This window comes from Chiloscyllium plagiosum, unplaced genomic scaffold, assembly GCF_037043375.1.
Source record: "Chiloscyllium plagiosum isolate Xiang-an unplaced genomic scaffold, Cpla_swu_hap1 HiC_scaffold_13, whole genome shotgun sequence".
Lineage (NCBI taxonomy): Eukaryota > Metazoa > Chordata > Chondrichthyes > Orectolobiformes > Hemiscylliidae > Chiloscyllium > Chiloscyllium plagiosum.
Genome location: NW_028270151.1, coordinates 48,569,209 through 48,713,387, shown reverse-complemented (window position 1 = coordinate 48,713,387; position 144,179 = coordinate 48,569,209). Strand labels below are relative to the sequence as shown.

Here is a 144,179-nt window from a genome sequence, read left to right as displayed (position 1 = left end):
CTAACAGCTGTGCCACTCACTTTCACCTCACTCAGTCCCTCACTTTCTCATATTACACAGAAAACTACCCTTAACAGGACTAAAAGAGTTAGAATGTGTGTTGAAGACCACTCTCGTGTGCATCTCATTCTCTCCCAAGACACCTCCCTTTTGTCAAATGAGGTTGTGGAGGGCACATCACACTAGAATAATATAGAACACTCTTTAAACATATGGTGCAGTGCACCACTTGAGCAGGCAAAGCTTCAGAATCTCATTTTTAGCAGTCCTATAAAACTTTTATGAAGGAATATACAGGATTGTACCTTCCCTTGGCATCAGTCTGAGGACTCCTTACCGTGTTGACACCCAGATTTTGAGGGCAAACCTTTGTCTCCCAGCAGCTCACCCTGTGTGTGACAAGGAACATTAAAAAATCAGCCATCTGCATGTGCTCCCGAATGTAGGAGTCCATAAGACCTTAAGAGACAGGAGCACAAATTAGGCCATTCAGACCATTGACTCTGCTCCACCATCCAATCATGGCTGATAAGTCATGACAACTCCCTGGATATCTTTCATACATCTGGGGTGTTTGTCTGCTATGCTCATGGACGATGTGTACATTATGGAAGTGGAACCCCTTTATATTGGCAAACACAGCTCGCAACATTGTCATCAGACCATCTAGCAACAATGTAGGTGCAATCATTGCACCTAATACCTTGAGGAAAGATGTGATGGCAGCAAAGTCAAGTGCACTGGCTGCCTAACACTCGATGTCCAAGCCAAAGAACAACAACTGATGTCCTACAGCTGATGATGCATCTGCCACCACCAGATACGTCTATAAGTGGCTGACTATGAAATTCCATCAAGGTTCCTGTGACTCTTTGAAACAATCCACTTGCATAAAGATTTAGGGCTGCTACTAACTTTATGGCAAATAGCATGGCATTGTTACTCAGTCCTTGCAGTTGCAGGCACCCATCCAGCCACTGGCAGATGCAGAAAACAATGTCCCAGGGTATCCTGAGGCGCCTGTAGCATTGCTACCCTGTCACTTGCAGATATCTGCAGTAATCCCTGCAGATGCAGTTTCTGACCACTGCTCATGTGGCCTCTATTGTCTTCAATATTGTACCTCTGCAGATGGCACTGCAGCCTGTGGGCTGTTGTTGCTGTACCCTAAGTTGTTAGTTCTTCCTCAGCTGTCATATGATCAGAAAAACAGCAGGACTGATCTTTGTCCTTGATCTGCCAGTTCCAGGAGATCCATTTAGACAGTAATTTGATATGAACACATATCATTCTTCTACAGGTTTGTCCTAATGCCCTTGATAAGCCCCTCATCTTGCAATAATTCTTCTCCTTCCTCACCATATATGACCATGGTAAGCTGCATCCTGTGAGGCTTCAGAGATCAGTTTCTTGCAAGCAACATTTTAGATCAGTACCCATTGATTGAGGTACTCAAAGCACATTAATGCACTTTCCCCACTCAGAATAGTCAGCTACCCTTCAGGAATGTTACGGTAACCTCAACAGCCGTCACCTTCTGACTCTCCCTTTCCGCCTGGCTCAAAATGTTTCAGCAAAGAACAAATTGCTTTGAGGTGCATTCTTCCATCCTGGACAGACGGTGTTCTACCGGGACTGAGTGCAAATCCTGGACAGATTAGTGCCCCAGCACCATGTCGATTGTCTCATTTTCATTTCATAATTTTCACTGCTTGAGCTTTAACATGGTCTATGGACACAACCAACATCCCATTCTTGAAAAATTGGTTTTTAATTATGGTGCACAAACACAGCAAAACCTCCCTTTAAACACTTTGACTCTACTTGGAGATCCTACACTCAACATAAATATTATTTAAAGCCATAATGCAGTAACTACAAAGCAATAAATATTTACCCCAACGTCCAGGAAAATGTTAAGGTCGCCAGATACATGCCTGCTTCTGTGGATGGGAATCCAAAAAAGGTTAGCTTTCTCAATTAAGTAAAAGTTAATTAAAAAGGACCATTCACTTTCAATGAGTTATGCTTTTAATGAGATAGAAAAGCTTGTGAAGAAGCCTCCCACATGTGGTAGGCATGGCTGATCCTCCCTTTGAGATTGTTGAAATGAGTTGCATATATTTACTTCACCTGTGGAGAATCTGATTCTTTGAATCCCACCTGTATTATGTTTGCCTCTTGTCTTTTCTCTGGAAGATTCTGCACTGAGTCTCCTTGCCCTCCATAAACTGACACCATCTGGATGTAGAGCACTGTCTTTAAAAGCATGGTTGTCTCCAGAGGCAGTAGTGTAATGTAAACAATATTCACAAAAGAAGGTATTGGTCAGACTCTTATTTGGGTCTAAGCGATGTGAACTGTGATGAAATTTGGACAAGACATCCCGTCAACCAATTCTGATTTTGAAAGCATCTTGCTACATCTGTTATGCTTTTCACAAGCAGCTTGGCAGGTTTATCACTAAGCAGTGGTGAGTTGGCATTTAACAGGGATTATTGATAGTCCAACTCATCTCATTAATATTCATTTTTAAACCTTACCAAACTCACCAAATGATCAAGTAAACTTGATATGGAAATTAGAGTTGGCACCTGGTGGATTCAGCCATTGTTCAGTTGTGACCCAGGCAATTACTGTAATCTCAATTCCTTCAGCATTTAAACAGTTATTAAACAGATTGTAATATAGTTAAAGGCATCACAGTTGGTTAGCATAATACATCACATGATTTCACAGCTGATCAGCTGTGTACCTGTCATGAACCAAGACCCATCACTATGTTGAAGAGTCCGCAACCCAACCACGTAGCTTTCCTGTTCACCCATTTGGGAGCACTTTTTCCCCTGCACCATGATATATGTTACTGACCTAAAGATTTTGGGACTCCAACTCCACACAGTGTTGCTGCTGGAATTGAACTATTGTGGTTAAGACTGCATTGCTTTTTATTGCAATACACCGATTACAGTAACAAGAACCATTTAACTTTACCGGATTATCTGGAGGCAAGCGGAAGAGACCTAGGTCTGATTATATACATCTTACCCTACAGGCTCCAACAATGAGTGCGTAGGTCTGGCATAATGTGAACATGCCTACTTCAGATTTCAGCTAACTGGGTCTTCCACGATGGTTTAACTAAACACTTTGCTTTTCTGTTATTTTGCACCCTACTTACCGACTCCCCAGGTGGATAATGACTACTTGTTTATTTGACAATGTACAAGCTTGGTTTTAAGGCATGACACAACGGGGAAGCTATTTCACTAAAGGAAAAGAAAGGAAATGTGAAAGTAATTCACTGCAGTGTGTTACAGCATTCTTTCTTTGGGTGATTCAAGATAAAGTTTTAGCTTGCAAAGGTGTAGCAAGATCTTAAAAAAAAGTAATAAAAGTCAATTTGTACAATGTTAAAAATCTGAGTGAAAATAAAAAAAAGTACTGCTTGCAATGTGTTCACCCTTTCATTTAATTTATGTGAAAAGTCATTCAGTTTTCAAAAAAAAGGCACAATGTAGCTAATGACAGATTGATTAACCTCATGTATCCATGATTTTTGAGTAAGTATATATTTAATTCATTTCAAAGATGTAAACACAACACTAACATTTTCATATCACGAATGCCTTGGAATTGCAATTGTCCAAATCCAATTTCCACATAAAAGAGTCATCGCTAGTGTCAAGCTAGAAAATCCTTAGAGATTTATACATGCTTGACTGTCCAATCCCCTTTCACTCCTTGTTGTTATTTTTAGAAAGCTTTTGTGTTACCAGTCAGGAGATGAGTGATATTCCTGTGCACTTCCCAAAAGCGAACACTGACGTCAATCAATATTTCTGCATCTAAGATTAGAAGAAATCCATGCAATATATCTGAAATTAAGTCAGGGCTACCTTTCAAAGAACAAAGATGACAAGAAAGCTGCTTTCCATAAAGCTACAAGTCAGAGAATAGGGATTTTCACATTGTCACAACTAATATTTTATCTGGTTGTGATTTTAATAAACCATTCTGGTTAATTGAATCTTGGTTTATAGCGGAGGTATTTGGTCACTACCCTTTTAAAACAATTGTTTCTTTTACTATAATTAGGTAGTTCAATTTGATTTTGCAGGTACAGATAGAAAAAAATAATGATTTGCTCTACATATGTAGATTATCACCATTTCTGTAGGAAATAGCATAAATTAACCTTCCTGAGAATTATGTATTTCAGATATGGCAAAGATTAACATTAAAAAGAAATAGTTATAAAAGCATTGAATTATTAAATTCAAGGGAGCACTTTAATAATAGAGGAAACTGTTTTTGTGATTCCCATGAAAGCTGATATAGCTCGACTTCACAGTAAAAAGAGAACCACTTTGCCTGTTTACGAAAAAGTGAATGTTTTCTGATTTTTATATATTTTGACGCAGCTTCCTTTAACTTGTCAGAGATGACCAGATCATGAATCTTAACTTCCTGCTTATCAGATCATGCACCAATGTAGTTATGTATTAAAAATTTAAAATAAAAGATTATAACATCATATTTTTAGACAGGAAAACTGTTTGGGACTTCAGAACTCTGCACTTTGTTTTGTGGAGATCCAAACTACAACTGTCACACAATTTTAAGATAACCAGTTTCAATGTAGTAAAACCATAAGAAATGTCATTATTTCAATAAATAGGTCATTCACCCTCTCAAGAACACTGTTATTCAATAGAATCATGGCTGATCCAGCATTCCTCATAGCCACTTTCTTGCCCTTTCCTCATTACCCTTGATTTTCTTACTAATAAGAATCAATTTCAGCTGTAAATTTACACAGATTATGCCCTCACAGCTCTCTCTGTGGCAAGGAGTTCCAAAGACTCCCCAATGCACTGAGCGAAGAAATTCCTTGTTATCTCAGTCTTAAATTGTCTGCCCTTTATTCTGAGACTGCGTCTTCAGGTCCTAGACTGTACTGTGAGGGAAAACATCCTCTCAGCATTTACCCTGTGAAGCCCATTAAGAGTCCGATATGTTTCAATGAGATTATCTCTCATTCTTCTAAACTCCAGTGAGCAGACTTCCAACTTGTTTAACCTTTGCCCTTCGTTACCAGTAATCATCTTTATGAATCTTCTGAGCTGTCTCCAACGAAATGAGATCTTTCTTCAAAGAGAGGGACCAAAACTATTCACAATACTCCAAATATGGTTTCACCAGCACCTTGTACATTTGCAGTAAGTTTTCCTTACTCATATTCCAAACCCCTTGAAATAAGGGTCAACATTCCACTAACCTTCCTGATTAACTGCTATACTTGTGTGCCAGCTTTGAGTTTTATGTACAAAAATCCCCACCTCTTCGGTTGTAGGTTTCTGCAGCTTTTTCCTCTATTTAAATAATATTCTGTTGATGTGGGAAAATGTGAAGTTGTTAATTTTGAAAGGGAGACCAAATAATACTCCATCTGCCAATTCTTTTCCCTACTTACTTAATCTATCAATATGTCTCTGCAAACCGTTTGCATCCACTTGCAACTTGCCTTTGCACCTATTGTGTCATCTGAAGATTTAGCTACAACACATTCACTTTCTCCCTCCCAACCATTAATACACATTTGAAATAACTGCACAGAGGTCAGTATCCCATCACCGAGTCCCCTTTATTTCCTTATGCACAGCACAATGGCTGTGATCAGCCAATTCAGAGTCATTCCCTGAATTGAGGAGATCCTAAATCTCCTGATTATGTTGGTCAGCCAGGGCTTTCCTGATTAACTCAGGTTAACAACCCCAATAAAAGGATCTCAGTCAAGAAGATCCAGCTGGTTCCAATCACTACATCCCTCCCCCCATAAGTCCGAGGATGTAGGCCAGGCAATGTTTTGCCCCTGTGTCCAGTTCCTCTGACTTGGGCAGTGTGTACTGGTCCATGTCCCATCTCTTGCGTATGGGATGTCTCGAGAGAGCTTGCTCCTCTTCTTTCAGCAGTAACAGTATCAAGGCTGCATCCATCTTGGACTGAGGTTTCCTCAACCCTAGACAGAGGGGAGGACCTATGGTTTTTGACAGGGCTTCTGGCTGTTCTAAAGGGGCCAGGTAAGTTTTGTTGCTACCCAGTTTGTGAGGTAATGGCTTTCAGGTGATCTATGTTTGTTCAGGATTCATAACCTACCTGAACTTTAAGTCACAGGGCCAGACCTTGCAATAAATCTCACCTTGTACCTATACAGGGTCATTTCCATCGTACTGGCACCAAACTTCGTCCCCTGAATTAAATTCTCTCACTTACAGGAGGCATATGGGTGGCATTGGAGTTTCTGCTACTGTTTCAGGGTCTGGTAAGATCAGGTTTAAGCTAGTGTAGAGTCTTCCCCCCCCCCCCCCCTCCTCCCCCAAACAACAACTTTTCTGGAGCAATTCCTATTGTTGCATGGCAGGTGTGATCCTATTACTGAACAGGAACTGGGACAATTTGGTAATCGAGTGACGCTGTAGGCTGCTTCTTTATGTCTGCCTTCAATGTTTGGACCATTCTTTCCACTAGACCATTGGACAATGGATGGTATGGAACTGCTCTCATGTGCCAAATGCCCATTTGACTTTAGGAAATATTCAAATTCCCTCCTGGCAACAGACTCTGCAGGGTCCAAGATCAATCCTTCTGGAAGTCTGTGTATTGCAAACAATGCTCGCAGCTTCACAATAGTCATTCTGGAGTTTGCATAATGAACTTTGTGCACATCCAATCACTTTGAATGGGCATCCACAATGATCTGAAACATGAAACCCATGCAAGGACCAGCAGAGTTGACAAGTAAGAGTCCAGGATTTATCCAGCCATTTCCACGAATATGGGAGCGCTGCTGGTGGCAATGTTTGTCCTTGTCCGGACTGTGGGACTGACCCACCAATGTTGGCATCCAACACTGGCCACCAAATATAGCTTCTTGCCAACATATTCATCTTGGAAACCCCTGGATGACTCCAGAGGAATGCAACCAGTATCTGGCAGCAACCTTTACTGTGGGGAGCATTACTGTCCTGAGTAATGTGCCATCCTGCAAGGTGACCTGCTCTTGCCGGGTTTAGAAAGGTTTCAATCCTGGTTGCGATGGCCCTTCTATCTCCCTCATTATCACCAGCTGTTTTAGTTTCATTAGAACAGGATCTTGTTGTGTCCACAGGCGGATATTGTCAGCGATGACTAGAAGGGTGTCCAGGAGGTTCAAAACCAAAGTGGACTCTTCTAGCAGACGCACCACCAGTGGAGTATCTGCCAGTGGGAGGCAACTCAAGGCATCTGCATTAGCCACTTGGCTTCCTGGATGGTGTTCTAACTTGAATGTGTACACACTGAGAATAAGGGCCCACCACTGAATTCTGCTGGAAGCTGTGGGTGGCACCACCATATCTTCCTTCAGTAACCCTGGCAGGGGTTTGTGATCTGTTACTATTACCAATTCCCATCTGCCAAGGTACTGATGGAACTTCCTTATACCAAAAGATGACTGCAAAACCTGCTTTCTCGTTCTGGGCATTTTTGCGTTCAGCACCAGCAAAAATCTGGGAGGAAATACAAACGAGTGTTCCTCTCTGGTGAGCCAACATTATGCTGATACTGTACAGGGAGGCAATACATGTCAGTACTATGTCTCTCTTAGGATCGAAGTGGGCCAACACTTTAGACAATAGCTGCTTTTTCACCTAAAGACTACAGGACCATTTCGAAGGCTGACCCTTTTTCAATAGCGGGTGTAAGAGTGCCAAGATGGAGCATCAGAGGAGCAGAAAAAAAGACGACATTCCTGATGATGGGCTCCTGCCTGAAATGTTTATTCTCACAGCACCTGCTGTGCTTTTCCAGTACCACACACACTTGAGTCTGATCTCCAGCATCTGCAGTCCTCACTTTCTCCTGGAAAAGGAAATGATATCCTAAATGGCAGTCTTGCATATGGTCTTAGGAGTGTTAATTGCAGCATGCTTCTGGGACTCTGATCCAGTCGCAATTGCAGGTAGGCGTGGCTCATGTCCAGCTTTGTAACGGACAGCATCCCCCCCACTGCCAACTTTGCATACGGGTCATCTATGTGAGGGATTGGGTATTTATCCAGCTGTGAGAAGTGGTTTACCATTTGCTTAAAATCCCCACAAAGGCAATCTGAGCTGTCAAGCTTCACAAATTGGTACAACTGATGCTGCTGCCCATTCTACAAACTGTACTCGTTTAATGATTCCTTCGCTCTCCAGCCTCCTGATTTCCACCTCTACTCTTGCCCACAATGCAAGTGGCACCAGGTGGGTATTGGACAATTTCAGAATTGTTTCCTGGTCAACATGTAAAGTGGCTTTGGCCCCTTTGGTAGTCCCAAGCCTTTCCTGACATACTCCTGGGAATTTCACTAGGACTTCACAGAGGCAGCCATTTTCTAATCAAAAAATATTGAGCCAATCTAAATGAATCTTTCTCAACCAATTCCACTTAAATAGACTTGGGCCCAAGCCTCTTACTACCAACAGTGGTAACTGCACCAACTGCTTCTCGCAGTAGACTGGAATCAAAGCCATACACTGGGGAACGTTTGCAGACTAAGTGTATGTTTTCAGTCCAGCTGAGGACTTGTGCAAACTTAAGGATTGAAGTCCCAAGCAAATCTTGTTAAAGACAGATTCTGCAACCACAGATACAGCTGCACTGGTATCAACTTCCATGGGAACTGGGTAACTATTTAACCAAACGTTAATTTTAAAATCGGTTCTAATTTAGATGTTGCCAAACAATTTGATTGTTCCAACCCAGATGTAAGGGGACTTTACCAGGTGTGCACTCTACTGGGTATGGGGCCACAAGTTTTCTTACTCAAGTAGGGCCTTGTAGGACTCCTTGGCTGTCTCAAGTCCACATAACAGCAGCAACTACAATGGCTTGCCAGCCTACATCCTGAAGAATATTGTAGCCACTTGGCTGAGGTTCGGCTTTTTTGTGGGGTTCTGCTTTAGGCTGGCCTAGGGCCCCTCTGCTCAGGACGTGACCTGAGAGATTCTCTGTGATTGCCTACACTCCAGTAGTGCTCCCCAACTCAGTCAGAGAGGTGAGGAAGTTCACTTTGGCTCGGATGCCTGGCAGCTCCCATGATCCACTTGTTGCATTTTCTAATGACAAAGCCTGTTGCAGTACCTGTTGGAAGTCCAGTTGGGCTTCAGCTAGTAGACGCTTCTGCATAGTCATGTCATTAATCCACGTAGCAAATAGCCTCTCAGCATTTCATTCAGGGTTAACCCAAAATCACGTACCTCTGCCAATCATCTCAACCTCGTCAAAACTCCTGATACGGAATACCCAGGCTCTGTAATAGCCGAATAAAATCAATAGCTTCTCGGAAGTAGAGGAAGTTTGGGGTCGAAATATGCCTTGACCAACTCTAGGAAGGTTTTAGCATCTGGCACCCCTAATAACCAAAAATATTGCAGGTCCATCAGCAGTCAGAAGGATTACTCATTACTTTTTATCTGCTCTACGTTGTTTGAATGGAGAAAATATCACATCCTTTCTTCATGCTGGGTGTCCAGTCTTCGACAGCAGAATCAAATGAGTCAAGCTTCCCAAATAAAGCGTTAAGTTATAAATATTCCAAGGTGATTGTTGCAAATGAATGTTGATCAGACACATACTATCCCATTCTTGTCACCACTGAAATAACTGCACAAAGGTTGGTACCCCAAGTCACCCTTTACTTATTTGTGCACAGTCCAGTCTGGCTGGCCAGCCATGTCAGTGTAAAGTCTCCTGAACGGAGGGGATTCGAAATCTCCTGGTCACTTATTTTTCTGAGGAGATTCTAATCTCCTGGTTATATTTTTATATTTTATTGAATACAGTTTCCAAAACAATTAACATTAACAGCTGTATACAGGCAGCAGCAATTTTACAATGGAAAGCCAGGCCACAAACCCTACTATTCAACCAGTTTTTGACAAGCCTCAAATCCCACTTTCAGTCATTACATAACAGTAACAAATACATATTAGACAGTCCAATTAGATTTTTTAAAAAGTGCATAGAATGCTGACACCACCTACCCTCCTCGCCACGGCAACCAAACAAGCCACCCATCCCTCCCACCTTCTGACCACACTAAGGCAACCCGCCCCTATGCCCCTTCCAGCTCTCAGTCCGCACCATGTCCCTTCTGACTCTCGGTCCGCGCTGACACACCTTCTGGCCACCTCCAGGACAACCAATGTTTTATCCCCAACAACCCCCCAGGACAACAGCGTTCAGGACAGCCTACCAACTTTCCGGCTTCCCTAACCGCACTTCACACCTTCCAGCTCCCTCTAGGACCACCCGCCTGGGGTGACAGCGCTGAGGATGGCTCTCTGTCTGCCCCTACATATCATCTGGCTCTCGGGGTGACAGCTTTTGGGACAACCTATGAGCCTCCCAGACCCAGAGACACACAAGACAGTACAGGTGATTAACCCAACAAGCAACAAGACAGAGTCAGAGTCAATTACCAACAGTGTTCATTACCATAAACAGTTATTTTCAAAATGCAGAGTCCATTCCCAGGAACAGAGTCCACTCTAGTATCCAGAGATAGACCACAACCAAAGGCAGAGTCCACTCTGGTATACATAGTCCACTCCGGTATACATAGTCCACTTCTGAAGGCAGCAAATGCACACCCCACACCCAGGTGTTCAGTCTCCACAGAGAACCAGGCCACTCATAGGAATACAGTACATTGTGAAGGTGCAGTTAACTCACAGGTCCACTCTTGAATGCCAGCACACACAAATGTTCAGTCTTTACAGAGGCCTAGTCACCTACAAAGGACCAGGCCAACCTATACAGGATCAGATCATCTGGCAAGATGTATTATCTCACAAAGGGCTCAGTCCAAACACCAAAAGCACATTCCAAACAAAAACAAATAAAACCAACTGCACCCTGCCACAAAATCAGCATAGTTCTTTTCTCAAAGCAAAAGAGAAAAGAATAATACACAGGCAGTAGACAGTCAGTGAAACAACAGTTCCCTAATGAGAACTAAGTTACACCTGAAACACATTGACTGTGTAAAGCAGGTAGTTTAGAAATCAGTCCTCAATAAAAAGGAGTGCCAGTTAACAAACTGGCTATATAATTCAGTCAGTTCGAGAATCAAATATAATTCCGTCCAAAAAAGCAGAAACCAACAGCAGCAGTAACACACTGGTCTAGTCAGCACAGAGTCAGTCTCTTGAACTGAGGAGATTCTAAATCTTGTGGCTAAATCAGTCAGAACTTGCCTGATTGTCCCAGGTTAACAGTACACACGGTGGTCCAGTCAGCAGAGTCAGTTTAGACTGAGGGGATTCTAAATCATCTGTTTAATAAAATAAAAAAAAAGTACAATTTACAAATAATTAACATTAACAGCTGTATACAGAGAAAAAACAATTTACAAGGGAGAGAAGCAGCAAAGCCAAACCCCAAACTCTACTAGTTTTCAGGGAAATGAGGACAAACCTCAAATCCCACTTTCATTCATCACAAACACAGCAGTAACAAATACGTACAAGACAGTCCAATTAGATAAGAAACTGTGCATAGAATACACATCCCCCTCCCAGCAAACCAGCATCCGTTACCATAAACAGTTCTCTTTAAAACATAGAGTCTATTCCCAGGAACAGAGTATACAGAAGGGCTCCTGCACGAAATATCGATTTTCCTGCTCCTCAGATGCTGCCTGACCTGGGGCGGCACGGTGGCACAGTGGTTAGCACTGCTGCCTCACAGCGCCAGAGACCCGGGTTCAATTCCCGCCTCAGGCGACTGACTGTGTGGAGTTTGCACGTTCTCCCCGTGTCTGCGTGGGTTTCCTCCGGGTGCTCCGGTTTCCTCCCACAGTCCAAAGATGTGCAGGTCAGGTGAATTGGCCATGCTAAATTGCCCTTGGTGTTATGTAAGGGGTAAATGTAGGGGTATGGGTGGGTTGCGCTTCGGCGGGGCGGTGTGGACTTGTTGGGCCGAAGGGCCTGTTTCCACACTGTAAGTAATCTAATCTTATCTAATCTGTTCTTTTCCAGCACCACTGTAATCTTGATTCTAATCTCCAGCATCTGCAGTCCTCACTTTCACCCCCACTCTAATCTGCAGAGTCCATTGCCAGAAACAGTCCACAACAGAAGGCAGAGTCCACTCCTGAAGGCAGCAAATACACACACACTGGTGTTCAGTCTCCATTGAGGCCTGGTCCATCCATAGAGAACCAGGCCCACTCTCAGGAACACAGTACATTGTAAAGGCTAAGTTAACTCACAGGAGTTTGGTCTACTCTCGAACTCCAGGATACAGCAAATGCTCACCTCCCAGCACACACAAAGGTGTTCAGTCTTTGTAGAGGCCTTGTTCACCAACAATGGACCAGACCTACCCACAGGAAAGGTGCATTTTCTCATAGGGCAAAGCCCAAACACTCAAAAAAAGTGAAAACACATACAAAAAAGAAAGAAAACCAGAGTGCAAAGACTAAGCCCTGCCACACAATCAGCGTAATCCTTTTCTCAAAGTAAAAGAGAAAAGAATAACACACAGGCTGTAACCAGCCAGTGAAACAACAGTTCCCTAATGAGAACTGAGCTACACATGAAACACACTGTCTATGTAGATCAGCCTGTTTAAAAATTAATCCTCAATAAAAAGGAATGCCAACATTACCCTTTGATGAGATGGGCATTGTTTGTCACTGGCCACTGAAGTGTTTCCTTTCTTCCTAGTGTTGGAAATTGAATAAAGATTTGTACACCTGTTGTCTTTCACTGTTTCTCACACCTGCCTACACACAACATGGGTGTTTGGGGAAAATATAAGCACTACTGCAGTTAGGCGGTAGTGTGAGGGTAAAGTAAAAAAGTTAATAAATTGGCTATATAATTCAGCCAGTTCAGCAATCAGCTTTCACCCCCACCAAAAAGCAGAAACCAACAGCAGCTACAACACACTGTGGACCAGCCAGCACAGAGTCAGACCCCCAAACTGAGGAGATGCTAAATCTCCTAGTTATATATTTTTAAAAATAACTGCATAGAGGCCAGTATCCCACCATGAAGTCATCCTATATATACTAGTGCAAAGTACCCTGGCTGTGGCTAGCCAGCTCACAGTCAATCCTCTAAACTGAGGAGATTATAATATCTCTTGGTTTCATATAAATGTTTTTTGAGGAGATTCTTATCTCCTGTTTTTTTAACTTTCTCCTTACCCCCACACTACTTCCTAACTGCATTTATGCTTATTTTTACCCAACACCCATGTCATGTGTGTGCAGGTGTAGTACACAGTGAAGAACAATAGGTGCTTAAATGTTTATTTGTATTCCACCACCAGGAAGAAAGGAAACACCCGAGTGGCCAGTGACAAGCAATGCCCCTCCCATCAAAGGGTAACGCTGTGTGATCAAAAAAGTGAAGGGGAGGGCAGGGATTAAATCAAAATAGAGTTGGAGGGGGAAATAAAACACTCCATTTCCTGCACTGCCCACCTCTCCCTGAACAGCTCGAGAGAGAGTTTCTAGACACTCAGGGCTCGGACGTAGCCACAGAAGAGGGGCATACAATTGGCCATAACAAACCCCTCCATAGCCCGCTGCCTGGACCTGTTTATGACCAGTTTGGCCAGGCCCAAGAGCAGATCCACGAGGAGATCCTCTGACCTATCCTCTCCCCTCCGCACCAGGTGCCCAAAGATCAGGAGAGTGGGACTGAAGTGCAGCCAAAAGCGGAGGAGAAGGTTCTCTAGAAAACTAAAAAGGGAGTGTAAACACCCACACACCATATATGCATGGTCCCCAGACTCCACAGTATCAAAGAACAAGCAGTTGGGCTGAGTGTCCGTGAACCACCACAATCTGCGGTTGCAGGGGACCGCTTGTGTGCAGCACTCTCCATCCCAGATCCCCGAGAGAAAGGAGGAGGACACTCGCGTAGCGAGCTCTCCACCTGGGATCCCCACCACCAGGTGGCAAATGGACATGCCAAGGCATGTCCAGGCAGTGGATGAGGGAAAAGAGATGGACAGTGTGCACCAGCAGTCAATAAAGGGCCCACCGTGTTACGTCCTTGAGGGGGACAAAGCTAAAATTTCGGAGATGGCTTAGGTTGTGGGGCACAGGCTCCCACGGGAAGCACGGGTCCTTGGGGCCAATGTGAAATTCCATCCGGGCAGGCGAAAGTGCAGATGTAATTCCATCGCACACCTGAGCATCCTCCAACTGGTGCAGGAGGCAGCAGCAACAATCTCTGGTGTTGGAGAGCCCCAAGCAGGATCAGTAGAGGCAGCCCCCAGGCAACAGCAACAGTCTTGAGACCAGGTGCGTACCCTTGGCTAGGCCCAGGCAGTAACATTGGAGGCAGCCCTCAGGTAGCAGTGGTGGTGGCAGGCTCCAGGCAGCAGCGGCGGTCTTAAGTCCTGGATGGGCCCAAGGCAGGTTCCAGGCAGCAGCGGTGGAGGCAGGCCTCAGGCAGCAGCAACAGGCCCAGGTGTAGTTGGGGTCCAGGCAGCAGCAGCAGTGCTGAAGTGTAGGCAAGGCCCAGGCTGCAGTGGTAGGAGCAAGTCCAGGATGCTTTTGTAGCTGAACACAGCTGAAAATAAAGGAAAGACAAACACAAGAAACAATAAAGAAAACCACACAGAATAAATATCTTCCCTGGGAAAGGGGGGAAGAAGAAAAAGAGCTCTTCCTCCCCCTACACCTACTCCTACTCGCACCCCTACTCTTACTCACACCCCTACTCTTACTCGCACCCCTACTCCTACTCACACTCCTACTCCTACTCCTACTTGCAACAGTAGCAGCAGAAACACACTAACTGTGACCCAACCAGCACAGAAACAGTCCTCTAATCTGAGGGGATTCTAAATCTCCTGGTTATTTTGTCTTTGTTTTCTTTCTTCCCTCCACTACCGCCTAACTGCAGTAGTGCTTATATTTTCCCCAGCACTCATGATGTGTGTGTGCGGGTGTGAGACACAGTGAAAGACACAGTGAAAGACAGTGTATAAATCTTTATTCTTTTCAACCACCAGGAAGAAAGGAAACACCAGAGCAGTCAGTGACAAGCAATGCCCTTCTCAACAAAGGACAATATTGCATGATCAAGAGAAGTGAAACGGAGGGAAGGGATTAAATCAAAATAGAGTTGGAGTGGGCAATAATACATGCCACTCTCTATGAGCACACACTCCACTCCCTGCAGTGCTCACCTCTCCCTGAACAGCTTAAGAGTGTTGGTAGACACGGCGTGCTCCTTCTCCAGGAACACTCAGACTCTGACATAACCATGGAAGAGGGGCAGACAATCAGCCCTAACAACCCCTTCCATGGCTTGCTGCCTGGACTGTTTATGGCAGTTTGGCCAGGCCCAGGAGCAGACCCACGAGGAAGTCCTCTTACCTACCCTTCCCCTTCTGCACCGGGTGCCCAAAGATCAGGAGCGTGAGACTGAAGTGCAACCAAAAGCAGAGTAGAAGGTTATCTCCTGGTTTTTTTTCTTTTCTTTGCGGTAGTGCTTATTTTTCCCTATCACCCATGTTATGTGTACAGGTGTAGGACACAGTGAAAAACAACAAATGTATAGATCTTTATTCAATTTCCACCACCAGGAAGAAAGGAAACACCCAAGTGGCCAGTGACAAGCAATGCCCTTCTCATCAAAGGGCAATGCTGCATGATCAAAAAAGTGAAACAGAGGGTAGGGATTAAGTCAAAATAGAGTTGGAGGGGGAAATAAAACACTCTGCTCCCTGCGGTGCCCACCACTCCTTGAAAAGCTCAAGGGTAGTGGTAGACACTATGTACTCCTTCTCCAGGAACACTTGGACTCTGACATAACCATGGAGGAGGGGCAGGCAATCAGCCCTAACAACCCCCTCCATGGCCTGCTTCCTGGATCTGTTTATGGCCAGTTTGTCCAGGCCCAGGAGCAGACCCATGAGGAGGTCCTCTCACCTAACCTCCCCCTCTGCACCGGGTGCCCAAAGATTAGGAGCGTGGGACTGAAGTGCAACAAAAAGCAGAGGAGAAAGTTATCTCCTGGTTATATTGGTCAGCCAGGGGTTTCTGTTAAGCCCAGGTTAACACCCTCAATCAAGGATCTCATCATCAACAAGAGCCAGCTAGTTCCAGTCACTACAATAATGTAAACAGTTGCGATGCCAGCACTGATCCCTGTGGAACCCCACTGGTCGTGAGTTGCCAACCTGTAAAAAAATTCTTTTTATGCCCACTCACTGTTTCCTGCCCATCAGCCAATTCTCTGCTGCAGTGGGCTGTGGAGGTCAAGTCATTCAGTGCATTTAGCACAGTGATAGATCAGTTTTTGGTCATTATATTTTGAGTCCCAATGTATCAATGATGAGGCAGAGTGGCATCAGAAAAAAAAAGCCGAGGAAGCAGATCCTACCTTGTGGGATTTCCTGGTCCATGTATTCAAGGGTCAAGAGTTATGGGGAGAAGGCAGGAGAATGGGGTTGAGAAACCGATCAAGTGGCAGAGCAGACTAGATGGGGAATATTGCCTAATTCTGCTCCTATACCTTATGGTCTATCCACAGCAATATACTACCCCCAAAACTGTGGGCTGTTATCTTATGACCTAAGGTTTTGTGATTTACATAGTCAAATGTTTTCTGGAAATCCATACACAATGCAATGTTTTCACATTCTACTATACAGTCCATTACAGTGTTGCTGCTGGTGCCAAAAGAAAATTAGTAAAATAATTAGTTTTCTCTCCAGTCATCAATATTGAGCTGAGGTTTAATTTACATAGAAACAAAGACCATGTCAGAGATCATGTCCTCTCTAAAGCCTAAAGCCACACTCTGTTACAGGGGGCATTTCCTCTGCCATAGGAAATAGATGATTCTGGAATGAATGGAAACAAGATTAGCTAGCAATTCTTTTCAAGTTTTAGATGCTGACAGACTATAAAGGTCAACAAAGTACATTAATGCTTCTATGGTTGTGGAGAAATTCTAAGCCATTAGAGAAGGCCTGTAGCCATAAATAAAGATTGTCTCTGTGCAACCATTTTGTGCCACTATTAGGAGTTACTGGACCCAACCCAGATGGATTTGAAGAAGTTCAAACAGGGAGCCATCTTTATTGCTGATGTCATTGACAGTCTTTCAAGTCAAAGCTGATATCTACTCAGAGTTGTGGGTTTCTGTCCCGAGTCTTCATGCAACTGAACAGGCCAATTCTTGACCTGCTAATCTTTGGAGACCTGCTAATCTTTGGATGCATAGGCCAGGATGTCACACAAGGTAGTGGGATTTGGAGTACAGGATCTGTTCCCCAGACTTATTTTCTCTGCTGCCATTCTGCCTCATCATTGAGACATTGGGACTCAAAATATAATGTGGCTTGATGGATAAATTTGTCAGCATTCTGAACAATTGGTAGTAAACTCCTCCAAATCAGTAATATCAATGCTGCCATCAAGAAGAATTTCAAATTATCTTTGAACCATTTCTTTCATCTTCCCCTGGAATATTGGCCCTCTGGGAGTTCAGAAAACCAGACCTAGCAAGGAAGATAGTTTTGGTTAGTCCTGTCCATCAAAGTTGACTTTGCAGGAGTTTTGCCTGAATTCTTGTGGAGCTCATTTCAGGAAAGACATGCACATTTGTCCCATTGAGTCCAGAGCATGTAGTTAAGGCATTACTGATTACATTTTTCCAGCACTCTTGTATGTTGCTGATACATAGTCCAAGTCTTATCGCGCTATACTAGTGTGTTCTATGTACTAGGACCTTTATTGACTTGTGGAGGTCTTTATTTTCAAACACTCACTGCTATACTTTGTGTAAGGCTGAGCTGGCACAACTCGTCTGATGATGGCTCTCCTCATCAATGATGGCCTTTTTAGAAACATGGCTGCCAGGCTATGAGTAGTGCACAACATGTTCCAGTATTGTTCCTGCAACATTTATGAGAGGTGGAAATATGTGACTGACCAGTTGTGGATTGATGTATGAATTTTGTTTTATCAATATTCAAGGATAGGTCAAGTTCCCTGCTTGCACAATTTAAGAGATTGACAGTTGCTGGCAAATCTGACCGAGAGTGGGCAGCAACACTGTAGTCATCTGCAATCTATAAATCATAAATATTGGTAGCGGTCAGTTTAGTTTTGGCAGGGACGAAAGAGTTTTCCAATGAGGTGAGATTTAATGCTGGCACTAGAATACAGTGGATTTTTAATGAGTGAATAGCTGCTATCAAGTGTAGGTTAATGGGTTAACATTAGACATAGGAGAAAATGAGGTCTGCAGACGCTGGAGATCAGAGCTGAAAATGTGTTGCTGGTAAAGCACAGCAGGTCAGGCAGCATCCAAGGAACAGGAGAATCGACGTTTCGGGCATAAGCCCTTCATTAGACATATATTGTACATTAGACATATGCTGTAGCAATTATGTCAGATCACATAACTAGTAGGAAAGACCTGGAATGGGACAGAATCTCTAACCTCAGGTGTAAGTCCAGTGTTCTTGGCTGTAAATAAAAAGATTTTTTAAAGTTGCCGTAGTTGTGGATATGTTTGCCTAGTTGGGATGTTGATTTGCAAACATTTTGTCCCCTGTCTGTGTGACATATTCAGTACCTTCGAGTGTCCTGTGAAGCACTGCTGTACTGTGTCTTCTGGAATTTATTTCGTTCCGTTCCTGCTGCTTCCAATTACCACTTCTGGTTGTTTGTTGTAGGGGCCGGTATTTTGGGTCTGGGTCAGTGTTGTTGATGGAGTCCGTGGATGAGTGCCGTGCTTCTAGAAATTCTTTGGCTGTCCTCTGTTTGGCTTGTCCTATGATCGTTGTGTTGACCCTGTCAAATTTGTGGTCCTTGTCATCTGTGTGTGTGGCTAGTAGGGACAGCTGGTCATGGTATTTAGTAGGTAGTTGGTGTTCATGGATGCAGATTGCTAGTTGTCTGCCTATTTCTCCTATATAGTGTTGCGTGCAGTGTTTGCATGGAATTTTGTAAATTACAGTTGTCTTGCACATGATGGATGTTGGGCCTTTGGTCCTGGTGAGTTGTTGTCTGAGCATGGCTGTCGGTTTATAGGCTGACATGAATTCCAGCGGTTGGAGATGTCTGGCTGTCAGTTCCGTGGTGTTTTTTATGTAAGGTAGCATGGCTAGTGAGTTAGGTCGTGGTATGTCCTCATCACGTTGTTTGTCTGTCAGGCATCGGTAGATGAGGTTGGGGAGATATCTGTTCTTGGCGAATACTCTGTAGAGGTGTTCTTCTTCGCAGATCGGGAGTGCTGCAGTGTGTTGTAGTCCTTTTCTAAATGGTCCTAATGCAGCTTTTCTTGTGTGTGGTTAGTTGGTAGCTGTTGTAGTTCAGGACCTGGTCACTGTGTGGCTTTCCTGTAGACTTTTGTGGTGCATTCACCGATCTGTGTTCTTTCTACCATCACATCCAGGAATGGGAGTTAATTGTTGGTTTCCTCCTCTGTCATAAATCTGATCCCTGTGAGCATGGTATTGATAATCTAGTGTGTGTTCTTGATCTCTGTTATCTTAATGATAACAAAAGAGTCGTCCAACTGTCTTATCCAGAGTTTGGGTTGGATTTGTGGGAGGGCTATTTGTTCCAGTCTTTGCATCATAGCTTCTGCTTTGAGCCCAGAGATGGGTGAGCCCACAGGTGTTCCACTGATCTGTTCATATATTTGCATGTTGAATGTGAAGTGTGTCGTCAAGCACAGGTCTTGTATTTTGAATATGTCTTCCTTGTTGATCGGATCCCCATCTATTCTGTTTGTCCAGGAGGTTGGCTATTGTCTCTCTAGCTAGAGTTTTGTCAATTGAGCTGAACAGTGCTGTTACATTTAATGAGTCCATTGCTTTGTCCTTGTTCTTGATGTTGTTTAGGAATTCCTGTTATTGTATGAAGTGTTTGGATCCATTGATAATATTTTTTAGTTTTTGTTGCAGTTCTTTTTCCAGTTTATGCAACAGAGTTCCAGGGAGTGCCACAATGGGTCTAAGTGGTATTTCTGGTTTATGTACTTTGGATAATCTGTAAAATCTTGGGGTGTTGTTGCTTTCTGGTTTCATCCTTCGTATGTCAATCCTGGTTATTAGTCCATCTTTATATAGGTTCCATAGTGTGTTGTTTATTCTGTTGGTTAACTGTGGCGTCGCGTCACACTCCCTCTGTAGGTAGGTGTCATTATCTGCAAGTAGTTTCTGTACTTTCTGTGCTTTCTGAACATTTTTGGTCTTGTCCATAATAACTGTCATTCTGCCCTTATGTGCTGGTACTATGATTATGTTCTAGTCATTTTTGAGCATTTTTAGGGCTCCTCTCTCATTGGTTGAGGCTGTTCATTTGTCTTTTCTTTGTGAGTAAGGGTACAATGGTTTGTCTGCTTGCTGTAGCTCCTCGGTTAGTCCGTTAGTTCTGAACATACATTCTAGTGCAGCTAGGAAGTCTACTGTTTTTGCATCCCTGTGGTTGTAGTTGAGTCCCTTGGCTAATACAGCTTTTTCTGTGTCTGTAATCTGTCTGCTGACCTCCAAATGATGAAACTAGAAAGCAACAGCACCCCAAGATTTCACGGATTACCCAAAGGAAAATATTTGAGCCAAGTAGGAGGTTAAAGTGTTTAGAAATCTGAATCCCCATCCCACACTGACTCCAACAAATCCCCCTCCAGTTTTAATGGAGGCAGCCTGACAATTCTTTCATCATTATTTGGAGAAATGTATTTGTATGTTGCGTATTAGTAGGTTTCCATATGCATGTGATCTCTACCTCCACTGTAAATGCTTTCACTTTAGTTTGTGTGAGACATTAATGACATTATCTCAGAAGTGTGATGCTGAGATTGGATAAGTTTTAAGAGCTGAAATAAAGGCAGCAACTGTAAAGTAAGGGAGAATTAAGATTGCAGTCTACAATTCTTAAGTGTGAAGTTAATCAGAATGGCTGTGAATTTTCCACTCCCTGTTGCTACAGCAAAAAAGGAACTTTGAGGCAGAACTAAAAGTCTTTTCCATTTGCAATGACAAAACTATTAAATTGCATTTGAATTTTAAAAAAAGACTGCGTAGATAAGAGTAGCAACACTTCTTAACACTGTTGGTGAAAAATTGCCACAATCTGTCTTGCAGCCTTGGTCTCACTGTGCAGTACAAAAGTTAGTCAGGAAAGTGTTTGAAAGCTTTGAAGACATACTTAGAACCCCACATTAATGTTACACATTCAATATCAGCACTGAGAGGGAAAGGGGGATTATTGACTATGTTTTTTTTTAATTCATTCATGGGATATGCGCATCACTGGCTGGGCCAGTAGTTCTTGCCCATCCTTAACTGTCCAGAGTCAACCACATTGTTGTAGGTTTGGAGTCGCATGTAGGCCAAATCAGGTAAAGAAAGATTTCCTTCCCTAAAGTATAATCAGTTGAACTAGATGAGGTTTTCCAACAATCAACAATGTTTTCATGGTCATTGATACATTTTGCTGAATCCTGAGATTTGGATAACTAAAAAATGATCTCATCAGAGGATTATCTTAAGCAAAAGAAATGTAATGTGAAAATTACATTTAATGTGAAAATTTAGAGAGAGGAAAATCAGATTCTCAAGAAGGATATAACTATGTGCAGAAGCACTGAGGTAGTCAATCATAGGCTAGAGTGTGGTAATGGGAGAAAAAAATAATGCCTTGTTATGTTGAGAGATGTTTTAGGCCAAATACAAATAACATACTGGAAAAAGGGAAGAAATGTTTGCGGACAAAATATCAGAAAGAGCATAGTCAGAGAGCAGAATAAAAATCATGCACAGGACATTGCACAAAAGAAAAGAAAGCATGTGCAACATGGGGAAAGCAATACTATAAAGCTGAATCACTTCCAATGCAAATATTTAACAACAAAATGGAAGGACAAGTTTTTAAAGATGGCTGTGGAGAGATGACAATTAATGAATTAGAAAAATCACCTACACCCCCCATGCAACAACTCTTGGAGATTGTATAGATAAGCTTTATCAAAATGATACCAAAGTTATGTGAAGAAACTGGAGAACCTGGATTACTTTTCCCGAGGACAGAGAGGAATTGAATAGAGGCATTCAAGAACATGAATTATTTTGATTGAGTAAATCAGGAATAATTGGATGCAAAATTTGTTTAATATTATCCTTTCTAACTGTGTTACACAGGCCATGTACAGATGTGCAGCACAGGAGGCAGCGCATTGTGAGTCAATTGGACTCGCACATGCCGAAGCAATTCCTACATGGACCTGGTGTTACTGAAATGTGCATGATCATGATGTTGGGATGTTCATGGTCAGGTTTGGTGAAAAATATGTTGGATTTCTTCCAAATGCTATTCAGCTCTTTGAAGAGGCAGAGAATGCCAGCAAAGAAATAAAGTTCAGTGTTAGACCCAAGCTGCTCATGACTTTGCCACCACTGGAAAGGTAAGGAGGATAACATTTGTCTCTTTTCACATAGTTTCCAACAGATGCAGGCAAAATGAATTTCACGAAATTGTCTCTAGTGGCAAAAGAAAAGTCAGTAAGCACCCAGAGGCAGAGATTTAAGATGATAAGCAAAAGAACAGTGGTTACATGAGGAACCATGAGTCATAGAGTCGTACAGCACAGAAACAAACCCTCCAGTCCAATTCGTCTGCGCCAATCAGACATCCCAAGCTGACCTAGTCCCATTTGCCAGCATTTGGCCATATCCCTCTAAACACTTTCAATTCACACACCCATCCAGATGGATTTTCTGTATTGTAATTTTGCCAGTCTCCACTACTTCCTCTGGCAGCCCATTCTAAACAAGCACCACCATTTGCATGAAAATCTTTCCTCTCTCACCTTAAATCAATGCCCTCTAGTTTTGGATCCCCCTCTCTGGAGAAAAGATATTGGCCATTCATCCTATCCATGCCCCTCATGATTTTATAAACCTCTATCAGGTCACCCCTCAGCCTCCAATGCTCCAAGGAAAAGTGCCCCAGCCTATTCAGTCTCTCCCTCTAACTCAAACCATCCAACCCTAGCAACATCTCTGCAAAACTTTTCTGCACCCTCTCAAGTTTAACAACATCTATGCATTGTGATCTAGAATATACTGCATAAAATTTTAGTGGAAGCAGATGAATACTAACTTTGAAAAGAGAGTTGGACAAATAGTTAAAGGGGGAAAATGACTACAGGACAATTAAGAAAGGACAAGGAAATGGCAATAATTGAATAGCTCTACAAAGAGTTGGTGCAGGAAAAATGGAGCAAATGTCTTTGATCTGAACCATATTATTTGATGATTATATGATCAATTTCTGAAGAGCTAATATTGTGATGTGATTGCAAAGTGTAATTATATTGGCACATTCTTGTATCCTCTCAGTACTTATCACAAGTCCTGTCAAGGGAGCTGGGGACGAACTGATTTTAAATATGACTTTGATTAATTGTGAAAATGTATTGCAGCTTCCTCAGCTGCTGGTATGATTAGAAATTGCTTTTACTCTTATTGTAATCACTTGAATCATATCAACATGGTTGATAAAACAGTGCAGTTTGATCAGAGTTATTGCTTCTGGTATGAACACAAGTTGTATTTGTTGTTACTTTACTTTCAGTTTTTACTCAAAAGTGCATTGTTAACACTTTGCTGTTTATAACTTAAATCATGAGGATATTAATACTTCTAAAATTACTACAGAGCTTATTCATTTGTGTCATAATGAATAAACTGCTCAGAATGATTTATTGATGGTTTCTGATTTGCAAAAATCCTGCTGGGATTTCTGGTGTCTTAAAAATGATACATTGGATTCCCTGCAGAACAACTTACATGTTTATCAGCTGATGTCAGCAGAACAGTTCACTGAAATGAGAGAAGGCTGAAATGTAGATCTGCTTAATAAAGAAAATCATCAATTAAATCAGGCACAGCCTTGACCAAGTAAATGTTTGGACTTGTACTCTTCCTTTAACAAATTGGGAAAGATGTTTAAGTTGGTTTATGAGGCGACCATTAATGTTTCTCAAAAGATTCATATGTAATTTCTACTACACCAGCTATTTTAATATAAAGGTTATTTATATATATATATATATATATATATATATATAACGCTTTCTAAACTTCTCTAGATTCTGTTCAATGCAATTTCATTATTCTATATATGTAGAGAGTCAGAGAGCTATGTATAAACTGTTAAGAATTAAAACTTTCAATTTGTTATTTGGCAACAAGTTAAAACACTTTGTGCTGCTAATTACAGCTGTCAATTCAGGGACTGTTGTTACTGTTGTTCTCACAAATGAAAGAACATGAAGTACAATTCAAGTTGCTGCATCAGATTTTTTTGGCTTAATGTACGCATTCTAGACTAGAAAAAGAATCATTTTTAAGTGTCATTGTTCCAATTTCCGTGGTGTTGTGTAGCACTGATGGAGAATGGTGAATTCCATCTAGTATTAATTAATAAATGAGAAAGGGCATGTAAAGAAACAGCACAACAACTCAAACTCTGTTTATCGCCTGAACAAATACATAAGTTTGCAAAGAGAGTTGCCTTGTTTAATACTCTGAAGCATCCATAGGGAACCCCATCTATATTCAGATGTTTACTGAGTGAAATAATTGATGCATCAATGAAAAGCCATGCATTAGCTCTTTCCATTCAAAGCTGGTGGTCATGCACAAAACAATGGATTTGAGATCAAGCGTTGTCACATGGGGCATCTTTCCTGATAGCTGAAGAGGCCAATCTCAGACAGCCAAGTTCTTCCAAAAGTACTGAACATGAAACTACTGTTGTGGTTTATTGTTTTCAGTATTAGCATATATCACAAAATGGCTGTAAACACTGGGTATCCTAGTGGTATGCTAGCCCACAATGGTGTGAGTTACCATTTTCCTCTATTGTCAATTAGTTTCTCTCAGTTGTGATATTGATGTTATGGTCTTCAGATCACATATGAAAGTACCCTTAATGTGGATCATTGGACATTCTACTGATCCTCTGGCCCCAGGTACCTCACCATAAAGGATGTCCTTGGCTGTGTGACCATCTTCCCTTCTGCAGATGTGCAGACACCAATGAAGCTGCTTCTGTTTTACAAATGTTTTCTATCTTGGGAGTTCTGAGGACACACCTATTTGTAATTTGAGTTGCTAGGAGATTCAGGCAAAAAAAAGGGTAAGCAAAATAAAAAGCCAAAAATGTCTGAAAGTTCTAATGTATCTTTAAGATAATTTATACTGGCCATACCAAGCCATGCTTGGATTTTTTACTGGAATAGCTAGGGGTAGGTAACTGTAGTGATTATAACAAGATCAGTCAGATGGACCGCATAGAATATGAGTTACCAGATTGGGGCTGTTAATCTGGTTCACTCAGGGAGCCCTGGCTGACAGATAAGGTGTGTCAGACATCCTCTTCGCTCTGACAGTTGGCTCTGAGGAAGCTGGACCAATGTCGAGGACTCTCCACATGTAAATAAACAGTGACTAAGTGATAGAATAATGGCCTTAGTGGAATTATTTCAGTGGCAACAGGAGGAAAGCCCACTATTGAAGATATTTGCTCACAGCAGACATCTTGGAGTTGAAGTAAACAGTTCTGGCATCATTTGGAAAGCTCGACTCATTTTATTCCACCACTGAAGACTGGGCCAAGTATGTGGAAACAATGTGTTATTTCTTCTGGTCAAATGACATTGGAGCAGATGAAAAGCAATGAGTAACTCTCCTGACAGCTTGTCAAGCCACAGCATTTTCAATTATTAGGAGCCTAACTTTCCCTGAGGCAGCAGATGCTAAAACCTTTCAAGAATTGACGGATTTAGTTAAGAAATATTGTGACCTCAAGCTTTCTCCAATCCTGAGATACTATCAGCTTTAGTTGGCAGTTCGAAAATGAGGGAAATGTATTGGGATTTTTTTCGAGGTTAAGATGACTGGCGGAGGCATTTGATTTTGGTTTAAGGGAGATACCGAGAGACTGTTTGGAAGGTGGGATTAATGACGTAACCATACAAAAGCATCTACTAGCTGAGGACCAGCTGGACTTCAAACAGGCTCTACAACTGCCTTTATCATTGGAAAATGCAGAACAAGGAGACTATGAGTTGCAGGGTATTGTGATGGAGGTGGTCACGCACAACAGTCTGACTAAGCTTGGGAAACACTACTTGAGTGAAGGCACTTGCCTCGCCTCACTCAGGCCATATCCTGAACTGAGGGACTGTTGGTCAGTCCACAGGAAAAACGAGTTTTGGCCAAACAGAGAAAATTTTCTTCAGGATCCAGGCCAGCAAGTCATTGTGGCTGTGGCTGATTTGTGGACTTATGACAGCAAAAAATAGTCTCACTAGACCTAAATTGTGTAAGAGAACTCAGGAAAGTACATATGTAGTTTGGAACAGTTAAATTGTTTAGGAACATCCAAATCAGAACCAATCAGAATAAATGGTCTGGTCAAATGGCCTTCTGGTTCTAATGAAGGTTAATGCTGTTTTAGTGATCGCAGAACCAGTCTTCAACAAAATTCGTTCTGGACTCCAACCTTTAGGTTTATGCAAAACCTCAGGTAGACTAAGACCCCATACCAGGGAACTTTTACAAGTTAAGTGTACAATTTTGGTTCCGCTCTGTCATAAGAAGCAGCTGGTTTAGTTCTCACTAATTGGTTGAGAAACATTCATCTAGATTGGATCAACATTTTTTGATCCTAATTAAATAGTCCTATTTGAATATTTGCAAGTTTTTCAGAAAGGTCTAGGGACTATTAAAGGAGCCAAGGTCACCTTGCATGTTGACAAAGAAGCAATTTCACGATTCTGCAAGGCTTGTACAATTTGTGCAGCCTAATGGTTCAGTTTGCCTTTGTGGGGATTTTAAACAAATGGAAAATCATTTTTTCACGGCTGGATAAATACCCAATCCCTCATATAGCTGGAGGGGGTGGGGACGGGAGGGGGTGCTGTCCTTCATGAAGATGGATGTGAGCCATGCATACTTGCAATTGCAGTTAGATGAGGATTCCCAGACATATGCCACAATTAGTACACATAAGGGTTTGAACCAATACACGAGACTGCCTTTTGGAGTATCATCAGCCTGTGCTACTTTTCAGCAGATGATGGAGAACATTTAACAAGGCCTACCCAAGTAGCCACTTACGCAGATAATGTATTAATAACAGGGAAGACCAATAAGCAGCACTTAAAGAACATGGCCATAAGTGCTATGACATTTCTCCAAAGTGGGCCAACAACATAAAAATGAGTTTTCCAGGCACTCCAAGTTACCAACTTGGGCTACAGAGTCAACAAAATCAGGTTACACCCAATGGAAGATAAAGTGAGAGTGATCAATGGTGCTCTGGCTTCCAACTCTGTACCAGAGCTTAGATCTTACCTTGGATTGATGAACTATTATGGAAAGTTCATACATAACTGTGCCTCCATCCTGGCATTTTTGTGTCAACCATCAAAAACAGAGTCAGCATTGAAATGATCACATAGCCAAGCCATAGATTTCAGGGAAATGACGAAACAGCTATCATCCTCTAAGATGTTGGCACATTATGATCCCAAGTGAGATTGGGTTTTACGTGCCCTGCCTCCCCGTATGATATCTAGATAGTATTTGCTGATAGGTGGTCCAATGGAGTGGAACACCCAATAGTATATGCATCCAGGACTTTAGCTAGTGCAGAGCTTAAATATGCCCAAAGAAAGAAGGGAGTTTTGGTGGTCATATTTGAAGTCAGGAGGTTCCATCAGTACTTTTATGGAGGTAAATCTTTAATAATAATGGACCACAAATCCCTGCTCGGTCTACTTAAAGAGGACAAGAAGTGCTGCCTGTAACTTCAGGCTGAATTCAGAAGTGAGCTCTAATTCTAAGCACGCACAATTACTTGTTGATACATCATTCAGGAGGCCAAGAAACAAATGGGGATGCATTGAGCGGCCTCCTGCTGGCAGATACACTGTTGGTGACACTGCCACTGGCTGAGTCGAGTGTGATGCTGGAAAAGCACAGCAGATCAGGCAGCATCCAAGGAGCAGGAGAATCAACGTTTCAGGCATAAGATCTTCATCAGGAATGAGGTTTGTTGGCCAGAGGACTGAGAGATAAATGGGAGGGGTTTTGTTTGGGGGGAAGGTAGCTGAGAATGTGATAGGTAGATGAAGATGAAGGGTCCTTGACGGAGTAGGAGGGGGAGTTGAAGTGTTCAACCACGGGGCGGTGGGGTTGGTTGGTGTGGGTGTCCCACAGATGTTCTCTGAAACGATCTGCAAGTAGGTGTCCTGTCTCCCCAATGTAGAGGAGACCACACCAGGTGCAACAGATACAGTAGATGACATTGGTGGAGATATGGGTAAATTTCTGTTGGATGTGGAAGGATCCTTTGGGACCTTGGATGGAGGTGTGGTGTCGGCTCAGGTTTTGCACTTCCTGTTGTGGCAGGGGAAGGTGCAAGGAGTGGGGTGTGGACTGGTAGGGCGTGGACCCGATGAGGGAGTTGTGGAGGGAATGTCTTTCCTGAACGCTGATAGGGGTGCGGAGGAAAATATATCGCTGGTGGTGGGTTCCATTTGTAGGTGGCAAAAGTGGTGGAGGATAGTGCAATATATGCAGAGGTTGGTGGGGTGGAAGGTGAGGACCAGGAGGGTTCTGTCTCGTTGCATTGGGAGGGGTGGTGTTCAAGGGTGGTGGTGTGGGAAGTGGAGGAGATGCTCTGGAAGGCATCGTCAACCACGTGGGAAGGGAAATTGCTATCTTGGAAGAAAGAGTTCATCTGGGAAATTCTAAGGAGGAATTGGTCATCCTGCGAACAGATACGGTGGAAGCGGAGGAAATGGGAATAAAGGATGGCATTTTTACAGGAGGTAGGGTGGGAGGAGGTGTAGTCTAGGTAGCTGTGGGAGTCGGTGGGCTTGTAGTAGATGTCTGTGGTTAGTTGGGATGAGTCCACTGAAAGAGTCCGTGACTGTTTTAAATTTTCCAGACAAACCTCCAGTCAGAGCTGACAATATCAGACTTTAGCTGAAAATGTGTTGCTGGAAAAGCGCAGCAGGTCAGGCAGCATCTAGGGAACAGGAGAATCGACGTTTTGGGCATAAGCCCTTCTTCAGGAATCCAGGCTTATGCCCGAAACGTCGATTCTTCTGTTCCCTGGATGCTGCCTGACCTGCTGCGCTTTTCCAGCAACACATTTTCAGCTCTGATCTCCAGCATCTGCAGTCCTCACTTTCTCCTCAAAAATATCAGACTTTAGACACAGAAAGATCTGATCCTGGAAAAGCTGAAACATCTGGTGGTGATAGGGGAAACTAAAGGGCCATCACAACCAAAATTGAAACCTTTTTGGACTCTGAGAAACCAGCTCACAGTAGAGAATGGTATATTATTATGGAGAGCAAGAGTGATTGCCAGATATAGGTTGAACTCCACCAAGTTCATCCAGGGGTTTCCAAAATGAAGATGTTGGTGAGACATTATGCCTGGTGGCCAGGATTGAATGCAGACATAGACATGTTGGTGGGGCAGTGCCCAAAGTGTCTACAAGGTTAAAGGTTTTGTGTGGAGCCACAGAAAATGGGGGAGATACTAAATGAATATTTTGCATCAGTATTTATTATGGAAAAGGATATGGAAGATATAGACTGTAGGGAAATAGATGGTGACATCTTGCAAAATGTCCAGATTACAGAGGAGGAAGTGCTGGATGTCTTGAAACGGTTAAAGGTGGATAAATCCCCAGGACCTAATCAGGTGTACCCAAGAACTCTGTAGGAAGCTAGAGAAGTGATTGCTGGGCCTCTTGCTGAGATATTTGTATCATCGATAGTCACAGGTGAGGTGCCGGAAGACTGGAGGTTGGCAAACATGGTGCCACTGTTTAAGAAGGGCGGTAAAGACAAACCAGGGAACTATAGAACTTGATTGAGTTTTTTGAAGAAGTAACAAAGAGGATTGATGAGGGCAGAGGTGTAGATGTGATCTATATGGACTTCAGTAAGGCATTCAACAACGTTCCATGGGAGACTGATAAGCAAGGTTAGATCTCATGGAATACAGGGAGAACTAGCCATTTGGATACAGAACTGGCTCAAAGGTAGAAGACAGAGGGTGGTGGTGGAGGGTTGTTTTTCAGACTGGAGGCCTGTGACCAGTGGAGTACCACAAGGATCGGTGCTGGGTCCAATACTTTTTGTCATTTACATAAATGATTTGGATGCGAGCATAAGATGTACAGTTAGTAAATTTGCAGATGACACCAAAATTGGAGGTGTATTGGACAGCGAAGAGGGTTATCTCAGATTACAATAGGATCTTAACCAGATGGGGCAATGGGATGAGAAGTGGCAGATGGAGTTTAATTCAGATAAATGCGAGGTGCTGCATTTTGGGAAAGCAAATCTTAGCAGGACTTATACACTTAATGGTAAGGTCCTAGGGAGTGTTGCTGAACAAAGAGACCTTGGAGTGCAGGTTCAGAGCTCCTTGAAAGTGGAGTCGCAGGTAGATAGGATAGTGAAAAAGGCGTTTGGTATGCTTTCCTTTATTGGTCAGAATGTTGAGTACAGGGGTTGGGAGATCATGTTGCAGCTGTACAGGACATTGGTTAGGCCACTGTTGGAATATGACGTGCAATTCTGGTCTCCTTCCGACCGGAAGGATGTTATGAAACTTGAAAGGGTTCAGAAAAGATTTACAAGGATGTTGCCAGGGTTGGGGGATCTGATCTATAGGGAGAGGCTGAACAAGCTGGGGCTGTTTTCCCTGGAGCGTCGGAGGCTGAGGGGTGACCTTATAGAGGTTTACAAAATTATGAGGGGCATGGATAGGATAAATAGGCAAAGTCTTTTCCCTGGGGTCGGGGAGTCCAGAACTAGAGGGCATAGGTTTAGGGTGAGAGGGGAAAGATATAAAAGAGACCTAAGGGGCAAATTTTTCACGCAGAGGGTGGTACGTGTATGGAATGAGCTGCCAGAGGAAGTGGTGGAGGCTGGTACAAATGCAACATTTAAGAGTCATTTGGATGGGTATATGAATAGGAAGGGTTTGGAGGGATATGGGTCAGTTGCTGGCAGGTGGGACTAGATTGGGTTGGGATATCTGGTCGGCGTGGACGGGTTGGACCAAAGGGTCTGTTTCCATGCTGTACATCTCTGTGACTCTAGGTTATTGCCAGCAGCTCCCCCACGTTCATGGGAATGACCGGATAATCTCTGGACTTGGTTACATGCTGAGCATGCAAGTCTTTTCATGGGCTCAATGTTTTTAGTCATCGTGGATGCCCACTCAAAGTGGCTGGACATATGTATAGTTCATTTGGCGAAAACAGAGACGACTATAGAAAACCTGCATGTAACTTTTGCAATACACCAACTACTGAAAGTATTTGTCACAGATAATAGGCCATCATTTACCAGCAGGTAATTTGAGTATTTCCTAAATTTGAATGGTCTTCAACATATAAGGACAGCTCCATTTCACCCATCATGCAATGGTCTGACAGGAAGAGCTGTCCAAACCTTGAAGGCAAGCTTAAAGAAACAGCTTACAGCTTCACTAAATACCAAATTGTCCCAGTTCCTATTCGATTATAGGACCACCCCTCATTTAACAACAGGGGTAGATCCAACAGAGTTGCTAATGGGGAGAAGACTCTGCATCAGGTTAAATCTGATCTTCCTAGACCTGAAGGGGAGGGTGAAACGGCCTCAGGAATTTGAATGCCAGACATAAGACTCCACTAAGTGAGAGAGACAGTTTTCTTCAGGAGATGAAATTTGGTGTAGAAGCCATAGGAATCACTCTATATAGGTAAGGGCATGGTCGATAGCAGGTCAGGGCCAGCAACATATAAAGTTCAGATAGGTCGGACAGTCAGGAACAAGCATGTGGACAATATGAAAGCAGCAAACTCGCAATTGGTGTGAGATCAAAATGTGTTCACCTCACCAGCCTTTCTGCCTGTTCCAGAACCTGTGGGTTCTCCCTCTCTGTCAAGCGTTGAAGATGGACACAGCAGATGTCTCTGCCTTGTCGCCTTTGTTGCCTGAAGAAGTGAATCAATTTCTTTCAAGACACTTTGGCCTCAAGAAATATGCTTCTGTGCATTGCACACTGCTGGTATTAGAGGCAGAGTTGGAGGAGCCTGACCCAGTAATAACACATCCCAAAAAAATAAGAACTGGCTTATTTCCTTGTTACTCAGTGGGGGAGGGATTTAGTGATTGTAGCAAGGTCAGCCGGGTAGAACACAGAAAATGAGTTCCCTGATTGGGGCTATTAATCTGGTCCAATCAGGGAGTTCTGGCTGACAGATAAGAACAGGAGTCTCTGCATAGCTGCTGGGATGTGCACGGCTACAATATCAATTTCGCAGCAGATAATGATAGCCCATCAATCCAGACAAAAGTCAATGATAAACTGAGTTTATCTTCTCAGACTCTTTACACCTGCACACACAAAAAAAAGAAAAGAAAAGGCAAAAAACCAGAGCTACACAGCATTGCCCTTTGATGTGAAGGGCACTGTTTGTCACTGGCCACTCGGGTGTTTTCCCTTTTGAGAGTTGGATCAGTGTGAGTGTGCGTGTGCGCAAAGAAAAAAAAAGAACAGGAGTCTCAGAAGTTTTGTACACTCTGAGAGGTGGCTCTGAGGAAACTGGGTCAGTATCAGGGAGTCTTCTCATGTAAATAAAAGGCAACTTGGTGGCAGGATACTGGCCTCTGTGGAGTTATTTCAGTAACCATCAATGCATTTGAATTCTGGCATGTCATCAATTTGTATGGGATTCACAGAGGGCCATAGTATTTTGAGACTGTACTGTTTATCTTTAGGTTTACAATCACACAATGTTGATTCACCAATGTATTTAATTTGACACATAGAGACACAAGAGAGATATTTGAGCTCTGGAATTATTTGAAAGAAATGTATGACTGAACCCTTATATCAAATGACTCTGCTACAAGGATTCCAAAGTTGTGCTGAATTCTTCTGTGGACTTCAGCTCAGTGAAGTTGCTCCCCTACGTTCTATTTGTCAGTTTGGGATTTTTTTCTTGTCCATATGTCAATCTTGGAAGAAGGTTTCTGCTAATCATAATTCTGCTGCTACTATTCCAGCACTTTTGCTTCCACGTCTGGCAAATTTTGTTTTTTATAAATTCTACTGGCTTACCTTTGGCCTCCTTTATCATTATTGGCCATATTACCCCTTGCCGGCTTTTTGAATATCTTCACTTTTCTGTTACAAAGCAGAATTTTGCTGGTCTCCCTTTGGCTTCTTCTGTCTCTGTGGACTGCTTTGGATCCTCTGGTCACAGTACTCCAGCTAAGTCATTGCCCAGTGATAGGTTAATTCGGTCCATTAAGAAGCTCAGAACGACCACGATCATCACATCTTGGTGATCAACTTAGCTTGCAGATAAATTTTACCTCCAAGCATTTGCCACCAATTTCTTTTACCATTACTGTGGTATTTGTGCTGCTTTTGGCTGGTATTTCAGTAACACTTGCTACAGGTAATGTTGAAAGCGATCAGTTTCTGAAGATAGTTATCTTTTTTCCTGGTGCTTGGGATAGAAAAAATTCAATCCCTTCGTGCAAAGAGTTCTGACTGATATCCCAGTCCTCCGTGGTTATTTTTAAGTACATATTCACTAGCCTGATGGCTACAGCATGGTCCCCTCTTGGTGCTTTGGAACGCCAACAATTTTCTCTTGTGCCTAGGCTTTGCACCTAGAAAACACACTGAGTAAGGTCCTTTTGGCTTGCCATCCAGGTTCTTTCTTTTAAAGGATGGAAATTGATCTATTTCTTCATCTTTATTCTCCGTTTCTCTCAAACTTGTTTTTAGCTCATCCACCTCTACCCCATCTCTCCCTCACTTTTTGGAGTTATTTGACCCAAATTAGAGCTTGTTTTAGTGTCTGCTGTGGTGGCAACTTTTCTGGCTTTTGAAACTATTGTTCCTCTTCATTAGTGTTAGGGTTTGAGTTTGGGGCTTAACATTGAATGGGGGGCAATTTTTCAACTCTTCCAACAGAATTATTTCTCTTAAGCTTCACACGTCATCAATTTGAGTTCTCTTTTCTTTTCTTTTCTTTTCTTTTCATTTTGTTCAGATTCAAGGAAATTTCAAAGGATGATTCAAGGCTTTCTGCAAGTGGTCCAAAATTTCTGGTGATATACATTTGGCACAAACTCAGAGGCACTCAGGATAGTATTTTTAGTTTGTTCATAGTTTGAAGAGCTCACTGCATACAACAGGAAGTAATGAGAGCTATTCCAGTTGTTTAGCTGTGCATCAGGAAACAGCAAATCTCCATATCTGTAACCCTATCTGTAAACTCCTCAAAGGGTGTGATGAATGATTTTGTGTCACCTTCACCAAATTTTGATTCTAATTAGAAGGACATATTTAAAAAAAAATCAAACCTTGTCTCTAAACTAAAGTCTTAGCAGGTCTATCCATCTATTTTACAAGGCCAGTCAATCACATGAATTATGAACTATCATTTTGTTCCTAACTTATAAAAGTGCTCTATTTGCTGAAACTACGTTTTTCTGAGCTGTTTGTTTGTAAGAGTGGCTGATTGAATGGTGTTGAAGGTGCACTAGATTTTTTGGGTGAACATGAGAATAAATATTCCTGTTTGTTGTTTACATACTCAAGGGCTTAAGAAACAGGCAGCTCTTCCATTTTCAAAAAACATGATGAATGAGTCATTTAAATTACCAGCAACAACCGCACTATGGAAAGGGAGTTTTCCCCTGGTCAATTCAGCCTACTTCATGTCACTGCCTTTCCTATTTGTATTGCCTTCTCAAACATTTCCATTTTGAAGATGCCCTTTCTTTTAGTCTTTCTCTCTCTCTCTCTCTCTATAACTCTTTCTCTTGCCTTTCCCAATTCTTCTCTTCTTGCCTAAAACTCAAACAATAGCCTTAGTCCTACAGGTGATTTTTTTTCTCTGCTAAGGTAATATGGTTTGTTCTCAGTTTCTATACCATCTATGTATTCGAGTTTTGAGCTGAGGAAAAGTGCTCAACCACTGTATTTACTATGTCAGGATTTGTTGTCTTTTTCCTCAGACTAAGTTCCACCTAACCAGCTATTGCTCTAAGCTGTTCAATTGTTAGGTTGCTAATCTAAGTTGAATCCTCCTGTTCTATGCATGATTCAATGTTAAGTTTGGTCATTCTATTTTCTAATAACAATATATATGAAACCTGCTTGTTCAAGAAGTAATTTCAACTACTTTACTTCTCCTCTTTGCTTCCAATTTGTTCTTTTAATGTCAGATTCAGCCTATTTACTCAAATTAGTTCTGATTCTGGTTGAGGCTGAAACTTTGATACAGACCAGGGATGGGAAAGGATTAAAACAATCATTCCCTTCCCTTACTGTCAACATTCAGGATCCTTTTGAAAATGGAAATTACTTGTTTCCTCAGACCCAGAGTGTGTGAACAACAAACAGGAATATTTATTCATATATTCACCCAAAAATCTAATGCATCTTCAACATCATTCAGAAAGCCACTCATGCAAACAAAACTTCAGAAAAATATAGTTTAAGAGAATAGTGCACTTTTACAAGTTATGAGTAAAATAATAGGTCATAATTGATGTGATTGACTAGCCTTGTAAAAATAATGGATAGGCCTGCTAAGAATTCTTTTTCACTCCTGAAAGGTAGTTAGTTGAATCTAACATCAAAAGTATATAGTCACTGCAGGATTCTTCCAAAGAGGTGGATTATTGGCCAGCCACACAATGAGTTACTGCAGTTTTGAAACCAGGAGGTCAGTTTTCAGTATTAGTGAGCTTGAAAAGGATTACTTGGTAACCTTCTGATGTTGCAGTCCCTAGCTCCAGCCATGTTACTTCCTTCTCCATTGTTACTGAGCAGTTGTTGTTCTACACCTTTCAGATTGAAGTTAAGGCCTTTGTTTTAAAAAAAAAGAGACCAACATATCTGCCTTAGATTCTCTTTCCAAATGAGATGTTGGTCTTTGTGGTCTGAGATAGTGACTGTATTTGTTTGTGAAAAGGTTCCAGTGATGTCAGAGCATCACTTCTATATCGTCTCAGTATAAGAGTATTGACACTTCTTGTGGTCTGGAAGATATACGTTCATTCTCTTGAGCCAATGTGATAATTTGAATCCAAGATCAAGTCTGGTGAATCTGTTCAATTCTAGAAGATTTGATTTAAAAAACCAAAGAACAGTGGATGCTGGAAATCGGAAACAAAATCAGAAATTGCTAGAAAATCTTAGCAGGTCTGTGGAGCATATGCAGAGAGAAAGCAGAATTAATGTTTCCCGTCCAATGAACCTTCTTCAGAACAGTTTTGAAGAATTGCTGAGACCAAAACTTTATAGCTGTCTGCAGTAAAGAATTCCACCAATTCACAGCCATCTGAGAGAAGACGTTTCTTCTCATGTCTGTCTACAATGTTCAATCTCTTATTCTGAGATTATGCCCTGTGCCCTAGGCTCTCCCACAAGAGGAAATAATCTTTCCACATCTACCCTCAACAATCTTGTGTGTTTCAATAAGATTGCTACTTAGTCTTCTCAACTCCAGTATGTACAAGCCTAATATACTCAGCATTTCCTCATAAGACAGTCCTCCATACATAGGATCAGCCAAGTGAACCTTCTCTGGACTGCCTCCAATGCCAGTATACCTTTTCTTAGGTACATGGCCCAACTATTTACAGCATTCCAGTGTAGTCTGACACGTACCTTTTATAGTGTTAGCAAGACTTTGCTATTTTTATACACCATTCCCTTTGAGATAAACCCCAACCTACCATGGGGAATACATTTGATGAATAATTACTCTTGTCCCTGATGATTAAAAAACTAATTATTCTTCATTCATGAGAGCAGAATAACTTGTTTAAATGATGTAGCTTAATAATAAAACTAATTTCAATGTTATAAAATGCTTGACAAAGATATAAAATGTTGAATAAATACTTTTTAGATGAAATATGGAAGTTCAGGACTTTTATTTAGCTGAATAGAAGTGCAACAATTATCAGTCACATATATGACCAAACTAGACAACATTTGATAAGTGCAAACTAATTTCTGCATTTTGAAATAATAATTTCAAGTTATCTTTCATAAACTGCAATACAAAGTAGTTTTAATAGTAGATAAGCAATAACAACCCTTCACATCAGGTCAAGTTCCTGAATTAGTACTCTCTTGGACATCCAAATATTTGTTGAACGAGCATGAAGACCAGTATAAATAAGAAATAATTGCTTTTCAAAGGGTTACATTTTCTGTTGACGAATATTGGACACATGAAGCTCTTTATTTTCAGTTTGTAACATTAAAGCAAGTGAATTTCACAGTCCTCTTTTATTATTTTACTTTCAGCACGATTCTTTGTGCAAAAAATAGAACATCATGTCTTTTGATTCCACATAAAGCACAGATGATTCTATAAATAACTTCAGAGTTAGAGCAGGTACCCTGCCTGTATTCAAACTGTCTGCTTTTCCATTCGATAACCTTTATTCATTTCTGATAAATGTACTGTGAGTGCACAGTAACACAGTTTCCACCACAGGAATCATTAATCATAGAGTTAGTATAAAAGGGATGAGAACCTTGACTGCATTCTCTTTCATGCTCTCTTCACATCTTGAAAACACTGCGTTGTGATATAATACATAAAAGGGCAATTCTCTGACACATAGTTGATTTGATCCTTTTTGTATTTCCCCTTTGCTGTAGGCTCCCAATTTTAACTGTTCCACTGTAAAAATGCTAAATGGAATCCAACACCTTCCCAATGTGGAGAGAGGAAAAATCAATATACAGGTTGTCAAAGATTGCTTCCATTTATTGACCACTCATCAGTAAGAAGAGAAGCAGCCTGAATTGGGTGAGAGTGAGAGCAAATCTAAAGAACAAGTAATTTACATAGGAATAGTGCATAGCCTAGTTGCAGTTGAAACAAGAGCAAAACATATTCCTAAAAGATGTAATGAGAGTAACAATAGGAAAAAATACAATTGACATCATACTTTAGTTTAATTTTCTTTCACAGTTTATTTTCAGTAGTTATGAAGGAATGTCTTAAATTATGAACAAGACAACTTGTTCTCAGCAATGTTATAGTCTCATGAAAATATAATGATTTTTAAAGACATTAAGCCAAATAAGGCAAAAATCTGTGCTATTCTTTCCACCAAGCACATCTCCTGGGTGATTGGTTATCACCATGGTAACTCTAGCAAAGCACAATGACGTCAAAGAGGTAAGAAAAATACCACTGAGAGTGTGGAACTGTGTGTTTGTTAGAATGCTAAATACACAATGGACGTTTCCCAGAAATTGTGAACAACATCTAAAACATTAACTTCAAATAACTATATTTCACGCTGAAGTGTTGAAAAATAGTTAAAATTCATATCTAATTTTATTGGGTGTTGACATGTTTATTCTTATTTTCTGCAATGTTCATAAGAAAACTGGATAAAATGAGAACGCAACCTTTTAACAGTCCCTCATTTGACAAATTAAAATTTAATATAACAATAATTGATGCTTTTCTCTCTTTGGGTAGGATTAAATATTTTCCAGTGGAATTAAAAGGTGATCTAATATAAGCCTTCAAACCCATGAGATTTGTTGCATTTAATTTAAGAAATGATTTTCACTAAGAATCATTTCCCTCTACTTTTAGAAGAACATAATCATTGACCAAATGAAACAGTGTCATATGCTCAAACTATATTAAGTTGGCAAAGTATGTACTATTTGTGAACTAACTGACATATCCTGTGTCTACTCTGAAGCAGTTCTATCCATAATCTGGCGGTGTACACAAAGCTTGGACAGCAGCACAGATCTCAGTTTGCTGCTTTGTAAAAAAATGCTGTCTCAAAAATAATCAGTAAACAAGTTTGATATTAAAGAAAGAATTGCATTTTTACAATGTCTTAGGATGTCCCCTCAGCTTTATAGTCAGTGTCATCATTGTTGTAACGCAGGAACTGTGACAGACAATTTGAAGCTTTCCACAAACAATATTATGATAATGACTAAATAATCTACTGTAATGTTGTTTGAGGCATAAATATACATTACAGCACTGGGACAACTCCCTTGCTCTTCTTCAGAAGAATACTGTGGGATTGTTTATGTCCATGCAGAATCATCAACAGTGTTAACAAGCAGTACCTGCTCAGTGTTGCCCAGTTTGGGTTCTGCCAGGGCCACTCAACTTCTGACGATAGCCTTGGTTCCAATATGGACAAAAGTACTGAATTCCAGAGGTGAGATGACAGTGACAGATCTTGACATCAAGCTGCATGTGACATCAAGGAACCCTACTGAAACTGGAGTCAATGCGAATTGGGGAAAATGCTCTGCTGGTTTCAGTCATAACAGGCATGGTTGTAGTTATTGGAGGACAGTCATCTTAGCTCCAGAACATCTCTACAAGAGTTCCTCAGGATGGTGTCCTCGGCACAACTGTCTTCAGTTGTTTCGGCAATTTCTTTCTCTCTATCATAAGGTCAAAAGTGGGGATGTTCGCCAATGATTGCACAATGTTTAGACCCATTCCTGAGTCCTCAGATATTTAAGTAGTCTGTATTTAAATGCAACAGGACATGGACAATAACCAGGCTTTGGCTGAAAAGTAGCAAGTAACATTTGTGCCACACTAATGGGGAGAATGATGACCTCCAATAAGAGACAATCTAACCACCACCCCTTGGCATTCAATTGCATTACTATCATCCTGCTGAGTTCCCCATTATCAAGAACCTGGAGGTTATCATTGATTAGAAGCTTACCTGGGCTTGCTATGTAAATACAGTGGCTAGCAAAGCAGGCCATAGGCTAGAATATTGTGGTGAATAATTTACCTCCTGACTCCCCAAAGCCTGTCCACCATCTACAAAGCACATGTCAGGGTGTGATGGAATAATCCCCACTTGCCTGATTTGGTGCAGCTCCGCCAACAATTAAGAAAATTGCCACCATCTAGAACCCCTTGAATTGCATGACATTCACAAGCATCCACTTCCTCCACCACAGATGCTCAGCAGCAACAGTGTGTACTATCTGCTAAATGCACTGCAGAAATTCACCAAAGATCCTGAGACAGCACCTTCCAAATGCAAGACCACCTCCATCTAAAAGGACAAGGGCAATGGATACATCAGAACACCACCACTTGCAAGTTCCCTTTTGAACCACTCACCTCCCTGGTTTGGAAATATATCTCCATTCCTTCACTTTTACTGGGGCAAAATTCTGGACTTCCTTCCTTAATGGCATTGTGAGTCTACATACAGCATATGGATTACAGCGGTTCAAGCTGGCAGATCATCACCACCTTCTCAAGGGCAACTAGGGATGGGCAATAAATGCTGCCCTTCCAGAGCCCACATCTGTGTATTCCATATCCTAACAACTTGCTGCATAAAAAATGTTTTTCTCACATTATCCTTGCTTCACTGGCACATCATTTTAAATCTATGTCTTCTCATTTATGTATCTTTTACAAGCAGGAACAGATGGATCCTATCTATCCTATCCAGTCTGCTCATGATTTTGAAAATCATATCCAGATCTCCTTTCAGCCTTTTTCTTTCCAAGGAGAACAGTCTCATTGTCTTCAATTTATCCTCATAGCTGAAATGTCTCATTCCTCAAAACATTCTAATAAGTTGCTGTCACAACCTCTCATTTGCATTCACATCTTTTCAATAATGTGGCATCCACAACTGAACACAATATTCCAGCTGAGTTCTATTTTGTATCTCCAAAGTCAAAAATCACACAACATCAGGCTATAGTCCAACAGGTTTATTTGGGAGTGCTAGATTTCAGAGCACTGCACCTTCATCAGATATCCTCAACATCACTTCCTTGCTCTTGTACTAAATGCTTCTATTGATAAAGTTGAGAACTCTGTATGCTTTACTAACTGCGCTCTCCACTTGCCCTGCCACATTCAAACACTTGTGCAAATATATACCCAGGTCGCTCTGTTTCGTCACTCCTTTAGCAATGTACTTTGTGTTATATTGTCTTTCAGTGTTCTTTCTACCAAAGTGTATCACCCCCATATTTTCACATTGAATCTCATCTGTCACCAATCTGTCCACTCCACTAACTTGTCAGTGTCCTTTTGGAGTTCCACACTATTCTCCATACTGTTTACAACCCTAAGTTTAGTGTCATCTACAAACTTGAAAATAACCCTCTGCCCACCAAGATCCAGATCATTTATGTATATATATCAGGAAAAGCAAGGGACTTGGAGATCTCCACTACAAACCATCCTTCAGCCTAAAAAAAATCCATTGACCTACTTCCTGTGTTCAATCACTCAGGTAATTTTGTATCCATGCTGTCACTATTGCTTTTATACCATGATCTACAACTTTCCTCACATATCTATTGTGAGATACTGTATCAAATGCCTTCTGGAAAACCATGCATGCCATGTAAAAAGTGTTACTTTCAACATCTCTTGCTTTTACCTCTTCAAAAAACACTGACAAGTTAGTTAGACATAATTTCCCCTTTAGTAATCCCTGCCAACTCTTCTTAATCAACCTACTTTTTCCCATATGACTACTACATCTATCCTGAACTATTGTTTCCAAAGGTTTCCCACGACCAAAGTTAAACCAAAGTCTGTAATTGCTGGGGATTATCCTCACAACCTTTTTTGAATGAAATTGTAATGTTGCCAATTGTCCAATCTTCTGGCACCAGCCTTGACCAGGGAAGAGTGAAATATTACGGCCAATGCCTCCACAATTTCTACCCTCACTTTCTTCAAAATCTGTGGATGCATCTCATTTGGTCCAGGTCCCCTGTTAACTTTAAGTGCCAGCATGACATGCTATCCAAGATGTTTTCCTTATTTGTTTGGATTTCTTCTACTAACAGATTTTCTTCCTAGACAGGGAGCATCTGCATCTCCTGTAAATACACTTGCAAATTGTTTATTTAATACCTCAGCTATACCACTGTCTCCATCTGTAACTTCCCTTTTTAGTCTTTGATTGGCCCTACTCCTCCTTTAACCACTCGCTTACTGTTCACATACCCTTAGAAGACTATGGAACTTCCCTGTATTTTAGTTGCTCCATTTTCTCATAGTTCCTTTTTGCTTTTTTTAATCTACTTTTTCACCTGCCCCCTAAAGCTTCAGTATTCCTGTTGATTCTCAATTGTATTTTCAGCCTTACACCTGTCGTAAGCACACATTTTTTTCTAAAATTAGTTTCTACTCCCTTTATCATCCAGGGTTTGTTTTCCTAACTTTTATATTAGAGCGAGTATACCTTGACTGTACCCAAAACATCTACTCTTCAAAGCTGGTCCATTGTTCAGTTACTGATCTTCCTGCCAATCTCTTATTCCAATCAGAAATAAAAATAGAAATTGCTAAGAAAACTCAGTAGGTCATAGAGTCATAGCCTTTCAGCATCTGTGGAAAGAAAGCAGAGTTAATGTTTGGGATCCAGTGACCCTTCTTCAGACCCATTCTGGTCACTGGACCATTGAAGTCAGCTCTCTAGAAATTGATTCTTCTTACTCAGATATATTGCATATCATTCTCCAACACCAACTTGAATCTTATTGTACAATGACCACTGTCTCCCAAATGTTCCCCTACTGACACTTGATCCAACTTGTCCATCTCATGTCCAAGGACCAGCTTCAATTTTTCCTTGCTGGACTGTAGGAAAGTCTCTCAAACACAATCTGGGAACACTCATCCCTCACTGCTCCTTATGCTACCAGTATCTCAGTCTATATTTGGGTAATTGAAGTCCCCGATGCCTTCCCAACGTGGAAGTTTACTTATTCAAAAGATGGCACTTTGGACAATGCAGCAGATTTAGATCAGAATGACTTGAAATGCAAAACTTTCTGATATGAAGTACAGCCACTGAGCCACCGCTGACATCAGACCTTAAAGGGGAGAAGGATGTGAAAAATATTCAGAACTAGACTCACATTTGTGTCAGTATTCATGGGCAGCTATGTAGGAATAGGGTCAGAATTGTGATGAACAATGGAAGAAATTGACAAAGCAGCCTGATGTTTTGGAAGTTTTTAAAAATGTTATACAAGGCAGATAAAGAAATATAAATTTAAACTTGATACAGCTTTTAGGCCACCAGCTTGAATAACAATGAAATTAGCAACAGCTGGGAGAAATGTGGGGAGCAAGACAGGTAAAGGCCAGATGTAGGCTTGGACAAGTCGGAAACACAACCTGGAGAGGAAACTGAATCAACTATAATTCTTTTAAAGGCTTTAAAAAATCTGCAGCTGAAGATTACATTTACAATTTCTTACCCGTGAGAAAATGTAAGTTTTGAAATATCATGTCATCCCATTGGTTGTCCATCTTGTCAACCATCATGGACCCATACTTTCCCGTAACTTATTTTTCTAAATCAGTCAGCCTAAATCAAATGAAATCCTCAACTGCTTTCTGAATCTGTTACAGAAAGCTGCAGCCTCTTGAATGTTTTTAACAAAGATTTTATAAAGTAGATAGAATGTATTAAAATGTATTTTGACAGGCTAGTGTTCCTGCTTGACAAGAAGCAGAGACACCAAATGTTCAACACTTACTCTAGTGGATCAAGAAAGGGCAACGATATCTCTCTGGACTTCATATTGATAGTTTGCACTGTATCTACCCTGGATGTTTGCACTCCCTTGTGAGACCAATCAGTCAAAATCCCAGAACTCCCTTCACTGCACTGTTGGTTTACCTACATCACACAGACTGCCATGGTCAAGAAGATGACTCACAAACACCTTTCTAAAAGCAATTAGATAAGCAACAAAGACTAGCCTCACCAGTAATGCTGATGTCCCCTGAACAGATTTTCGCAATGAAGTGTGGCAATCAATATGGACTGGAATTCTGATCTCAGTTTGAACCACTTGATCTCAATGGTTCTGTCCATTTGATTCACCAACAAACTGTACAGAATTAAAAGCTTCCTTAGTTATGGATCAACTTATGCAAGTGTTAGAGAGCAATAAGTTTTCAAATTACCAGTGACTGAAAGAATGAAATGACAAGTTTTCAAGTTTTAGGATTTCTCCTGTAACAAATTAACCAAAAGCAGCATTAACTAACGTTATTTAGTAAGTAACTAATACTCTAAGTTCCACACTAAAATCACAATGAAAAACCCACACTATAATCAATCATTATTGCCAACTATCCACAGAACTGCAGCTTTTAAAGAAAGGTGTCCAATATCACCCCAGCTTTCAACAGGCTTTATTTCCCTTGTTCACTGAGTTGTCGAGTTCCTGTCGAAATGCACTTCTGGTAAAGACATGCATTAAATACCAAAGTGTAAGCCCACCATAGTAACTCACCTCCATCCTACCTCCACCAGCCATGCCAGGTCAAACTTTCAGGATCCCTGAAAATTGATCAACAAACATCTTGGCTCCCACCTTTGTACGTGGTAGTTTGCACAGAACTTGCAACCTTATTCTCACCGCTGACCACACCAACTACAGCTTCTGTTTGTCTCTGAGATCTCATTCTTTCTTCCTTTTCTGTCCCAATTCTCAGAGACAGAAAACCCATCCTCAGGTTGGCACAGCTGCTTTCATGTTTTTTCATAAGGGAACAGTTTGCACTTTAGAGACATAGTGTCATGGAGACTTGACAGCACAGAAAGAGCCCTCCAGCTCATTGTGTCTGCACAGGTCATCAAACATCAATCTATTCTCATCTCATTTCCCAGTATCTAGCCAATACCCTTGTAAGCTGTAGCATTCCAAGTGCTCATCTAAATGTTCCATAAAAGTCTGGAGGCTTTTCATCTCTACCATCCTTTTAGGCTGTGAGTTCCAGATACCCACCACCCTCAGGGTGAAACATAACCTTCTCCTTACCTTAAAACTCCCCGGTTATTGACCCTCACCCTATCTATCCTGTTTAATCCCCTCACTTTCTTCATAATAAGTCTTAACCTGGGTCTCCCTGTTCCACAGTTACCAAGACACCACGGCTGAATTTAAACAAATCACATGACTCTCTTCACATGACACTCTTGTCATTTTACACTGAATTTAAAAAAGGCTGAATCTTATGATTTTTGGCTAAATGATAATTTCGCTGAATTTCATCGATGGTTTCTCACCATAAAGCTTAGTGAGGTTTTTGTTGTGTATTTGGTAAATATTGTGCACTGTCACTTTAAGAATCTGATCATGTGTTGTGATGAAGATGCCTTTGGCAATTTTGGGTGCGAAACAGTTTAGCATAACCTTGTTGCCTGTAGAGTTAGCATTCCCATAATAAGATTCCTGCTATTGAAACTTCAGCCTCCTGGTCTTTCTTGGAACTTAACAGATCTCTTGTAGTATCTTACCAAACTTGCATCACCAACTAACTACCTTAACTTTCTGATGCCTCCTTCACCCAGTACTAGCCTCATCCTATCACTCGCTGTTCCCAGAACAAGTCACTGCTCACTGGATTAACGCTGAAAGATCAGCATCTGGCACAGCACCATGAAGCCACATGGTTTATGGAACAGAGCTGGCATTGCTGACACTCCCTTATGCCTACAAACAAATTCTCTAATCCTCGTCAGTGTTTAACCACCACACTATACAGCTTACCTATTATTAGCTACATCCTGTTTAAACATCGACATCACAGCTACTTTGTCTACAATGCCCAACGGACACCACATATTATTATTGCCCTGTTGGGGAACATCACATTTAGGCAGGCAATTGATGAATTCCATACGTGAGCTTTTATTTACAGTCAGCAAAAGTGACTAAGTGCTGTTATATTGCCCTCTTACTACAATGCGTGTACAGTTGATGGTATCCCCTAAAGGGAATACATCTATCTTTCCGAATCCTACTGCCCAGGGTATAGACTGACTTTGTCATGACCTTGCACAGATAGCATTGGCTACTGTCCTGATATATTTGTGAGTGTGCAACTGAGAGATCCTACATGGGTCACCGTGACTCCCTAGAAGAAGCTAGCTACTTAAAAATTTAAAATGGCAGTCACCCTCACAGCCACTGGAAAGATAAGCCTCCCACTCCTGCAGCCTTGAGTTCCTGTTCTATCATCTGTCACAGTATCCCAGAACGTAAGAAGAGTGCACTGACTTTATGCCTAGTTCATCCTCAGGAAAGAAAGTCAGGGATAAACATCTCTGGCCCTCCAAACACATCCTAAGGGCCCCCTGTTGCTGTGACCTCTCCCTGAGTTGGGTGCTTCTTGGCGTTTGTGGTGGCCTACTTCTGCTCCTGAGTTTGCTGTCAGCCCTGGCCTTCCTCTATCCTCTTTCACCTTCTTAAGAAGGCAGCCACAACAAGCAGCATCTCACCAGTGGCAAGCCACAAGACTCTCACTGGAAATGACCAACATTGGGACCATAAGAAACATGAGAAGTTCTTAGCTCTTGGAAGAGTCAGTCATAGCATACCCTGTAGATGGGAACTGCACACACTCCTCCATATAGTGAGAACAGCAGCATCCCAACACCAAGGGCTATGTTTCCATCATTCATTCAGTTCAGCCTCAACATGTCCACTGGCTTGGTGAAGGTGCTGCACCAGCTGAATGAGCAATATATGACATTAAAAAGAGAATTCCTGCTGTGCACTGACCTCTTTCCAATCCCAGACTCACTGAGAAACCTATTGTATTCATTATATTACAGATGATAAATCAATTATTTCTGCCTCCCACAGCACCCTTGCAGGTTTCACAAATAATGGATGATTTTTGGTCAGCATTTATGTCTTCTTAAGTCATTGCCGTAATGTCTGCATCATTGAGATGTCAATTTGTATTGTGAGTATTTAATTGAATTTGTAACATAAACATGTTTACTCACAATACACTGCAAATAGGCAATGATACAATTGCAAATTAAATGTAACTGCAGTTTGCCAATTCATCCTTCATGTATTTGTCGCTTCAATGTCCTAATGCCTGGCAGACATGGATTTTGCACTTCCACCCACCAAACAGACATGGACTCCGCCCACAGGGACATTGTCCCAGCCACTTTCCAGTTACATTTCACATCGACAGAACTGCTTGGCAGACCGGAAACAATGAGTAGGAATAAAAGAGTCTACTTCCAAGTGGCATGCGGTAACTAGAGGTAGTGCACAGAGCAGTGCTTGGATCCCAGCTGTTCACAATATATATTGGTGACTGAGATGAGGGAACTAAACCTAGTACCTAAGTTTGCAGACGATATAAAGCTGGATGGAAGGTGAGCTGTGAGGAGGATGCAGGAATGGTAGAATGTGATTTGGATACGTTGAGTGAGTGGAAAAATGTGTGGCAGAAAGTGGCTCTCGTGATGCAGTGACAATGTCCCTATGTCTGGCAGGAGGCCCAGGTTCAAGTTCCACCTGATCCAGAGGTGTGTAATAACACCTCTGAACAGGTTTATTTAGAAAATATCTAATGCAAATCAATGTGAGGTTATTCACTTTGGTAGTAAAACCTTGAGTAGCCTGATTTTCTATCTGCATTAAAAAGCACGGCAAGGTAAAAATGCAGTGATCAGCACAAGGCGAGTGACAGCTCAGAGCGCAAAATAACAGCCCTAAGATGTAATCAACGTGACCTAGGTGCAGTATTACAATGTAAGGTGTTGGTGAGGCTCCAAAGTGCAGCAGTGAACTGCTGAAATGCCTTCTGATGTAACCAGAGAATCATCCATAATGATGCGATGAGGTTGGCATTTTGCCAATGCCAACTTGCGCGATGAAAGATGGAAACACTTGGTGCCAATAGAGCATGTCATGAAATGTCAGGGAATGATCGCCAACGTAGAGGCCTGTAGAACACAGCAGTGAGCTACTGCCACCAGGTAACTGCTCAGAGTTCCAAGTCAGAAATTGATGTTGTGTAATTTTCTGTGACCTGGGAGAATCACAAACTGCTCAAAAATGAGACAAGATTAATAATGAAATGCTAAAACATGCTAATTGGGTCCTCCCAACTTACAAGTGAGAGCCTTGTCTAGAAGTTGAAAACTTAAGGGGAAAATCAGACCAGAGAGTGTGTCTCGGAAGGAGAAATAATCCCAACAAGATTTCTTTCATTCCATGATCAAACACAAGAAAACTGTGGGAATGAGTACATGCCAATTTCTTCAAAGTGGAAAGGATTTGATAGATAGCAAAAATACATGGATAAATGTTGAGTCTATGCACAATGCCACAAATGTCAACTCTATTGAGTTTTTTGAAAAATGAGTTTGCAACTTATGGGTTGTCAGGGGCACTTGTGTCTGAAAATGATCCACAATTTATGTCAGAAGAGTTTGAAATATTTCTGAGAAAGAATGGAGTCAAATACATTAATAAACAACACATTGAAGCCTAATACCACAGAAGGAAATATGCAAATTGTGGAGGCCTTTCCAGAAATAATTGTTTGGTGAGAAGCTAGGCATTAATTTCTGTGAGCTATTTAGCATGGTTTCAACAATTTTCTGTTCTTTGAAAGAATAATCTCACAGTCGATAGCCGGTTGCTCACCTAATGGGTTAGCATTGAACACATTCCGAGAACAAGATTTAGTTTGCTACACCTGCCATCAATAACTAAATATAATGTAAGGTGGTGATCCACATCTATTTTACTCTAATTTAGAGAGTTTGAATTATGAACTAGTGGCATTTGGATTTTGGTCTGTGTCCATGAAAGGGTTTAATGATTAATTTGTAAGTAGTTCTGTAGTCATTACATTGCATTTTTTTTTTACATTTTTACATTTTACATTACATTACAGCGTGGAAACAGGCCCTTCGGCCCAACAAGTGCACACCGACCCGCTGAAGCGCAACCCACCCATGCCCCTACATTTAGCCCTTACCTAACACTACGGGCAATTTAGCATGGCCAATTCACCTGACCTGCACATCTTTGGACTGTGGGAGGAAACCGGAGCACCCGGAGGAAACCCACGCAGACACGGGGAGAATGTGCAAACTCCACACAGTCAGTCGCCTGAGGTGGGAATTGAACCTGGGTCTCTGGCGCTGTGAGGCAGCAGTGCTAACCACTGTGCCACCGTGCCACCCACAAAGTAAGTAATCTAATCTAATAAATATTCTCTAGTCTCTCCATTTTTGTATTGTGCAAGTCAGCATTCCATTTGAAATATAATGTGTAGAGCATGCTTAGTTCCAGAGTTGCTTTGTGGAGAACTTTAATTCTGCTCAGTAAAAGTGGAATGGTTTATAAGAATACCATCTCGACCAGCAGCAAAGCTTCGGAGATGGACAAGATTTTGATGATACATCAATAGGATATTAGAATTGTTAAATATACGTGTGCTAATCTAGACATTCTTTTGAGGTTCCCTGTGAAGACTGAATCATTTTATAGCTACTAAGCTATCGGTGAATTAATTTACATATTTTACAAATGACATATCAGTATCTGCACAGAAATTAATGAAAAATCACACAAGAATGTGATGTTGATTTAAAATAAAACAGTAGGAGAGAGATAACTCTTGGAGACTTATGGAAATTTGTTTACATTGGAATGTTTTACAAACACAAAAGTAAGCAATATAGTACAGCAGATTTCATTTAGAAGGAACCAGAATGTTTTTCTTTTTGGCTTAAGAGAAGCACATTGTTTGGAAAGCTATTTTGATTTCAAGTTGCAAACGTCCTAGATGAAGTTGGATGTGTAAAACAGTTTCTCCTGAAGAAAGGAGATAGCCTAGATCTGTTAAGAAATGATTACAGATGGTCAACATGGCTTTATGATTGGGAAATCATTTCTTACTAACTTGATTGAGTTTTTTGAAGAAGTGGTGAGGAGGATTGATGAAGGCAGAATGGTTGACGTAATTTATATGGACTTCAGTAAGACATTCGATGAGGGGCTTATGCCCGGAACATCAATCCTCCTGCTCCTCGGATGCTGACCTGTTGTGCTTTTCCAGCACCACACTCTCAAGTTCAACAAGATAGACTGGTTAGCAAAGTTAGATTGCATGGAATGCAGGGAGAACTAGCTATTTGGATACAGAACTGGCTCAAAGGTAGAAGACAGAGGATGGCGATGGAGAGTTGCTTTCCAGAATGGAGGCCTGTGACCAGCGGTGTGCCATAAGGATTGATGCTGATCCCCATTGCTTTTTGGTATTTATATAAATGATTTGGATGTGAACATAAGGAGGTATGGTTAGTAAGTTTGCAGATGACCCCAAAATTGGAAGTGAACTGAACAGCGAAGAACGTTACCTAAGAGTACAACAGGATCTTGATCAGATGGGCCAGTGGGCCAAGAGTGGCAGATGGAGTTTCATTTAGATAAATTTGAGGTTCTGCATTTGGAAAGGCAAATCAGGGCAGGAATTATACACTTAAAGGTAAGGTCCTGGGGAGTGTTACTGAAGAAAGAGACCTGCTCAGTGCCTTGAAAGTGGAGTCACAGGTAGACAGGATAGTGAAGAAGGCATTTGGTATGCTTATCTTTATTGGTCAGTGTATTGAGTATAGGAGCTGGGAGATCATGTTGCCACTGTACAGGACATTGGTTTGGCCACTTTTGGGATACTGCATTCAATTCTAATCTCCCTGCTATAGGAAGGATGTTGTGAAACCTGAATGGGTTTGGTGCTAGGTTTGCAGGGCTTGAACTATAAGGAACGCTGAGTAGGCTGGGGCTATTTTCCCTGGAGCTTTGGAAGCTGAAGGATGACCTTATAGAGATTTATAAAATCATAGATAGGGTGAATAGAGAAGGTCTTTTTCCCAGAGTAGGGGAATCCAGTACTAGAGGCATAGGTTTAAGGTGAGAGGGAAAAGATTTAAAAGAGAGCTAAGGGGCAACTTTTCATGCAGACGGTGAAGCATGTATGGAATGAGCTGCCAGAGGAAGTGGTAGAGGCTGGTACAATTACACCATTTAAAAGGCAGCTGGATGGGTATATGAATAGGAAGGGTTTAGAGGAATAAGGGTCAAATGCTGGCAAATGTGACAAGATTAATATCGGATATTTAGTTGGCATGGACGAGTTGGACTGAAGGGTCTGTTTCCATGCTGTATAGCTCTGTGACTCAATGATACTAAGTAGGTTAGTTTTTGACTTCAGAACATGCATTGGACTAGCGATTTTTGAAAAGATTTGTAGCTTAGGTTGATGATAAGTGTGTAAGTTAGCTCACTGAACTTGAAGGTTTGTTTTCAGATGTTTCATCGCCATACTAGGCAACATCATCAGTAAGAGTCTCTGGTGAAGCACTGGTGGTATGTCCTACCTCTCTATTTATAGGTCTTAGTTTCTTAAGGTGGATGATGTCATTTCTGGTTCTTTTTTTCAAGGGAAGGTAGATAGGGTCTCAGTCGATGTGTTTATTGATTGAGTTCTGGTTAGAATGCCATGCCTCCAAGAATACTCATGAGTGTCGTTGTTTTGCCTGTCCTAGAATGTGTGTGTTGTCCCAGTCAAAGTGGTGTCCTTCTTCGTCTGTATGTAGAGAAACTGGTGATAGGGGGACACCAAGACCTATAAATAGAGAGGTGGGATATACCACCGGCGTTTCACCAGAGTCTCTCACTGATGATGTTACCTAGTATGGTGACAAAACGTCTGAAAACAAACCTTCAAGCTCAGTGAGCTAACTTACATACTTATGCATTGGACTTATCAGCTGTCTCAGAGCACATTAAAATCAGAATGGAAACAAGTTATCCTCAATCCAAAGACACTGTCTTTAAAGAACAAAAACTACTAGTATAAAAACATTTGCATTCTCAAATTTTAATAAATTTAATCTTGGCTAAATTGGCTATAATTTCATGTTGCTCATTTTACAGATTTCATTACAAAAAAATGAACATATTTGCACTTTACTATGTTAACCTAATTGGAATTCATCTTTGGGTAAATGGAATATTATTAGATTTAACTATGAAAAGAGTTCGTGTATGTTATATAAGGGGTTTTTACCTCTATTAAGCCAAAATCATTTGTCAAGTATGGAATGTTTATTGTTTGAGCGAACTAACTAGCCTTTTACATTGCTTAAATCCTTAGTCTTTGCACAGCAGACAATGGCAGCTTTGATGTTTGTTCACAGCAGCAGCTGGATTAACATACAATTTGCATCCAGTGCAGCAGAAACCATGCACCACAGGAAGCCAACATGTTCAAAACAAATTCTTCCCTCAGCACAGTAGAGAAAAATATATGAAATCAAAGCACTGTTGCAAAAGCATTATATCACTGTATGAATTCAAAGGACATAGGGTCTCTTTCAATATTCTGTCTCTACTACAGACATGCCCCCTCCTGGCAAATGTTAAGTGATTAATTTGAAACAAATACGGCAATTTACATCTTCACTATGTCACTTGGCAACATATAAACCAACATAATAATCAGATTATATTTGATTACCATCATAATTTCAAATTATTTAATCCTCACCATTTCATTGAAGAGTTATTTATAAATTATTTTTAGAATCAAGAAAACATTGCTAAAATGTTATGTAATTCTTACACACAAAGATAAAATGACATTGCATATCAAGACATTGGTCTAAGGTGAGAGAGGAAAGCTAATAAAAGAGACCTAAGGCACAACATTTTCACAAAGAGGGTGGTGCGTGTATGGAATGAGCTGGCAGAGGAAGTGGTGAAGGCTAGTATAATTTCACCATTTAAAAGGCATCTGAATGAGGGCATATCAATAAATAGGGTTTAGAGGGATATGGGCCAAATGCTGGCAACTGGTTAATTTATCCTAGATTAATTTAGGATAACTGGTCAGCATGGATGATTGGACTGAAGGGCCTGTTTTTGTGCTGTACAACTCTTATTCTGTGACTAAGCAATTTGCTCAATGAATAACTATGATATTGTAAATGTGACCGCAAGCCAATTTTATTATCAACTTGACAGTTTTTACACCAGATTAAGAGTCATACCATCTTTCTTTCCTTTCAAGAAAGTGATCTTCTGGCACTTTGTCTAGATAGGCAAAGTAAATGTGAATGCATAGGGTGGAATTTTCCCATTCCTGGAGGTGGTGTGAAAGGGAAATAATTGGCAAGTTGGTCGTAGAAAAAATCTCAGTCTTTCTTGCCACCTCAGCAACTGAATTCTGCACGGGAAGGTCCATAATTAACCTCCTCAAACCATCAGCAATTGCAGTTCTAAAGCAATCACTTAAAGATCTTAACTTGCCACTTCCCATATGCCTCCCTGACAGACAAGAAAGGTGACAATTTGTTTGACCAGGTAACCATGGAGACCGAATGGGCCCCAATTGTCCCAGTCTGGAGCAAATCAGAGGCAGAAATAGGTACAAGTGCTAGGCTTCTGAAAGCCAGCATCCTATCATTATCTCTGCCCTCTATCCCCCTCTCCCCATGATCACAACTATGTGGCAAGAAGATAAAAACTACTTACCTTCTCATTGCTGGAATCCCCCAAGAAGCAAGGCCCGATTGGTGGACTTTCTGACTTAGAAGCTGCGGCTTCTAGGGACTGGAAGCAAGTGGTTGGCATTATAGAGTGAGATATTCACCCTTGCTTGTCCATCATTTATAAATAAACTATGTTACATTCAAATTTAGGAGCTTAGGATCTGTTATTGAAATTAAATCAGTTTTCATCCATAAAAAGGTATATTTTAAAGTATATGTGATTGCACTATTAGCTATCTTGATCATAGAGTCTCTACAGTGCAGAAAAAGGCCATTTGGCCCATTACGTCCACACTGATCCTTTAAAGAATATCTCACCCAGACCTAGCCCCCACCCTATTCCCATAATCCTGAATTTACCATGGCTTATCCATCTAGCCTATTTATCCAATAATAAATAGCTGGTCTTCTTTATCTTGAAGTATAGGCATGTGCTATACATATTTGACTATGTCTGCATTGGAATGTATCTTATACCTGTGATAACATAGAGCAAAATGTTTGATCTGACCTACAATCTTCTGTCATTCCTTGTTGAAGATGAGTCCTTCAGTGAATGTAGATTGTCATCATGCTCTTTAGTGTTGCCAATCACTGCATTATTGTTCACAATATGTACATATTCAGGAATACTTCCTATAATTTGATCTACACATTTCTAGAATGGATCCTGACTGACAGATAAACCAAAGCATACACCTCTCAAAGCAATATCATCAGAATGGTGTTCTGAAATTTGTAATTTCTTGAGATTCCTTTCCCAAGTATTGACCAATATTCATACTTGCAAAGGAATTTAGCTTCTGTGAGTTTTGGATCCTTCTTCTAATGTTAGAACTTGGTGTAGCAATCTCTTCAGAGAAAGGTTGAGAAGTCATTACATGTATCAGTCTTTTTTAGCATGCATGTGATAGAACTGCATCAGTATACATGCTGATTTCCACGATGGACTGTGCCAATACTTTTCATTTTGTCCAGTTTGCTTTTAAGCTTCTTTTCTATGTGAAGACAGCACTTTCTGGGAGGGCTGATTTACAGAATTGCATCTTCTTTGAGTTACAGTACAGCACCGTCTTTGAAGTTTTCAATGATAGAATGTTTGATGTCAGTCCTATATTCTTCACTGCGATCTTGGTGATTTTATGAATGATCACAATGTTGAGTTCCATACATGCTGGGACAGTTGCTGTTGCTGGTTTATTCATATCCATCATGTAAAATACTTCTGGTTTCTGTTGAATTAAAAGGGTTAAGTGACAACATCTGGTAAGCTTTGCCCATTAGAATATAAAGGCCTTATCCTGGGAATAGCTAACCAGTGTTTTGTGGATGTCCCTAAGTTGTCAATCTAGTGCTTGGTCCATGTAGCTAAAAGAAATGTGTACTTACTTATTGGTTGAGCCTGACGTTTCACTAGAGACTATTGAGCATCTCAGATTGAATGCAATCAGCTGTTCAGTTTTATGCAATAATCCTAATTACTGTTTGTCAAGATTGGACCAATCTTCTGCCAAAGACTTCAAATAGGCATCATTCTCCCCTGGTATTTGTTATTTAGACTACTACCATGAAGAAGGATTGGTGGTAGCCAATCTACCCAATGTATCTGAAATGATTCTGAGGTACACAATTGCAATATATAACATGCTGACACAAGGGTGGATTTAGCAATGTAAAATTGATGACTCATTGTATGTGGTAGATTTTGCTATTGTGGATTATATCACTGCCTTCCAACGTTCCAGTAACATAGCCTTTAGAACTCTGACTAGTAAGACAGCTCCATGCCAGTTTTGGTCTTGAACCTATGTTTACTAATTTTCTTTGGGAATATGTTGTTAATAGTGCCTAAAAAGATTCTAACTGTTTGACTTTGGTCATGCAATGTGCCACATTCACAAAGTGGAAAGTCTATTCACTATCTGGTTGAAGGCTCTTTTGCTTAGAATCTTTACTCTGGTTTGTCCAGCTACAAAATACGTGAATGTCATTGCAATGTTGCAGCCAGTATGCAATGCATATTTATTTTTATGTTTGGTTGTATCCTATTGTTGCCTCTTACAGCTTTTTGAAATCAGATTTCCTGCATAGGCAACACCACTGTCCTTTTGCACTGCATGATTTGCAAAAATCTTGGAATGCAGAACGATCTCACAGCGGATGCAACAGACAGCACTTTCCATGTAGCTTACTTGATTTCTGTGTCCTGGCTACTGTCCTGACACTGGTATCACATAACTTAAAAATTGTGCAACACCAGGTTATAGTCCAACAGGTTTATTTGGAAACACTAGCTTTCTGTGCACTGCTCCTTCATCACGTAGCTGTGAAATAGGTTCATAAGACACAGAATTTATAGCAAAAGATTACAATGTCATGCAACTGAAATGATATATTGAACAAACCTAGATTGCTTTTAAGTCTTTCATCTTTTAGAATGGGTTGCAGGTTTCAGTTCGTTAATATGTAAATCCAAGAACTTCTTTGAAGTCACATTCTCCAGATAACTTAAGATTTTTATTTTAAAAAGTGATATCTCAGCCCAGACAATGCATTAAAGGTGTGAGGTTAGAATCTGTCTGCATTCCAATCTTGAGTCAGACTGGTTCTACTTCCAAAGTAGGAATTTATAGAATATTACATGGATTGACTGCCTCCATTGACTGCCTGCAGGTTGTGTGCTTTTTGAGCAAAATAGAATGTTTCTGCAAATATAATTCTGCAAATGCAAATTCATCCCACAGACTTATGTATGTGTGCGCGTGCATGAGAGAGAGAGAGTGAGCGTATGCATGTGAATGTCTGCATGTGAGTGTAAATGCACATGAGAGAGTGTGTGTTTGCCTATGTGCATGCTTGGTAACTTGTGTGTATGAGTGTGATGGAGTATAAGCCTTTGAGGGTGTGTGTGCATGGGTGCGAGTGTGGGGATGTATGTATGTGTTATGAGAGAGAGCGTGTGTGAGAGAGAGTCTGCATGAGTGTGTGTGTATGTATGTGAGAGAGAGAGAGAGAGAGAGTGTATAGTGTAGTAGGGGTCACCTGTAGTGTGACATGAACCCAAGGACCATGTTGACGCCATCCTCATGGGTTCTTAACTTGGCTATCAGCCTCTGCTCAGCCACTTTCTGTTGTGTGTCCTGAAGTCCATCGTGGAGGATGGTCACCCGAAGATCCGAGGCTGAATGTCCCTGACTGCTGGAGTGTTTCCCGAATGAAGGGGAACACCCCTGTCTGGCAATTGTTGTGTGGTGCACGATCTGCAGGCAGTCAATTCAGGCAGTCAATCCATGTAATACTTTATAAATTCCTACTTTGGAAATAAAACCTGTGTGCTGCAAAACTTTAACTCCAAAGTTATCCTATTTCTCAACAGGGCACCCCAAAAAACCACCAATCATTCCTCAAGCACATGATCTGAAATGACCATTATGGTTCATTGTTGACCTCTGGGCATTCCCAATGAGGCTTTAGTTGCAGGAGTGGGTAAGGCAGTGCTACTATGACAGGGTGATTGTGGGTGTGTCTGGATCATGATGAGCAGTAGGGTGATGCACACCTTGATCCAGAGTAAGGAGAATCTTTGGAGAGGATTTTCAGAGATGGTTGATGCCAAGGGACATTGATTGATAGGGTAGGAGTGAAGAAGGTAGTTTGGCAGAAAGCTATCTTGCTCCTCCTGATTCACTGTCTCCCCAAAGATGGCCTTGCCTTCCTTTGGCACTTACCTTTCCAAAGGCAACGTAGCAGGATTAAACCTGCAAGGCAGGTCAACTAAGCGTTTACTAGCTACAAAATATTAACTTCTCAGTCCCCAGTGTTTCTCTCTTAATGCCAGAACTGTGAATTGAATGGATGCAAGTTAGCATTCGGTGTGAGATTTTTAAGTTTTATATTCCGTAGGACCGCAGCCCATCAGTTTCTGGAGGGTAAAATTACTACTGTTCGACAATAAGGGAACAACTGAGCATGTGGTTAAAAAAAAACAGACTCTTATGCCATCTGGTGAACAGGAAAGTCCATTACACCTTTCTTTTCTCAGAGTTATTGCACTCCATAACAAATTGGGGAAGTTACTTAGAGGAAATAAATCAGGCAGGTACTAGATAGCTCACTCCTGGCTGGTGTGCCAATTCCCTGACCCCATCTTGCCATCAGTGATGAGTAATTAACTAAAGGTCTTATGGTCTTAAAGTAATTAAAGGTTTGTTGAGGCCTGTTAAAACAATGATGATAGTGGACAATTTTGCCACTTGAAGCAAGCCTCCCAGCAATAGATCGGTGGCGGCGGTGGCTAGGAGGTGGTGGTGGTGGGGACAGAGAAGCAACCCACCTGGCAGGTTTAGAGGGCATCCCAATTGGCCTGGCTTCAGCAACAGCCACAGTCCTCATGTGCAAGGGCTCCTTCCTAGCAGTGGTAGCCAGGTCGCTGAGGAGATTTCTTATTTTAAATTTGAAAAAGTCATTGTGATCATCTCCATTTTAGGCACCCTCTTCCTCACGTATTTACCATGGAATCATGGTACTGTTCCCTAGAACTTTTAGATTCTGCCAAGTTTGGTGATCCCTCCATCTGGTCTGCAATCAACTAATTCAGGGATAATTAAAGAGCACTTGTGACAATGAGCATCTACAACCAGTTAGAACTGGCCTCAAATGTCAAAGAAATTTATAACAAGAATCAGGCATGTTTGAGAAATGGACTAATAGATTTTTTGCTCCCTTCGCTGTCAGGTCAGACTGTCTAGAAGTGATCAGAGGCAAGGAGGCATATTGCCAGGAACTGGGGAGGAGCATGCAGCCAAGATCAAACATAAACTGGACATATGGGAGCAATGTCCACTCTCCACTGTGGATAACAAATTGGCTATCAGGTACAAAGTTGCTGTGTATGACACAATCCTGGCCCATATTCCAGTCCTGAGGTATCCTAAGTCACCTGAGCCATCTTCCACACTCTGGAGATTTAAATGGACCTTCTCCATGGGGCCACAAAATACAATTCTGGAGAAAAAGGTGTGGGGAGAAGCATACTCAACATTTTCCTCATCCTGATGACCATCTTTATGTGGAGGTGAATCAATCTAACCAAAATAAAAGGATTCTTGAGTGTTGCTAAGTAAGGCGTTTCAATTGATATTTCTTGTGTATCATGTGATTGATTAAAAGTTTACTATTAGTTGGCTAGTTGGATAAGACCATAGAGAAGTACTGAAATTATTTAACTCATAAATTTATAGAAATTAATTAAATAAGTAGAGATGGCTGGACAGGTGATGTACTGTGGCTGTATGATGTGGGACCTGGCTGATCCATTGTGAATGGCAGTGACTGCATCTGCAGCAAGTGTTGGTTGCTGGAAGAACTCCAGATCAGAATCGATGGTCTGGAATCTGAGCTTCATACACCGCGGCACATCAGGAGGGGGAGAGTTACCTAGATGCTTTGTTTCAGGAGGCAGTCACACCCGGTAGATTAAGTCATTCAAATTCAATTAGTGATCAGGAACAACAGGGTGTAACTGTAAGTGAGGCAGGTAGGGGGATTCTGAGTTCAGGAGTGGAGGAGCCTCAGCCCTTGACCTTGTCCAACAAGTATGAGATTTTTACTCTCTGTATGGATGAGGAAAAGGGCTTTGGACCGGATGAGCCAGCTGACCACAACAGCAGGCCATTCAAGAGTGGGGATCAAAAAGACAAGTAGTTGTTATTGGGGATTCTATAATTAGGGGGACAGATAGTATCCTTTGCGAGCTGGATCGGGAGTCCCGCATGGTGCGTTTGCCTGCCCAGTGCCAGGGTGCAGGACATCTCTGACCGGCTTGAAAGGATGTTGAAGCAGGAGGGAGAAGATCCAGTTGTTGTGGTCCACGTTGGTACCAACAACATAGGCAAAACTAGGAAAGGGAACCTGTTTGGGGAGTATCAAGCACTAGGAGGAAAATAGAAGAACAGGTCCTCAAGGGTCATAATCTCTGGATTACTACCCAAGCTACGTGCTAATTGGCATAGGGATGGGAAAGTTAGGGAAGTAAACACGTAGCTAAGAGATTGGTGTGGGAAAGAGGGATTCCATTTCATGGGACATTGGCATCAGTTTTGGAACCGGGTTGATCTGTACCGATGGGGTGGTCTCCACCTGAACCGATCTGGTGAAAAGGATAAATAGGGTGGTCACTAGGACTTTAAACTTGTGAGTCGGGAGGAAGGGAAAAGGAAAGCAAGCGGGAGTATGGAGCCAAGTAGAAAGATAAGCAGCAGGTTAGCATATGTGCAGGGTTTAAGTTCGAGGCAGACTAGGAATGAAGCAAAAAGGAAGGATAACTTAGGACATATTACTAGAGATGTTGGAAATCATGAGGATAACAAAATTAGCATGAAGGTGCTTTACCTGAATGCTCGTAGTATTCGTAACAAAGTAGATGAATTAACGGCACAAATCATCGTGAATGATTATGATGTGGTAGGCATCACAGAGATGTGGTTGCAGGGGGTCAGGACTGGCAGTTAAACATCCAAGGATTTACAACTTATCAAAAAGACAGGGAGATGGGCAGAGAGGGTGGGGTTGCCTGGTTAGTTAAGAATAAAATTAAATCTATGGCTCTGAATGGCATAGGGTCAGGTGATGTTGAGTCTGTGTGGGTGGAGTCGAGGAACCACAAAGGCAAAATAAAACCATTATGGGAGTTATGTACAGACCTCCCAGCAGTGGTTAGGACCAGGGGCACAAGATGTACAAGAAATAGACAGGGCATGTCAGAAAGGCAAGGTCACGGTGATCATGGGGGACTTCAATATGCAAATAGACTGGGTGAGTAATGTTGCGAGTGGATCCTAAGAAAGGGAATTCATGGAATGCTTACAGGATGGCTTTTTGGAACAGCTTGTGATGGATCCCACAAAGGAGCAGGCTATTCTGGACTTACTGCTATGTAATGAGCCAGACTTTATAAAAGATCTTAAAGTAAGGGAACACTTAGGAGGCAGCGATCATAATATGGTAGAGTTCGGTCTGCAGTTTGAGAGAGGGAACGCAAAATCAGATGTAATAGTGTTACAGTTAAATAAAGGCAATTACAGGGGCATGAGAGAGGAACTGATGAAAATCGAATGGAAGCAGAGCCTAGTGGGGAAGACTGTCGAGCAACAATGGCCGGGGTTTCTGGGTGTAATTGAGGACACAGTACAGAGGTTAATCCCAAAGAAAAGAAAAGAAAGGTCATCCGGGAGGGGGGCAGGGTTTGGATTAGACAGCCATGGCTGACAAAGGAAGTCAGGAAATGCATTAAAAAAAAGACAGAGTCGCTAAAGTGGCCAAGAGCAGTGGGAAATCAGAAGACTGGGAAGACTACAAAAACTAACAGAGGATAACAAAAAGAGAAATAAGGAAGGAGAGGATCAAATATGAAGGTAAACTAGCTAGTAATATTAGAAATGATAGTAAAAGTTTCTTTCAATACATAAGAAACAAATGAGAGGCAAAAGTAGAAATTGGTACAGAAAGGCTAGTGATGGGAGATAAGGAAATAGCTGAAAAACTTAATAAATACTTTGTGTCAGTCTTCACAGTGGAAGACATGAGTAATAGAATCATAGAGATGTAGAGATGTGTAACATGGAAACAGACCCTTCGGTCAAACCCGTCCATGCCGACTATATATATCCCAACCCAATAAAGTCCCACCTGCCAGCACTCGGCCTATATCTCGGCCTACCCTCCCAATTCATATACTCATCCAAATGCATTTTAAATGTTGCAATTGCACCAGCCTCCACCACTTCCTCTGGCAGCTCATTCCATACACGTACCACCCTGTGTGTGAAAAAGTTGCCCGTTAGGTCTCTTTTATATCTTTCCCCTCTCAGTCTAAACCTATGCCCTCTAGTTCTGCACTCCCCCATCCCAGGGAAAAGACTTTGTCTATTTATCCTATCCATGCCCCTTATAATTTTGTAAACCTCTATAAGGTCACCTCTCAGCCTCCGACACTCCAGGGAAAACAACTCCAGCCCTATAGCTCAAATTCTCCAACCCTGGCAATATCCTTGTAAATCTTTTCTGAACCCTTTCAAGTTTCACAACATCTTTCCGATAGGAAGAAGACCAGAATTGTACGCAATATTCCAACAGTGGCCTACCCAATGTCCTGTACAACTGCAACATGACCTCCCAACTCCTGTACTCAATACTCTGACCAATGAAAAAAAGCATACCAAATGCCTTCTTCACTATCCTATCTAATATCCCAACAATTAAGGAGAGTCGGGGGCAGAGTAGAGTGTGGTAGCCATTACAAAGTGAAAGTGCTAGAAAAGTTAAAAGGTCTAAAAATTGATAAATCTCCTGGCCCCGATGGGTTACATCCTAGAATTCCGAGGGAGTTTGCTGAGGAAATAGTGGAAGCATTGGTTGTGATCTTTCAAAATCACTGGAGTCAGAGAAAATCCCAGATGATTGGAAAATCACTGCTGTAACCCCATTGTTCAAGAAAGGATCAAGACAAAAGATGGGAAATTATAGGCTGATTAGCCTCACCTCAGTTGTAGGTAAAATTCTAGAATCCATTGTTATGGATGAGATTTCTAAGTTCTTGGAGGTGCAGAGTCTGATTAGAACTAAGTAAGCATGGATTTAGTAAGGGGAGAACATGCCTGACAAATCTGTTACAATTCTTTGAAGAGGTAACAAGTAGATTAGACAGTGGATGTTGTCTATCTAGACTCCCAAAAGGCCTTTGATAAGGTGCCTCACGGGAGGCTGCTGAGTAAGGTGAGGGCCCATGGTGTTCGAGGTGAGATACTGGCATGGATTGAGGATTGGCTGTCTAACAGAAGACAGAGAGTTTGGATAAAAGATTCTTTTTCAGAATGGCAGCTGGTGACAAGTGGTGTCCCTCAGGGTTCAGTGTGGGGGCCGCAGCTGTTCACTTTATATATTAATGATCTGGATGAAGGGACTGAGGGCATTCTGGCGAAGTTCACTGATGATACGAAGTTAGGTGGACAGGCAGATAGTACTGAGGAGGTGGGGAGGCTGCAAAAATATTTAGACAGTTTAAGAGAGTGGTCCAGGAAATGGCTGATGACATTCAACATGAGCAAATGCGAGGCCTTGCACTTGGAAAAAAGAATACAGGCATGGACTATTTTCTAAATGTTGAGAAAATTCATAAAGCCAAAGTACAAAGGGATCTGGGAGTGCTAGCCCAGGATTCTCTAAAGGTTGACTTGCAGCTTGAGTCCGTGATTAAGAAATCAAATGTAATGTTGTCCCATATCTCAACAGGGTTGGAATATAAAAGTACTGATGTGCTTCTGGGACTTTATAAAGGTCTAGTTAGACCCCATTTAGAATATTGTGTCCAATTTTGGGCCCCACACCTCAGGAAGGACATACTGGCACTGGAGTGTGACCAGCAGAGATTCACACGGATGATCCCTGGAATGGTAGGCCTAACATACGATGAACGGCTAAGGATCCTGGGATTGTATTCATAAGAGTTTAGATGGTTGAGGGGAGATCTAATAGAAACTTACAAAGTAAGGCATGGCTTAGAAAGGGTAGACGCTAGGAACTTTTTTTTTCGTTTAGGCGGGGAGACTAGGACCTGTGGGCGCAGCCTTAGAATTAGAGGGGGTCAATTTAGAACTGAAATGAGGAGAATTTCTTCAGCCAGAGAGTGGTGGGCCTTTGGAATTCATTGCCACCGAGCGCAGTGGAAGCCAGGGTGTTAAATGTCTTCAAGGCAGAGATTGATAAATTCTTGAACTCACTAGGAATTAAGGGCTACAGGGAGAGTACGGGTAAGTGGAGTTAAAATGCCCATCAGCCATGATTGAATGAGGGAGTAGACTCGATGGGCCGAATGGCCTTACTTCCACTCCTCTCTCTTATGGTTTTATGGTCTTATATGTGTATATTTGCGCACACTTGTGCTGTCTGTTTCTTGTCATTTGAAGGTACGAAGATGGTCGGCACAGTAGTTCAGTGGTTAGCACTGCAGTTTCATAGTGCCAGATACCTGGGGTTGATTCCTGCATCAGGCAACTGTCCATGTGGAGTTTGCACATTTTCCCTGTATCTGCATGGGTTTCCTCTAGGTGTTCCAGTCAATAGTCCAAAAATGTGCAGGTTAGGTGGATTGGCCATGCTAAATTGCCTGCAGTGTCCAGAGGTGTGCAAGTTAGTTTGATTAGTATGGGATATGCAGGATGATAGGGTAGGGGGATGGGTCTGGGTGGGATGCTCTTTGGAGAGTTGGTGTGGACTCACTGGGCTGAATGATCTGCTTCCACACTTTTGGGGTTCTATGATATTTTGCCACACAATGCTCCATTCATTTGGATGATGTTGCTCCAAACTATTACTCATGTAAAGTGTTGCCTTCGATTATAGGCCCAAAAGGAGAAATGGATTGTGTCAGTGATGGACAAATTACCTGTTCCCCAGAACTTTCAAACAAGTTCCAAGGTATAGTTTGGTTCAGCACAATGATGTGCTGACCTCAAGGCAGAGATAATTTTCCACCTGTTTCTGGAATATGTTTTAGCAAAAATCCTCTGGAAAGCAATGTGGTGGTTTTTGTCGAGATTCATCCCAATCAGTTCTGTAACATTGGGATCTGTACAGCACAATGTGCTGTTTCCAGGCACTTACACTAAGCCAAACATGAACTTCTGCTGGAAGACCATCAACTTGGTAAAAAGCACTCTTTGATCTGTTCAAAACCTGCTGGTCTTTCAATGAAAGGAACTGTTCATGATTACGTGTTGCAGACTATCTTATTCCAAGGTCCAGGACTACATGCTAAGGGATATATTAAAGCTTGATGCAGCAGCTGCAAAACCAAATAGGAAATATAAATGTGTAGGGATATTATGTAATATTATATTGAGAGCTTGAAACCTGGTCAAATTCCCTTGGGCCGTACTCAACAGAGAATTATTTAAATAAAATGTCAATACAAATAGTAAACGTAGCTTGTAATTGTCAGTTCAATGAACAACCTTATAATGCCACATGCTCTATTGAAATAAATTAATATATACTGCATTATTACTGATCTGTACCATATTTCCACAAATTTTATTAATAAAATAGATTTTTTGAAAGAACATCTTTTTTGTTGAACTTTGTAAACCTGGCTACTAATTCCTTTGGCTTCCAGCTACTTTACATGATAGCTGATTTTATTTTGAATCTTTAGTTTACTCAATCAGACAGAAGCTCGACTTGTTCAGGTTGGATTCAGATCAAGATCTCAATGGTAAAATGGTATATGTGTTGCCTTAATTACCCAATGTAATCTACTGTTAAAAGGATATGCATCATTTGTGTTCATGGTAATTTTATACTGAGAAGGACAAACTTGAATCATTATTAGGAATTTTTATTTTTGTTGCAATGAATGCACATTTTCTGGGTTGAAGTTTAGTTCAAATTTCATCTTGTTCCAATAATTTAGTAATTACATTATCATGTTGTGCACATGTACATCCATCATACCCTTCTCACTACTGCACTCTATGATTTAATCATGGTTTTCTATGTGTTAATCTGCATAACCATATACCAGAGAGATATGTGTTCTTCTTGAAGTTTACTTAAAACACTAGCTATTTACATGGCCACAATGTCAAAGACCTACACACATGTTTAGGGTTCTGCAATTATTGATATTGTTATACTTTATCCACACATAATCGACCAACTACACAATTTCACAGTGACAGTGATGAAAGATCAAGGTACCTTTGTACCAGAATATTGCATGTCATGTAACTATTTTAAGAGCACATGCCAGTCTGGTCTAGAAACACTATAGTTGGTGTATAAATCTGATATTGCATAATTCCACCACACACAAAGTGACATATGAAAAACATACTCAATAAAAAGTCTGCTGTGTGTCAAAAAGTAACAATATTTCAGACTCCTGAGATCCACAAGACATGAAAATATGGTATCTCAAATCTTCAACTTTATAATGGGGCTTAAAAAGTGGAGATGCTGTATTTGTGTGAATTGGTTTGTAGATTCATTCCTATAGCAATGCATTCTGTGCAAGTTAGCCAATAAAACTGATTAAACGAAAATGGTGTGTTCTGGGGCTTTACCTTTTCAACACATTTTTCATGATTTACCTGAAGAAACATAAAACTACATATCATTTATACAATTTTTTTAGAGGTGGCATGGTGACTCAGTGGTTAATATTGCCTCACAGTGCCAGAGACCTGGGGTCAATTCCACCCTTGGGCAACTATCTGTATGGAGTTTGCACTTTCTCCCCGTGCCTTTGTGGGTTTCCTCCGGGTTCTCCAGTTTCCCTCCCACAATCTAAAGTTGTGAGGCTAGGTGGACTGGCCATACTAAGTTACCCATAGTGTCCAGGGATGCGCAGGCTAGGTGGGGGTTGGCCATAGAAAATGCAGGTGAACAAGAATAGGGGTGGGTCTGGGTGGGATGCTCTTCAGAGGGTCAGTGTGGGCTCAGTGGCCTGTTTCCACACAGCAGGGACTCTATGAAGAGGGATAGGTAATATAGGTGCGGTGCAGAAATTTGCAAGGGGACAGACTGTTTAGCTAAACATACAAAAGCAATGAAAATCAATGTGGGAAAGAATGAGAGCATCCACTTTCGACTTACGTTGGTATTTTTCAATCAGTAAGAAAATAGATACTTCAGAGGAGCAAAGGGATTTGAAATTTCTAATAACACAATTCATTCAGTTATTGGACAAGGACAAATGGTAGTCAAAAAGACTAATGGAATATTAGCCTTTTATTGAAGGGGGCTCAGAATACAAAGAAGAGGTAATAATTCAGTTATATAGATCTTCATACCCTTTCTGGGGTACTGCACTTAGTTTTGGGCACTGCTCTAGAAGGAAAAAAAATGACCTTGAAAGTAATGTGGCACAATTTCTCCAGAATGACACCTTGGCACAGAGTGCTAAATTAGAAGACATTGCATATACTTGGCTTCACAGAGAAGAAAATTGAGGCGTGATCTGTTTGAGATTATTAAAACATTGGATTTGATGGGGTGGAGCAAAACAATTACTCTCTCTACCAGGAAAGCAAAAATATCGGCCTAAATTTCAAGTGATGTTAAGAAATATGTTTTTCAAAAGATATTTGGATTTATCAGCAAAAAATTGGGACATTTGGAGCTTACAATGCTGAAATTATTTTAAAAAATTGTTTGGTGATGAACTACAATGATTATGGAGTGAGTGGTAGTGGAGTGAGTGATAAAGTTAAATTACCTGAAGGATCACTGGACTTGAAATGTTAATTCTGTTGTCTCTCCACATGTGCTGTCTGACTTGCTGAGTTTCTACAGCAATTTGTGGTTGCTTTAGATCTTCAGCATCTGCAACTCTGCTTTATTAGAGATAATTTTTAGATCAGTTGTGATCTAATTGGATGCTGGAGTGAGATCAGTGGTCTATTTTTACCTCCCTAACAAAGATGGTTAAATTGAGGATATTTTTCTTAAACACGTCTGCAGTGGTTTCCTTGGCCTACAATGAATGCCCTAAGATGACATTTCTTCCTGCAATTTAGTCTCAATTTTAGTTGGACTTATTGGTCTAATGGAGCTTAGCAATGACACCAGACACATATATTTTCCACCCTCCCTGACCACATTTGAAAGGATTCCATCTGAGAACCGCTCAATTCTCTTCTCGAGCCGCCCCAGATTATTGGCCATTGACATTTGATTGACGCAGGGGGTGTGCGGGATGCCTATTTCTATTGGCTAAGAGGACCGTCAGTCAGGTCTGTCCCCGCGCGGTCCCGCTCTGGATTGGTTGGGGTCGGCCATTAGTTGTTCTTTGTTAGGCCGGAGCGGGTTTTCGGTCTGGAGTTTGCACTTCGGAGGGCAGCGGCCTTCGCGGATCGCCATCACCATTACCAGGTGCAGTAGGAGCGACGGTCCGTCAGCGGCCTGGACTGAGCATGAGCGGCGGTGTGTACGGCGGAGGTGAGTCGGCAACAGCGGGAACGCCGAGTGCAGTGCTGTAGGCCCGGCCTGTGGGGTAGCGGTGCATGTGGGAGCGGGAAGAGCAGTGTGAGGTTTGGAGGCGGCTCGGCGCAAAGACCCGAGATTCCCAGGCGCTTCATCTCAGGGACTTGCCTCCACTTTAGTCACTCCTTCATTCAACTCTCACTCACGTTGCTTTGTCTGAAAACATTCTCGTTACTTCTACGTAAACAGGCCCAGAAGCAAAACTTTTGATGTTAGGTTTCTCTTCCCACTGATGCTGTCTCAACTTAGTGTTTTCTGTATCTCAGAACTAAATGTTTAGGGTAATGGGCAGATTTAATGAACACGAAAGGAATGGAATATGTTCAAAGTGAGAAATGCTTTGGCAAGTTTAGGATCCAGGTAAAAACAATGATTGCAGATGCTGGAAACAAGAGTCTAGATTAGTGTGGTGCTGGAAAAGCACAGCAATGCAGGCAGCATCCGAGGAGCAGGGAAAGTTTCGGGCAAAAACCCTTCATCAGGAATACAGTCAGAGAGCCTGAAGTGTGGAGAGATAAGTTTAGGATCCAGTTGAAATTGATTTCTTGGTGTAGGCGCTTCTCTGTGGTTCTTTGTGATATTCTGGGTAACAAATCTTGCATTTGAATTGAGACTGGGAAGTTAAATTTTATAGGGTATGTAACCATGACAAATTACACAATCATTGATTCAAAGTACATTGGGGATAGAAATTTCCAAAGATTAGTGAGACAGTATTTTCTGGTTTGAGAACCCAAAGCCAGGGCAAACATCTACTCTATTCATCTGTTTATGAATTTTATTTTAGTTTCAACAAATTGCTCCTTATTCCTCTAAATTTTAGGGAAGGCAGGTGTTCTTTTATCGGACAATTCAGCCATTCCCAGGAATTGTTGAAGTTACACTCAATGCATTCTATTCATGGAATCACAAAATGCCCACAGTGTGGAAGCAGGCCATTTGGCCCATCAGGTCTGCAATGATCCTCTGAAGAGCATGCTACCCCTACCCTATCCCTGTAATCCTGCATTTCTATGACTAATCCACCTAGCCTGCACATCCCTAGACACTGGGAAATTTAACATGGCCAATCCACTTAACCTGCACATCCTATGGACTGTGGGAGGAAACCTGAGTACCCAGAGGAAACCCACACAGACACGGAAAATGTGCAAACTTTGTGCAGCCAGTCACCCGAGGCAGGAATCAAACCTGGGTCCCTGTGTAGCTCCATTATGATAATCAGTGAACTTTTCCTTTTTGATTAAAATATGTTATTACACTAAAAAAAACTTTACAATTAATTTCTGTCATAATGTTTATTGCCATAAAAATGAGCAAGTAACTTTTCATTCAATTGGTTTCTAATGTTTTTTAATTTTGTGGGAATCATTCAAGGCTATCCCAGGAATTGTTATTTCATGTGTCTCTATGTCTGAAAATCTCATTCTTCAGAAGTTTGCAGATGGTAATTTGTGTTCTTCAATTCTGTGCCACTGCATTCAACTCTGAAGAGGAACAGAAAGCATCATAAATGTGTCTGAATTTGATAGGGCATAAAAGAAAAATCCTCACCTCATTTAAATTATGTCTGCATATACACTTCAAGTACAATAACTTGCGGACCTACAGATCAAATGCTGGAAGATTTGAGTGGGTACCTTGTCTTTGGCTGGCACAAACATGGGGGGGGGCGGAGGGGAACAAGTAGCCTCTTTATGTGCTGTAAATTCTATGATTCTATTTATTTGTTCTCAATGCTTTTTGATATTGTTGGTACTCTTTGCGAGTTAAGCCAAGTTGAATATGATAGCTGTTTCCAAGATTGTTGGCACTTTGCTTCCAGACTTCTGTTTATTAGAAGGAATGAGATAGTGTTCAGGATAAATCTGTGTTTTCTTTTTATTTCCTTTATTCTCTCAGAATCTCTACTAAGTACAGTTCAAAGCAAGAACTGAACAGAACCTGAAACTCCTATTCCTTAGAATAGAACATTATTGTCCTAGTATTTGGCAAATCTAAGCAACCAAATTCTGGCTTCTAATGTAAGCAATTAGTTTTTAAAAAAAGGTTTTATAAAATTGTCTTGGAGTTAAATGGAGGAATGAGGGTGATCATATAACCTGTTCTGAATTCTGCTGATGGCAAGTCTGAATGGCTTGGGAGTTAAAGATTAAAGTGGGATCCAGGTTGTTTTGCTGGAGAGAAAGTATGATCACTGGTCAGTGATTGTCTAATATTGGATAAACTGTTAGTCTGAAGTCATAGGAAGGTTTCAGGAACATCAGGTTTTGTAAACTGTTCTACTTTTAAACTGTCTATTTAGTATCAAGGTAGGATTTAAAGACTAACTGGTTAAAGTTTCTGCCTCAACACAAGACCCATATGATTCACGATGTCATGGAGATGAGCTTTGAGAGGGGATAAGCCCACAGGAAGCTGCTGTATGATTGGCTGAGAGTGTTTTCTTGTAAAATTGCTGCACCTTGCAGACATGGCCCATCTGCCAGAAGTCAGGTGATGGGGGTAACATGTCTATGGTTTATCACAAGGGAATGCTCATCTTTTGCTTGAAGTGACAGTTCCTGAAGATTTAAATGACCCTGGAATATTTGTCTAACTTTGACTGGAGCTAGCAATTTTCAAGATTACTGGTGCTGTAAAAAAGAATTCAATCAGATATTTGAGTCAAAAAGGATATGAAGAGAAGCCAGCCCTCGGGAACTAAGAAATACTTAGGCACATTTTCCTCCTGGAAAAACTCCAATGTAAGGGACAAAGCAAAACAAACAAACAGAACTAAGGAGATTGAATTTTGGTGTTAAACCACGAATGAGGGAAGTTTTTTTTTGTTGTTTAGAGTATAGGTTGCCATCTGAACTAAATGTTTAGTCAATTTTTTTAATGTTCCAGCAAGAGTTTCGACTTGAAATCTTGTGCAATTCCTTTAACATTGCTCACTGGCAAATCTAATTTCTCTCAATTTTGTCTCTGTGGGGAGTGAAACATTAATATTTATATTAATATTTCATTATGACAGGTGAATGTGTAGTTTGTATTGCATGTAGAGTTTTATAAATGTTTTATGCAAAAATGTAAAAATACAGAAACAATAGTAAATCTCAATCATCGCAAGTACATTGAAAGTATTCATTTTCTTCAGTAAGTGTCTCTTCTTTGTGTATTTCTTCAAACGTTGTTGGTATTGTTATGCTTTAAGTAAATATTTTGTCTCCTGTCACTTCAATTTCTCACAGATGAGGTTGGTGCCCTTGTGTTTGACATTGGGTCGTACACAGTCAGGGCTGGCTATGCTGGAGAAGATTGTCCAAAGGTAATTTGACACTGCATCACTTCCATGTGAACAATTGAGGTTTCAAGGCTTTTACTTCAATTGCTTGGAGGGAAGAATAACTGATATTTACAAAACATAGGCAGAAAACCTCCTTATAGACTGAATGGCATCCAGAAAAGCTTGTGGCTAAGTTTGTTTAGATCACATGTGCTCACTCTATTTTACAATATCCTAGATCTTGTAGCATTGTCTGTAATTTTTGTATTTCATTTTACAAGTTTTATAGCCCCTTTTGTTATCTCAGTTGATTCTTGTGTTCTTATGGGCGGCACCCTTCCTTTTACCTAATACTGTAAATAACCTATGTTTAATAACCCAGCCCAAGCTCTAGTACCCTTTGCTTTACATCCTCTGTACCTAGCAGCCACTCATTCACAATTACTACACCTACATACTGTATCAATTCCTCTAGTTCATACTCTCCTTTCGTGTTTCCAGAAAAAGAACCGGCAGAAATTATTGGCTAGTACATCGGAGCAAGGTTGATGAACCTCCCATTAATAAGCAGACACCAAGGGGGTCTTGTAGCTCAGTGGTAGCATCCCTGCCTCTGAGCTGGGAGACTGGTTCAAATCCCACCTGCCCCAAAGGGGTGTCAAAACATGTCCAATCAAGTTAATGAAAAATATGTCAACTACCACCTCCACTCTCAATCTTCTCCCATGATGGTCAGGAACAGTTTCAAATCTGAAGGCTGGAGATTGAATTAATTATCTTCTGGTGTGTCACTCGACTAGATAAACTAGCTGAGCCATCACAAAAACTAGCTTTTGATATGTAAAAATTAGTTCGTGTTTTCTCGGTTTTCTTTATTGCAACAGTTGTACTGATCATGTGCATCTTCAAACGTTGATGGCAGTAGTTCTGGGTTGCTTGCACAGTTTGGGAGCAAATCAAATTTTTGCATGTATTTTGATTATTCTGATATGAAATGATGTACTGTTCTAGCAAGTTCTTATTTTGTTAAAGTGAGCATTCAATGTGAAGCTGTTCATGTATAGTAAACAAATATATTAAGTATAATTTTGTGCATATTTTATTTCCAATATTGAGTAAACTACTTGAGCTGGAAATATATTTTGAACTCCTAATCCAACATTTTTTAAAGGCAGACTTCCCAACAGCAATTGGGATGCTGTTGGAGAGGGATGATGGAAGTGCACCTATGGAAATAGAAGGAGACAAAGGAAAGTCAAGCGGCACAACTTATTTCATCGACACAAACTCTTTGCGAGTTCCAAGGGAAAATATGGAAGTTATCTCTCCTTTGAAGAATGGAATGAGTATGTCAGCTATTTAATTACTGTTTTTTCCTTGTCAATTTTCTGTTCTCTCCTGACCGTCTCTGTGGATCATTCTCATTGTTGATAGGGTTTCTTTATTAAGTTACCACATATTCATGTGTGATACATGGTAGTCAGTACATGCAGGCTGTTGGATAAAGCTGGGAAGAAGTAAGGATCCTACCATGTCCAATTCTCCCATCACCATGTCCATACAGTAACTCTCCCATGAAAATTACGGCTGAGCAAAATGCCTGGTTGGTTTCCTCTAACTACCTCTGCTAAATGAGGTTAGTAAGGCCACACTGTCATCCTGACTGAGTTAATCTAATTCATTGCGTGTCTGGGTTGATCACTACTATTTATAAAAGTATCGAAAGGGCTGTTTTGCAATTTGTTCATATCCATCACTCCGTGAACAATAAACTAATAACAATTATTTACATAATGTTAAGACTCTTGAGGATAGTGGTTCTCGAACTCATTTTTAAATAGTAAATTTTGATCTCTGTAAATCTTATTCTGTAGGTGTAGAGTCAAATTTAGTCACACCCACAGTGATTAACAGATGTGGATATTACATGCACAACGAACCTTGATAAAAGTTCATTGCTTGTTACAGATAATTAATATATTTATGATTTCATATTGTTTCATATATTGACTAAAATATATGACAAGTGATTCAAAAGAGATTTCTCTGTATCAAGATTTCGTTATGGCGTTTATTTGGTGAAGCAAATGACTTGTAGAAGGATTTAATATTTCTGCCATTTGGCCAATAAGGTTCTGTACGAAGGTCTTCTGTTTTAGCAAAAGTTTTCATGTGAAGTTAAGTTGCAAAACTCATATTGCCTGTTATCTGTTATATTGAGAACTACCACTCATTCAATATGTTTGCTATTGCTTGGTCCACTATTCTCCACATTTCCTTTACCTTCTGGGTAGATAATTCTTGCAAAGTCATAGAGTCATAGAGATGTACAGCATGGAAACAGACACTTCGGTGCAACCCGTCCATGCCGGTCAGATATCCCAACCCAATCTAGTCCCACCTGCCAGCACCTGGCCCGTATCCCTCCAAACCCTTCCTATTCATATACCTATCCAAATGCCTCTTAAATGTTGCAATTGTACCAGCCGCCACCACTTCCTCTGGCAGCTCATTCCATACACGTACACTCTCTCCATGAAAAAGTTTCCCCGTAGGCCTCTTTTATATCTTTCCCCCTCACCCTAAACCTATGCCCTCTAGTTCTGGACTCCCTGATCCCAGGGAAAAGACTTTGCCTATTTACTCTATCCATGCTCCTCATAATTTTGTAAACCTTTATAAGGTCACCCCTCAGCCTCCGACGCTCCAGGGAAAACAGCCCCAGACTGTTCAGCCTCTCCCTATAGCTCAAATCCTCCAACCCTGGCAACATCCTTGTAAATCTTTTCTGAACCCTTTCAAGTTTTGCAACATCTTTCCGATAGGAAGGAGACCAGAACTGCACGCAATATTCCAACAGTGGCCTAACCAATATCCTGTATAGCTGCAACATGACCTCCCAACTCCTGTACTCCATACTCTGACCAATAAAGGAAAGCATACCAGACACCGCCTTCACAATCCTATCTACCTGTGACTCCATTTTCAAGGATCAATGAACCTGCACTCCAAGGTCTCTTTGTTCAGCAACACTCCCTAGGACCTTATCACTAAGTGTATAAGTCCTGCTAAGATTTGCTTTCCCAAAATGCAGCACCTCTCACTTATCTGAACTTGCTGTTAAGTTCTGTCACTGAACATAAGTCTGCAGTGACCAAAAAAATACTAACTTCAAATCAAATTGGTATTTAGTTGAAACCTTGCCCAGCTCTGCTTCTCTGGCCTCGTTCACCGTATATGGTTCCTTCAAAAGATATCTATTTCATCAGACACTTCAACGTGATTTTAAAATAAAAATTTTCATTGCTCCATGAGCATCAGCTCAAAGTGAACTGAACACTGAGTTGAAATGTTACATTGCAACCTCTATCTCAGTTTTGTTTGCTTTTCCCATGCTGGTTTGACTTTTCCTGTTTTTGGACAGCAGCAGTTTGTTGTCCTGCTGTTCATGTTGGCCTTTAAGACATATCCTTTCTGTTTTCCTTAATTGTACCTACCAATTCTCATTATCTTTTGCTGTATGCCTATTGTCATTTAATCTTTTCTGTCTTCCATCCTATCACAAATATTAATTTTATGTGACCACTTCAACCCCTGCCAAACCACAACCGTCTCCACCTATCCCTCTACGTTTTGCATATTGCTCCTCATCTTCATCTTAACTTCTTGTTGTTGGCTTAGTTGGTTAAGCTCAATTGGTCCCAGTCACAAACCTGTTGTTTAACTTTGGCAGCTTGAGCATATAGTCGAGACTGACTCTACTGCAGTACTGATGGAGTGCTGCAGTTTTGGAGATGCCATCTTTCAAATGAGACTTAAACTGAGGTTCTGTCTGCTCTATTAGGCAGACATAAGATTCCATGACATTATTTCAAAGAGCAGGGGAGTCATAATTTACTCCTCAAATAGTTCAAAATTTGGTGTTTGTGGAAGCTTAACAACATGTGCAAATTGTGTTTCATTGCTGAGAATTTAGCAGTACCGATGCCCCAGAATTACTGAACAGGCTTGAAAGCACTTTGAAAGAAGTTAATGCCATGATAGGCAAACACTCTGTCACCTCTGCAAAAAATTGCAAGACCCCCATTCCTTCTAATTAAATTAATGTAACTCTGGATAAAACATGATTTACATTCTCCGTCATTATATAGTTACTGAAACTAAATCTAGTGTTGCGGTCTATAGCTTTATAAGAATTTTATTTCTGGGCATTCTGTTATTTTGAATTTATTAATCTTTAAATTCCAAGCATTTTTGTTAATTTTTACAACTGCACACTTAATTTGTAAAGTATTCATAATCTGATCTATGAATCTATGTACTTATAATATTTTTAGCTTGCACCTGTAAGATTGATTGAAGGTAAATTTATTTTTAAAATTGTTATACAACTGAAAACATGTTAACTTCTTTTTGTATTTATAGTTGAAGACTGGGACAGTTTTCAAGCAATTCTAGATCACACATACAAGAATCACATAAAATCTGAAGCTGGTCTACATCCTGTTTTGATGTCAGAGGCCCCAGTGAGTTTTTGATTGCCGTACAAAATGTTTTTGTTTCTGTGTTTTCGATTTGTGTAGCATAATATCTAACATTTCAAATGTTTCTGGATAAAAATATCACTGAAGTTTGTATGAATTTGTATTTTGGTATGGTCATTTCTGTGGTAGGATGGAAGTCCTGCATGGTGGCTCAGTGGTTAGCACTATTGGCACACAACTCCAGGGCCCTGGGTTTGATTCCAGCCTCAGGTGACTGTTTTGTTTGTGTGGAGTTTGTATTTCACCCTGTGTCTGCATGGGTTTCCTCCGGGTGCTGCAGTTTCCTCCCACAGTCCAAAGATGTGTAGATGAATTGGCCATGCTAAATTGCCCATAGTATTCAGGGATGTGTAGGTTAGGTGCATTAGTCATGGGAAATGTAAGTAATAGGGTAGGGGAATGGGTCTGGGTGTGATGCACTTGAAGGTCGATGTGGACTTGTTGGGCCAAATGGCTTGTTTCCACAGTGTCGCGATTCTATATAATTCTATTCTTTTTATTTTTGCATGTTGTCTTGAATTCAAGTGTATAAGACCAAGGCAAAGTTTACTTTGGGAGAGGGAAAGGAAAATGATGGATTACTCATGTGGCCATGTACCTCTGAGCAGTTGGCTTAAGTGATGCTGGCTGAAGTTGAGGTCTGCCAACTACACTGAGAGACTTAATACCTGACAGAGGAAAAGCACTGTTAGTTTGTTTAAAACAGTTAGTTGCCTCTGTGTATTCTTCTTAGTATCTCACCATTTGTTGAATTTATCCACTAAGTGACTGCAAATACAAGACTTAATGATCTTCACTCCAAAAATTAATTTTACGCACCCAGTTTCAGATTTTAATATTTTCACTGCACAAATTTACAGAATTGGCATTTTTGGGCAAATTACTTATTTTGTAAAATCTTTTGTTTCTTTATCCATTTAATCTGTGCATTGTTTGTAGTGTATATGTTTTAGCCAGTAATTATTTGACGTTTTTCTGTTGCATTCACAGTGGAATACAAGGGCAAAGAGGGAGCGGCTTACTGAGTTGATGTTTGAACATTATAATATTCCAGCTTTTTTCCTGTGTAAAACAGCTGTGCTCACAGCGTATCCTTTACTGAATCCATTTTTCCACTGCATACTTGGTACTGAAATCGATTTGGTTTACTCCTTCTGCTTGGAATTCTGCATTGTTGGAAAACTTTTGTTAGCTGTTTTCAGTCACTTTTTAAGTAACACAACCTTGTTAAATATCACATTTTAGTCTCCATGTAAGGTCATCACTATAATTTAGATGAAGCACCCTGTACCCATGCAGAGCTTTGGAACACTTTGTTAGAATGCCAAGATCAATGCCTGCCTGCCAGGGAACCTTCTCTAGATGAACTGTTACAATTACAGTCTGGATATATGATGCTTATTAATCCATAATTATATTAAAAGTAAGACAGGTGAGTTAAGGGCATGGATTGATGCATGGAATTGTGATGTTGTTTCCATCCCAAAGACATGGTTGAGGGAAAGGCAGGACTAATAACTCCACATTCTTTGATATCAATCTCCAGGGAGGATAGGTGAGGGTATGGGAGAAGACTGGTGTGTATTATAAATTAGAGAGTCAGTTACTGCAGTAAAGAGGGATGAAATCGTTAAATGAGGCATTGGAAAGAGTTTGAGATGGATCACCCACTCAACACTTCTGGCTGAAGATAATGGGTGCAAGTTGTAGAGGATGGGCTACTTATGGGATTGTCTTCACTTCCAGTGAGCTGTATAATTGTCAACCACCATTCACAACTGAATGTAGCAGGACCATAGAGCTTGGGTTTGATCCGTAATCTTGTATTTATAGCTTCACTAGTTCATGGCTCATTTTTAGGTATGTCTGATGCTCTACCTGGCATGTTTTCCTGTATACTTCATTAAACCCAGGTTGATCTCTTAAATCAATGTTAAAATTGTGTGGAATGTTTGCTGGGATTTGAGCTTATAGGTTGTGGTAGAATGCAACTCAGCTGTTGCCCACAAACCTCATAGATGCCTGGTTATAAGATGCTGGATCTGTTCAAAATTTATTCTATTTAGTACAGTAGTAGTGGCACACAACATGCTCTGGGTTATCTTTCATGCAAAGAGAGTACTTGTGGGGATGTTCTATATGGTAGCTGCTTCTGATGACTGTTTTGGACAGGTGTGTCTGATGAGTAAATATAGTGAGGACAAAGTCAAGTATATTTCTCCCTCCTATTCCCTAACCACCTACCGCAGATGTAAGCTTGCAGGTGTGTCCTTTCCTGACTAAGCTGGCTGAATCCTACTAGGGGCTGCTGCCAAAATAGACTTGATGGACATTGAAGTTCCCCAACCAGAGTGCATTTTGTGCCCAAAGCACCCTCTGTGCTTCCTCCAAGTGGCGTGGAGATTTAATGACTTGTCAACTGAAAGTGGTAATCAGTAAGAGGCTTTCTTTCCTTCTTTGACCTGATGCCGCAAGATTTAATGGTGCCTGGAGTTAACATTGAGGACTCTTGAAACAACTTCCTCTCAACTGTATACTGCCATGCCATCACATCTGGATTGGTCCTGCCAGTGGGATAGGACTTAACCAGAGATGGTGATCTGGAATATTGTTTGTAATGTATTCAGTGAGTATAGCTGTTGCTCAACTAGTCTTGGGGTAGCCCTTCAAGTTTTGGCACAGATATTGGTGAGGAGCACTTTTCAGGGTTGACAGGGCTATGTTTGCCATTTTCTATTCTGGTGCCTAGGTCAATGCCATGTGGTCTGTTAATTTCATTCTTTTGTTTCAACATCATAGAAGTTAAACACAACTGAATTTCCTGCTAAGCTGTTTCAGGCACCAGTTGAGTCAACCACACTGCTGTGGGTCTGAAATAACTTAAAGGCCAGACTAGGTAACAATGGCAGATTTCCTTTCCTAAAGAATATTATTGAACCAGGTGGATTTTTGAGACTGTTGATAGTGGTTACATGGTCACCATGTGGCTAGCCTTTAATTTCTGATCAATTTTTTTTGCTAGGCCTTTGAGGAGGGGGGGGGTCAACTAAGTTAATCTTGAAGCAAAACCTGTGGAATCTTACAGAAAGTAAATTTCTCAAAATGGAACCTTAAAGTGATGACTACCAGGATAATGAAAATGCTTGAATGCATTTTTTAAAAAAGAAAACTATCTGTCACCGATAACTGTCACCACAAATAATAAAAATGTGGATACCACTCCTCCGTACCTCTCCTTTATGCCCTGAAGGACCTTTGTGCCATCTTCAGTTTACTAAAGACAACAGGGACGATAAAGATGGGGTCTTGTAAGTACATAGATCTGTGGGCAGAAAATCAATTGTTGACAAGGGGTAACTGTGGATAATAACCTTTATTACAATGAAATTTCATTTTGTTTCCAACTTAATATCTCTTCAAATGGAAGGATCAGTAATAGGTAGGTGTATTATCTAGGAATTAGCAACATTTTAATTTATAATCAAAATGGTTTTGTCTTCGCATCTTTTGTTGGAGTAGTATTTTGCAAAAGTGATTGACATCTGGTGTCTCATTGAAGTGCCTATATCTTATTGAATGTGGAAAGTTTCAAGCAATTTGAATGAAGATTGATGGTAAACTGATGTTTAACTTGATCAATGGTGAATGTTCCTTTATATTCCTCCCTCTCCAAATTAATGCCAGGAGACCAAACCAGTTATGGAACTTGGCTGTTGTTTCGGTTGAGATAAGTTGGCTTACACCAGATCAGTGATTAGATGTGGAGCTGTACTGGATTTAAATGTTTCAGTATCTCCCCATGGCGTGCAGTTAATCACTAACGCATGAGAATTGCTGCTTGTATTTGTTTTGATAATATTGTTTAGATTTTTAATGAAAATACCAGCTATTTTAAGTTTGCAGTGTAGGATGGTGTGGTGTAAAATTCCAAGCAGTGGAATGTGGTGAAACGGTTAAAAATTATGTCCCAATACATGTGTGAATCTAACCGGAATGGAGGTGTTGCTTAGTCCCGTGTGAATCTTCTTATCTGTATGTAACCAGAATGGAATGTGTTTTTTAGCCTTGCTCTGCTGTTCACATGAATGTTTATATCTGGAAAAGAGTATATCAGCTGGAAAAGTCTCCAGTTCGGTGAGTCTGCTCCGGGGTTACGTTTAACCGCCGAGCGTGGGTTGTTGGCAACCGCTCTACGAGAACTGACGGCTCCCAGTTCCGGTAACATGTAGAGTGAGTATAAGCCAGACCCGGGAGTCTGCTCCGGGGTTACGTTTAACCGCCGAGCGTGGGTTGTTGGCAACCGCTCTACGAGAACTGACGGCTCCCAGTTCCGGTAACATGTAGAGTGAGTATAAGCCAGACCCGGGAGTCTGCTCCGGGGTTACGTTTAACCGCCGAGCGTGGGTTGTTGGCAACCGCTCTACGAGAACTGACGGCTCCCAGTTCCGGTAACATGTAGAGTGAGTATAAGCCAGACCCGGGAGTCTGCTCCGGGGTTACGTTTAACCGCCGAGCGTGGGTTGTTGGCAACCGCTCTACGAGAACTGACGGCTCCCAGTTCCGGTAACATGTAGAGTGAGTATAAGCCAGACCCGCTGTACCTGGTTGTGGCGACGCTGCGGGGAATAAAAAGCTGAAGCATATTCTAGCAGACTCGCCTCTTGGTCGTTTGTTCTGTGTCAGACTACTCTCCTACGAACCTGACCTTGAGAATTTTTTAAAACAGATGGTTTGACTTTACGCATCAGTTACATAATTTCCCTTCACATTTTGTGTCAGATTTGCAAATGGCCGCTCCACAGGCTTGGTGTTAGATAGTGGAGCCACGCACACCACGGCTATTCCAGTACATGACGGATATGTTCTTCAACAAAGTAAGAAAAAATGTACACCCTGAAATTGAAATGCAGCTGAATGGTTGTTAATTGACTAATTTCAAGAAACTTTTCAGCAAGAAGTAGATTTTAAAATAACTTTTTAAAAACCTGTTCTCTTTTGCTCCTACGTATTCTCTTGCGTGCTCTGAGTTATCAGATTACTTATTCCTTGTACAATTCTATCTGCTCAGTTTGGTTTTGTTCCTCTTTGCTGCTTTATCTGAAACCTTAAATCATAAGACTGTTTTAAAACAATCTTAATGTGTGCTTTTATGTGCATGATATTCTATGGAAAACAAATGTTGACTTTCTCTTTATATCTAATCAAAGTATTTTTGTTCTCTGACATTTTAGGCATTGTTAAGTCACCACTTGCAGGAGACTTCATCTCCATGCAGTGCAGGGAACTATTTCAAGAATTAAATGTGGAAATAATCCCACCTTATATGATTGCATCAAAGGTAAGGAAAAACCAAAGGATTTTTAAAAAAAGTTTATAACCAGTGGAGTTTATAGTTGGAACACATTAATGTTTGAAACAATTATTCTCTTTGTCTATTTGGAGTGCCAGATGAAAATAAATTAGAAATACACGTGTTTTATTTTTCAGTTTGTGAAAATCCTGTATGCTCGTTTCAAATTATGATTTAGCATAAATATTCTACGTCCTTTTACTTAGTGAAGATCCTGCTGCTTTCTACAACTAGTGCGAGCACGTGAGTTTAATACTTCTCCCAAGATGCAGGTCTTTTTATTCACACTAAACAAGTGTGATTTGTCAGTGTGTAATTAATAAAATTCAGAACTCCATTGGACACTTAATGACCACGACCGAACCTATTGTTTGGACTGATGGAGGAGTGGACCAGGGTGTGATAGGTGGAATGGTCCATGTGAAATGTTAACTTTTCGAGAGAGGGGAATGATGTGCTTGGTGAGTCGTATTTTACTGGAGCTGGTGGAAATGGTAGAGTATGATCTTTTGAGTGCAAAGATTGGTGGGGTGGAAGGTGAGGACAAGGGGAAGCCTGCCGTTCTGGGAGAGAACAAAAGTGCAGGGAGAGAACAAAAGTGCAGGAAGTGATTTTTGATACTGTTGAGGGCACTATCGACCAAGATGGACGGCCTTGGTTGAGGACAAGAAATGAGTCCAAGGCATTTTGGGGGGGGAGAATGAGCATCATCAGAACAGATGCAATGGCGACTGAGAAATTGGGATAATGGAATGGGGTCCTTGTCGGAAGCAGGATGTGAAGAAGTCAAGGCAGTTATAGGAGTCAGTAGGTAGGCTTGAAATGGATATTAATGGAGAGCCTGTGTCCAGAAATTGAGTTGGTATTGAGATGAACCACAAAGGTGAGAACAAAGTGGAAATTGGAAGTAAATTCAAGGTGAATTTTTCCAATTCTGGGTGAGAGTTGGAAGCTGCACCATTAAAATTATTAATGTACTGATGAAAGTGCTGTGGGAGGGGGCCTGGAACTCTGTTTTGAGTAGGACTAGTGGGAGTGGACATGTGGCGAAGTGTGCAAATCCTCTACATGTTGGAAAAATTCTGCCTGTTGTAGGGTAGTGGCAATACTGCAAGCTGGATGAACAGCTAATTTTTCATGTCTGCACATATTAGTCCTTATTGGCTTTAAAATCTATTTTTGATAAAGGCGAAACTTTGTGAGGAGGGCATAATAAAAATAAAAGAAAATTTCAAGCCAATAAGATGATCACTGATGATTTCTTTTTAAAATACACATTACTTACAATTGGGAGAATGCGTACATTCATCACATAACTAGAAATGTGTAGTAATACTCCAATGCTTGTTCAGGAAAAAGCTTTCCCTAGTTTAATACAAGTTTATGACTGAGAAAATATAACATTTCATTTCCTTGCTGCACTGTTCTCAATTGATGCAGCAATTTAGTGACTGGAGTACTGGACATTACAATTTAGTGACTGGACATTAGACAGTTATGTGATGAATGTACGCATTCTCCCAATTGTAAGTAATGTGTATTTTAAAAAGAAATCATCAGTGATCATCTTATTGGCTTGAAATTTTCTTTTATTTTTATTATGCATCTCCTAACAAAGTTTCGCCTTTATCAAAAATAGATTTTAAAGCTATTGGGGGGGACAAAAAAGTTCATCAAGCAATAAAAAGACATTAGACTGAATTTTACCACATGTCGGAAAGCAGGGAGCCCTGAGCTTAATGGATGGCTAGCCTGTCCCCATCTTGCCTATCTGTGATCAGTCTCCGATATTATGATGGATGTGTATGGTTCCTTGCAACCAGCCCACCTTTGGACTTGAGGTTCCTGATTGTATGATTAAATGCCACTTATTCTTTTTGTCTCTGCTGTGTGGTTGGGGTAGGCAGGAAGGCGGACAGCTTGCACCACATGGGCTGCTATTGTGCAGGGAGTGGGGCAAGTAATTTTGGGTTTCCTTGTGTCCAATGGAGGCACACTTTTCAGTTACACATCCCCTTAAGCCTGTTTTCCCCAATGCCTCTTTCATTATTACATTCTTCCTGGTCTGAAACCCTTTCCTTGTTGATTGAATGACAATGTTTTCTGTTGTCTGTCTGTCCTGTGGCTGAAACTGCCTCTGTTGGTTGTATTAAAAACTAACGTCTTTCATTTTTTTCCTTGAAGGTTAGAATCAGGAAGCTTTGCTACAGAGAAATTATTCTTAATTTTTTCTTTTGTACAGTCTGAATTAACTGAAGACTTATTAATTCATTAATCTCCATCACTCAGTGAGCCCATTGTTGATCTTCTACTTCAGCGTCATTTTCCTGTTCTATTCCCATATCCTTTCATGTCACTATATTGAGGAATGTAGTGAAAGTACAATAACATAACGCTGGAAGGTCAGCTTTGTTCTAGGCGAATGACCAAGCAATCTCAAGGGGCAAAATAGTCTACTAATGCACCTCTTCACAATGCTGACCTGCCAAAAGTCTTTTGTTTTGCTGTTTTGTGGCCAAGTCATTGTGAGTAATATGACCTCAAGATATCCATGTCTAGAATAAATTGAAGGTTATTAGCAATGTTTGAAGCTTTTTAATGGACTTCTCTTGGGGTAGAGAACAAATATAGTCATTTTATTGGCTGAGCATAGATTTCCTTTTTGCCAAAGCACTTTAAATACCTTAATGTAAATGATATATAGTACCTAATTCTGCTTTTCACCTGCTTAAAGGAACTTCCCAAAGGTATCTTATTTCTTCTGTTATCTAAAAAAGAGATTTTACAGATTTTGCATAAGGAGTCTTGCCTTTTTACTTGATTATAAATGAACAAGCTATTTTTGTTCTATGGTTTCAAAATTGATCTTCCACTACAGCAGTCAGAAGTTTGTATGCAATTCAAATTCAGATACTTACTTTATTCCTCATAACAGCAATATGGAAAATTGAACATGCACACACTAGATTTTATTTGTTCAACTTTAATTAGCTATATTATTTAGTGATTTGTTTTTAAAAATTTGTGCCTTAGTAAATATAAAATTAGTATTCCTACATTTTGAGTCAATACTTTGGTTTTCAAAACCATGGATATATGCAATGCAGAATGAAATTATTTGTCCATAGACCTATACTGGTTTTATGTGGTATGTAGAACTGAATTAATTAAGAAGTAAGGTAGTCATCTTTGTGGTGAAATTGTGTTTCCTGCAGCATATCTGATTTGTGCACCACTTTGTAACTCCATAGATCACTGTTTTCCAGTTTTCTCCTTTTATTTTCTGAAGATAATGTTAACAAATGATAGCTGGTCCATGGTCTAGTCCTAAATGTACAACTTGCAGCAAAGATCAGTAAATGACACCAAGAGTGGGAATCCTGGATGACTTTAAGTATCTTTGGTCTATGTTACTGAAATGTACTCCAGTCACTAAATTGCTGCATCAATTGAGAACAGTGCAGCAAGGAAATGAAATGTTATATTTTCTCAGTCATAAACTTGTATTAAACTAGGGAAAGCTTTTTCCTGAACAAGCATTGGAGTATTACTACACATTTCTAGTTATGTGATGAATGTACGCATTCTCCCAATTGTAAGTAATGTGTATTTTAAAAAGAAATCATCAGTGATCATCTTATTGGCTTGAAATTTTCTTTTATTTTTATTATGCATCTAAAATTGAAACTGCAGTGAAAAATAGAAATAAGTAATATTTAATTTTCTATTGCTGTTCTCTTAGGAATCAGTGCGTGAGGGATCACCTCCTAATTGGAAGAAGAAAGAGAAACTACCTCAGGTCACACGATCCTGGCACAACTACATGTGCAATGTAAGTAATAACAACCATGTCCATAGGATGTAGCAAATGAGAAACATTTTCTTAAGTTATCTCTAAAGTATTGAATTTTGAATTCAATTGATTTAAATATAAGCAATCACCCTGTCATGTTCGCTCAATGTGAGTTGGACTACCTGCTATCTTGTATGAAACATCCATTTAGTTTCATGAATAACATTTATTTTTGAGATATTAATGTCCAAAATAAGAGTAGAAAAATTTGTAGGTTGGTGTTAGACTTGCGAGCACCAGTAGTTGAAGTTGAGTGACCTTGTGATTGATAATCCTGAGGGTATTTCTGCATTTTTGGAAGCTTGTCATCGAGTCATAGAGATGTACAGCATGGAAACAGACCCTTCAGTCCAACCTGTATGCCGGCCAGATATCCCAACCCAATCTAGTCCCAGCAGCCAGCCCACATCCCTCCAAATCCTTCCTATTCATATACCCTTCCAGATGCCCCTTAAATGTTGTAATTGTACTAGCCTCCACCATTTCCTCCAGCAGCTCATTCCATACACGTACCACCCTCTGCGTGAATACATTGCCCCTTGGGTCTGTTATATCTTTTCCCCCCTCACCCTAAACCTATGCCCTCTAGTTCTGGACTCCCTCACCCCAGGGAAAAGGCTTTGTCTATTTATCCTATTCATTGTCTTTGGATAAAAGAGTGAAGAGGATGGGAATCACTTGGGTTGAAGGAATGAAAATGAGTTCAGGATTATCATATACTAAAGAATGGATTTCCTTCAGACGTCAACAATGGTGCAAAGTCTTTGGCTCGCTACCAGAGGGTTGATTTTGGCTCTGGTAGTGGAGAGGAATGTGATAATTCTTGAGTGATTTCCTAGCAATGATCCGTAGAGTCTTACAAATGTAAGTGCACCATTGATAACGCCCTTGGATGCAGTGGCAGTGATACCGCTCTTAAATTTCTCCCAAATCAATGCTGAGGAAAGTCTTCCAATACATCCTGCAAATGCTCAAGTTGAGGCTTTTGTCAGTGGGTTTGGGATCCGATTAAGGTGCTTGAAAGTTGCATTTGGGCCCGGTTACCCACTGGCAGGACGTAGCAGTTGTGGGAAAGGGATGGGGAGCATTCCACATCAGGTTAGAGACTCATCCTAAGAAGGATTTGAAGACAGAGAATAATGTTGCCAATCGAAGGTTGGCAACCAATTCCCACATTAGAATTGAGTAATGAAATTGAAAAGGTAAGGCTGGTCATGACAGTCAATGTGTAATTTTTTTTCAGTTCCTGTAACTTTCTAAAATAGTTTTGCATAATTATTTATGGGATTATAAATTTGCAGGAAGTGATTCAGGATTTCCAAGCTTCAGTGCTCCAGGTGTCTGATTCTTCATATGATGAACAGTAAGTGGCAGAAAGCTGAACAATTAAGTCAATTCCTTCAGGATTTCAGTATTGTAATTTGGGTTTCTTTTGTGTGGTGAAAGTATGGTATTCTCTCCCTTTTTTGTCTCCACAGAGTGGCTGCCCAAATGCCCAGCGTTCATTATGAATTTCCTAATGGCTATAACTGTGATTTTGGTGCTGAACGACTAAGAATTCCAGAAGGCTTGTTTGATCCTTCCAATGTCAAGGTACTGAACTGAGTGGAAAGAGAAAGAAACTTTTTGTGAAGAGCTTCAGTGGATTTAATTTGATCAGACAAAACCACAGTAATTTAAAATATGCTGTTAGTGGATTAGTTTGATTCTAGAATTGAATGTTTTAAAATCGGTTGTGGGTAAGGAACTGGCCTTGCCTGTTGGCCATGATGCAATCTTCAATTGCAAACTCCATAAATACTTATCTTTTTAATTATGTGTCTTTCTCTTTTTTAATTAGTTACACTTATTCTCAGTCAAATCTATAATTCTAACCAAATACTGCAATTGTAACTAGTTTCTGCATGTCTCCTTGTAGCAAAAGTCACAGGTTTGTATTCAGAAAGCAAGTAGGGGCAAGAGGTCTAAGTGTCCAATCTGGCTGTTGGCCCATGATGGTGACAATTTGAGTTAAAGTTTCAAGAGTCCATTATCAGCATTTCCCTAAGCAGTTTGGTATAGACAGGGGACTGTGAGCACTACTCTTTGCATACTGAGTCTTTGATTGAAACCATAGATATATCAGAATCCCTACAGTGTGGAAACAGGCCAGTTGGCCCAACCAATCCACACTGACCTTCTGAAGATTAACCCCTCTGACCCATTCCCCCACGCTATTACTCTAGATTTACCCCTGATCAATGCACCTAACCTACACACCCCTGAACACTATGGGCAATTTAGCATGGCCAGTTCATTCTCCCTACACATCTTTGGATTGTGGAAGGAAACCGGAGCATCTGGAGGAAACCCACACAGACACTGAGAGAATGTGCAAACTCCACACAGTCGCTCAAGGCTGGAATTGAACCTTGGGTCCCTTCGAGCAGTCACATCCCCAAAGACATTTTAAGACCTCACTGACATTGTTCATCTGGAATGTGTATCTCATGTTGACCTCCTGCTAAATATCCCTTGAATGACCTTTTCACAGAGGGACATTACTACTGCTCTACTACCACAGAGCCCTGGCAGTGTTGCTTTTTTTTTTCCTTTTGTATCTGAAAATGTTATCACACAAGTATAGAATTTTCCCATCACCAAATCACTGTGATTTACTTTGCTTTTGACTATTAACAACCACCACCAACCACCCATGCAGAGCCAATTAGAAGTTTAAATGCAAAGCCCTAATTGCAACACAATCTGTCAAAGTGAGGGAGATGTAGGGAGAACAAGAAGGGAGTAAGTCAAAATGGAGTTAGATGGGGAAATAAAACACTGTAGTCTGTGCAGTGCCACCTCTCTCCACAGGCATTGATGGGCACTGAGTGCTCCCTCTCCAAGGACACCTGGACACACACATTACTACAGAAGAGGGGCAGGTAGTTGGCAGTTGTGATCCTGTCCACATTGCGCTGTCTGGGTCTGTTTGTAGCCAGCTTAGCCAGGCCCTGGAGAAGCCCCACAAGGGGGTCCTCCAATCTGCCCACACCCTTGAAAACCAGATGCCCAAAGATCAGGAATGCAACAAGTTTTTCAAATAACTTAAAAAGGGTGTGCAAATGGCCATAATCAATCTAAACACTGATTCCATAGTACCACAAGCAACAGCCAGGTACAGGCCTGTTGCTCCAGCGCCATCCATTTTCATGGCTAGTTGATTCAGCAGGCGAATTCCGGCTTCCAAGACCAATGTCCTGCTCCACCATGGATTTTCTTTGTAATATATTTTGTAATTGGCCTGTTCAGAGATGTTATGACATGTCCCTGGAGCAGGTGGGACTTAAATCCAGTTTTTCTGATTCAGAGGCAGGGACACAACCGTTATGCCACAAGAGTCCTCGCAGCATTGTTTCTTTTTTCTTTATGTATACCCAGAAGTATCATGTAAACTGAGTGACTTTTGCAACACAAAATCACCATGAATTTTTTGGTGTTTTTCTTAAGCTGCTAAACAGCATTGCTTTATTAAAATATAACCTGTTTTTCTAGCCAACCTGTTCAGGGATGACATTGCACACCTCTGGAGCAGGTGGGACTTGAACCAGGATCTCTCAGTCCAAGGGTATCATCATGCCACAGGAGGGCACCCTACAAAATTGGCATCAGTGGGATACTGTCCAACTGAATTAGGAACAGCTGTTCCTCTTCACTTATAATTGATGTATTTCTGTCCTTTTAGGGTTTATCTGGAAACACAATGCTGGGTGTCAGCCACGTAGTGACCACAAGTGTTGGAATGTGTGACATTGATATTAGACCGGTAAGAATTTGAACCCATAGTGACAAAGTTGTAGGGCTTGTCTAAATGTTTTTTTTGCTTTCGGAAAAAGTCTCTTCTAAATCAGAGTGCCAGAAATTTAAAACAGACTATCTGAAAACAAATTTCATTCTCATCTGAAAAGGAAAAAGGAACTTTTAGGTTTTCTAAACAAATGTCTTTGTGTACCCTTCAAAGGATGGTGATGGGTCGAAGAATCTGGCGCTAGAAAAGCACAGCTGGTCAGGCAGCATCCGAGGAGAAGGAAAATAGACATTTCGGGCATAAGCCCTTCATAGGGAATATTCCCAAAATTGTTGATTTTCCTGCTTCTCTGCTGCCTGACTGGCTCTGTTTTTCCAGCACCACACTCTTCGACTCTGATCTGCAGTCCTCACTTTTTCTCAGTGATGGTGATTGACCTGCTTTGTGTTTGAAACTTCTATTCTTTTGATATAACCTAATTTGCATTTATCAATTATAATTAGACTATTAAATTTATTCTAGATCAATTCAGGCACATAGTTAGAATAATCATTAAAATGTTACAACAGGAGTAAGTTTATAATTCTTGCAATTAAATGGCAAAAAGCTAGAAACACCAGAGGCCCAAAGAGACCCAGTGATTAATTAGAGATCTAATTTAAGGCCCAGTGATCATAAAGTGTCATGGACAGGTACAGGGGAAAAAGAATCCAGGAAGGTCAATACAGTGTTTTATATCTAGAAGATTAAAATACATGTTGCTGAAGGTCATACAAAGCAATGGTTAGATGAACTCTGTGTGCTGTAAGCAGTTCTGGGCACCAGCCCTTGCAAAGGATATATTGGCCATGCATTGAATGCAACTCTGACTTACTAGCCTGATTCCTCGATATTAAGGGTTAAATTATCGGCGAGATTGGGGTATTCCTGGAATTTTAAAGAGTAAGGGGATATTTTGTTGAAGTTTTAAACAAAACAGTGAGGCTAAATAAAGGACATCTACCTCCACTGATTAAGTCTAGACCCAGGTCTGTCTTCGGTGAAATTGGACAACAGTTCCGAGTGGATAATAGAACATTCTACCAACCAGCGACTGATATTGGATTTGGGTTTATTCCTAATACTTGTTACTAATTACTGTTTTGGGTGTTTTTCTCAGGGTTTATATGGCAGTGTGATTGCAGCAGGTGGAAACACATTAATACAGAGCTTCACAGACCGTTTGAACAGGGAGCTCTCCCAGAAAACTCCACCTGTGAGTATCCATTTCAAAGAAAGTCTCCAAAGTTAACCTATTAGTTTCTTGCCTAACTTCTATTTAAGACTGATAAGTATGGATTTTCCTTGCTGAAACTGGACTGAGATATTCAAACTTGTAGTATTTTTTAAAAATAATGTCTGAACTTAGTCAGCAGTGAACTAAGTTGCCAGCAATTCATTACACTTATATTTTCCTCAGATTTCCTAAAGGTTTTTGTTACAGAACATGCTATGATTTATAAAATCATTTCTGTGCAAAAGCCTCATCAGGATCTGTGTGTGGTCCTGATATATTTGCTTGCCTTTTTCAATTAGATTGAAAAATCCTTAGTGAAGGGTATAGTTTGAACCAGGCTGTTAGGCAAGTAAATTCAACGTAAATCTGTCTATAGAAAATAAATAGTGGAGAATGAAAGATTGATTTAAGGGTAATTATAGGGATAGTTTTTTAATTTTTAAGAAACATCCAACAAGTTGAATTCTGTTGGAATTAATTTCCAGACTTGGCAAAGTTAGATTTCACTGCCGGAGAGACAGATAATGGTTCAGACCTGCCTAACTTGTTTTGGAGTACTTGGAAGATATGTAGTTATTGCAACCTTTAGTCCCTTAAATAAGTTTAAGTGCTAAATCGCTTGGTGAGATATTGGTGTCAAGTAGCTCCTGGAAGAGCAAATTACTAATTTCCAAGTCAGTATGTCACTATGAGCGGCACAGCGGTTAGCACTGCTGCCTCACAGCACCAGATTCGATTCCAGCCTCCGGCAACTGTCTGTGTGGAGTTTGCACACTCTCCCCGCGTCTGCGTGGGTTTCCTCAGGGTGCTCTGGTTTCCTCCCACAGTACAAAGATGTGCAGGTCAGGTGAATTGGCCATGCTAAATTGCCCAAAGTGTTAGGGGCATTAGTAAGAGGGAAATGGGTCTGGGTGGGTTACTTTTCAGAGGGTTGGTGTGGACTTGTTGGGCCAAAGGGCCTGTTTCCACACTAGGGAATCTAATCTAATCTACTCACATGATCACTAAGTTGCTGGATGATTTTCACTTAATGGTGACTGTTGGTAATCTGTCACTTTTTTTACCTAAAATTTGAGACATTAATTTTACTTTTTCAGAGCATGCGGTTGAAGTTAATGGCCAATAACACCACAGTGGAACGAAGATTTAGCTCCTGGATTGGTGGGTCTATTCTAGCTTCTTTGGTGAGTAAAAATTGTTGGCTCTTGCTTGTCTTATAGTTTTTAAAAATATGTAAAATACTTATCTTTTTTTCCCCTTCCAAACCACTAGACAGCTTGTCTGTCTTTTAATACTGCCATTTCCCTTCCCAATTGCTTGGTGTTTATCCTGAATGCTTGCTGCTGATAGGTTTCTCATGAGCCTAACAGAAGCAAGGACAAACAGCCAGTGCTTGGAGCAACATCTCCTCTCTTCGTCTCCCGTGTATAGAGGTGCATTTCTTAAGCTGTCTCTACACAGATGTATTTTGACTGCTGCATGGATATGGCAGCCCTCAGTCAACATTATTTATCTGTGCTGCTTATTTGACTTTGTTTGGTGCAACTTACTTTGAAAGAGACAACCATTCTCCATTGGCTATATGGTTTATAAGTACATCCTCTGACTAATCTTATGCAAGAATTTTATTGTTTTTTTCTGGTTAAAACCAAGCTTTTCCAGTTGGAGACTTACTGCTCCTTCTGCCATAGTTTTGAGGGCACCAGTGGATGGAAAATTCATGGTGGCTTTATCAGCAATGTCTCCACCACTGTCATGCATAACTGGAATTCCATTGTGATATTTTCTACCCGCATACCTAACCTTTGAAGATTATGGATTTTGGCATTGTTTGTATCTGCTCCTTTTTGAATAAGTTGTTTCTGCTCCCAATTAGCCCTAAGTGTTCTACTTCACACTTTCCCTCAATTGACGACAACTTTTATCTGTCTGACATTGGTTTGTCCATATCCTCAACAGTCTATCTTTGCATAACAAACCTGTCATTTAAATTCTGCCATGTCTATATTTTTATTAACAAAAATATGAGGTTGCAGTGCAAGAAAGTTGTGCACCCCTGTATACTTTCTGGATCTAAAGATTTTTATTGCTAAGATGTGTGAAATAATTGTAAGTTACAATATTTCACTAACAGCTACACTTTTGTTTTGAAGGGTACATTCCAACAAATGTGGATCTCTAAGCAGGAATATGAAGAAGGAGGAAAGCAATGTGTTGAAAGAAAATGTCCTTAAAATTAACCAATATTATGGATCTATCACCTGTGAAGATTTTACACCAGTCTTTACCTTTTTTTGTCACCCTAACTCGGGTTCTCAGGAACAGTGCTGAACCTCTTGTACAAACACTTTTTTTCTCCTCCCTCCATGGGCTTCTTTGTATAGCGGCTAGATAATGTATATTTATAAATGTTTTTAAAAATTGTTCAGCCAATTTTACTGACCAACCAGACCCCCAAAGACCTGTTTACAAACTTCCAAGTTATTATTTGTATTAGATTCAGATTACACTATGTTCAGGCAACACCAAATATTATTACGCTAGTGATATTTTTGTAGTTGGTTATGTTTTTTACACAGTATAAATGAACTGTTTATCTTGTGCCTTTAAATGATAGCAGTTGTTTACATGTCAGCTGAAAGCAAATCTGGAGGTACGGCAGAATAAACATACTTGTGATAGTCCTTAATTACCCCTAACTGCTGTTTAAAGATTTTTCAATTCCCTGTGCACTTCACATCATACTCACATGGACTTAATATTTAAATTGAGTCAGTTGTGTAACAATTTAATTTTTTATTTACAGGTTTTTTCAGTGCAAGATTAACTTGATGCAGACCGATGTTGGAATTTTTCCTTTAGTACTTTCTCTTCCTCCATTTTTGCCTTTCTTGCATTGTTGATTTTACGTAGGTGCTTCTCAATACGTCGCCTAGCAGAAATAAAAAAAAAAATTGGCAGTTAATTCATACTCAGCTCTTCCACCACTTCACCTGATTCTGTCAAACTCTGCCAGTGTCCATCCTTGCACCCAAACATGTTTAACCATTTATGTGCTGTCCTACATTGTCTCCAAGTTAACACAGCCTCTTAAATTGTTTTCAACTTCATTGTTTCTCCAGGTCTTCAATGCTAACATTGCGCGTCAATTTCTCCCATGACTAAATCTTTCATCCCTCAAAAGTGCTCCTTTAAAATCTACCTCTAACCAAGGTTTTTTTTTCACTTGCGTTAACATTGCCTTGTGCTTGGCATAAAATTCTATTCTATAGTGCTGGATATTTAACTTCCTTCCTTTATGCTCAAGCTTCATTGTTGATTAATGAGCTAGTTTGCTGTATGAAATAAGTGCAGAGTCTAAACCAGTTCTTCTTCCATTTCAACTGGTGATGATGAGTGTTGAGTGGCAAGTAGTATTATTGTTTATTTGCACTGGCTATTCTAGGATAGAACCTTCTAACCAGACTAACTAACAGGATTTAAACAAGTCTGCATTAGTGGAGATTCAGATTTTATACCTCTAATGACTATTCATTCTTTTTAAATTTTTTAACCCTTTTTAAGCCTTCAATAAAATACTTTAGGCAGTGTAAAACAGCACGGACCACACAAATACTATTTCTTATTCCCAACTAAGTACATCAGTTTCTTGGTTTTCCTTTTTTGTTTTTACATAAAACTTAACAACCTTTACCAATACAGTAATAGATAACTCAGCAATAATTTTTAAAAATTTTTTACAGAAAATGAAGCTGGAGCAAAAGATGGCTATAAACCAAGAATCAAACTTTTCCAATCCTACGAAAGAAAGCATGTTTTAAAAATAAATTCATTCATGGGATATGGGTTGTCATTAGCCAGACCAGCACTTATTATCCATCCTGAACTTCCCAGAGGGCAGTTAAGTGTCACCTACAGTACGGAGTGTAGCTTTCTATCTAAGCCAAACCAGGTGATTTTCTTTCCCTAAAGGGCACCAATGGCTTTTTCTGACCATCTACAATCATTTCAGTGTCATCATGTGACTCCTAATTCCACCATCTACCATGGCAGGATTCAAACTGGGGTCTCTTGATCAATAGTCTAGCAATAATAGCAGTAGGCCATTACCTCTGCTAAAAGCATGCAATAGTGACTCTTGCTCCCATTAAGACTTGTCCTCACATGCATTAAAGATAATACTTCAACATTTCCGCAGTTTAACATACTGTTACAATCATTCAATATAGAAAATACTTGAACCAACACTAATAAAATACCATAAATAAAAGGTTGAAGAAAATAATGGATGATATAACTGCAAATCTTATAAATTCAGCTGAACTGTAAACTGTTGAGATAATGATTCCTTACCTAACAAAAATATCCACAAATGGTAGCGTGTAAAATCGTTTTCTTCTGTATATCTTGTTTAGATACCAAGGAATAGGCCATTCCTTAAATTTGTACCTAGAAAAGAAAAATCTGAAGTAGAAGGCTTAACCCTGATTTAGTAAACTTTTATAGCATCATAAAATCAGACAATATTTATTGGAATGCTACCTTGAATAAACTGCAATGCACTGGATTACATAAGTATGACTTGCATGAGTGAATTCACTTGTATTTAAATAATTGGAAAATGTGTGTGGCAGAGTATTGTATCGTGTCAAGTTAAACTCTCCATTTCAAACTGTTCCACATTTTGTCAATGATTTGACAAATATCAATTATTTTCTATTAGAAATCAAAAACACATGTAGGCATTAAAATTATCTTCTATTCCTAATCATATTTTTGGATAGGAGACTTTTTGTCAAACTCTGGTATTTTAATGTAACTAGAAATAACATTTCTCAATCTTTTCATGTCTTCCTCCAACATGGCAAGTTCACCTCAACTTCCCAATATAATGACTGCCAAATGCAAATCCTGGTGTTATAACAATGAAGTATCTACATTTATACTTGCAATAGCTTTTATCCTTTATCATTTCCAAACCTATGAATGAAAATTTAATGAAGTGCAATATTTAATTGTCTCCATTCTAGAATAACAATCATGTGCAAATGTTCCTCAAACATGGTTGTGAATATCAGGGTAGGTAGCTTAGTTGGTTAGATAGATAGACCGTAATATATCAAGCAATGCAAACCGTTCAATCCCTATTTTAGCTGAGGCAGTTCTTAGGGTCTGCCTTCTCTTTACTTGCACTACAACTGATAACCCCTTCGTAATAAGGATGCTGTGATGAGAACCCAAGTTGCAACTGACAAACCTTACATGTTAATACTTTTCATATGGCTTTCAATCAGCTTGTGACACTAGAACTCATTTTAAAAACTGTTTGGTTTACATGGATTTTCAGCCTTCGAATTTCACTGGACTGAGGGTTTTTGTTTGGCAGCATGTTGAATTCCTCATTGTATTGCAGCTTAAATTCTAATTATCATGCTTTTGAGAAGTTAGTGCAACATCTTTTTCCATGTATGGAGTCAGCTATTAAGAGGGGGCATAGCTTTAAATTAAGGGGTGGTAGGTATAGGACAGATGTTAGGGGTAGATTCTTTACTCAGCGAGTCGTGAGTTCATGGAATGCCCTGCCGGTAGCAGTGGTGGACTCTCCCTCTTTATGGGCATTTAAACGAGCATTGGATAGGCATATGGAGGATAGTGGGCTAGTGTGGGTTAGGTGGGCTTGGATCGGCGCAACATCGAGGGCCAAAGGGCCTGTACTGCGCTGTATTTTTCTATGTTCTATCTGAAAGCTACTTTTGTCTACCCTATATTAGTATCACAAGTCACCCAACTTATTATGAGACTTAAGTAATTTAATTTTAAATTGCTTAGTTTCATATCTTGTCCTCCTGCAGTGTCTAGTCTTCAGCCATTATTTTTGTCTGCTGATCACATTTGGCCAACTAATTCTTTGTTTTTACCTCCCAGGTCTCACCTTCCCTTCTACCATTTTTACTTGCACCACTTGGTTCTCAGCTGGCTTAACACAACATCCAAACTACACTGGTCTTTCTACCCTACTCTTACTCTGTTTAAATGGCTTTGAGGCTTTCCTCCAACATTAGTAATTACTTGTTGCTGGGTGTTGAACTCCCCAGTGCTCCTTTACATTCATGCTTTTAGCCTGATCCCAAACATACCCAAAAGAATGATACGGAAAGAACCAAGAAACTAACTTCTGATTGAAAAAACATTGTCAATCTGACTTAAAGATCGGTTGAGGCCTAAGTGATCTGAACAAAAGGGGATTTTCTGCAATCAAACATTGTGCATTAAATGGATAGTTGTGCATAATGCATTGTAATAATAAATGACTTGTAGTTAGATATTAACTTCAAACTGTTTATGTAGATATTAATTTCATGTACAAGAAGTTAAAGAAAAGTACACAATTATAAAATGCACTTGGGAAAATTGGGTCTAATGGCACTTAGTCAAGAGTGTAGTTCTGGAAAAGAACAGCAGGTCAGGCAGTATCTGAGGAGCAGGAGAAATACCTGAAACATTAATTGTCCTACTCCTTGGATGCTGCCTGATGTGCTGTGCTCTTCCAGCACCACACTCTTGACTCTGTTCTCCAGCACCTGCAGTTCTCACTTTCTTTTAGTGGCAGTTAGGCAGATTATAGACTACAAACCACAGCTGCAAATGAAATATCAAATCCAAGCCACTGAGGCCGTGACGGTTAAGACACAACTAAAATCTCATCAAAACCAGAATATCATTACACAAACTTAATTTTGTGGAATTATATAATTTTAGATACTTCAACTACCAATAGAAGGCCTAGTATCACTTTTTTTAATATTGAAGAATTAGCACCCTGCATAATATTATTTAATATTACACCAATATTTGACTCATTGAATAACACTACCTTAACACCATTTTATTCTGCATTTGCCTTAGTTGTAGTACTCTAGACCAGAAGGTTGTGGGTTTTGGCCTCACTCCAGAACTCTGAACAATGTCAGGAAGTCTATTTGTTTTTATAATTCTTGCACATGAATCGACCATAACACTTCTTTATTTATGTATTAATTACACATGCACCAGATCTAAAGAGATTTTGCTTCTGAATTAAAGAAAGAAATGTCATTTCTAACTTAAAACAATACATAGGTTGATGAAATAACAGTACAAAAGAAGAAAATAGTTCACTTCTAACACTGAAACTATGATAAAGAACTCCAAAATCAGAATAAAAATACCAAGCATTACAAACCAACTTTTATGAAAGATTTATATCTCTGTTAGAATGTATTTCATCGTCATAAACAAATCTTTCTTACCAAAAGTTTCGCCCAAAGATGTCCTTCCTCCAAGCACCAGGTCGGCCTTTCTCTTGCCCAGTCTGCAGCAACCTCAGAGCATCTTCACGTTCTTGAACAATGGAGTCAAGTCTAGCCATAGATCGTTCCATCTATTATTAAAAATTCAGATACTGGTTTCTCTATTTGAAGTGTGTAGTGTACATCTGTTACTATGGTGCACAATACTAATCAACTGGGATGCTTACTGAAGATGCTATTACTTACTGTAATTATTCAAACTGATCAAAATAAGATGGTCGGACAGCAAAGAACGATATCTAAACTAAATTTATGCCACTGCTCTTGAATTCTTGATCAGAAAGTATATTTTTCACACTATCAATATGAATCACACAGAAAATGTTAGGACCAGAACAGGCTTGCAGTTTATTCCTTACTTTCTTTAAGCGCTCTGGACTTGGCATCGGTAATCGTTGTCGCTTTGCTTCTTGTTCCAAAGTCAAAAGCATGTTCTTTTCTTTGAGAAGGATGTACCTGCAAAAGCAACAGTTAATCTTATGAAATACAAAAAAATTAAAGTTCAGGGTCAAGAAAGTTTTTCTCACAAATGTAGAGCATAACTGCAGTATTCTTGAACAAGTTAGAGTACAGGAGGAAGCTATTTGGTCAGTAAATCAGTTTCCACAAAAAAATTATTTTAAATATCAGATTAAAGCATACAACTGAAGTCTGAAAATGATACCAGAGCTTGTGTAAATCTTCATTGCTTTTTAATCGTAGTTGTTTTGCTGTCCAAGGTGCACCTAAAAAGCAAATTCAAAATCATTATTTACACTTTAATCAAGCTCAAACTATCAGATTTTGGATAGGAGAAAAAGTGGGGTCATAGAGTTGTACAGCATGAAAACAGACCTTTCGATCCAACTCGTCCAAGACAATCGGACATCTCAATTTGACCTAGTTCCATTTGGCCCACATCTTTCTAACCCTTCTTATTGATAGAACCCCATCCAGCTGCTAAGAAGTGCACTGTTTGTCTTTATTTAATGTTTCATTTGAAAGAAAACTATCTACAGTAGGAAAATAGTTAAAGATTTCAATAAAACAACACAAAAGTGCTGGAAAGTGTAATTTCAGGAATTTGCAAAAGGCAACTCACCGGATTTTACTGTTGGTTCTCCCCAATTCTTAGAGTCATCAAAGAACTCATTCAGCCCTTGACAGGAAGCAGAAGTATGCAGAGATCTATGCTGTGCAGTCAGGCTTGATCCTAGTTTAATCTTCTGAAACTTGTCCAAGTTTTTCCTTTAATAGCAGGAACATTTTGACAAGTTATGGAAAGCCAGCTTCACTTTGCCACATAAGTTTCATAAGAATGGAATAATCACTACTTGGAGAAAGTGAGGACTGGAGATCAGAATCAAGAGTGTGGTGCTGGAAAAGCACAGCAGGACAGCATCCAAGGAGCATGAGAATTGACGTTTCATCATGAATTCCTGATGAAAGGCTTATGCCTGAAATGTCGATTGTCCTCCTCAGATGCTGCTTGATCTGCTGTGCTTTTCCAGCACCACACTCTTGACAATAACCTCTACTTGCCTGGGTGAGTACAACTCCTAAGCTGTATACAGTCGTGAGGTCAAAATCCCAGAACTCGCTTCTGACAGCACCGTAGGTGTACTTACACCCTAAGGATTCACAATTCAAAAAGGTAGTTCACTATCCATCTTCTAAAGTGCAATTCATGAATTAATGAAGAAAAATTGTTGAAATTTTCCATTTGCTTTGCAGGCTATCATTCCAGATTATGAAAGCTTCTAATGGACATGTGTCATGATGAATAGTTTCATTTCTTTCTGGATTTTACTCCACTGTAAATCATGAATGCTTACTTCGTTTATCTTGAAAGTTTACATTTTAATGGATTATGCAAATTAAAGATGGTTTATTTTAAGGTTATTAAATTTGCTCACACTTGCCTCTTTTTTTTAGGTCTTATAGGTCAGTTATGGTTGCCATACATAATTATTTAAACTTTCTCAAACTCCTCAAAGAACTTAACCTCCCATTAAGATTTACTCGATTGTCAAGGTCTGGGGTGTGGGTATGTCACAACAATTACATCATGATACAATGTATGTAATGACATTACAAATGTGAAGTGCAAACCTTGCAATGCATCAATATCAAGAGGAACTTGACTAATTACAGGTGTAAATCATAGACAAGTTATAGTTATGTAGCAGTTTTAACAGAAATAATCCCTTCATAGATGCCTTACAAAGCACAAAATTGTAAATACAACTTTTTACTGTTCCTGAAATCTCCAGAAATCTGAGTATTTATTTCTAGAACATCTGCAACCAAAAGATTTACCGGATCTGGATGTAGGTTTGCTCGCTGAGCTGGAAGGTTTGTTTTTCAGACGTTTCGTCACCAAAATAAGCAACATCTTCAGTGAGCCTCCAGAAGAAGCACTGGTGGCATGGCCCACTTTCTATTTATGTGTTTAGGTTTCCTTGGATTGGTGATCCCATTTCTGGTGGTGACATCATTTCCTGTTCTTTTTCTCAGGGGTTTGTAAATGGGATCCAAGTCAATGTGTTTGTTGATGCCATGCTTCTAGGAATTCTCATGCGTGTCTCTGTTTGGCTTGTCCTAAGATGCATGTGTTGTCCCAGTCGAAGCAGTATCCTTCCTCATCTGTATGTAAGGATACTAGTGAGAGAGGGTCATGTGTCTTTGTGGCTAGTTGATGTAAAATTAATGATGTACATCTGAAATTGAATCTTCCAGCTCAGCAAGCAAACCTACATCCAAACCTCAAACTGAGCTACAAATCTTCTCAAAATTCACCCTTTACAGGATCGCTATCCCATAAAAATAAGTAACAATGTTTCGACATATACATAAACAGGATATGAAATGAAATAAATTAAATTAGTCCCATGTCCCCGTTTTATGCTATAGTACTTCAACATGTTTCTTCTTCAAGTATATCTAATATTCTGATGTGTTTCTTAATACAGAATTACCACTCTTGGATTGGTAAGAAACACAAGTTCTGATTACTTGACAATCTCACAGGGTTACGTAGCAGAAAATCTAATTGCAGTTAAGAAGCAACGTAAGCAGGCATCCTTAGTCTAGCATGCTGTTGCCTGGAGTTCTCATGGCTGTTCATGTGGTCAAGCTGTCCTTGGCTCATTACTATACTGAGCTGAAAACAATAACACAATATTCCCATCATCCCAAAGTCCAAGCTAAAATTCCATACACTGGGTGCATTACATTGTTTCAAAAGTACTTAATTCTTGTTTCTATTTATGCGTCTAAGAGTCTGTATAACGTGTAGGTGGTTTGACAATCTTTCTGGGTCTTGTGATGGTTAACCTTCACTTGTTTTTTTGGCATGTATATGTCCCATGCACATTGCTACCAGTGTTCATTGTTGCTATGATGATCTTAAGACCATTAGATGTAGGAACAGAAAATTAGGCCATTCAGCCCATTGAGTCTGCTCTGCCATTCAGTCATGGCTGATAAATTTCTCAACCCCATTCTCCAACTTTCTCCTCGTAAGCCTTGATCTCCTTCACACAAGAACACACTCACAGTCATAAACACACAGTAATTTGGGCTCCACAGCCTTCTGTGGCAATCAATTCCATAGATTCACCACTCTCTAGCTGAAGAAGTTTCTCCTTCACCCTATTCTTCCTTTTACTGTAAGGGTGTGTCCTTGGGGCCTAGTCTTTCCTCCCAGAACAAAAATTTTCCCAACAGCCACTCTGTCCAGGCTATTCAGTATTTTGTATGTTTCAATTAGATACCCCCTCAGAATAGAACAACAGTGCAGCACCTGTCCTTCAGCCCTCGATGTTGCACCGACCTGTGGAACCAATCTGAAGCCCATCTAACCTACACTATTCCATTCTCATCCTCATTCCTATCCAATGACCATTTAAATGCCCTTAAACTTGGCAAGTCTATTACTGTTGCAAGCAGGGCGTTCCATGCAACCTACTACTCTGAGTAAAGAAACTCCCTCTGATATCTGTCCTATATCGATCACCCCTCAATTTAAAGCCATGTCCCCTCGTGCTAGCCATCACCACCTGAGGAAAAAAGGCTCTCACTGTCCACACTATCTAACCCTCTGGTTATCTAATGTCTCAATTAAGTCACCTCTCAACCTTCTCTCTCACGAAAACAACCTCAATTCCCTCAGCCTTTCCTCATAAGACCTTCCCTCCATACCAGGCAACATGCTAGTAAATCTCTTCTGAACCCTTTCCAAAGCTTCCACAGCCTCCCTAAAATGCGGTGACCAGAATTGTATGCAATACTCCAAGTGCAGCCGCACCAGAGTTTTGTACAGCTGCAGCTTGACCTCGTGGTTCTGAAACTCAATCCCTCTACCAATAAAAGCTGCATGCCTTCTTAACAAGGAGAAAGTGAGGACTGCAGATGCTGGAGATCAGAGCTGAAAATGTGTTGCTGGAAAAGCGCAGCAGGTCAGGCAGCATCCAAGGAGCAGGAGAATCGACGTTTCGGGCATGAGCCTTCTTAACAACTCTATCAACCTGGGTGGCAACTTTCAGAGGTTGATGTACATGGACACCGAGTTCTCTCTGCTCATCTACATTACCAAGAATCTTACCATTAACCCAGTACTCTTTATTCCTGTTGCTCCTTCTGAAGTAAATCACCTCACATATTTCCTCATTAAACTCCATGTGCCACCTCGCAGCCCAGCTCTGCAACTTATCTATGTCCTTCTGTAGTCTGCAACATCCTCCTGCGCTATCCATAACTCCACCAACCTGAGCTTCACCTGCAAATTTACTAACCCACCCTTCTACGCTCTCATCCAGGTCATTTATAAAAATGACAAACAGATCCTTGCGGTACTCCACTAATAACTGAATTCCAGGATGAACATTTCCCATCAACCATGACCCTCTGTTTTCTTTCAATTACTGATCCAAACCACTATATCACCCTCAGTCCCACGATTCTGTATTTTGTGCAACAGCGTACCGTGGGGGATGTTACTGAAATCCATATACACCACATCAACCACTTTACCCTCATCCACCTGTTTGGTCACCTTCTCAAAAAACTCAATAAAGTTTGTGAAGCACAACCTACCCATCACAAAACCATGTTGACTATCCCTAATCAATATATTCCTCTTTAGTGGGCCGGAGGCCCTCTCTCTCCCTGTTACTCACGGGCCGATCCTGAAGCTCCTGCTCAGCTGCAGACACCAGCTCACGACCCGCGCCGCCATCTTACTCCCAGAATGCACTACGTCACCAGTCTCCCGGCAACCGGCCGCCAGAGCATCTCATTGGCCAATATTCACCCAATGTGCCCCCATTAGAGAAAAAGGTTACATTAAAAATAATCAGTACTGTATACTATCCGAAGTAAATAATCTTTTTTAAGGTCGTTTATACAACCAGGCCAGCACGCTCCCAATGTCAGTAAAACAATAATACACTGTGCAGATGTTTCAATCTAAAAATAGAAACAGAAAATATGCTATTTGCATCAACATTCATTTTACCCTTTCACAAAGCGCTGGAGCATATTTACAGAAAAATGATAGATAATCTAATTTGAAAATTTGTTGGCTGTTTTTTGCACAATGCGTTGTAGTGAGAAATGATTCTGAATCCTTGCCATGGTCAAATATGGCGCCTGTTGGTTTACACTTCATGGAATTGCTCAGGCGACCTGGAGAGTATCAAACATGGCGCCTGCCGATTTCCGTCCCTGTGACCACTGGAGTCACCGAGGAGTATCAAAGATGGCGGTGTTAAGTGTGCTGAGAGCTGCGGCTGCTCTTGTGGCGCGGCGACCTTCTCACAAACTGCAGCGTCTGGCTGGAAATTCCTTACTCAAGGCTTTTCCTGCAGCTTCTAAAGGTATGGCTGGCCCTAACCGACTCTTAGTTCAGTTCGGCCGTCTGCGTCAGGGAATCGATTGACCTTGTAAAGTGCAGCAGGTCACAACAAAAAAAAACTTGCATTTACTTGGCGAACAAATGGTTCATTAAGGCCAATTTTGATGCTCAGCCCATTAGTGGGTACTGCTTTAGTGCAAGTGGCCAGAAGCTGTATTCAGAGTTTGTTTTAATCAGTGTCTCTAAGGTGGAGAAGGAGCGATGTACGAAAATGGAGGTAAGATGGACCTCTCAGATTTCAGGACATGAGCATTTAAAAGTACAGCCATGAATGTAGAATGAATAACTCAAGAGGCTAGAGTTAGAGGAATACAGATATCTCAGGAGGTTCTGGGATTGGAAGAGACTCCAGATGATGTCATTGGATGGATTTTAAAATTGAGATGTAATTGGAAGTTGTCTTAAGTGTATGAATGTAATTGGTGATGGTGAATAAGATCTGGAGTGAGTTGAGACAGAAGCAGAAGAGTTTTTACTTGACTGAAGTTCACAGGGTATGTGTGAGGCTGACCAGAAAAGTAACAGTCAATACATTCAGATGTTGTTGGAGAAACTTAGTAGGTCTGGCAACATCTGTGGAGAGACAAATGGAATTAATGTTTCAACTTTAGTGACCCTTCTTCAGAACTGAACAGTCAGCACTTGTAACTTGTGAGGGTTCCAACAGATTGGAAAATAACTGATGTGATGCCCCTGTTGAAAAGGAGGGAGGATGTATATGCTAGTTAGCCTAATACCTGTCATTAGAAAAATGCTAGAGTCTATTATTAAAGAAGAAATAGCAGTAATTGAGAATAGCTGAACACAGCTGAAAATGTGTTGCTGGAAAAGCGCAGCAGGTCAGGCAGCATCCAAGGAGCAGGAGAATTAACAGTTCAGGCATGAGCCCTTCTTCAGGAAAGCCCTGCTTGATTGAATACAATCGAGCAACAAATGCAATATTATCTCATGAATGATCAGAATAAAATGAGCTGACAATCAAAGCTCTGGAAAAAAAATTTTGAGCAAAACTCAGGGAAAGTTTAAACTTAAGTGTTTGCATGGTGACAGCAGTTAAGTCCTGTGGAGCAAAATAAGAAAGAGTATTTAATAGATCATGGACATGTGCAAAGGGAGCAGCTCACTTTTATTAAGAATGTATATTTCTAAAGATTTTTGCATGTAAATATGTTTAATCATTTGTTCAGATGAGTTATGATATACCTTGGGCGCAGCTGGAACTTGAACCTAGAACTCCATTCTTTATTTTTAGAAAAATCAACCTGTTCAGGTTTGTTATCATACAGTATGGAGTGGGTTGGATTTGAGCTCAGGTCTTCTAGCTCAGAGGTAGGACATTACCAGTGTGCCAAAAGGACCCTTTATTTCTCATATATGCAGAGGCACTATATGGCATTTTGTGGTAAGGGAGAACTTTGGTTTTTGCATGACCGTTTAAATAAATTCTGTTTTTGCTAAGAGTCTGTGTTTTAAATACTTTTCCTTTCTGTCCATTCTGACTTTTTTTTGTAAAAGCTGTCTTGCTATTTCTTAATTTAAGGCGGCACAGTGGCTCAGTAGTCAGCACTCCTGCTTCACAGCGCCAGAGACCTGGGTTTGATTCCACCCTCAGGTGGATGTCTGTGTGGAGTTTGCACACTCTTCCTGTGTCTGCGTGGGATTCCTTTGGGTGTTCATGGTGTCCAAGGATGTGTCAGTTAGGTGGATTAGCCATGGGGAATGCAGTGTTATTGGACGGGATATTCTTCAGATGGTCAGTGTGGAGTCTGGGCCCAATGTCTTGCTGCCACACTGTAGAGAATCTATGTTCTATGAATCTACGATATTTAGAACTGCATGATTCTCTCCACGGTCAATCCCTGAGTTCTTTGAGGAGAAAGTGAGGACTGCAGATGCTGGAGATCAGAGCTGAAAATGTGTTGCTGGAAAAGCGCAGCAGGTCAGGCAGCATCCAGGGAACAGGAGAATCGACGTTTCGGGCATAAGCCCTTCTTCAGGAATGAGGAAAGTTTGTCCAGCAGGCTAAGATAAAAGGTAGGGAGGAGGGACTTGGGGGAGGGGCGTCGGAAATGTGATAGGTGGAGAGAGGTCAAGGTGAGGGTGATAGGTCAGACTGGGGTGGGGGCGGAGAGGTCAGGAAGAAGATTGCAGGTTAGGAAGGCGGTGCTGAATTCGATGGATTTGACTGAGACAAGGTGGGGGGAGGGGAAATGAGGAAACTGGTGAAATTCGAGTTCATCCCTTGTGGTTGGAGGGTTCCTAGGTTCTGCCCATATGTATGTCTCCAGAATGCCTCTAACACCAGATGAAAGTCAACTTTGTTTTAACATGTGTAGCAGACATTGTGGAAGTGTACTTTTCTGAGCTGTTAAGAATCAATCCACAAGTTATAGAGTCATAGAGATGTACAGCACGGAAACAGACCCTTCGGTCCAACTCGTCCATGCTGACTAGATATCCCAAACTAATCTAGTCCCATTTGCCAGCACTTGGCCCATGTCCCTCTAAACCCTTTCTATTCATATATCCATCCAGATGTCTTTTAAATGATGCAATTATACCAGCCTCCTCCACATCCTCTGGCAGCTCATTTGAGGGAACCTGATTGGAAAATTGGGAAGAGGCTTATTGTGCAGGATTTTTATCCACATTTATATTTAACCCTTTTATTTTGGTGTTATTTGCAATGCACCTTCTTTTTTTTATGGGTCTTGTTTTTAAATTAGGCTAATACATGTTATAGCAGTCATGGCACATTAATCTGTCTCCCACTGTTTCATAATCTTATCTGAATAAAATAGATGTCTACATTAGTACACTATTAAATTGAAAATCTGTGTAATTATGATAAATCTGTTATGGAATTATGATAAATCTGTCATTGAGTGTAGGTAGTGCCCTTAACACAGCCTTGTTTTGACTCATTGGAGTATAAACTGGAATCATAATAGAAAATCTGCCCCTATTTTCTTTTATAACCTCTTCAAAGTTGTTTTAATTGAAAGTCCATAAAATAGGTAATAGTCAAGTCAAAAAGCTTCATGCTAGATGTGTAGTTTTGTAATCATGGTTTCTATTGTTTTAAACAAAAATACATTATTTTACATTCAGCTTGACTCCCAAATCATACAATAGTCCAGATTTGGACGACAATTTTGATATCACACAGTTACATGGGAAAATATCATTTGGATTGGAAAATGAATCTGCTAAAACCTGAATAGCAATATTGTTTATTGAAGTTAAGATATATTTAAAGTTCTGTTTTCTTAAGCATTTAATGTTAAATTATACAGTTTATATCTGCAGCACCAACTTAATTATATAGTGTTTCTCACATAATGAAATGTCCCAAGATGCTTAACAGGAGCATTGTAATTCTTGAGATACTGAGACGGATTTGGCATCTCACACTTTCTCCTGTAGGAAAGCAGGGAAGTCTGTATTTATAAGAGATTCCGAGTTTGGCAGAGGGAGTGGGCTGGCTCATGGTGTGGGTTGGGTTGGATTAGCAGATCCCTGAGCATCTGATCCCAGAGAGTGGTGGGTGGATGTCCAGTCTCTATGGGTATCAGGACAAGGTCTGGAGGTGGTGTAGTTAAGGGTGTGTGAAATAGATATGGGTCAGTTTAATAGTTTGTGAGAAGATTTGTAGCTCAGGTGCTCGTTGTTGTGGTTGTGTTCGCCGAGCTGGGAATTTGTGTTGCAGACGTTTCGTCTCCTGTCTTGGTGACATCCTCAGTGCTTGGGAGCCTCCTGTGAAGCGCTTCTGTGATCTTTCCTCTGGCATTTGTAGTGGTTTGAATCTGTCGCTTCCGGTTGTCAGTTCCAGCTGTCCGTTGCAGTGGCCGGTATATTGGGTCCAGATCGATGTGCTTATTGATTGAATCTGTGGATCAGTGTCATGCCTCTAGGAATTCCCTGGCTGTTCTCTGTTTGGCTTGTCCTATAATAGTAGTGTTGTCCCAGTCGAACACATGTTGCTTGTCATCTGCATGTGTGGCTACTAAGGATAGCTGGTCGAGTCATTTCGTGGCTAGTTGGTGTTCATGGATGCGGATCGTTAACTGTCTTCCTGTTTGCCTTAATCCGCATCCATGAACACCAACTAGCCAAGAAACGACACGACCAGCTATCCTTAGTAGCCACACATGCAGATGACAAGCAACATGAATTCGACTGGGACAACACTACTATTTTGGACAAGCCAAACAGAGAACAGCCAGGGAATTCCTAGAGGCATGGCACTCATCCACAGATTCAATCAAGAAGCACATCGATCTGGACCCAATATACCGGCCACTGCAGCGGACAGCTGGAACTGACAACTGGAAGCGACAGATTCAAATCACTACAAATGCCGGAGGAAAGATCACAGAAGCACTTCACAGGAGGCTCCCAAGCACTGGGGATGTCACCGAGACAGGGGATGAAACGTCTGCAACACAAATTCCCAGCTTAGTTTAATAGCTGCTCTCTAGAGTTAGATGTATTTATTTGTCTAACTTTTCCAGAACTGTTCAGTCTCCAATTTTTATGGCGACTTTCCAAGGGTGCCAGGCAAAGTGGATTTGCTCAAAGGAATATTTAAATTGCTGGGCAATTCCTTCTAAGTCTGCTATGATGGAGGTTCTTCAGGGTCCCCTGCACATCTCATATCAATGCTGGCATAATGACTGTCTCGCCAGCAAATTACTACCATAAGAGGTCTGATCAGAAGCTTGGGTCAAAATTAGGATTTTAAAGGAGGATAGTAAGATAGAGAGATGTTGATAAGTATTCCAGAGTGTGGGGCATGGCCACTAGTGGTGGAGTAATTAAAGTTGGGCGTGTGTACAAAAGGCCAAATTTCAGAAGTAAATATATTTCAGAGGGTGAAAGGGCTGGATGAGGTTACAGATTTGGGAAGGGTGAATTCATATAGGAATTTGAAAGTTACTTAAAAACTTTAAAATCAAGATGTCCCTTATTTGGGAGCCAATGTAGCGAGCACAAGAATGATAGTGTATCAGGACTTGCTGCAAGTTAGCGAGCAGGCTGCCAAGGTTTGGATGATTTAAAGTTATGGAATATGGGAAACAAACCAGGATGCATGGAATGCTTGAGCATAGAAAAAGTGATGCCAGGGATTTTTGAGGCTTAAGTAGCAGAAGACCTGAGTTTGACATGTAATGTAATGATGCTAGCTATCAGCTGGTCTTTGTGGTGGCATTAAAATGTGGTTAGAAGCTCATCTCAGGGTCAGATGTGACACCGAGGTTACAAACTGGCTTAATCTTGGGCTTATTGCCAAGGAGAGGAATGGAGTCAGTAGTTGAGGAATTAAGTTTGGAGAGGAATCCAATAACAGTGACTTCAGTTTTCCCAATATTTAATTTTGAACAAATTCCTGCTCATCCAGTATTGCATGTCAGAAGAGCATTCTGATAATTTATCAATAAAGGAGTCATGAAGAAAGGTAGTGGTGTTGAACCTAATGTACATTTATTTATTTTCTATTAACTGACAAGTTTTTGTGGTTTTGTTTTATTCTAGTTGCAGTTCGTCATGGTAGTCATGGAAAACAGATGTTTGTTGTCAAGTCCAGTCAATATTATGATACTCGCTTTCTGCGTCTTTTGGTATGTATCAAACTTGCATCCAAAGTCAGGTGAATGAATCCACAAACATAGAAAAGATATTCTGCCTGAGATTGAATGGGATAAATTATGTAATTCAAATATAAAGCCATTGGTTAGTAATCAGCATTGATAAATAATAACTTCTTAATTCTGGTTATTTATTCGATTGGAATGTGTGGACATAGTGTATACCCAATTATATTGTGCAAAGAAGAACATATGTATTGAGAAAATTTGTTGTCTTTGATGTAAAGCTTTAGAAATATTTAATGAAAAAGCATTATTGACTTTTCTACCCCAAAGAAAAAATAGTTTATTTTTAGTGCTATATAAACCTGAAACCCAATATATATAATTATTCATTTGTTCTCTACTCACTACATCTGTGTGTCACCTGTGATGGCATATTATCTGCAAGTGCCTCGAAGTCTGAGTTGTAGTTGGATACTGATAGTCATATACAGTCAGGCGCAATATTTAGGCTTGGTTCTCATAATTTGGGAGACCACTGTCTCTCAGAGCTATGTGGAGTAAAGGTAAGCCTTCATTTTAAAAGGACAGGATGATAAGAATGAGTATTTTTCTCTTTTTATCAAGTCCGCAAAAATCACTGTCCCTTGAATTAACTTTCAGCTCAACATAATTTGCATAGTAATTATCTTCATATCAATTCCACTGCTGTATAAATGGAAACACCTCATGGAATTTGGTAGTCAAGACACCAATATCTACTTAAGGGGATGGAATTGAGACAAACTTGATGATTTGTTGCATCACAAATTTGTTGCGAATTCCTGAAATCACCTCTTGAATTCCTCTGCCAACTTCTTTAGGTATGCACAAATATTTTATGGATAAACCATTTTTCTTTATCTTTTTTATTTATTTTTCTAGAATTTTAAGATTCAAGATGTTGCTACGTTTTGTTCTTTAAGTGGGAAGACCATAGACCCAGTTTCAATTTGAATACACATACAGCACTTAACTGCAGGGAAAGGACAGACACTTTGCATGTAACAGTTCAGCTTGTTCAGTTTTGACATTGTCTATAAGGAGCCCGAAGTCAAGCAACCACCATTTCATCAGTGAGTTCACGGCACACTTTGTTCCTTGATTTCAGGAAAGTGACCGTTTCGGGCATCAGATCAAACAATCTTTGCGGGACTTTCCCTTGACTTCCATCTCACATTAGCATGATCAGTTTGTCGTGGGGCTCTGCTCGAATTGAGTTTACAAACTTAATTTCTATTACATGAGAGAAATCCATAACTTTGTTTGTTAATGCTTGCTTTATTTCAGTGGTAATTAACAAAAAAAGCAAAATCAAGATAATATCTGCAAATGCAACAAAACCTGCATTTGAACCAAGCATGGCTAGTGCAAGATCAGTTGTGATGGAAACCAGCGTCTTGATTGGAATTTTTTTTCTCATATATATCTTTTGAAATTTTTGCAGATATCCTCCTTTTTACTTCTCTCTGAGGCAAAAATGTGGGACGTTCCTCTTTAATTGTTATGTCCTTAAAATGTTTGTGAACACAAGTGTAATCAGTTGGGCTGTGTCAGTCATATTTATTGGCTTCGTCTAAATGCAGTGAAAAGCATACATAGTCCTTCAGGTCGTGCTGCAGTTGTTGAAATTTGCCGTTGCTAGCATGGAAGCATTAAGTGACGTGCTTTGGATTTTTGTTACTATTCTTTGTTTTAAATGTCTTTGAATAAAGTCATTGGCCACAGTCATTGCTTCTTTAATTACTTTGCCATCTGCAAATTATTATATTATGTTTTGCCAGAGAATGATAAATGTGAAATATGATTCAGTGGAGATCTTCCCTTTTGCTGCTCGAATAGGGAAATAACTGTTGAGAATTCAAAATGGCCTTCAGCTCATCAACTTCAACTTCATTTGTCTGAAGTATGCTGTTCAAATGAAAACCATCCTTGAATTTACTTTGCATCATTGTCATTCCACATACCTTTTCACCTATTGATTTACTTCAGTGGCATTTAAGACAAATGGTCTTAATTTTTACATGTATACAATTTTAAACACACATTGACAGTTGCATTGATAAATTTGAGGAATTTTCAATTCTTTCTGCAGACATTCTACACTTTATTAACTGGAATACCAGTGGCTGTTTTCGTCACTTTTGTGAATATTTTTATTGGTAAGTATTTTAGTGGTAGTTACAAATGATGCTAAGATTATTTTTAAATGAATAGTGTAATTCAATTGACATTGAAAATAAAATGAGCTAAAATTACTGCATTATGATTTAAAACCTGTCTAATTCATTAATGTCCTTCAGAGAAAGATATATACTGTCTTTGTCCATCTGGTGTAACCCCAGACCCAAAACAACATAATTGACACTTAATTGCCCTCTGAAATAACCAGAAATCTAATCAGCTGTGTCAAATTTCTCTGAGAATGACTATTAAGAATAAAACTAAATGTATCAGCTGACATTGACCAAGGAAACTGCTACACCCAACCCAGCCAATCCTGCAAAGTGGTCCTCGCTGATAGCTGGGATCTTATGCTAGAATTGGGAGAGCTGTCCAATAGACTCAGGCAATATCTATATACAACTGGGAAATATATCTTAGTTTCTTAACTAGTGTTGAGTAAAACTCCCTGCGTCACAGCCTGAGGATGTTTCTAAATCTTAGAAGGTGTAATTCAACGTGTTCACTAATTTTGAGGAGAATTAGGCATAGACCATAAATGCTGGCCTTGACCGCAATGCATGCAAAACATGAACAAGTAAGGAGACATGTTCTGTAAATTTTAACTCTGCATTCAAGTGATCACTTTGTGATTACATTTACTTTGTGAGGTAAATTCAACTTACCCCAATAAATCTGGCTCTTAAAGCATTATATTCAATTCAAGTATAAATGTTATCAAACTAGGAATTTAACACACAATGATGACCAGTGCAGGGCATGCAATGTAAATAAATAATCATATATTTTGCACAAAATGGAAACAGATCAATTATTCTTGGAAGAAAATAAACTGCTTTTCTAAAAATATATCTCTGGGTTTACATTTCTCAGGTGAGGCAGAACTTGCAGAGATTCCTGAAGATTATGTGCCAGAACATTGGGAATACCACAAGGTACAGTAAGCCTCTTTGTAATCATATTAACTAATGCACTGGGTGTCAACTATAATTTGCAATATTTCCTCAGCACCATTTAGATACAGATTAATTCATTGAGAGTTGCAATTAGGATTCCTTTGAAGATAAACTCTTTGTTAACTTGTGTATAGAGGACTAGCAGCTATTTGCACCTGAAATAAAATAACATCTGGAAAGAACAAAGAACCTTACAGCACAGGAACAGGCCCTTTGGCCCTCCAAGCCTGTACCGATCGAGATCCTCTATCTAAATCTTCCACCCATTTTCTAAGGATCTGTATCCCTTTGCTCCCTGCCCATTCATGTATCTGTCTAGAAACCTCTTCAATGATGCTATCGATCCCGCCCATACCACCTCCACTGGCAGCGCATTCCAGGACCCACCACCCACTGTGTGAAGAACTTTCCCCGTATATCTCCCCTAAACTTTTCCCCTCTCACTTTGAACTTGTGACCCCTAGTAATTGAGTCCTCTACTTTTTGGGAAAAGGTTTTTTGCTATCCACCCTGTCTATGCTTCTCATGATCTTGTAGGCCTCAATCAGGTCCCCCTTCAACCACCTCCTTTCCAATGAAAATGATCCTAATCTACTCAACCTATCCTCATAGCTAGCACCCTCCATACCTGGCAACATCCTGGTGAACCTCCTCTGTACCCTCTCCAAAGCATCCATATACTTTTGGTAATGTGGCGACCAAAACTGTACGCAGTATTCCAAATGTGGCCGAACTAAAGTCTTATACAACTATAACATGACCTACCAACTGTTGTACTTGACACCCCATCTGATGAAGAAAAGCATGCCATTTGTCATCTTGACCAATCTACTGACTGTGTTGCCACCTTCAGGGAACAATGGACCTGAACACGCAGATCTCTCTGTGCATCAATTTTCCCCAGGACTTTTCCATTTACTGTATTTGCTCTCAAATTGCATCTTCCAAAATGCATCATCTCACATTTGTCCGGATTGAACTCCATCTGCCATTTCTCTGATCAACTCTCCAATCTATGTTCTGCAGTATTCTCTAACAATCCCCTTCACTATCTGCTACTCCACCAATCTTAGTGTCATCTGCAAACTTGCTAATGAGTCAAACAACACCTTCCTCCAAATCATTTATGTATATCACAAACAACAGTGGTCCCAGCATGTATCCCTGTGGGGCACCTCTGGTCACAGGTCTCCATTTTGAGAAGCTCCGTTCCACTACTACTATTTGTCTTCAATTGCCCAACCAGTTCTCTATCCATCTAGCTAGAACACCCTGGACCCCATGCAACTTCACCTTCTTCATCAGCCTACTATGGGGAACTTTATCAAACGCCTTACTAAAGTCCATGTGTATGACATCAACATCCCTTCCCTCATCAATCAACTTTGTCACCTCTTCAAAGAATTCTATTAGGTTTGTAAGATGTGACCTTCCCTGCATAAAACCATACTGCCTATCACTGATAAGGCGGACATGCGTACTGCAGATGCTGGAGATTAGAGTCAAGATTAGAGTGGTGCTGGAAAAGTACAGCAGGTTGGGCAGTAACCAAGGAGCAGAACTATCAACATTTCGGGCAGAAGCCTTTCATCAGGAATGAGCATTCTTGATGAAGGGCTTTTGCCCAAAACGTTGGTTTTTCTGCTCCTCAGATGATGCCTGACCTGCTGTGCTTTTCCAGCACCATTCTAATCTATCACTGATAAGCCCATTTTCTTCCAAATGGGTATATATCCTATCCCTTAGTATCTTCTCCAGTAGCTTCCCTGCCACTGACGTCAGGCTCACAAGTCTATAATTACCTGGATTATCCCTGCTACCCTTCTTAAACAAGGGGGCAACATTAGCAATTCTCCAGTACTCTGGGACCTTCTCCGTGTTCAAGGATGCTGCAAAGGTATCTGTTAAAGCCCCAGCTATTGGTTCTCTCGCTTCCCTCAGTAACCTAGGATAGATCCCATCCGGACCTGGGGACCTGTCCACCTTAATGCGTTTTAGAATGCACAACACTTGATCTCTCCTTATGCTGACTTGACCTAGAATAATTAAAGATCTATCCCTTACCTCAACATTTGCCGTCCCTCTCCTCAGTGAATACTGATACAAAGTACTCATTAAGAATCTCAATCATTTTCTTTGGCTCTATGCATATCTTTACTCCTTTGCCCTTGAGTGGGCGAACCCTTTCCCTAGTTACCCTCTTGCTTATTACATATGAATAAAAGATTTTGGGGTTTTCCTTAACCCTGCTCGCTAAGGATATCTTATGCCCCCTTTTGGCCCTCTAATTCCTCGTTTCAGATTGGTCCTACATTGCTGATATTCTTCCAAGGCTTCATCTGTCTTCAGTCGCCTTATGTATGCATCCTTTTTCCTCAGTTAGTCGAGATTAAGTAAAGTGGTGGGGAAAGTGTTTAAACCAGTGTGGTATGAGGGTAGGAAGTCTGTATTTGCAGCTATAGAAGGAGAAGCTTTTGCAATAGAAACAAATGGTCTTAACTGAAATAAATAATAAAAAATAATATCGAAGAAGAAAGGCAAATGAAGTCTTTGAGATATTGAGAGCTGAAAACATTGCATGAAAACGATAAGAAATATCAGGAAATTGATGTTTCTTGTGAGTAATCTAATCTAATCTGAAAGAGAGAAATAAGTAAAGATTAATTTTCATAACAAATAGTCATGACTGAATGGCATACTTGTGATTTGAAAACAAAATTTGGAATTTAACAGAATCACAGAAGTATTATGATGCAGAAGGAGGCCATTTAGTTTATTGTGCTGCACCAGCTCATTAAATGGGCATCTGTACTGCATGCCAATCTCCTGGTTTTGTTCCATACCCTTTCACATTATCTTTATCAAAATAATCATCCAATGCCCTCTTGAATGTCTCAATTGAACCTGACTCCACCACACGTTTAGGCAGTGCATTCCACACCTGAAGGACTCACTGAGAAAAGGTTTTCCTCACTTCACTCTTATTTCTTTTGCAGATTATTTGAAATTAGCACCTCAGTGTTCCTGTTCCTTTTTATGAGCAGGATCATTTTCTCCCCATCTGCTCTATTCAGTTGACTCATGATTTTTCACTTCAGAACAATCCCAACCTCTTCAATCTATCCTTATAACAGAAGTTTTTCATCCCTAGAACCATTCTTGTAAACCTCTTCTGCACTGTCTTCAATGCATTTGCATTCTTCCTTTAATATGGCACCCACAAATGTACGCAATAGTCCTGCTGAGGTCCAACAAATGTCTTGTACAAGTTCAACATCATGAATGTCTCCTCTTTGCTCTTGTACTCTATGCCTCTATTAATTAAGTTGAGGTTAGCATATGCTTTATTTACTGCTGTCTATCTGTCCTGTCACTTTTATTGTTATGGACCGCACCACACCCCCTTCAAATATATCAAGGAACTGGCCGAGAGCCTAAATTTTATCTTATTTAAAGGCAAGTGGAAGGTACTGAGTTCTAGATGGAATTCAGTTGGTTACACTACTAAGTTTTAAGCATGACACACTTTATTCTTGCCCTACAGTTAATATACAATCAAAAGAAACTTTAACTCTTGGGAACCGTAACAGTATAATAAATTATTTAACTACTATACAGCAACAGTTCGAGTATCATAACATCTCATAAATACCCTTGTCAAAAGCAAAGTCAGTAAAACAGATTTTCTCACATGGGATTCTGGCAGCAGTGAGAACTCCAGCTTTTTGTTGTGGCTGAGAGAGATGTAACTGCTTCCACAACCAGCTTCCAAACCCCAACAACTATTGAAAGCTAAGGTAAAACTCTGGTTCTGTAGTGGTATGAGCCCAATCATTCATGCTCCATCTATTATTCCAACTTTCTAACAAAAAAATTCACAAGGCCTCACAAGCTGTTTACTTCATTGGCTTGGAGGTGACAGCTCAATACCCATAGCTCAAAACCTCTCTTTTAAACAAAAAATGGACAAGATGCACCTGTTAAAACCATAGAATCGTCTCAGTTTACACGTACATACCCAGGTCCCTGGCTCCTGCAACAGGCCCCCCCCCCCCTTAGAATTGTACACCCGATTTTATATTGTTTTTCATTGCTCTTCCTCTTAAAATGCATCATGTCACACTCTATTGAAACATGTGCCACCAGTGTGCTCACTCCACGAACCTATCTGTCTCTGGAGTTCTATACTATCTCCCTCACAGTTTATGATTCTTCCAAGTTTTGTATCATCTCTGAACTTTTATATTGCCCCTTGTATGACTAGCATGATGGCTCAGTGGTTAGCACTGCTGCCTCACAGCGCCAAGGTTCTAGGTTCGATTCCAACCACAGGTGGCTCTGTGTGGAGTTTGCATGTTCTCCCTGTGTCTGCATGAGTTTCATTCAGGTTCGCTGGTTTACTCTCACTGCCCAAAGCTGTGCCTTTTAGGTGAATTGGCCATTCTAAATTGCCCTGTAACATCCAGGAATGTTCAGATTAGGTAGGTTAGCCATGGTTACAGGAGTAGGGCTGGGGGGTGTGGTTCTAGGTCTGGATGGGATGTTCTTCAGAGGGTTGGTACAGACTCTGTGCCGAATGGACTCTTTCCACACTTAGGATTCTATGATTTAGGGTTCCAATACAGACCCTGGGGGAACATTACAAACCTTCCTCCAGCCTGAAAATATCCATTGACTATTACTCCCTGTTTACTATCACTCAACTAATTTGGAAGTCATAGCTCTGTAGAATTTCATGGATGAATTAGGGATGTTTTTGTTAAAGCTGTGGTATAGTTCTGGTAACATCTTTGTCTCTGAGTTTAAAAAGTTGAAAATTCAAATGCTACCGTGACTTGTGTGCCCCAGAGGCTCACTGATGTTACCTAGTATGGTGATGAAATGTCTGAAAACTAACCTTCCAGCTCAGCGAGCAAACCTACATCCAAATGATTTCTTCCTTCATGCTTTGTAAACTCTGGGGAAGGTGAAAGCTGTAAGTGCTAGGCACCTTTTTGTTAGTAATCTCATGTCCAGTTATATTATTTTCTACTTGCAGCATCCCATAACAAGGTGGATTGTAAAATATCTTTATGACCCACCTGAGAAGGGTTATGAGAAAATGATGGCCCTTATTTCTGTTGAAGCAGAGAAAGCAGACCTGAGGTACGTTGTAGCAAATCTAAATATATATAATAAAGTAATCCGAACAATGCCGTTAAAAGCTTTGTAGTTCAAAATGTATACTAAAATGGAAGTTGTCATGTGTAAAAGGATGTTGGTGTCACTTTGCTAAGCATCCACCTTTATGGATCACAGACCTTTTCAAAGATGGGGCAAATGTAACTTTAAAAAATGACTAATGCTGACTGTTTGTAGAATTGAAAACAACTGGTACGGCTGAGGTCTCATTTACATCTCCTATGCTTATCAACTGTGATTTATTTAGCATAGCACATTGTCTTTCAGTTTGCATCTTTTATATTAGTTTAGGTGAGGAAAGATCATGAGTGAAAAAGTGCTATTATCAAGAGGCAGATTTATGAAATCCGGCTCATCAAAAGTTGTTATATACCAGATTGTTTTAACTCTTGGGTAATCCAAAAAAACAGCTAGTAGAAGTTATCCCAAAATAGGCTTGCATATCAGTTGCCGGTTGAGTAAAATTAATGTTGACAGAAGCCTCAAAGAAAACATTCTACTAATAGGCTAGGTGAAAATATGATTCTGAAGATTGGGGATTAAAAATTATTGGCAGACTAGGAATGGATTACTATTTTTAGATATACTTTCTAGTTCCAGAATTGTTTCAACTGCTTGCATTGCTAATTTTAGTTTTGCTTCCTAAATTATAGGCTGAAACAACTTGAGGTTCGTCGTCTGATGAGGGAGCGAGGTGATGGTGCTTGGTATCAATATGAAACTCTGGACAAAAACTTGATCGATAATTCTCATAAATCAAACCCAGATTATTAGGAAGACAAAGATTGCTGGGAAGTGCTAATTATTAACACAAAGTATGTGAAAACAAGTTCTTTAATAAATTATATCATGTCAATATTCTTTTGACAGTGTCTTGTTTTAATTGAAATATTACTTTAATCAAAGTTCTCATTTTTTTAAAATTGTACAATTCATAGACTATTAAGTCGTTGACATTCTCTCCTGCAGTTGTCTACGCAGTGAGTTCCTGGTTTTAGCTAGGTCATGAGTGATATATTTAATGATGAAGTGTTCTCTTGCAATGATAGGATAAATAAAAATGCTTTCTAAGATTTGCTTTTTTTTTCCTCCTCTTAATGATCATTTTAAGCATTTCCTGTCTTTATGGGGCATAAGTTAGAGTACTGCAAACATTTCTGGAATCCACTTTATAAAAATAATTGGCACTGGACAAGATGCAAAAAAAAAAATTGCTGAAGTTGTATCAGAACTACGAACTTAATCTAATTGGAAAGATTTAACAAGTTGGGCTTGTTAGAAAAGAGAAATCAAGGGATGACTTGACAGATGTTGACATTATCAAAGGGTTTCATAGGATGAATGTAATAAAAATGTTTCCACTATGGACAAAATGAGAATTTGGAATCAAATATTAAATAATCACTAAAACATATAGTAGGGATTTGTGAAACATCTCAGAACAAATCTACCAGCTCAGAGAGCAAACTTACAACCTGATAAAATAGGGAATTCAGAAAAATGTACTTTATCCAAGGAGTGACTAAAATATGGAAATTGCTCTCTCATGGAGGAGTTGATGCCACTTGTAAAAATATATTTAAGGAGAAGCTAGATAATCACATAAAGATAGGAAAATAAGGTTCTATGCAGTTAGATGAAGAAGGATGCGAGGAGGTTTGAATATAGCATGAACTTGTAGGAACAAATGAAAAATTTCTATGCTGTAAGTATTAAGGCAGTTCTATAAAGATCTGGAATAAAAGCTAGACTTTAATAAAAATTATCATGAAATTGTTGGATAATTGTAAAATCTCAAAGGATTATACTTGTGTAATTTTAATGGGGAAATTCCTACATCATGGTTTAGTATCTGTGACTCCACTTCCATGCCTGATTATTTCACATTTAACTCCATTCGAAGTAGCCCAACATCTCACTTGGTTGTGACAAATAACGATGGCGACTGGAAATATGGATTAAATGTTGGTTTCAATGAAGAATCTTTGAATTCAACATTAGCTCTTTCTCTCTTCACAAATGCTTCCTGACTACCTGCATTTCTCCAGCATTTTCTACTTTCATTTTGGATTTCCAGCATCAGCAGTATTTAGCTTTAATTAAATGCTAGTCTTGATACTTACCCTTGAATCCAGAGAATGAGTTTTCTTCTAAATTGAGAAGGGACAGTAAGATGTGGAAGAAAATTTAGTAAATAGCTTATGAAAAATTGTGTGCTCAGTGCTGGTGTGCTGAATTCTTGAGTTCTTGTGGTAATTATATTGCAACTGGGGTCAATCTGTACTTAACAACAGATTTTGGAGAAGAAATTTACTGGGGTCTGCAATCATGATTGTCATTCGTCTGTCCCTGTGGACGTGATCAAACTGGGCAATGTCAAATTTTGCTAACTTGTTTAATGTCTCCTATCTTCTACTGTATATTTCTCTTTTTCATTTTGTTTTTCTCTTACATACCCTCATTTCATTTCCTTAAAACCTAATATACTTTTAACATTTCCCATTTCTGATAAAAGGTCATAATCTGAAAAGTTAGCTCTGTGTGTCTGCACACACATGCTGCCAGATCTATTGAGTACTTCCAGCATTTTCTGTTGTTATTTGATTTCTAGAATTCAGTGTTTTGCTTTTACATGTCAAATTAAATTTGATTCTATTGTTAGTAATGGGGTTTTACCAACTAGTTTTAATTTAGCTATCGAATAAGATTAAACATGAAGAAAAACATTTTTTTTCAAATAATGGAATCCTTACATAAATGTTATCTCCAATTCTAAAGTCTTTACAAAATTATTTTGTATATTATCAAAGCTGTATTTTTACTTGATCAATTTGTATTGTTTGTCCTCCAATATTCCATTAAATTTCCAATTAAATTTTTTATGTGTCTTTGGACATTTGTTTCAAAAGATTCAGAATAATGGAGACAAAGATATCCATCATGAATGTTTGCTACTTTCCAGTTGATTGTGTATTTTACTGCCCCCTACTGTTATAGTTGCTATGCTACAAATACATAAGATATTTTTATTCCTTTGACAAGTTTATATTTATGACCAGTTGGAAACATAATGTGACCAGGGATTCTACAGCAATTTGATCAGAAATATAAGTTTGAAACCCAGAAATAATAAATTGCTGTAAATATCCTAGATTTTGGCCTCTCTGAAGCATTTTTATTTTAAAAGACAATCTCTGTAAATTGGTGATTTTTTTTTCACTTTGCAATAGGCAATGCATATCATCCTGTCCAGTAGTTTATCAGAAGTAAAAGCTGATGTCTTTCATTGAGCCTGTTTTGCTGGCATAGTGGTTTTCTGTACATTCCTGATCATCACTGCCAATCAAATTGACTATTTTCAACTTAAGTGGATCTTTTTGACAACTTAAGAATGGGATGAAGAATGTGGCCATTATTTCTATTATTGTACTACTTATCTTGCACTGCTTCTTAGAAAGTTGCCGTGTGTAATCCGTTTTGTTTCTAATTTTCAGTTTTTACTGCCATCTGAGAGTATTAATTTATAATATCCATAGCTTCATTCAATTTAAGAGAGCCCATATTTACATACTGGAAATATTACTGGACAAGATGCTCCAATTAATGCTCTACATTCAGAAGTTCAAATGCAGAAATGTAAATTTAAGTAATAGCTGAATCTGGGAAACAAACATTGTTCTCCGAAATGGTGAACATGAGACTTGAAACTTTATTGCTGGAACAGCACAGCAGGTCAGGCAGCATCCAGGGAACAGGAGATTCGACGTTTCGGGCACAGGCCCTTCTTCAGGAATGAGACTACCAGTTGTTGTGGAAAAAATAATTGGTCCACTGATATCCTTTTGGGAAAGAAATTTTCCATCTTTACCTGGCCTGGTTTATGTGACTCCAAATGCCCTCTGAAATGGCTGGAAAGTTACTCAATTGTATCAAATGGTAATAATGGTGTCAAATATGAATAAAATTTGGAGCACCTTGCATTGAGAGCGATGTTAGAAATGACTATGGCACACCCTCCCCAGTCAACCCTGTAAAGTTGCCCTTGCTAAGATCAGGAGAGAAGTTCCAACATTTGGAGTGCTATCTCTAACTAGTCAAACAACAGTTGATATAATACTGGGACATCGATCACCATCAATGGCTAGTATCGTATTGACTGAGCTAACTGAGACCTAAAGGGCATACCTACTAGATTGACTTGGACAAAAGCTTACTTGACCTAATTCTCATCAATCTAAATCTCATGGGTGAATCTGTCAACGATATTGTTGGTAAGCCCCATCTTCCTGTTGGTACTACCAGCATTCTAAATAGGATAGATACAGAATAAATCTCGAGACTCAACAGGCATCTCTGAGATGGCAAGAGCTATCAGCAGCAGAATTTTATTCAGGGGCAATTGGTAATCTTGTGGTTTAGCATATGCCCGACTCTACAACTACCATCAAGCAAGTGAACACTGGTTAAATGAAGAATTCAGGAAAACTTATCACCAACAATAGAAGACATATTGAAAAATGAGGGGATAACTTGATTAGTATATAATGCAATTATATTTACTCCCAAATAGTGGAAGCAGCATGCCATGGCAGAGCAAAGTTATCCCACAGTTAAAAGTATCAGATTAAAATTCTGCAGTCCTGCCACATCAAGTTGTGAATGGTGGTGGAGAACTAAAAGATAGAGGAGCCATCACAGGCATCCACTTCCTCAATGATGGGGAAGACTGGCATGTGAGTGTGAAAGATAAGATTGAAGCATTAGCAACCATCTTTAGGTGATAAGTTGACAATCCAAGAACAAATTGCTGGAAAAATTCAGCATTTCTGAGTTCAGAACCCAGAACTCTGAAAAACTGAACCTAAAACATTAACTCTGCTTTGTTTCTACAGATGCTGCCAGACCTGTAGTGTTTTTCCAGCACTACAGAGATGTACAGCATGGAAACAGACCCTTCAGTCCATACCGACCAGATATCCCAACCCAATCTAGTCTCACCTGCTCTGTTTTTGTTTCTGATTTCCAGCATCCACAGTTCTTTGGTTATTTGTTAAGTTGATGATCCACTTTGATATCCTGAGGACCCCACCAGTACACGAGCCAGTCTTCAATTAATCCAGTTCCCTTTACCTGATATCAAGAAATGACTAGATGTACAAAACGACTATAGGTCCCAAATACATTGTAGTACTGAAGGTTTGTGATCCACAACTAGTTGCACCTCCACCAGTTTGTTCTGGCACAAGTACATCATTGGTATCTGACCGGCAATGTGGAAAGTTGTGGAGGTATAGATTGTCCCCACTAAAAAGCAGTTTCGTGTAAATACTGCCCCAGTAGTTTATAATCAATTATCAGCAAATAATGGAAGATGTTGTTGACAGTGCTATCAACGGCTACTTACTCAACTATTACATGGTCACTGTTGTTCAGTTTGGGTTCCAGTAGAGCCTCATGGCTCCAGATCCTATTACAACCCTAGTCCTTACATGGACAAAAAAGTTCAAATCCAAAGGTGAAGTGATAGTAATGCCTTTTGACGTTAAACCAGTGTTTGATCATAAGTAACATCAAGGAGCAACAGCAAATTTGACATCAGTGGAGACCAGGGAGAAAACCTTTGGTTAGAGACACTAGTACCGAGGTAGCCGATTTTTGTCATTATTTGGAGATCATCATTTCAGTTCCAGGATATTACCATTGACCTCCCCAGGATAGTTTCAAAGTGAAATATTTTCAATTGCTCAATGATCTTCCCTCTAATATAAGGCCAGAAGTTGAGATGTTTGATAATGATTGCACAGTATTCAGTACCATTTCTGACATCTCAGATATTGAAGTTGATTTATGGATTTACCCCTGGATCAAAGTGTAATGTGAGGTCCACCTCCCCACTCGCAGTTGAAGCATGTCAAATGGTAGTTAGTAAACTATACTTACAAAGCTGCACTTTGCTTTATATTATTCCTTGTAGTGTAAACACATTCACACTGCTTATGCTACATAATTTTCCACAAGTGTTTGCAAAAAGCAATTGTAATAGACAATAGGTGCAGGAGTAGGCCATTCTGCCCTTCGAGCCTGCACCACCATTCAATATGATCATGGCTGATCATCCTTAATCAGTATCCTGTTCCTGCCTTATCTCCATAACTCTTGATTCCACTATCCTTGAGAGCTCTATCCAACTCTTTCTTAAATGAATCCAGAGACTGGGCCTCCACTGCTGTCTGGGGCAGAGCATTCCACACAGCCACCACTCTCTGGGTGAAGATGTTTCTCCTCATCTCTGTCCTAAATGGTCTACCCCGTATTTTTAAGCTGTGTCCTCTGGTTTGGCACTCACCCATCAGCAGAAACATGTTTCCTGCCTCCAGAGTATCCAGTCCTTTAATAATATTATATGTCTCAATCAGATCCCCTCTCAGTCTTCTAAACTCAAGGGTATACAAGCCCAGTTGCTCCAGTCTATCAGCGTAAGGTAGTCCCGCCATTCCAGGAATTGACCACATGAACCTACGCTGCACTCCCTCAATAGCCAGAATGTCTTTCCTCAAATTTGGAGATCAGAACTGCACACAGTACTCCAGGTGTGGTCTCACCAGGGCCCTGTACAGCTGCAGAAGAACCTCTTTGCTTCTATACTCAATCCCTCTTGTTATGAAGGCCAGCATGCTATTAGCCTTCTTCACTACCTGCTGTACCTGCATGCTTACCTTCATTGACTGGTGTACAAGAACACCCAAGTCTCTTTGTACTGCCCCTTTACCTAAATTGATTCCATTTAGGTAGTAATCTGCCTTCCTGTTCTTGCCACCAAGGTGGATAACCATACATTTATCCACATTAAACTGCATCTGCCATGCATCTGACCACTCACCTAATCTGTCCAGGTCACCCTGTAATCTCCTAACATCCTCCTCACATTTCACCCTGCCACCCAGCTTAGTATCATAAGCAAATTTGCTAATGATATTACTAATACCATCTTCTATATCATTAATATATATTGTAAAAAGCTGCAGTCCCAGCACCAATCCCTGCGGTACCCCAATGGTCACTGCCTGCCATTCTGAAATGGAGCCGTTTATCACTACTCTTTGTTTCCTGTCAGCCAACCAACTTTCAATCCAAGTTAGTACTTTGCCCCTAATACCATGCGCCCTAATTTTGCTCACTTACCTCCTATGTGGGACTTTATCAAAAGCTTTCTGTAAGTCCAGGTACACTACATCTACTGGATCTCCCTCGGATGCTGCCTGAATTGCTGTGCTCTTCCAGCACCACTGATCCAGATACTGGATCTCCCTCGTCCATCTTTAGAGTTACATTATCAAAAAATTCCAGAAGATTAGTCAAGCATGATTTCCCCTTCATAAATCCATGCTGACTCTGACCTATCCTGTTACTACTATCCAGATGTGTCATAATTTCATCCTTTATAATAGACTCCAGCATCTTTCCCATCACTGAGGTCAGACTAACTGGTCTATAATTTCCTGCTTTCTGTCTCCCACCTTTCTTAAAAAGTGGTACAACATTAGCCACCCTCCAATCCGCAGGAACTGATCCCAAATCTATCGAACTCTGGAAAATAATCATCCATGTTTTCTCGAGCCACCTCCTTCAGTACCCTGGGATGTAGACCATCAGGCCCCAGGTCCATCAACCTTCAGATCTAACAGTCTCTCCAACACCAATTCCTGGCAAATATAAATTCCTTTAGTTCAGGTCCTTTAGCCACTGTTACCTCAGGGAGATTGCTTGTGTCTTCCCCAGGGAACACAGATCTGAAGTACCAATTCAATTCTTCTGCCATTTCTTTGTTCCCCGTAATATATTCCCCTGTTTCTGTCTTCAAGGGCCCAATTTTAGTCTTAACCATTTTTTTGCCTTTCACATAGCTAAAAAAGCTTTTACTATCCTCCTTTATATTTTTGCCCAGTTTACCTTTGTACCTCATTTTTTCTCTGCATATTTCCTTCTTAGTAATCCTCTGTTGTTCTTTAAAAGCTTCCCAATCCTCCGTTTTCCCACTTATCTTTGCTATGTTATACTTTTTCTCTTTTAATTTTATATGTTTTTTAATTTCCCTCGTCAGCCATGGCTACCCATGCCTCCTCCTAGGATCTTTCTTCTTTTTTGGAATGAAATGATCCTGCATCTTCTGCATTATACACAGAAATATCTGCCATTGTTCCTCCACTGTCATCCCTGCTAAGGTATTGCAGCATTGAACTTTGGCCAGCTCCTCCCTCATAGCTCCATAGTTCCCTTTTATCAACTGAAAATATTGTCACTTCTGATTGTACCCTCTCCCTCTCAAATTGCAGATGTAATGTGATTTGAAAGATGTCGAGATTGTCATACCTGTAGTGAGGTGTAGTGTTATTCCGATGATATGAAAGACTAAGACCATTCCAGAATTATAAACATCTTAAGCCCCTGAAGCAACTGAAAATTGCATAATATTACAACTGGATTCTGGATGCTTTAGACAGATAAGGACTAGACACCATAATATTGCAAACCAATTAACTCTTTACACTAAGTACTGAGAATAGTGCAGAAGGATGTCAGTAGAACCTTCTTAATGTGATCTGCCATTATCTGATCACTGATGATGCAATCCAACTATTAGTATTAATCACATATCTTACACCTCCCTGCAAATCTGCTTTACCCATCAACTGTTCACATCATAAACTCCCCCAAAATATCTTCAAATATTCTTGGCCCATTATGAGTAAATGAATAATGTATTTGCTCTATTATTTTCTCTTTGGCAAAGCAGCTGGAACCTGAGCTACAATAATTAATTGAACACAAAGATGGTGAGGCCTGAGTAAGCCAACAATCTGAATTGAGATAGGTTAAAGTGGGAGCCTGAAAAATTAGGACATTTTCAGGTCTTAACAAAGAAGTATACAGCTGCATCATTCACTACTGCTGCGATGATGAGAGTTACTCATTGAGGAACCAATCAGAAATTTGGAAAACATTCTGAAGACAATATTGAAAATGAATAAATGACAATCTCCCAACTATTCCTAGAGGAACATTTTTTCTTTCTGGGGATACTATTTAGACAGTCTTTTTTAGGTCACAGAGTCATACAGCACTGAAACAGGCTCAACTCATCTGTGCTGACCAGGTTTCCAAAACTGAACTAGTCCTCATCTGTCTAAAGCATCCAGAACCCAGTTGTGATTTTAATACAGTGTTCAGTTGTTTTGGGGCTAAAGATTTTTAAAATTCTGCAATGGTCTTTGCCTTTCACATCATCGAAATAACACTGCATCTCACTCTATGTGTGACAGTCTTGATATCTTTCATACTACAATTGCTTTTTGCAAACAAAAATGTCAAAAATTGTGTAACATAACCACGTGAAAATGTCCTTCTCAACCTTTCCTATTCACGTACCTGTCCAAATGTCTTTCAAATGTTGTAATTGTTCCCACCTCTACCACATCCTCTGACAACTGATTCCATATATGTACCACCCTCTGTGAAAATGTTACCGCTCTGGTTCCTTTTAAACCTTTCTGCTCTCACCTTAAACTTACGCCCTATAATTTTGGACTCTCCTACCCTGGGGAAAAGACCTTGGCTATTTGCCTTATCTATGCCCCCCATGATTTTATAAACTTCTATGAGGTCACCTGTCAGCCTCCAGGGAAAAAAAGTAGTTAGATTTTTTCCAGATCTTGCCGAACTTTAATATTCTCAAATTCCATTTGATCTTATCTTTAAGCTTTTTTAAGACACTCATCAGCTGTAGAATGTCTGTAGTTTGAGTCTTTACTGTTTCATTTCAAAGAAAAAAATTAGTTCTCCCATAGCTTGCTAATGATAATCAATTGCTGTCTCAGTTTACATTTCCCCATTTAATACTTTTGAATTCTAACAATGGGCTTTATCCTGTTTGGATTGTAGAGTCTTATTCTTCTGGGACAACCTGCAATTGTAGTTCAACACTACCTTTTGGGAGGTTGATTTTAAGGTTTCAAGCTTTTCTTTCAATGCATCACAGTCATTTTGACTTTATACTTTGTTGTAGACTGAAGTATGTTAATTTCTACTAATGGAGTTGAGTCATTGTCCACACTATATAAACGCTGATCCATATAAATATTGTAGTTATATGTACAGGTCAGGCAGTGGGAGGTTTGCACAAATAACTCACTTCCTGATTCCTCAAAGCCTGTTCACCATCCACAAGGCATAATCTAGGAGTGTGATGGAATAATCTCTACTTGCCTGGATGAATGCATGTCCAACAACACTCAAGAAGCTTTCCGAGGCAAAGCAAAATGCAACCCATGCATTCGCTCCCTCTATGACTAATGGACATTAGCAACAGTGTGTGCCATCTACAAGATGCACTGCAGAAATTCACCAAAAGCTCCTTAGTAGGCACCTTCCAAAACCACAAGGCTTCCCACCTAGGACAGCAGATATATACTAACACCACAATCTGCACATTCCTCCCCAAGCAATCCTGACTTGGAAATATATCTTCATTCCTTCACTGCCATTGGGAACCTTGGAACTGCTGAACAGCATCAGTGAGTCAACCTACACCACATAGGCTGCAGTGGTTCAAGCAATCAGATTATAGCCATCTTCTCAAAGATAATAAATTGTAGATAATAAATGCTGGCCTAGCCAGTGAAAACCACATCCCATGAATGAATACAAAGAGCCAACTGGACCTACAGCATTCCGGTCTTAGTAACCTGAAGGAGTTTCTTTCACAAGGTGCGATTGCAGCTTCTCCAATCGTTAATGTCTTCTTCTGAATGAACAAACAAGTTCACCTCCAATGATTTTCCTCAAAAAGCTGGTAGAGATTGCAGGGAGATCATCTGTGCTGCCACATATGTTGATTTTATAAGGTTCACAATCACAATTTTCTAATATAGATAATTGACAATTTAAAGCAATTTTCTGATAGTTTATTAAGAAGCAGTCGTTTAGATAGCGCACATTTGTTAAATGGACAAAGAAAATAAATATATGATCTGTGACAGATGAGAACACTTTGCCAATCCTGCAACCATTCTGTAAAATGGAGGAATAGGAGCTGTGTACTCCCACACTCTAGATGCCTTGTGGTCATTTGTGGTAGTCTGGTTGTCTTTGGCAGTCTCTGGTTTAATGGTCTTTGGAGAACTCCTGGTTTTCTGCCAAGGAGATAGTATGGCTTGTCTGCAAAAATCTTTTTGTTTCTTCTTCCCCGCTTATCCCTGTTAATACAGCTTATTTTGAAGATTAGCCATCTATGCTATATCAATCACCTGTCTAAATCCTCTTGGTCATTTAACATGGACAGCACCTAATGACATTGAATGACCATTGCCCGCTTATCCGCTTCCATTCGAACATTAGTTTTCATTCACTCTAAGAATAAAATCTTCCTGTTTTTCAATACAAACAATACAAAATAATTCAGCGAGTTTTGAGAAGATTTATAGCTCAGTTTGAGGTTTTGGATGTAGGTTTGCTCGCTGAGATGGGAGCTTCATTTCCAGACATTTCATCACCTTACTAGGTAACATCTTCAGTGGGCCTCAGGCAAAGCAGTGTACATGATTCCTGCTTTCTGTTTATATGTTTGGGTTTCTTTGGGTTGGTGATGTTATTTCCTGTGGTGATGTCATTTCCTGTTCTTTTTCTCAGGGCTAGTAGATGGGGTCTATTTCGATGTGTTTGTTGATAGAGTTCCAGTTGGAATGCCATGCTTCTAGGAATTCTTGTGTGTGTCTCTGTTTGGCTTGTCCTAAAATGGATGTGTTGTCCCAGTCGAAGTGGTGTCCTTCCTTATCTGTATGTAAGGATACTAGTGAGAGAGATACTAGTGTAGTGTTTGTTACAGTTCTTGCAAGGTATTTTGTAAATGTCATTAGTTTTGCTTGTTGTCTGTATAGGGTCTTTCACTCAATACACAAGAAAGGAAAGCACTGGAAAGACTAAAAAAAATAAAAACATTGTTATCCTACCTGTAGACAAAGGACGCTTGACAGTCATTCTAAATCAAAGAGACTACATTGAGAAAGTGAATGCACTATTTACAGATACCAACACTTACCAACAAGTGGCAATAGACCCAACCCCACAACTCAAGACCAAATCATGGCCTTACTCAAAAAACTTCAGAAATTTGGAGAAATAAATAAGACCGACTTCCAAAAAATGAAACCAGATGCATCCAACACACCATGCTTCTATGGATTACCCAAAATTCACAAACCAGGAGCCCACCTCAGACCCATAGTCTCGCTACCTGGAACACCAACTTACAGATTAGCCAAGGAGCTACACCAAAGATTGAAATACTTAATAGAAGACTCACGCCACTCCATCCTGAAGACTCACGCCACCCAAGAATTCCTGAAGACCATCAAAGACACTAAGATAGAACAGGATGAAATAATGTTCTCCTTTGATGTAACAGCCCTGTTTACATCAATCAACATTAACCTGGCCAAGGAAACACTGACTACACTATTAGACGACCCAAAGACACATACTCCAAACACCACTAACTTCATCAGCAAGAACAGTATCGTCAAGCTACTGGACCTATTCCTTACCACACACTTCATCTTCAACAACAAAACCTACAGACAAACCAACAGAACACCCATGGGATCTCCGATATCAGGGTTCTTAGCAGAGGCAGTAACACAGATACTCGAACAAACAACTCTGCCAACTACCTTTGGATGACACCTTTGTCATCACTAAATGAAACAAATTAGAGGAAATCTTCAAGACCATCAGAAATACCCTTAATGGCATATAATTCACTAAAGAGGAGGAAAACAACAATAAACTGCTATTCCTAGATGTCACAGTAGAGCAAACAGCCAATGGGCAACTTCAAACCAGCGTCTACAGGAAAACAACAAATATGGACCAAATATTGAACTATAGAAGCAATCATCCCAACACCCACAAACGAAGCTGCATCAGAGCATTATTTCAATGAGCCAACACACACTGCAGCACAAAGGAACTACGCAGAGCAGAAGAAAATTACCAATACCGTGTATTCAAAAAGAATGGGGACCCAATGAACACAGTCTGCCAATTTCTCAGCAACAAACTTAAACAAGCAGACAAAACACATCCAGAAACACTAGCCACTCTCCCCTATATCAAAGACATGTCAGAAAACTGCCAGATTACTCAGACCCTTTGGCATCATGGTAGCCCACATATCCACCAACACACTAAAACTGCAGCTAATGTACCTGAAAGACCCTATACAGACAACAAGCAAAACTAATGTCATTTATAAAATACTGTGCAAGAACTGTAACAAACACTACATTGCACAAACAGGCAGAAAACTAGCCACCAGGATACATGAACACCAACTAGCCACAAAATGATATGACTCTGTCACTAGTATCCTTACATACAGATAAGGAAGGACACCACTTCGACTGGGACAACACATCCATCTTAGGACAAGCCAAGCAGAGACACGCACGAGAATTCCTAGAAGCATGGCATTCCAAACGGATGTCTCTCAACAAACACATCGAGTTAGACCCCATCTACCACCCCCTGAGAAAAAGATCAGGAAATGACATCACCGCAGGAAATAACATCACCACCCAAAGAAACCCAAACATATAAATAGAAAGCAGGAATCATGTACACTGCTTTGCCTGAGTCCCACTGAAGATGTTACCTAATAGGATGATGAAATGTCTGGAAATGAAGCTCCCAGCTCAGCGAGCAAACCTACATCTGTGAGTCATATAATGTCTCCTCTGTTTTCATTTACGAGAGGTTTGGTTGTATTTGCAGAAGGATAGTTACCGATATGGCATAGTTAAATGAGGGTTTGTGTTCCACAGAAAATGCCAAATAGGAATGTTAAGTGGACCCAAGTTTAAGGATATCCCAATTTCTAACAAACAAGTTCAAATGAAGATTCAGAACCTCTTCCTCCAACACATCATCTTCATTTTCGTCTACTTTTTTTCTGAAATAGTAACGTAAGGTTTACAACATCACCTTTCACCTTTATCTGGGAAGTATTGTTTTCACACCTCTTCTAGCTCCCCCTCAAAGAGAAATGGAAGAACTGCAGAATCCACTGGTTCCAGGGTTGGTGTTTTTTTTATCATTTATTACTGATTCACATCATAACGTTTCAACTTCTGCAGTTGATGAATAAAGGAGATTCAAAGCTACACAAACATCTCTGTTTAAAAAGGAAAATGCTGATTAGAAGTGACACACAGATTGTGTGTAATCTTTCTCCTATGTATAGCATGCATCTGCCCAGTACTCTTATTGAAATACCTTCTGCATCCTGAAGTTGAATGGAAGACAGATGGAGAAATTTAGGCTTCAACTAGACTGTGGGATCTGAAAGAATGAATATCCTGTTCCTTAGTTCTCTTGCCATTCTAGACTTCTGTATTTGCTATTAAGCAAGCTTTCTCACAAATTGACACTTCATTATCTGTAGCACTTTGGCAAATTTGAACTGCTTCTGTTATTTCTTGTAAACTTCAGTTTGCAGTACAGATCGTCCACAAACACCAATCCCAGTATTTTTAAACAGTGCATGTCATGATTCTGAGACCATTAAAATCTAGGATTGCTGAATCCTGGTTACAGTCAAAAAGCATCTAATTCCCTGTTGGAACAGGACTTGGTGAACAGAAGGCTTAGTTCCAAGAGTTGATTCAGAATCACCAATGTTTGTCCACAGGGAATTTTTGTCCAACTGATGCTCCCACTGTTGAGCAGCAAGTTTGCTGTCATAAAAAGTACTTGAATTTTGAAATCTCACTTTAGGAGAAGTTCAGCTGATAACTCAGCTATTAAAAGAATCAGACTGGTCTCCCGGAAGCTACTAGTCAGTTATCAAAATATTCTTGGCATTTCACAAGTCTTTGATTCAAATATACAATCTCAAGTAGAAAATATTCTCATGTTATTATACTTCATCAAACCACATGTGAGATAACTAAATATCTATTACTTGCCCCAATTGCTGGCAGTCTTGCTCTATCAGGATATAAATTGGTCTTTCATTTCTTTGTGTAGGAGTTTGTTATGAAATGGTCCACAATCTCCATGTTAGTTAGAAGTGCTTTAAAATCCAATCCCAAAATCAAACTAGTAGCAGTACTAGGGGAACTGTACTATTGATTTCAATTTTTAGCCACTTGCCTCTAACACAATATTATTTCCTATTGCAAGTGATACCTCTGCTATATTGATAGAGGCCTCCTATGTCAAAAAGATAGAATAAGATAATCAATAATCTCAACTATTCAACTAACAGTCCGGAAAAATTCAACCACCATCATTAAATTGTTCTGCCTTTATTTAAAAACAAATATTACTTACAGATCTATTTTTAGTTCTATTCTGTGTTTCACAAATACCTTATGTGTCCTGCATGTAAGTGTCAACACTGAGAGTCATCCATTGTGTAAATGAGTGAGGATAAATGGACCTCCATGGCAGCATGGGGTGGCTCATTGGTTAGCATTGCTGCCTCACAGTGCCAGGAACTCAGGTTCGATTCCAATGTTGGGGCGACTGTCTGTTTGCATATTCTTCCTGTGTTGTGTGGGTTTTCGCCAGGTGTTCTGGTTTCTTCCCACAGACCAAAGATATGCAATTTAGGTGGATTGGTCATGTTAAATTGCCCGTAGTGTTGAGGGCTGTGTAGGTTAGGTGCATTAAGACTGGAAATGCAGGGTAATAGGGTAAAGGGATGGGTCTGGGTGGGATGATCCTCAGAGGGCTGGTGTGGACTTGTTCGGCCAAATGGCCTGTTTCCACACTGCAGGAATTCTATGAATATCTCAACATTAGGTGGTGGTCTTCTTGTTCTGTGATGGAGGGTTAGATCAGAGTACTAGATTTTCCATCCATTCAGGTATGATTGAAAAATCCAACCCGTACAGACAATCAATTTCACTATGATACAGATACCCACCTCGATTTGATTCTGTTCTTCTCCAAACTGTCTTCCTTCTCACTTCTACTATTTGCTTCTAATATTTCTAGTGTTAGCAAGCTCCACATTCTCACTATTCTTTGGATAAAAACCATTCTTCTGAATTCCCCATTGGATATTTGGTAACAATCTAATATTGATTGTCCCAGGTTATGTTCTTCCTTGCAAGAAGAAATACTTTCTGTTTGGTCAATCAGTTAAAACCTTTCAGAATTGTAAATAGATGTCTGTAAATTCACTCTTCAGGCTTCTTTTTATTAAAGAAAAGAAACTCAGCCTGTCAGTCCCTTCCTAATGTTATGTACACATATTTCTGGTAGCATTCTTATAAAGCTTCTTTACCCTCTCCAAATCTTTTTCTTATAACATGGGAACCAGAAAAACACAAAGCACTCTCAAGTGCCATCTAAATAACGTTCTATACAGACTTAAACACACAGAAATTGTTGGAGAAACTCAGCAGGTCTGGTAGCATCACTGGAGAGCTCTCTCCACAGATGTTTCACACCTGTTAAATTTCTCAGGCACTTTCTCATTTGTTTCAGATTTCCAGCATATGCAGTATTTTACTTTTATTCTAGGTAGGTTTAGCCTAATTTCTCTATGATTCGATTCTATCCCTCTTGAAATAATGCCCGGTATATGGCTAGTTTATTTATAATGGCCTTGCGAATCTATGATGCAGCTTTCTATGATTGATATATTTATACTCCATGATCTCTTTGTTTCTCTACCCCACTGAGGCCTACACTTTCCATGTAAAAAATGACCTCTCAATTCTTTCAATCAAAATCTATTACCTCACACCTATCTGTGTTGATTTGCCAATTATTTGCCCATTCTTCACATTTATTTATGGCTTCTGAAATTTATAGCAGTTTTCCTCAGTATTGACAGACCTCCAATTTGGTGTTATCCTTAAATTTGGAAATTGAATTAGTTTATTCCAAGATATAAATCATTAAGTACATTGTGAATAGCAGTCATCCCGAAACTATCCTAATGGAACGTCACTTCCCACTTTCTGCTACTCTTCTTTTTGCTTTGGCAACCATCAAGTAATCCCTTCAGTGACTTGAACTCTGACTTAACATTCTTTGAGCTTATTCATTAGTACCACATTATGGAATGTTGTTTGGGAATACAGAGAAATTGCATTACCCCATTGTTACCTCCTCATAAACTTCAAAACATTTGGTCAAGAAAGATTTCCCATTTTGAAATCCATACTGACAATTCATAATTATTTATTTCTTTATTTATAGATCTTCTAATATTCTCTCATTTGCTAGGGATTCTATATTTTTCCTGCCACAGATATTAAGACTAATCCATAATTCTCTGGACATTTTCTGACCTCTTCTTAAATGTAGGAATTATATCATTTATCCTCCAGTATTCTGGCACTATACATTTTTCCAAAAAATTATTAAATGTATCTAGTAATGCCTTTGTTATCTCCAGATTCTTTTGTAATTTGTGGCTGCATTCCATCTGATCGAAGGGCATTATCCTCTTTTGGTTTGATTAGTTTGTTCACCATTTTGAAATTTTAAATGCAATTATTCAATCTCTCACCTCATTGTTCAGTGACATGTCTACATATTCTATCTCCATGTTAAATACTGAAATACTGCGGCACAGTGGCTAAGTGGTTAGCACTGCTGCCTCACAGTACCAGGGTCCCAAGTTTGATTCCAGCCTCAGCCAACTGTCTGTGTGGAATTTGCACATTCTCCCCATGTCTGCGTGGGTTTCCTCCAGGTGCTCCAGTTTCCTCCCATAGGCCAGGTGAGTTGGCCATGGTAAATTGCCCATAGTGTTAGGTGCATTAGTCAGAGGGAAATGGGTCTGGGTGGGTTACTCTTCGGAGGGTTGGCATAGACTGGTTGGGCCGAAGGGCCTGTTTCCACACTGTAGGAAATCTAATCTACAAAAAAAAATGAACACAAGTAAACAGAAATAGACTATTTGTCCCCTCAAGCCTGCTCAGCCATTCAATATGATCATGGCTTAAATTAGTTATTTAATATTTTTGCTATCATTCTATTGTTATCCATGAAACTACCTTTTCTATTTTTCAAAGGCCCTATTCTCAGCTCTTATTTTCAGTTGATGTGCATGTTAAATACTTATAAAAATGCATATTTTGTTTCATGTTCCTTTATAATTCAATTTCATAATACCACACATGTATTTGGAAAGGCAAGGACTGATTAGGAATAGTCAACATGGCTTTGTACGTGGGAAATCATGTCTCACAAACTTGATTGAGTTTTTTTGAAGAAGTAACAAAGAGGATTGATGAGGGCAGAGTGGTAGATGTGATCTATATGGACTTCAGTAAGGCGTTCAACAAGGTTCCCCATGGGAAACAAGTTAGCAAGGTTCGGTCTCATGGAATATAGGGAGAACTAACCATTTGGATACAGAACTGGCTCAAAGGTAGAAGACAGAGGGTGGTGGTGAAGGGTTTTTCAGACTGGAGGCCTGTGTCAGTGGAGTGTCACAAGGATTGGTGCTGGGCCCTCTACTTTTTGTCATTTACATAAATGATTTGGATGAGAGCATAAGAGGTACAGTTAGTAAGTTTGCAGATGACACCAAAATTGGAGGTGTAGTCAGTGAAGAGGTTTACCTCAGATTACACGTGTTCTTGATCAGATGGGCCAATGGGCTGAGGAGTGGCAGATGGAGTTTAATTCAGATAAATGTGGGGTGCTGCATTTTGGGAAAGAAAATCTTAGCAGGACTTACACATAATGGAAAGGTCCTCAGGAGTGTTGCTGAACAAAGAGACCTTGGAATGCAGGTTCATAGCTCCTTGAAAGTAGAGTTGCAGGTAGATAGGATAGTGAAGAAGACGTTTGCTTTCCTTTATTGGTCAGAGTATTGAGTACAGGTGTTGTGAGGTTATGATGCAGCTGAACAGGACATTGGTTAGGCTATTTTTGGAATATTGCGTGCAGTTCTGGTGTCCTTCCTATTGGAAAGATGTTGTGAAACTTGAAAGGATTCAGAAAAGATTTACAAGGATGTTGCCATGGTTGGAGGATTTGAGCTATAGGGAGAGGTTGAATAGGCTAGGGCTGTTTTCTCTTGAGTGTCAGAGGCTGAGGGGTGACCTTATAAAGGTTTATTAAATCATGATGGGCATGGATAGGATAAATAGACAAAGTCTTTTCCCTGGGGTCGGGAGTCCAGAACTAGAGGGCACAGGTTTAGGGTGAGAAGAGGCCTAAGGGGCAACCTTTTCACGCAGAGGGCGGTATGTGTATGGAATGAGCTGCCAGAGGAAGTGGTGGAGGCTGATACAATTGCAACATTTAAAAGGCATCTGGATGGGTATATGAATAGGAAGGGTTTGGAGGGATATGGGCTGGGTGCTGGCAGGTGGGACTAGATTTGGTTGGGATATCTGGTCGGCATGGATGAGTTGGACCGAAGGGTCTGTTTCCTTGCTGTACATCTCTATGACTGTATGACTCTTTGCCTCCTAATCTCTGTATTTTCACTTAATATGCAGTCCTTTGCTGTCTATGTAGTAGTACATATCTCTTTCCTAAACTCTAACGTTCTCTTCTCCATGGTGACTCACTGGTGTTTAGGTTGTTCTCTATTTTTTAGAAAAATGCATTTTTTCCTGGACCCTGCTGAACACTGTACAAATGCTGTGATAAATAGTCATTTGCCGATAATTGTTTGAGATCTGATAGTATTCAAACTTATGAGAGGCATGGACACCACAGACCAGGAAATGCTACTTACAATGTTTGAAGAAAATAAATATAGGATTATCAGTACGATAAACAAGTGTTCAGGACTTCTATTTTAATAATGAAGGATTGTTAGTTACAGAATGCGCTACTAGAAAAAAAGATGCAAACTATGTGGAAGAAAATGTGGTAGAACACAAGTGAATGTACTTTGCCTTTGGAATTTAATCACATTAAAACATTTGGAATCATTCTAGAAATTGTGGTGGTATAACTGCAGGTTTCTGTAGGAGGACATACTTTATAGACAAAATGACCTCCTTCATAAGTCATATTTTGTTTCTTGTTTGATTTTTGGCAAATGTGGTATTCATAATTGCCCAGTCAATTAAAAACAAGATATGAAAGACCTAATTTGCAGTCAATGGACTTCTTACTGTTTGTGATGGTCATTTTGTGACTTTTGTGCCATGAATCATATTGGCAAATTCACTGGATAGTTTTCCCCAGCATTATTTGAATGCAAGTGTGTAGACTTTATCGAAGCCTTATTTGTTTTATTGTCAACGGGTTCTCAGTTTTTCAGTTTTGGTGCTGTTACTTCCAGACTGATACAACAGTGAAATAATTTGCCTCATGGAAACTTGATTTTGCACTGCATAACAGAGTATCACACTGGTCTTCAGCACATAGTGCAGAGACATTAAAAAAACTGATAATGACTTTCCCAGATGCTGTTTATGATGAAGTAAACAAGTTTGTTTTTATACAGCTATAATTTATGTTCTTTATGCATTTAAAGTTCAGAAATTTTGTAATAGGTGGAATATACAATTATTTGCTATTCACTGATTAGAATGGCAGCTGAAGCCTTCTATCTTCCATTAAATTAAGCAATGTGGAAGAATTGTACAACAGTGCTGTGCAATAAAATTGTAAATCTTTTAGAGATTTGCTGCTATAATGGGGGCAATTAAAGTAATATTAATGTACTACAGTATCAATCTATTCTATTAACACTCATTGTTCTCTTGTTTTGACTCAGAGTGGATTGAAGATCTACTCTTTCAATTCAAATGATTAGATAATTGAATTATTACTGTGAAAAAATTTATTTTGACTCATCAGTAGATGGCATCAGAATCTAAATTATATTGAATCAAGCATTAGTGTACCAATTGTAACAAGGTCAGGTAAATAGAATATGAGTTCCCTGATTGGGGCTGTTAAACTGGTCCAATCATAGAGTCCTGGCTGAGGAGTGTCAACACCCTTGATCTATTCAGGGAGAGGTGGGCACCCGCAGAGAGTGGAGTGTATTGTTTCCCCGTCCAATTCTATTTTGACCTAATCCCTGACCCTCTCCTTCACTGTTTGATCACGCAGCATTGCCCTTTGATGTGAAGGGCACTGCTTGTCACTGGCCACTTGGTGTTTCTTTTCTTCCTGGTGGTGGAAACTGAATAAAGATTCGTGCACCTTGTGTCTTTCACTGTGTGTCACACCTGCGCGCACACAACATGGGTGCGGGGGAATAAATAAGCACTACTGCGGTTAGGCGGTAGTGAGGGGTAATAAAAAACTAAAAAAAAAGTAAAAAAATAAACATGAGTGTCAGGCATCCTGTTCACTCTGAGAGCTGGCTCTGGGGGAGCTGGACTGGTGTCGGAGACTCTCCCTTGTTTGTGTCGGGGGGCGGGGGGGGGGGGGGGGTTACTGATTCTGGGAAAAAAAAATAAACAGGAGTGTCAACACCCTTGAGCTATTCAGGGCTAGGTGGGCACTGCAGGGAGTGGAGTTCATATTTCCCCATCCAATTCTATTTTGATTCATTCCCTGCCCTCCCCTTCACTGTTTGATCACACAGCATTGTCCTTTGATGTGAAGGGCACTGCTTGTCACTGGCTACAGGGGTGTTTCGTTTCTTCCTGGTGGTGGAAACTGTATAAAGACTTGTTCACCTTGTGTCTTTCACTGTGTCTCACACCTGCACACACGCAACATGGGTGCAGGGGAAAAATAAGCACTACCGCAGTTAGGCGGTAGTGTGGGGGAGAAAAAAGAGAAAAACAATAAACAGAAACAAAACCATAAAAACATAAACAGGAGTGTCATAGGTTCTGTTCACTCTAAAAAAAACAGGAGTGTCTGAGATGGTTCACTCTGAGAGCTGGCTCTGATGAAGCTTGATCAGTGGCTTGATCATGTGAACATGAAAGTAAGAGGTGACTTGATAAAGGGATACCGGCCTCTGTGGTGTTATTTCAATTAGTTTCTCCCTTATAAGCTGCTCCTTGGATTACATTTCCACATGTATGCTGACAACAGTCCACTTTACCACATATATCCTCTCTCAACTCTTCCATTGTCTCTTATTGAACTTAAAGCTTAATCATGGAAATATCAAAACCATTGTCTTCATTACCTGTTCCTTAGCTACCAAGTCCATCAAAATTGCTACTTGTGACTAAACTGAACTACTATTCATAATGTTGGCATCAGTATGTCCCTAAGTTGAACTTCTGACCACATATCCACTGCATCAAAACTGCCTTTTTTAAATCAAAATCTCTGCAACACTCCTCTTACTTTCATCATTTCACCTGCTGTTGAAACCTTCATCTAAGACTCTGTTATCTCTAGACTTAGCTGTTCCAAGGACTTACAGCCAGCCTCCTTAGTTTCCATAAACTTGAGATTATGTAAATCTCTTGCTGTCTGTAACTCATATCAAGTCCCATTCACCCACAACAGTTGTGCTTGTTGACCTACATTGACTCACAGTCTGAGAATGCCCAATTTTTAATTTTGCTTCTGTATTTTCAAATGCCTTTTATGTCTTAGTGCTATTTGTTCTAGCCCCACAACACCCTAAGTTCTGTGCACTTCAATTCTTGATCCTTTGTTTATCTCTGATGTTAATCATTTTACTACTGGTGGTTATGCCTTTAATTGCCGAAGAGCTTAGCTCTGAATCAATTAGCATCTCTTTCTCCATGAGAACATATCCTAAAAGCAGCTTTTAGTCATCTATTGTATCTGACTCAGTATCAAGTTTTGTTTTTGATAGTCTTTTATTCTCATGATGTACTTTGGAACCTTTACCTCATTAACGTACTGCAAAGGAATTATATAATAATAAATTACTGTTATACTTGTAATAGTTGAATCAGAACTGTTTCTGTAGGATTCTAAGTTGCATCCTTTGAAAGTATTAAATACATTTGATAGGTGATAATACTAGAATGATTGCTTTCTAGTGGAATGGCTTCTTAGACAAAGTAAAGGATATGAACCTTAACAACATTCCCGCTACACCATTGATGACGTATGCTTCATAGCATACGTAGTAAAGCTGTTTTGCAATCTAGATCTCATGACAATTGTTATATATTGAAAGAAAAAAATATAAACTTTAAAATATAACCAGTACAGATAACTGATTAGATTTTATGTGGAAATTACTGAAAGCAGAAATACTATAGAAGTCCATGAAAACAATTAAACTGAAGGTGGAGACTCAACAATCATTCCTCTCCTGGTATTTAATAGATCTCAGCATGCCAGTGAATACAAGTCTGAAGTGTTTGCAATCTTCTTCAATGAAAAGTGCTGAGTGAATGACCCATCTAAGCTTCATCCTGAGGATCCCTGCATCACATTTGCCAGTCTTCAACAAAATCTATGTACTCCATGTGATGTTAAGAATGGCTTCTTAGACAAAGTAAAGGATATGAACCTTAACAACATTCCCGCTACACCATTGATGACGTATGCTTCATAGCTAACCACACTCCTAGCTGAATTGTTCTAGTAGAGCTAAGACACTGGCATCTAATGAACAATGTGCAAACTATCCAGGTATGTCCTGTCCACAAAAGCAGAACAAATCCATTCTGATCAGATACCAGCCCATCGATCTCCTATTAAACATCAACAAAGTCAATTCTAGGAGGAAGAGGCTGTGGAATTTCAAAATCAGATGTCATATTGGAGTATGTGTGAGAATCAAAAATGACATTCCTTTTGCTTTTCCAACCTAAAGGCTTATTTGCCTTTTTGCTAAAGCATCCAATGAATGATGCAAAGAAACAACTCAAGGTGTCTCCCATTTCCTGAGTGTTTGTCCATATTCCAACTAACACGTCTTAAAGGTATTACTTTCTTCAAACACAGATGTACTTAGAGAAATAATTTATATTCCTTGCAATCTAAAAATTGCTTCTCTATTTTACAGATTAACCAGTTGTTAAGTCTTCGTCTTTTCCTTTTTTTCCTGTTTATCACTGAAAATGAAGATTTCGATTTGAGGAATGCAAAAAAAATCTTGATTATTTAGAGTCATGGAGTGATTCATCATGGAAACAGATCTTTTGGTGCAAATAGTCCACTCCGACAATGTTCCCAATCTAATTTACGTCGGCTATGTAGAACAGGCCAGCTTCTGGAGTTACACCGGCACCGCTCCGCACATTTCTCTCCGCTACATTGATGACTGCATCGGTGCCACCTTGTGCTCCCACTTCATCAACTTCACCAACACATTCCACCCTAACCTTAAATTCACCCGGGCCATCTCTGACTGGAATGGGACTATTTGGCGCCGCCCTTTTGGCGCTGATCATTTGGCCCCACCATTTTGGCTCTAAACTGATTTGGCGCTGAGCTGTTTTAGTGCCAATACATATAGATAACCATCATGTAAAAATTTTGGTTTGTCTCTCTTGCTTAGAATGTTTTCAGCCATTTCTGGTATGGGCTCTACAAGAAAATAGAAAGAAAATTGTATTACAGCTTTCCAGTGTGAAGACAGAAGGGCTTAAGTATCATCAAGGCAGTAGATGACTATTAACAATTGTTAAATGAGAAAATGATTACAAAACGAGATTTGAATCTAACAGCGGGTTATTACAGCTTTGACTATCAATTCTTGCTAGTTGAGAAAATTACATCGGGTCGTTAGTCATCCTCTCTTCTTTAACCAAACAAGACTTTTTTAAATTCTGAATTGGCACTAAAACAACTCAGCACCAAAGTAATGAGCGCCAAAACAGTTTAGAGCCAAAACGGCGGGGCCAAATGATCGGTGCCAAAAGGGCAGCACCAAAACATACCCGACCCATCTCTGACACCTCCCTCTCCTTTCTGGACCACTCCATCTCCATCAACGATGACCGACTCAACACTGACATTTTTTACAAACATACCGACTCCCACAGCTACCTGGATTACACCTCCTCCCACCTCAACCTCCTGCAAAAATGTTAACCCATTTTCGCAATTCCTCCGCCTCCACCGCATTTGCTCCCAATATGACCAGTTCCACCACAGAACACACCAGACAGCTGCTTTCTTTAAGCACTGCAATTTCCCCTCCAACGCAACTCATCCACGGCCTGCACTTCCCCCCTCGAACCCCACCCCTCTAACCACAACAAGAACAGAACCCACCTGGTCCTCACTTTCCACCCTACCAACCTCCGCATAAATCACATTATTCGCTGATATTTCTGCCACCTCCAAACAGACCCCATCACCAGGGATATATTTCCGCAAAGACGGTTCCCTCCGTGACTATCTGGTCAGGTCCACATCCCCAACAAATCACCCTCCCCTCCTTGAACCTTCCCCTGCCACTGCAGGAATTGCAAAACTGGTGCCCACACCTCCTCCCTCACCTCCATCTAAGGACCCAAAGAAGCCTTCGACATCCCTCAAAGTTTCACCTGCACTTCCCACCAATGTGATTTATTGTATCCGTAACTCTCGATGTGGTCTCCTCTACATTGGGGAGACCTGACGCCTTCTCGCAGAGCGTTTTAGGGAACATCTCCACGACACTCTGAACATTTTGACTCCCCGTCCCACTCTGCTGAGGACATGCAGGTCCTGGGCCTCCTCCATTGCCACTCCCTCATCACCCAACGCCTGGAGGAAGAATGCCTCATCTTTTGCCTCGGGACCCTTCAACCCCAGGGCATCAATGTGGATTTCACCAGTTTCCTCATTTCCCCTCCCCCCACCTTACCCCAGTTCCAACCTTCCAGCTCAGCACCACCCTCATGACCTGTCTTATCTGTCAATCTTCCTTCCCACCTATCTGCTCCACCCTCCTCTCTCACCTATCACCTTCACACCCACCTCCATCCACCTATTGCACTCCCAGCTACCTTCTCCCCAGCCCCACCACCATTTATCTCTCCAACCTTGAGGCTCCCAGCCTCATTCCTGATGAAGGTCTTTTGTCTGAAATGCGATTTTTCCTGCTCCTCGCATGCTGCCTGACCTGCTGTGCTTTTACAGCACCACTCTAATCTTGACTCTAATCTCCAGCATCCACTTCTGCCAATCTAAACTAGTCCCAATTGACTGCATTTGGCCCATATCCCTCCAAACTTTTTCTATTTAAATACTTATCCAAATGCCTTTTAAGTGCTGTAACTGTACCCGCACCCACTACTTCCTCTGGCACTTCATTCCACACTCAAACCACGCTGTGTAGAACGGTTGCCCCTCATGCCCTTTTAGAAACTTGCTCCTCTCACTATAAAATATGCCCCTAGATCCCTAGTGCCTCCACCCTAGGGAAAAGACCCTTGCTATTCACTTTACTTTCATTTGTTTTGGTTTGTCCAGAGTATAGATTCACATTGTATTTTACATTGTGCTTTTTTATGCCTCATCTCTTGAAACCACAGTTTATTATCATTAATTGCTTTATTATTATATAAGACACGTGTTAGACTTCAGCTAGAGTACTGGGTACATCATTGGTAAGATGTGGAGATAGTACAGAAGCTGTTTACAAGAATGGTTCTAGGGAAGTTAAACATCACTTAGATTGAAAAGGCTGGGACTGTTCTTCAATAAGAAAGGCGAAGAGGAAATCTGAGCGAGGTTTATAAAATCATGAGCAGGCTGGATAGAGTAGAAAGAGAAAAAAATGTTCCCATCTGTAAAAGGAACATGAACTAGAGGTCATCGATTTAAAGTGATCTGCAAAAGAAGTGAGGGTAAATTGAGGATCAATGTTTCACTCAGTGAGTGGTTAGGATCTGGAATGCACTGTCTGGAAGGTTCAGTTGAGGCATTCAAGAGGGCATTTTGGATAAAAGATAATGTGCAACGTGGGTGAGGGAGGCAGGACATTGGCATTAAGTAATGATGCTCATTCCCAGTCCTGAAGAAGGGCTACACGCGAAACGTCAACTTCTGCAACTCCTGATGCTGCCTGGCTTGCTGTGTTCTTCCAGCCTCCTGACCATCTACTTAACCAGCAGGACCAGGCACAATGGGCCGAATGGCCTTGCTCTGCTCTGGGACACTTGATATTATTTGTTCAGACATCCATCTTCTTAAAACAATGCTTTCATTGTCCTCTCCTTCTCCACGTTGAGTCTGGTTTACTGGGGAGTCGATTGCAATGCAGCGCAGAACCGGTTGGAAAGTTAACTTTCTCTCCATAAACACAGCCTGTCCTGCTGAGTGTTTCTAGCATTTCCTGTTTATATCCTCAGAATTCTAGTATCTTTTGTATTCATCTGATTTGCAACAAAATTGGGACGATTAACTGAGTCTA

The 144,179-nt window shown here is 40.2% G+C and overlaps 3 protein-coding genes across 3 annotated transcripts; 2 read left to right on the top strand and 1 right to left on the bottom strand.

Moving 5' to 3' along the window:
- Nucleotides 1-67,396: 67,396 nt before the first annotated feature.
- On the top strand, nucleotides 67,397-94,258 carry actl6a (actin like 6A). The gene is made up of 14 exons (XM_043702236.2): nucleotides 67,397-67,556; nucleotides 70,838-70,914; nucleotides 72,044-72,218; nucleotides 75,298-75,398; nucleotides 76,407-76,504; nucleotides 80,196-80,290; nucleotides 80,648-80,754; nucleotides 84,509-84,598; nucleotides 85,921-85,982; nucleotides 86,098-86,212; nucleotides 88,344-88,424; nucleotides 89,566-89,661; nucleotides 90,780-90,866; nucleotides 91,836-94,258. Exons 1-14 carry the CDS (start codon nucleotides 67,532-67,534, stop codon nucleotides 91,914-91,916), a joined length of 1,290 nt encoding a protein of 429 aa, XP_043558171.1. The 5' UTR covers nucleotides 67,397-67,531; the 3' UTR covers nucleotides 91,917-94,258.
- On the bottom strand, nucleotides 92,143-102,274 carry mrpl47 (mitochondrial ribosomal protein L47). The gene is made up of 7 exons (XM_043702237.2): nucleotides 102,191-102,274; nucleotides 98,113-98,258; nucleotides 97,696-97,756; nucleotides 97,391-97,487; nucleotides 96,972-97,102; nucleotides 94,036-94,131; nucleotides 92,143-92,614 (listed from the first exon to the last, which is right to left on the bottom strand). The coding sequence occupies exons 1-7, from the start codon at nucleotides 102,247-102,249 to the stop codon at nucleotides 92,506-92,508; spliced, it is 699 nt and encodes a 232-aa protein (XP_043558172.1). The 5' UTR covers nucleotides 102,250-102,274; the 3' UTR covers nucleotides 92,143-92,505.
- A 440-nt stretch (nucleotides 102,275-102,714) lies between these two features.
- Nucleotides 102,715-119,377, top strand: ndufb5 (NADH:ubiquinone oxidoreductase subunit B5). The gene is made up of 6 exons (XM_043702238.2): nucleotides 102,715-102,889; nucleotides 108,463-108,548; nucleotides 110,653-110,719; nucleotides 111,615-111,676; nucleotides 116,736-116,842; nucleotides 117,532-119,377. The coding sequence occupies exons 1-6, from the start codon at nucleotides 102,715-102,717 to the stop codon at nucleotides 117,650-117,652; spliced, it is 618 nt and encodes a 205-aa protein (XP_043558173.2). The 3' UTR covers nucleotides 117,653-119,377.
- Nucleotides 119,378-144,179: the final 24,802 nt, after the last annotated feature.

Excerpts from the sequence above, each read along its gene's own strand:
- ndufb5 (XM_043702238.2), top strand. The coding sequence starts at position 102,715 with ATGGCGCCTGCCGATTTCCGTCCCTGTGACCACTGGAGTCACCGAGGA. Across the intron at positions 102,890-108,462 it reads TTTTCCTGCAGCTTCTAAAG|TTGCAGTTCGTCATGGTAGT; the intron begins GTATGGCTGGCC and ends GTTTTATTCTAG. Across the intron at positions 116,843-117,531 it reads GCAGAGAAAGCAGACCTGAG|GCTGAAACAACTTGAGGTTC; the intron begins GTACGTTGTAGC and ends CCTAAATTATAG.
- mrpl47 (XM_043702237.2), bottom strand. The coding sequence starts at position 102,249 with ATGGCGGCGCGGGTCGTGAGCTGGTGTCTGCAGCTGAGCAGGAGCTTC. Across the intron at positions 97,488-97,695 it reads GAAGATTTACACAAGCTCTG|GTACATCCTTCTCAAAGAAA; the intron begins GTATCATTTTCA and ends TTGCTTTTGCAG. Across the intron at positions 92,615-94,035 it reads TTTGTGGATATTTTTGTTAG|GCGACGTATTGAGAAGCACC; the intron begins GTAAGGAATCAT and ends TATTTCTGCTAG.
- actl6a (XM_043702236.2), top strand. The coding sequence starts at position 67,532 with ATGAGCGGCGGTGTGTACGGCGGAG. Across the intron at positions 72,219-75,297 it reads TCCTTTGAAGAATGGAATGA|TTGAAGACTGGGACAGTTTT; the intron begins GTATGTCAGCTA and ends TTGTATTTATAG. Across the intron at positions 86,213-88,343 it reads TTGATCCTTCCAATGTCAAG|GGTTTATCTGGAAACACAAT; the intron begins GTACTGAACTGA and ends CTGTCCTTTTAG.